Source organism: Gopherus evgoodei, chromosome 9 (assembly GCF_007399415.2).
Source record: "Gopherus evgoodei ecotype Sinaloan lineage chromosome 9, rGopEvg1_v1.p, whole genome shotgun sequence".
Taxonomy (NCBI): Eukaryota; Metazoa; Chordata; order Testudines; family Testudinidae; genus Gopherus; species Gopherus evgoodei.
The window spans coordinates 82558992-82699891 of NC_044330.1; the positions used below are offsets into that span (position 1 = coordinate 82558992).

The 140900-nt window shown below is 47.1% G+C and overlaps 6 protein-coding genes across 14 annotated transcripts; 2 read left to right on the top strand and 4 right to left on the bottom strand.

Annotated features, from left to right (window-relative positions):
- The first annotated feature begins 1884 nt into the window (after positions 1-1884).
- On the top strand, positions 1885-7882 carry TAF9B (TATA-box binding protein associated factor 9b). The gene is made up of 7 exons (XM_030575976.1): positions 1885-1967; positions 2219-2300; positions 3294-3430; positions 3512-3646; positions 5422-5503; positions 6452-6565; positions 7338-7882. Exons 1-7 carry the CDS (start codon positions 1917-1919, stop codon positions 7499-7501), a joined length of 765 nt encoding a protein of 254 aa, XP_030431836.1. The 5' UTR covers positions 1885-1916; the 3' UTR covers positions 7502-7882.
- A 2608-nt stretch (positions 7883-10490) lies between these two features.
- On the bottom strand, positions 10491-55874 carry KIF4A (kinesin family member 4A). 3 transcript variants are annotated; one of them, XM_030574362.1, is made up of 32 exons: positions 55798-55874; positions 52758-52875; positions 51299-51441; positions 50999-51113; positions 50086-50276; positions 48609-48698; positions 47367-47533; positions 46962-47056; positions 43080-43199; positions 41526-41701; positions 40447-40508; positions 34613-34745; positions 33924-33982; positions 33615-33720; positions 32779-32856; positions 32250-32435; positions 31432-31535; positions 29821-29965; positions 29246-29356; positions 28462-28545; positions 27275-27388; positions 26140-26295; positions 24851-24945; positions 24226-24355; positions 22577-22747; positions 16357-16464; positions 15370-15447; positions 15166-15267; positions 14325-14486; positions 12700-12819; positions 11773-11895; positions 10491-11276 (listed from the first exon to the last, which is right to left on the bottom strand). In XM_030574362.1, the coding sequence occupies exons 3-32, from the start codon at positions 51419-51421 to the stop codon at positions 11091-11093; spliced, it is 3690 nt and encodes a 1229-aa protein (XP_030430222.1). In that variant the 5' UTR covers positions 51422-51441; positions 52758-52875; positions 55798-55874; the 3' UTR covers positions 10491-11090. The 3 variants fall into 3 exon arrangements, with proteins under 3 accessions (XP_030430222.1, XP_030430221.1, XP_030430223.1); XM_030574361.1 differs by lacking the exon at positions 55798-55874 and adding an exon at positions 55663-55758; XM_030574363.1 differs by lacking the exon at positions 55798-55874 and adding an exon at positions 55576-55633.
- A 33-nt stretch (positions 55875-55907) lies between these two features.
- PDZD11 (PDZ domain containing 11) lies at positions 55908-65428 on the top strand. Its single transcript, XM_030574366.1, has 6 exons — positions 55908-56191; positions 59058-59141; positions 60605-60661; positions 61096-61194; positions 61776-61836; positions 63662-65428. The coding sequence occupies exons 1-6, from the start codon at positions 56105-56107 to the stop codon at positions 63700-63702; spliced, it is 429 nt and encodes a 142-aa protein (XP_030430226.1). The 5' UTR covers positions 55908-56104; the 3' UTR covers positions 63703-65428.
- A 3251-nt stretch (positions 65429-68679) lies between these two features.
- Positions 68680-74228, bottom strand: LOC115657092 (START domain-containing protein 10-like). Its single transcript, XM_030574365.1, has 6 exons — positions 73968-74228; positions 71618-71765; positions 71050-71153; positions 70172-70289; positions 69814-69866; positions 68680-68989 (listed from the first exon to the last, which is right to left on the bottom strand). The coding sequence occupies exons 1-6, from the start codon at positions 74211-74213 to the stop codon at positions 68768-68770; spliced, it is 891 nt and encodes a 296-aa protein (XP_030430225.1). The 5' UTR covers positions 74214-74228; the 3' UTR covers positions 68680-68767.
- An 11866-nt stretch (positions 74229-86094) lies between these two features.
- Positions 86095-111569, bottom strand: RAB41 (RAB41, member RAS oncogene family). 7 transcript variants are annotated; one of them, XM_030574533.1, is made up of 8 exons: positions 111334-111557; positions 104764-104822; positions 103394-103447; positions 96007-96115; positions 95614-95725; positions 92492-92585; positions 89936-90002; positions 86095-88652 (listed from the first exon to the last, which is right to left on the bottom strand). In XM_030574533.1, the coding sequence occupies exons 1-8, from the start codon at positions 111410-111412 to the stop codon at positions 88588-88590; spliced, it is 639 nt and encodes a 212-aa protein (XP_030430393.1). In that variant the 5' UTR covers positions 111413-111557; the 3' UTR covers positions 86095-88587. The 7 variants fall into 7 exon arrangements, 6 of the variants coding, with proteins under 6 accessions (XP_030430393.1, XP_030430396.1, XP_030430397.1 ...); XM_030574536.1 differs by lacking the exon at positions 96007-96115 and adding an exon at positions 100321-100426 and having other exon boundaries at positions 111334-111556; XM_030574537.1 differs by having other exon boundaries at positions 96007-96112; positions 111334-111553.
- A 2673-nt stretch (positions 111570-114242) lies between these two features.
- ARR3 (arrestin 3) lies at positions 114243-128990 on the bottom strand. Its single transcript, XM_030575160.1, has 16 exons — positions 128904-128990; positions 126913-126943; positions 126380-126440; positions 125686-125730; positions 125053-125252; positions 124258-124317; positions 123821-123888; positions 123294-123429; positions 122604-122688; positions 121307-121379; positions 120604-120741; positions 119792-119875; positions 118414-118437; positions 117663-117715; positions 116515-116524; positions 114243-114503 (listed from the first exon to the last, which is right to left on the bottom strand). Exons 1-16 carry the CDS (start codon positions 128918-128920, stop codon positions 114404-114406), a joined length of 1185 nt encoding a protein of 394 aa, XP_030431020.1. The 5' UTR covers positions 128921-128990; the 3' UTR covers positions 114243-114403.
- Between the last annotated feature and the right edge of the window lie 11910 nt (positions 128991-140900).

Sequence of the window (140900 nt, forward strand, 5' to 3'; positions counted from 1 at the left end):
CTGCCTTCTATCACAAACACACAGATGCAATCAATTCAATCTCGTCCTGTACTTACATTCAGCCCCTAATGAAACTCCTCTGCCCACACAGTTAGTTCAGAGTCCTGAATGGCCTTAAAATTAAATGCAACCTGTGCTTTAGGCACTGGCAACTATTGTTTCAACTATCTCTAAACTAAAGGGCATTTAATTGTTCCCCCATTTAGCCTGAAAGGAAGGAAGCTGCCCACTATCTTCTACAAGCGTCTCCCTCCTTCCACAGAATAACAATGTGTTTTTAAAAATATAAGTAATTCCGACCTTGTTTGCACAATGTTCTTCCAGCTCGCAGTCCTTCCATAGTAATGCTGATGTCAGAGTTCTGGGACGTAGATAGAGGGGTTAATGGAGTTTGACCCACAGGCATTGGTAACTCTCTCAAGATGGTGGTGAAACTTGGTCCATAGTTCCCTGACTCAGGCACAAAAGCAAAAATGCGTAAGTGCCCTAAATATTCTCAATCCTGTAAACATGTTTCACTTTGCATGTGTGAGAAGTTCCACTCAAATCAACAAGACTACTCTTGTGCATAAACTTATGCATATGTGTACATATTTGGTGGATCAGTACCTAAGGTAAGTGAATTCACACAAGCCTACACACATCAAGTTGCAAGATCTGGACCTAAAAAGAGAAAGCCAAAAGGCAATGGATAGAGATACACCACACACACAGAGTGATCAGGGTGGTGCCAGACATCTCATATTAGTTCAAGATTGCTTTTTATTTGTCTTAATTTTCTAAACCATTGCCCTTGCTGATAAGAATACATTTTTTTAAAAATCACTTTTTGCCTAATTTCTAATTTTTCAAGTCAATGCTTATTAATTGCCCTTACCTGGTCCATATTTAATATTTGCCCAATTTCTCTTCTAGAATTTCATTCATCACTGTTGTCTGTTCCATTTTATGATACTTTTGCCTACTTTCTAGCAAATTTGCCAGAAGCTGGGAATGGGCGACAGAGGATGGATCACTTATGATTATCTGTTCTGTTCATTTGGCATCTGGCATTGGCCACTGTCGGACTAGATGGACCTTTGGTCTGACCCAGTATGGTTATTCTTATGTCAATATATATGCCTTTTGCATGTGTGGGAGAGAATAATGACGGAAAGCAGGCATTTATTTGTGGTTTTATTTATTTTGCAGACCTCTGCTCAGTTTTATTTTCTCCCATAACAGTGTGTACACGCATCTCAGTGCTTGGTAGGAATCCTGCCCCTCCTCTATCTCCCCCAAACTCATGTCATCCAGCACGGCCAACTCTTGTGCTTTTATCACAAATCATATGATTGTTGATATATTTCTGAAAGCCCCAGCTCCTGGAGTCAGGTGGTTAGGTGAGGATCTCAGCTTTTCTTAGAGGGAAATCTTGAATATGTGACACATGAGCAGGCCAAAGGCTCAGACACCATTAGGCAAGTCAAATGAACCTTTCGATTACTAATTCTAAGTACGATTTGGAGAGCCCCACTCCTTATTTTTATACACGTGGGGTCACCCACACCAGCGACCAACCGCAGCAATAAAAAGTCACGAGTCAGGCGTCCCGAAACCACGAGACCGGCTCTACAACCAGCCCCCAGGCTCCTTCCAAAGCCGAGCACTCGGGGCCCCCCGCCTGCGCCCTCAGCCCGCCCTGCGCGCCACCAGCGCTGGACCCTCGCAGTCCGGGCAGCAGCGCGGCATCCCGCGCTCGCGCTGCCCCTGGCTAGCGCGCCACCAGGCCCCGCCCTCATGGCTTTCGGCTCCAAGCCCCAGCGCACTGCCACTGTCCCACGATGCTCCACGGCGCATGCCCAACCAGAACGTGCCGGGGGGGCGGTTCCTCACACAGCAGCCCCGGAAATAAGCCGGTCAGCTGACCGGAAGCAATGGAGCAAAGCAAGATGGCGTCCCCCAAGAGCGCGCCTAAGGATGCTCAGGTAGCGGGGGGCTCCCAGGGGGGGCTCACGGGCCGGGCTGGGTGGAGGGGCTCGGCGGGGCGGCTCCGGGAAGTCCTCGCTGCGGCCGGGCGGGTCCTGTGCTCGGCTGCTGCTCAGGCGAAGGAGCGCGGAGAAGCTGGGGGCGCTAGCTAGCCCCAAAGCAGTGTGTGCCCAGCCCCTTGCGCCCTTGGCAGGGGGGTGTTAGCGCCGGATCTGATGGACTCACGCTGTCTCTCTCTTCCTAAACGCAGGTTATGGCCCAGATCCTGAAGGACATGGGGATCACGGAGTATGAACCCCGGGTTATCAATCAGATGTTGGAATTCGCGTACAGTAAGTTGTCAACGTGCTACATACAGAACACACTGCGCTGCCTTCCAGGTGTCACCTCCCCTAGCCTGTTCTGGGCACCTCTCTCACACAGGCTATTGCAGAAGTGGAGGAGCTCTGGAGAAAGTCAGTTAGGATGATCAAAGGCCTGGGAAAACTGGAGACCAGTAAGAGGGACTGTTAGTATAGTAAACCTTGTTTCAGGGTTTAAACCAATTTATGATTAGCAGAGCTCAGGATGATCTTATGTCATTGTCTGACGCATCTGGTTCTGGACACTTGTAGACAAAATACTGGGCTAGGTGGACTGCTAGTCTGATCCAGTGTGGCAGTTTCCGTGTTCCTAATTCTTCAACGTATGGCACAGAAAAAAATAATTAGATGTTTAGAAGGTTTGTGGTGCAGTGCGTTGCTGCTGTAGAGTTTCACCTGTGGAATTTTTGGCTCCAATTTTAGCGTGAGAACAAAAGTAAAAATGAGTCCATTGCCATTTAAATTATATATATATATATATATATATATATATATATATATAAAAATAAAAACCCCACCACATTATTTGGCACAATTTGCAGATGTTGCTGGTGAGATGCCCTGGACTGTGGCACAAGTGGGAGCGATATTGTATGCTAGGCTTCATGTACATAAACAAATGCCTGATAGAAAAACTTGTCCTGCCTTGCACAAGCCATTGCTGTTAGCTTTTCAGTAAGCACAACTGTTTAAAAAAATGTTTTGAAGGTAAAGAGGAACTGTTGGAAATAAAACTAGATGAGTATTTAAGGATTTATTTTGGTCACACTTAATAAATGTATTGTTGATTGTGACGAGACAAATGGATCTTCTGTTTCATGGAATGTGTATCAGGAAATAATATTCTTGCATAGTTCCTGGAAAACGTTTAGAGTTACATGAACTTTTACTAGAGTTTTGTGAAAAGAGGTTGCTATTTTTTAAACATGTTCAGGGGGAGATATTCTGTTTTGTTCTTCAAAGGGTATGTGACTACTATATTGGAAGATGCAAAAATTTACTCAAGTCATGCTAAGAAGTCCAGTGTTGATGCAGATGATGTGAGACTAGCAATCCAGTGTCGAACAGACCAGTCATTTACCTCTCCTCCCCCAAGAGATGTAAGTAAAGCTTATTCAGAGAATCATAATATAGCAAAAGAATGTGTGTATTGATAACTGTTTCCCCTTTCCTCCCCCTAGTTTTTGCTAGATATTGCAAGACAAAAGAATCAGACCCCACTGCCACTGATAAAGCCGTATTCTGGACCCAGACTACCACCTGATAGATACTGTTTAACAGCTCCAAATTACAGACTTAAGTCCTTGCAAAAAAAGGTAAGAGTTTTATGAGCCAAATGGGATTTTTGTTTGATAATGACATTTTATTAAACATGATGCTCAAATTATTCAGTTTTTCTCAAGGTACAAACGTAGGTGCACATACTAGTAGAGATTTCTGGGTGCTAAAGTATATTGAAATTAATTCTGGCAATTGTCTAAAATTAACTACTGTGTACAGATATTCTGTCCACCAATTACCTTTTAATAGTATGTGTAAAAGAGGCTATGTTGTTTAATGGTTAGCACAAAGGATTTCACGTTAGGTGTATCCTGGTGGACCATTCAGTCAGTTGAGCTGGAATATTTGGTAAACGGCAGAAAGTCATCTTTGTTCAGACACAGAATCTGAACAAAGCTTTTCTGGATAAACAAATTGCTAAAGTGAAGACTTATCCTCTGGTTAGATTCTTCTTGCATAGGCCAAAGCAATGGCTTACTATACTGAAAAAGCAAATCAAAATAAATTGTATTGCTTCTTATTAATGTAATAATGGTATTTGTTGGTCACATATGTGACGGGTTGGATCACAGAAACCCCCCTGAGAGTTTCCAACTTATGTGCCAAGACTACCCCTGCCCCTGTTTTCCCTGTCAGCTCAGGTCTCCAGCACCCTGTCTTGCTGAGCCAGACACTCCCATCTGCTCTAACAAAGACCCAGGGTCTGAATTACTTGCCCAAAAACTACAGGTTTACCTGAAAGCATCTCACAGAAGTGTGCTTGTCTTTAACACTCAGAAACCCAACTCCCAATGGTGTCTAAACCCAAATAAATCCCCTCTGTAGAATCCAGTCACAAAATGGAGATTCGGAATCACATGGGCAAGTCACATGCCCATGCATGACTCAGGACTTTCAGGTAGCAGCCATTACCCACACGCTACCTTGAATGTCCTCAGGTAGACTTCTTATGTGGAGTCTTCCAAGCTCTTTTGTCTGTTAAGTGCTTCCAGATTGAGCACTTAACTTGCACATTCCTGTCCCAAGAAGTGACCAAATGTCCTACGAAGGCTCCTTAGAAATCAAGTATATAGCCAATGTTCACAACATTTATAACTTTGAATACAAAAACGATACATGCATGCAAATAGAATTAATACATTCAGTAGATCATAACCTTTGAGATCTCTTACGTGGCATATGCAGCATAAAACACATTCTAAGCATAATTCCATAAAGCCTTATAGGAGGTACTGTCACAACGTATACAGTGAATAGTACAATAATTTTCAGTTTTACTCAAAATTAGCAATGCAGTTTCAGTATAAATGATTGGTTAGTAGCTGTAACTACAATATTAAAATTGGTTAGTGCTACCACAATATTAAAACACTGCTATAACTGTAGCAACACTTCTCTTGTAAACACTACCTGAGTAACAAATTTCATCCTGAGACAAAACAAAGTTTTAGATGGCCTTAGTCTGTAAGTGGTGTGTTTAAAATTAAATATTTAATGTAATTTCTTTTACACTTGTGTAACTCAAACAGCTTAAGTTTTTAAAAGATAGTTTTTGAAAAGGCCAGGATTCTGCACTTTTGTGCATTTCTACTGGGATGTAGCTCACAGTGTGAGGAGTTTGAGAACCTCTGTCCCAATGGGTAAATTCTGTGACATGTGTTGCATTGCAATAGGCTGTGCATGATCACATGTTCATATTTTGTTATTCTTCCATGTTGCAGAGCGTTCATATGCTATCATCGACATAATCAATGATTCTTAACACTGAAATGGTGAGTCTAGTCTGAATGCATATGTTCTCTCTCTGCAGGTCTCTTCCTCTGCAGGAAGAATAACAGTACCTCGACTAAGTGTTGGTGCTGTAAGTAGTAGACCTAGTACGCCTACGTTAGGTAAGGGAGAGCTCAGCTATGGTTTGCCACATTGACCTTGCTTAGAAAAAACTTGAAACCTATGGAACAGTTCTGAATTTTGAAGAATATTCTTACATGTTAAAAACCTTCTTGGAGTATGTTTTTAAGGAACAGTAGATAACATCCAACTCACCATTTCAATGAATTTTGATATCCTAACAACCTAATGGGTTTTTAGAAAAGTGTAATGGAAGTTAAATGAAAATAAGTTTCTCTGTAAATTACCAAAGCTAGACCATTTGTATTTAGTATCTAGGATGATACCATTCTTGTATTTCTGACCTGTTCTTTAAAATGGAAACTGTAGCACTTTTTCAGGAGAGAAAAATGAACTAGTTCAATGATGTTTATAAAAATACAAACTTCATTCTGAGGAGGGCTTACACCCTGAACTATATAGATTGAAACAGATTTTTACTAACTGAGCTATTTTGAACCAGATATATACATGTAACTGTGCATGTCTTACCTCTGTGAGTGCATATGCTTGTGGCCATCTGGGAGTTTCACTGTTAGTGTTCATACTCAAATGTATGCATGCTGCTGCACACAGCTTACTCTGCATGTCTGACCATCATTAAGATCTAGATCAAATCTAGCTATGAAATATCAATGTATATTGATATACCTCTACCTTGATATAACGCGGTCCTTGGGAACCAAAAAATCTTACCACGTTATAGGTGAAACCATGTTATATTGAACTTGCTTTGATGCACTGGAGTGTGCAGCCCTGCCCCCCAGAGCACTGCTTTACCACATTATATCCAAATTTGTGTTAGATCGGGTGGCATTATATCGAGATAGCGGTGTATCTCTTTTCGATAGGAAAATAGCAAGTTCAGTTTTTGAAGACATTTTATGTAATATAAAGAGTTGTATATTTACCTGCACTGAATCCTCAAATGAAATCATTGTGTATTTCAGGAACTCCTTCAGCACAAACAGTAGCTGTTTCAACAAAAGTTGGCACTCCAGTATCGCTGACAGGTCAAAGGTTTACTGTACAAATCCCATCCTCTCAGGCAACAGTCAAATCAGGTATAACATAAGATGTCTTGAGACCTACACCACTTCTTATTCTTATAAGACCACATGTATTGGTTGTTTTGGTTTACTTTTATTGAGGAGCAGGAGATCTGCATGGTGGATCTAGAGGTTCTAACCCTATTAATGACCCTGTGGTTAATGTGATGCCACAAGATGGAATTTTTTTCTTCCATTTGCTCTTTTAAAAACCTGAGAGGGGAAGACATCCACCCACCCAAAAGGCATTAAGCTTGCCTTTTCAACTTTATTTTGGTCCTCAATTCTTTAGTCTTAATATAACCAATACAAATGTATCAAAGCCATTGTTAGTTTTACTTGGCCATTGAAATAATTCACTTTCTGCTACTAAACAATTACAAATTCTCTTAATTATCTCTTTATCAGTGAAATCATCATAGATCCTACTTCAACAAACATAAACAGCAAAAATGCCCTTTAAGGACTAAGCCTGTTTAAAAACAAGCAACCAGAGTACTAATACTAACAAAACCTGAAGGAAACAATATAGCAAATTTTTCATTTAAACTTTGCAACAAATCCACAATTATGTGATGGAAACTCCATTGAACATTATTCAAAATAAACAGGATTATTAGCATGCAGCACAACTTTCTACTTTGGGATATTACATGTTTTATAATTGGAAACTAAATTTTTATTAGCTTGAAACACTAAACGCTCTTTCTGTACAGGACCTGAAGTTGTATACTTGTGTGGTGATGCTGGCAGCTAATAAACTCTTTTATTTTCCTTTTAAATGCAGCAACGCCTACTACACCTACAGTTCAGAATGTTCTGATTAATCCTTCATTAATTGGATCAAAAAACATTCTGATTACTACAAATATGATCTCACAGAATGCAGCCACTGAGGCAAATCCATTGAAAAGGAAGCATGAAGATGATGATGATTATGATAATTTATAAAGGGGTACCGTCTGGTCTCCATACTTTTTCAGAGCTGTGATTCATATTGAGTCTGATGCTGAGTTGGAACTTGCCAAAATGTTGTTCACAAATTGTGACAGAAAATGTGTAAATATTCAGAGTTAATGGAATCAGGAGAAGAATGATATTGCTAGAACGATGCTGCAATAAAAGCTCTTTTTTAACCTTGTCTGTGATTCAAAATCTCTTTTGGTGCTTGCTCACCATGATGTTCATTATTATTCAGGGTTTCTGTCTTGTACCGTAGTTATGTACGTTGTTCCCTTTCCTCTTGACATCTCAAATAGAAATGCTTGAAGCTTTGACAAGTGCAATTTCTGCCAGATGCTTTTCTTACTATACTGTTTTTTAAGAGAATTTTAGAAAAGGATTCAGAGGTAGGTGTAGAATTTGAAAGGACAATTTTTTTTTAAACTAGGTTTGAAGTTGGTGTCAATTTTTAAATATCCAGGAAAAAGTCTTGGTTTAGTTCTTAAGAACATTCTTTTTCTGCTCCTGAACTGCTACTCCTAAAGTGTTTTCATGCCACCCCAAATCTGAAACACCATAATTTATCTTGTTGCATATTGTTTTTAATATCTTCTCATTCAACTGCAGCTGCCTATTAAGTTAGGGATCACTGCAGACAAGCTTGAGTTGCTACAAAGAGTTTAGAACATCATGGGTAGGGGAGGAGGTAGAACATCATGGGTAGGGGAGGAGGGAAGTACATAATGGCAGTGGCTTTGATTTTTAACTACCTACTTTGTGCTGTTCACAGGATCCTAATGTACATAGGGATACGAGACAGACTAACAAATTCAGCCTCTGTGTTAAAATAGATGAGCAAATAGTTTTATTAAGTGTCAATCAATCAGTATTAACTTTCTTTGAAAAATATTGACTGTAGCCATTGAAAAACTGTTGGATTGTGCTATTTTATGCAAAGAGGTAGTATTTCAATAAATGAACCCCTTTTTCCTGGAATATGGTCCAACCTTTGTTACTATGCAACTGCTTACTCAAGCTATGTGCAGGGATGTAGCTGTAGTGGGTCTCAGGATAACTGAGCTCTTTTCTCTCATCAGCAGAAGTTGGTCATGTACCTTGTTACTCTTAAGCTAAAGTTAGTAGAGTAGATTTGTTTAAAGACAGTGAATGTGCAACTTGTACTGTTTGAGTACAACTCAAAGTGGTGAGAATTAATATAGCAATACTGTGGTAGGACATATGACAGTCATTGGACTGAGCCCTCTAGCTAAAGGTGACTAAGCTCTGTTTTCAAACTGGCTAAGCATTTGGGCTTTTACAAGAGATTTCTGGTAGCTTCATTATTAAAATGATCATTGCTTGCAGAGTAGCATTTTCTTTCAAGCCATCTCAACTATTTCAACTCTCACATTGTCAACTGTCTGAAGTGGACTGTCTTGATTATCACAAAAGCTTTTCCCCCCCCCTCCTGCTGACAATAGTTCATTAGCCTCTTAGAGTTGGTGACAACTTCCACCTTTTCATGTACTCTCTCTCTCTCTATATATATATATACATACATATATATCTTCAATTATATGATCTGTTCTATGCATCTGATGAAGTGGGCTGCTACCCACGAAAGCTTGTGCTCAAATAAATTTGTTAGTCTCTAAGGTGCCACAAGTACTCTTGTTGTTTTTATGGATACAGACTAACACAGCTGCTACCCTGAAACCTCTATAAAGAAACTTATCCTGCATCTGCAGTTGTGTATTTTTTGGCTGATACTCAATGAGAGGGATGTTTTTCCTAGTACACTGTCTAGTTTGGAGCAAGGCATACCATATGAAGTGGAGAGTCTCAGCATCAGAGCAATTAGATGCACAGGATAGCTATTACAGTGCTCATGCAAGAAGCCACTTTGACCACTTTCAGTAGTAGTAGCATAGCTGCAGCATGCAGTACTGGCAAATGCTGGAAGATCATTCAAATTGCTTTAGTTAGATCCTGACCCTGTTGCAGCAGTAACTAGCATTCCACAAGTTGGTGCTGTAAGCTAGTTGCCCCTAAAAAGTAGCTTCTAGATTGAAGTTTTAGTAACTGTATTGTCAGCTGAAAAAGTCACATACCAACCTAAGGAGTGTTCCAAAGTGGAAGAGTAGGGCTGAAGGTTTTCCCCCCTGAAGGAAGACCCTGAGCATTTCAAAATGTACAAAGATGTGACTTGCAATTTGTGCAGATACCGGGGGAAAGAATTCTGTTAGTAACTCAGAGCCCACCCCAGCTAGCAGACTTGAAACCAGTTAGTATTTTGTGGGGGTGGGGGTGGATGGGTTCACTGCTGCCCTCAGAAAGCTGTTTCAGAACTTCACTTTTGTTCGTTCAGAGAAGTGAAATTACCACAGCAGAACTGCAAAGTACCTGCAGAAGAGGGGTTTTAGTTCATGAAGTTAACAGCCATCCACTCTTTTACAACCTTATCCTTTAGGGAGAATATACCTCAAAGCCATAACTGCTTAGTGGGTCACTAGTCATCCTCTGGCAAAGGAGCCATCTGTGCATTAGATTAGCTAGAGCATGTTGCACTGCTTCAGCCTCAGCAGGCTCTGTAGTTTAGTTCCTGGCATGGACAATGTAAGAACCCAGGGTGCTGTAGTAAAACAGGAACAAGTACAGCTGGCAGTACTTTTTCCTTGTAGGCCAAGAGGAATAGTTAGACAATGCCATTTGTGCTCCCTGTTCTTTCAAAATTTAAAGTGTAGCTATTGAACACAATACTATTAGCTATTGAGCCCTGTACTTGGTTGGAGCAGTTGCTGGAAGTTTTATAACTATGCCCATTGGAGTACAATTGGGTATGTCGTCAGAAGAATTTTGATAGTTGCAGTTATCCCACTGACATGATCAAACTGTATTGTCTAGTCAGATCAGCCTGGGTTAGGAAGCTACTGAGGCTCTGTGGAACAGGTGCTGTTAGAATCACTCAGGACATCATGCACTGAGAGCTTATGCGTTTTCATACTTCTTTATTAAAGCTACAAAAATTAAAATAGGTTAAAATTACTAATATTCACAAAACACAAGGGCTAGTGAGTCATTTTATTAGAGAGGCACCAGTGGCCTAGAGGGAGCACACCCACACACAAGTTGTTTGTGCTAGCTAGGTTTTAAGACTACAAACAGTGCCTCACTGAGATAAAAGCACCATGAGGGCTCACATGGAAACTTGGGCAGAAATTCCTTTTTCTGCATTTGAAGAAAGGGGCCAGTGACCAGTGCAATTAAAAATGATCTTTTAAGAACAATGCAGGTAAAACTATTCACAGTTCAGGATACAACCGGAATGCATGGGCTAGATGAGTCTACTCTGCTTATTTAATATTCCAAAAGAGAAAGTAACACTTCCCTCCATTGTTCTGGTACAGCAAACAGCTGCTCAGGCAGATCTAGGCACAGCAGCTCTCCCTGGGTTGTTTGGCCAGCACTTGAGACTTGTTTCTTCTGAAGTTTTATTTTGTAGCAATAGATCCTGTTAATCATGTAAGGGTTAGTGTCTGAGGTGGGAACGGAAGTGTAACATGGTAACATTAAAAGTCACAGGTAGTTTCTTTTGCCCTCAGTTGTCCTCCTCTTTGATGGGGGTACAGCCAGAGAAGAAGCTGGTGTTACTACTCAACATTCGTTTTTTCTTCTTCACTAGTGGCAGTTGGTTCTCCTCGGACTCTACATCTCCATTGATTAAGAGTGCAGCTGTGTTCGCCTTCTTGACAAACACATCTTGCTCAGTGATCTCTTTCAGGACCTGGTAAGAAAATGAGGCTATTAGTTTGAGCTGCCAGAGCACTCAAAGAAACCAGGCAATCCTCCCCGAGACTGGAAGGCATCCACAATTGCCAGCTGCCTTTCCCCGGTCATTAATGGTAATCCACAAAAGATACTCTATTTTCTTTACTTTACATATCAAAACCCTAAAGAGATTTATAAAATGGAGCAGAAAGAGAAAAGTTGGGTGGGAGGCAGCAGAATCCAGTGTACCTAATTGGCATAAGGACACTGGGAATCAATTAGGGTGAGGTTGAGCCAGGAAAAGGGCCAACATGTCAATGGCTTATTTGAGAGCAAAAAGGTCTAATTCCTCCAGGTTGCTCAGAAGGTTAGGGATAAGCAAGAGGCAGAGGCAGTGAAATTGTCTGCGTGAATTTTCTCCTGATTTAGTGCCGACTGCTAGCCAGGAACAAGATACAGCAGCCAGTGGCTGGAAATCAATTCCACCCAGGCTCCCCCTTTCTGATTTGTACCTTCTTGGTTGGAGTGATACATATTGGTTCAAAGAAGGTCTCCCCAGCAGTCACTTCAGTGGGATCTTCCAGTTTGAAGGATCCTTCAGAATCTCTGGTTTGGTCCTCACTCTTAGGACCATCCTGAAGGACAGACATGCACATTAGCCTAGTCCAATGCTGCCCCATCAATAAATATTATTTAGGAAATAGACTTATGGATCCTAGTATTTTACTTCCCCTTGCTGTGAACAGCAACTCTAGAGAAAGTGGCATGGGCACTAGAAGGCACATGTTATAAGGCAACTGGTTCTTCAAGGTGATAAGGGATCAAAAATCAGCTAATTTTGCTTTCTAGGTTACCGGGGAGGTGGGGGGGGGGGGAAGAGGTTTGGAGCAGAAGCCTCTGAGAACCAGACTTCTAGTCAAATGCAAAAGGCAGATAGGGCTACTGTTCGGAATCAAATGTCCAGGATGGTTTGTTAGGAAGCTAAAAACCAGCTAAGTTCCTCGTTGGATGTTTTTAAAAAGCCATAAATAAATGGAGTGGAGTAAGTTTTTTGTACAGTTTGGACCAGAGGCACAAGTTCATGTCTGCTACCAGGTAGAAGGGACTACCATTACATATCCTCTGAGAAGCATCTTCCAGGTTGCAGCAAGTTAACCCAAAAGACTGGAGACCAGTAGGAAGACTCCCACATTCATATACTTCAATCCTACAGGCTGGCAAAGCAGGTGGAGCTACTAACAGGCTACACCAGGTGGATTATCCTCAGTGACATTTACAATTGTTTCCAACATAGGGATAAAACTTATACTGCCAAGTTGTGTGCGTAGGCACCACCAGCTTGTGGAAGCCCTTTCTGAATTAAATTATATGGAAGTTATCGGGTAGATGTTGGGTGCATCCAGCACCAAGGTCCAAGCGCCAAATGCAGTAGTACTCACCAGCATGCCAGAAGCACGGTTTCTACATTTTGTTGCATCACAGTTACAGCCTGTGGTACAGCCTAGCTTCTGCTTCCTGCAGCCACACTGCCTGTTTCCACATCGGCCCCGGCAGGAACACTTAAGAGAAGAGAGCTCAAGGTAATAACGGTTCCACTGCTGCAAGGCTGTCTCTAGATAGCCACAGCAGTCAGAGAGTCTTTACCAGTGCTAGTACTGGACACCAAATTGCATAAGTTACCATGACCCTCACCTCACTGCCACTCTATCCCCAGAAAAGAGATGCAAGTGATCATGTGACCCACTGAGCCATCTCCTGGGGTAGACGTTCATTCTGAATATGAGTGTTTCAGCACCATCACAGTAACTTTCAATACCTCACCAGGCCAAATTCAAGCTTGAGACCTCTCCATGTCCCCATTAAACATGCCAGCCTCACTCACAGGTCTAAGTGCATGAAACTAGAGTTTCTCCCAGATAAAGCTAATGCACATCCCAGTTCAGAAGTAAAAGGGCTACATTGGTTTTATGGCACAGTTTTATATTCCAAGTGTGAAGTATCATCAGCCACTCACACCTCTGGAGGTTCTGAAACTGCCAAGTTTTTAAATGAGGTTTGAGCATAGCAGTTCAGAATTACAAACTCCCCTTGATGCCAAGCAACAGTTTCAATGCAGATGGCCCCCAGCCTTCAGATCAGTTGAGAAGCCTGACATCTGCAAATTACATGCAGAATATAGATTTTACACGAGTGTATCTGTCAAAAAAAAGAAGGATTTGAAGGAGAAGGCAGTCAACCTTCATAGGGGATCGGAGCTCTGGCTTTGGGGAAATTCAAGTTTAGAATGGCCCATTAGTTCTTACGATGTAAGTGTTCAGCACATGCAAGCTCGGTCCACACTGCTTCTCCCTCAAAAATCTTAGTTGAGAGCAAGAGCCTGAACAAGAAATCACTATGGGAACCAGGAAGGAAGGGGAAGTTCCCACAAAGTTTAACACATCTCTCTACCTCCCAAATGCCATTCTTTAATTGTATGCATGGGCTTCATTTGATACTCATCACTGCTTGTGGAGAAAGCTGCATGGTACCAGTGTCATCAATATTTTTGCCTCTATCATCTCCCACTCTACCTCACTCATCTTCTCTTCTGCCCCCCTTTCCCAATCTACATGTAGTGCTTAGTGTTCCATACCCATTTTCTCCCCACAGCTTCTTTGGCATCACACCATAGTTAGGACTGTCTGCAGAGGGACTTTGTAATCCTAGCCAGTTTCTCTATGGAACAGCCACATGCACAAGCATAGCAGTTTAGAGAGTTACAAACTCCTTTGATGCGCAGGATGTACAGCTGCCCTGGAGCACTTGCTATTTTTGCTGCTATCTAAAGTGTTCAAGTGGGTGGCAGACAAACCATCCATCCAAAGTACTACTGGCCACAACTAAATGCCCTCTGGTGCTGCTGGAGTAAGTGGCTTTTGCTTCAGAATGCCAGTGCAAACCCCACAGTTCAGCTGCATTTCATTCTGCATGTGCCAGGCAGCATCATGACACATGTAAGTGGTCCCCTCAGTCAGTCAGAGCTAGTAACCCAAGCCGGAGGCAGAGAAAGGTAACTGGATCATACCCCTGACAGGCTTTTCTTGGATCCTTTGGCTGCTTTTATCGGCATCCACTCTGCATCTTCCATCTCCCCTCCAGACTCCTCAGATTCAGAGAACAGCTCTTGCACATCCATTTCTGGTGTGTGCGCACGGGGTTTTGCAGTTGTCTGACGGCGAATCTTTGGCTACAGATGAAAATTAGATGGTTTGAGACCTCAAATGTGTCAGAATTTGGGCTACACCAGAGTCCCAGCAACATATCACACCCAGCTTACTTGAACAGCTAAGAGAACTGCAGGACCAGGGAGGTGCCAAGTCATCAGGTTGGCAGGGATTCTTAATAGTTCAAAGCAGCAGCTGGTTTAGCTTGTTATTTTTAATGGTGCACTGCCCCATGTACACAGCTATAACCAGTGATCCTAAATCACCACATGATTCCTTCCAATAGCTAGTGGTTAGCATATTGGCAGGCTATAGGCTATACTTGATTTCTAGTTTCTTGCTCCCTGGCTCAGCAAACGCTGGCAATGCTGCAGAGGAAACAGCCTGCTTATGAGAGTGGGGACAAGGTAAACTGTATCAACATACAAGATGTGCCAGCTTCCTTTAGACAGGAGAGGAGCAACAGTGCCAACCGGTTACAAAAGGATTCTAGTTCTTTTCTAAAGAGGAGGATGGGGAGAATCCTTGGGGCCTGCCTAGGGCAGATGATGCATCTACCCCAGTCTTCAGAACAAAGAAGTTTAATAAAGCAACTTAGGTGCAAGAAGAAAGTTTGAAAGATTTGTTAGCCAGTATCTTTATCCATACAGAGCCTGATCATCCACAGAGAAGCGTGGCAATTAGTACATGGCAGTTGTTTACCTTGGGTGGAATATAATCAAAGGGAGAATCTGGGGACTGAGTCGGCATTTGCTGAATGTGTCGGAGCTTCTGTCCGCTGGCAATTTGGTGGAGTATTAACTTCTGTTAGAAAAGAAGATAATTCCGTTGCATCATAAGGAGCCAAACCTAACAAATCATGCCACCAATAAGCTTCCAGGTGGCTATGCACACACCCATCCCTACCTGTTTGAGGGACTCATTCTCCTGGAGAAGCTCTTGATTCTTATCACAAAGTTCCCTCATTTTCTCAAGTTCTTCATCCTGTTCACAAGAAAGGATGAAATCTGTAGGGTTATTTAGGGTCTGAGAGGTAGAAACTGCTTCCAAACTTCTAGCAGATTGTTCAAGTCAGGAGGAGGTCTTGCTCAATGCCTAGGAGTGCTCTGCCTCTCCACATCCATAGAGGTGGCCTCTTCACCATTCTCCAACAGGAGACTGGGCCTTCAGTTTTGAGGTCAGGAAGAATACAAGCCTCACTGTCAATTAACTTCCTCTGTCCTACCAAACAGGCCAACAGTTCCCTCTTCTCATGTTACAGTCTCCAAACTTTTAACACCTTCCCTACCTTTCAGGGACGCTCTCTGAGCTAGGCTAGGAAAGCTCTGCTTCTGTCGCTCAGCCAGCTCTCTTCTTCCCTAGCAATTTGCTATACTAAACTCTAGTAGCTTTGAGGGAGAGGATAGTGTATTCCACTGCTGTTTGCTACTGTAGGGCCCACCCTGGAGCTGGTGCTTTCAACATTCCCACTGTGGGATCCCCTCGAAAGGCCCTTCCATCACTGAAGGCTACATTCAGTATGAAGCTAACACTACTCCTTTGGTTGGCCTGAGCATGCAGAAAAGCAGCTGATGTTGGGCTTGTAGAAACTGAACTGGTCTTTGAGGCAAGTCTGTTATCACTTTGTCTTTGGAACGAGCATTTATGAACAAAGACTAAAGGCCCAATATTCCAGACATCTACAGCAACTACTCCAAGAAGCCTAATCTACAGATGGAGAGCAGTATGAACAATTTCCATTGTTACTCAGCCACTCTGAAGCCAATGGCAAGAAGCTGGCATTGCTACAGCAGGGCAATGGGGTGACACCCACATATAAAATGCTCTTGCACCAGGGGACCACTCCATGAAGAGGAAACCTGCCACAGCTGAGTCCACTTCTAGCCAATCTACCTGGAACTTGAGCCGCTCAAGTAGCTGTTGCTCGTGCTCAGTTAGAGAGTCCTCCAGCTTCTTCTCTGCTGCTTCTTTCTGCTGCAGTTGGCTAAGCAGGTATAGAACCTACAGGCAAATTAACACAGCATAAATGAAAGGGATGCAGACAGTAACAAAAAAGACGGTTACTCACCTTTGTAACTGTTGTTCTTCGAGATGTGTTGCTCATATCCATTCCAGTTAGGTGTGTGCGCCGCGCGTGCACATTAGTCGGAAAACTTTTACCCTAGCAACTCAGTGGGCTGGCAGGTCGCCCCCTAGAGTGGCGCCGTCATGGTGCTCGATATATACCCCTGCCGGCCCACCCGCTCCTCAGTTCCTTCTTGCCGACTACTCTGACAGTGGGGAAGGAGGGCGGGTGTGGAATGGATATGAGCAACACATCTCGAAGAACAACAGTTACAAAGGTGAGTAACCGTCTTTTCTTCTTCGAGTGATTGCTCATATCCATTCCAGTTAGGTGAATCCCAAGCCTTACGTAGGCGGGGGGGTCGGAGTGAAATGTGACAGAATGAAAACTGCTGAGCCAGAGGCTACAGCATCTCTTGACTGTTGAACCAGGGCATACTGCGAAGCAAAGGTATGGACCGAGGACCAATGGAGCTGCACGACAGATCTCGTGGGTAAGAACACGAGCCAGCAAGGCGGCAGATGAAGCCTGAGCCCTGGTAGAATGCACGGATGTGGCTTGGGGAAATTTGAGCCAAATCATAACAAGTGCGGATGTACGCCATCACCCAAGATGAGATCCTCAGAGGAAAACAAGCAAGCCTTCCCTTTGGTCTGCTACCGTGACAGAGCTGGGGCACCTTACGAAATGGTTCTGTCAGCGCAATATAAATGCGAGCACTCTACAGATGTCCAGGGAGTGCAATTGTTGCGCCCATTGCGTTGAGCTGTGGGTAATATGAAAGGCCGAAACCACCTTAGGGAGGAAAGCCGGGTGTGGTCATAACTGCACCTTGTCTTTGTGAAACCTAGTGTACGGCGGAACCACCGTAAGAGCTCTGAGCTCGGAGACTCGTCTGGCCGATGCAACAGCTACGAGGAAAGTTGTCGTCCAAGACAGGTATAGCAGAGGGCCGGACGCGAACGGCTTGAATGGGGGGAGACATAAGTCTGGTTAAAACTAGGTTGAGGTCCCAGGTTGGGGCTGGGCGGCGCACCCGAGGGTGCAAGCGCTCCAAGCCCTTGAGGGACCTCGAGCCCATAGAGTGTGAGAACACGGAACGTCCACCTTAGCCTGGCTGGAAGGTAGAGATGGCTGCCAAGTGTACCCGCAGCGATGATACCGCCAGGTCCTGCCGCTGAAGGCCAGAGGCAGGCCAAATAGAGGGGATTGAGACCTCAGTAGGAGCAAGATCGAGCTTATTGCACCTGTAGAAGAAACGCGTCCACTCGGCCAGGTACGTTGACCAGGTGGAAGGCTTCTTGCCACCCCGGCTCAGTTACGCAGCAGCCACACCGTGAGGCGAAGAGGCTGCAGGTCCAGGTGACGAAGCCTGTCGTGGTCCTGAGTGATGAGGTCTGGGTGGGGTGTCAGGGTAATTGGATTGGTTATTGAAAGGCCGAGCAACGTGGTATATCAGTGCTGCCTGGACCACGCTGGAGTGATCATGATGCGCGCTCTGCCCCTGCGGAGTTTGAGTAGGACCTAATGAACCAGTGGGAACAGTGGGAAGGCATAAAGGAGTTGGCCTTTCCACGGCATCAGGAATGCGTCCAAGATCGATCCCGAGGAGAGACCTTGGAAGGAGCAGAACATTTGGCATTTTCTGCTCTCGCGGTGAGCGAACAGGTCTATGTGAGGAAAAATTTCCACTTCCGGAAAGCAGAACGCCTCACATGGGGCAGAGTGACCACTCATAAGACAGGAAAAAGACCTGCGTCAAAGCGCCAAGACGTTCCGAACGCCTGGGAGAAAGGACGTCACCAGCTCCATCGAGTGGGCCATGCAAAAGTCCCAGAAATGGATGGCCTCCTGACAAAAGGGGGGGAGGACCATGTCCCTCCCTGGTTATTTATGAAGCACATGGCCGTTGCGTTGGCTGTAAACACCGAGATACCTCGGCCTTGCAGCTGCCGCTGGAACCACTGGCACGCCAGGAGAACTACTCTCATTTTTGGGGCATTGATGTGGAACGCCAGCTCCCGAGAAGACCAAAGGCCTTAAGCTTGGAGGTGACCATGAGCACTCGAGCAGAGAGATGACGCGTCCGTCGTCAGGGGCAGTGAGGGCTGGGGCGGATGGAACCGCATCCCTGCCCCCACCAGGGAGGGAGTTAGCCACCACTCTAGGGAGCCTAAGGTGCTCGAGGGAACGGTGACTACCATGACCATTGGTTCCCTGTCCAGGCGGTACGCTGAGGTGAGCCGGACTTGGAGAGGACGGAGGCGGAGCTTGGCGTGTTTGGTTACAAACTTGCGGGCAGCCATGGACCCAGGAGACTGAGACAAATGCGAGTCGAGGTCGTTGGGAAAGTGTGCAGACCTCGGATGATTGTTGCCATCGCCTAAAACCGCGGCTGTGGTAAGCAGGCTCCGGCTAGATCGGAGACCAGGATAGCCCCTAGGAAGTCCAACCTCTGCGAGGGAACCAGAGTGGATTGCTCTATAGTAATCATCAGGCCTAGACCTGTGAATAAGACCGTGACGATGACCACGTGCTGAGTGGTTTGTGTCTCGGAGTCTCCTTGGATAAGCAAATCGTCCAGATATGGAAAATGCATATCTGACATCAGCGAAGGTAGGCGGCAACTATGGCCATACACTTGGTCAATACCTGTGGGGCTGTAGAAAGGCCAAACAGCAGGACCGTAAACCAGAAGTACTGACGGTTGGCTAGAAAGCGGAGGTATCTCCTGTGCGGAGGGAAGATGGCGATGTGAAAGTACGCGTCCTTCATATCGAGGGCGGCATAGCAGTCCCCAGGAGGCAAGGATGGGATAATGGTTCCCAGGGATACCATGCGGAACTCCAACCTTATCCTAAACTGGTTGAGACCGTGCAGGACTAGGAAGGTCTGAGACCTCCGTTCGAGTGGGGGACTAGGGCATAACGGGAGTAAAACCCTTTGCCCCTTTCGTCCGTCGGCGTCTGCACCTCTTGTACGAGGAAATGCTCGTGAGAGGGGTCCCTGAAGGGGGACAGGGTTGGAACAAATTAGAGGTGGTATCCATGCTCCACCGTGCACAGGACCCAGCGATCTGAAATTAACTGGGGCCACGCCAGGAGAAAGCGGAATTGGGATCCCGGCCTGTGACTGGTACACCGCCCTCAGGCGCACCTTGGAAGGTTTGTCTTTGGTCCCAGTGGTAATTGCGAGGGACCTTGACCTTGGCTCTTTAGGGGTCCTGACGTTTGTCTGCGACCACCTTGGCCTCGCCTTTTGCCAAAATCCTGTCTCTGGCTAGGCACAGAGTATGGCGGCTGGGGATAGAAAGGCCTGCGTTTGGTCGCTGGCATATGCATGCAGAGAGAGCGCATTAGGACCCTGTTGTCCATCAGGCTTCGCGGCCTGGGGCTGTCTTTGCCGCGAAGAGGCCTTTACCAACAAAGGGAAAGTCCTGAATGGTATACTGCAGCTCCAGCCGGAGGTTTGAAACCTGAAGCCATGAGATGCACCTCATGGCGACACCAAAGGCCAGAGTCCTGGCTGCTGAGTCTGCTGCGTCCAACGAGGCCTGGAGGGACGCTCTGGGTACCTTTTTCCCCCGTCCTCCAAGACGGCAGCGAACTCTTGGCGGGAGTTTTGAGGGAGAAACTCCATAAACTAAACTACCTTCACCCAGGTGCTATAATTATAGCAGCTAAGCAAGGCTTGTTGCTTTGCTACCCAGAGCTGCAGGGCCTCCGCAGAGCACACCTGGCGGCCAAGTAGGTTCATTCGCCAAGCCTCCTTCGGTTTCGGGGCTGGCACCCGCTGGCCATGCCAATACCTCTCCTTAACAGACTGAAAGACTAGTGAGCAGAGAGGAGAGCGGACAGACGAGTAGTCGTACCCCTTAGAGGGCACCATACCGGGTTCTCTACCTCTGGGACCTCCTCCACCTCAGATTGTCGGGGGGGCGTATCAGAATCGTGGTCCTGAGCATAAGATCTGCGCGTGTGGGATGACACGGATGCGTGTCTGGATGGCCATGGAGCTACTAAAAAAAGGCATGGGCAGAGTCTCTGACTCTATCTGACCTTGCCCAACTCGGCACCGGGGACCGGCACCGGTACCTGGAACGAGATCCAGACCTGCAACCAGAACGGTGCCGGGAGGTCGACCGAGATCTCGAGGCTCGGGGAGAGGCTATGGGAGTCACGGTACCTGTCTCGGTGCCGGGAGTCGGAACGGTGCCGATAGTAGCGGGTCGGCGAACGGGATACCGACCGGTGTGGCGAGTGCGACCAGTACCGATGAGGAAAACAGCACCGGGACTGCAAGTGGTGTCGGGCGTGCCAACGGGACCTGGAGCGTCTGCGGGACTGTGATCATGAACGGTGCCACTCTGCTGTGCTGACAGAGGACGGTCATATGAAGAGACTGTATTACTCACACCGGCGGTGCCGGGGTCAGGCAGCATCGACTCTGTCATGGCAATGAGATCCCTCACCGTTGGTAATGTCTCCGGCGTGGAGGGAACAGCAGGCTCAACCACCATACTGGGGAGCTGTCAGGCACCGGATTCGACGGCGCCGACGTTGTCGGTGCCTCTGCAGGTGTCTGTGCCGGGCGATCCGACTTAGACAAGCTCTCTGGCTGCGGTGCCGTTGGCATGGAAGCAGCAGGAGCAGGGGGCTCAACCACGGTGCATGCCGGGGAGCCGTCAGGCACCAGCGGGAATTGTAGGCTCTCTCGACCTTGGAGGAAGGGAGCGGTGCCGAGTCGACTTCGGTGCCGGTGATGGCCGGTGCCGAAAGGCCTTGGTAGTACCAGCGGGGTCCAGTGCCGAGGAGGCGCGTCTGCCAGCCGCTTGTTCATCGCTCGGTGCCAAAGGTGGAGGGGTAAGTGAAAGTCCCGCTCCTTCTTGTTCTCGGCTTAAAAGCCTTGCAAATGGGGCACTTAGCTGTCAAGTGTGATTCCCTGAGGCACTTCAAACAGGAGCCGTGTGGATCTCCCGTCAGCATCGGCTTCTGGCATGCCGAGCCCATTTTAAAACCCGGTGAGCCGTGCATGGGCTCCGGCACCGGGTGCAGGGAAGGGGCTACTTCCTGAACCCCGCTAACTATTACTAAACTAACTATGTTAGCAAAGAAAAAACGTATAACTATACAAATATATATATAAAAGGATTATAACGTAACTATATACGAGAACTACGAGTAGCTAGGGAAGTGGAGGTCAGCTAAGCCGCGCTCCACTGTTCCAACGACCGACACGGGCGGTAAGAAAGAACTGAGGAGCGGGTGGGCCAGCAGGGGTATATATCGAGCACCATGACGGCACCACTCTAGGGGGCAACCTTCCGGCCCACTGAGTTGCTAGGGTAAAAGTTTTCCAACGGATGTGCACGCGCGGCGCACACACCTAACTGGAATGGATATGAGCAATCACTCGAAGAAGAACATGCTTTTAAGGGATAAACCCCTAAAGGAATGCCTGGCAGCCTTAACATTCTCAGTAGATCTGGAGGTTTTGGGGCAGGTGAAGAGATGATGTGGTGGGCAACGTCTAGTAGGCAGACAGGTTAGAGAGACAGTAAGCTAGTTCTTTGCCATCCACAGCATGAGAGTAGTCTGGACCCACTTGAAAACACCACCTTGTGTTCAGATGCAACAAGTTTGTGCCTTTGAATGGAACTGAATAAAATGGTTCTGTTTTTACTTCAGCAAGATCATTTAGCAGCACTAAAAAACTTTAGAAATGGAAATCAGAAGACAGATGAGGGAGACTTCCTAGGGGGTAATCATATCAGGTCTCCTGCCAGAGGCCAATAAAGCCTCATGAAAATAGGATTGGGTTTGTTTTGGGATTTTGAGGTTTTGTTTTTTTAAAAGACAAGTTGCAAATTGATTTTAATTTAACTCTTTTTCTCTTAAGAAAAGAGGCACTTGGATCTAGGATCATGCCCTTAACTCTCCATGGGCAGACCTTTAGGAACCTTTTTGCAGAGCAGCTCCAAGGCTTATGTTTAAGCCCAGGGAAGCCATGCAGTGTTAATCACGGTACTCCTTCACCCCTGGGTTTTACCTTTTCCTGATGTTGCTGCTCCTGCATCACCAACTGACTTTGGAGCTCAGCCTCTATATCTGCCACCTGGTTTCGCTCTTCAAGCAACATTTTCTGCAAGTCTGCACAGTTAGCTTTGCTCTGTTCCAGGCTGCTGTGAAGTTTGCTTTCCTCCACTTTGGAGGAAACCAGCTGAAAGACATCAGTAAGGAGACTATTAAGGAAAATGGGTGCCACTCTCCACAGCCTATGAATGGGACTGGACATTAGCAACAAGGGTCTGGAGTCAAACTTAAAGTTAAACATACTTGAAATCCATTATCAGGTACCCCTCCAGACACACACACTTTACTATGGAAACAGACAGAATAGGCAGCACTGACAACAGTTACTAGAATGACTCCATCATTGTCTAATACCTTTGTTTCTGCATTTTGGCATGCCAGGGTCTCCCTGGTCTTCAGATCTCTCTTGATCCCACTTACCTCATTTGTTTCCAGTCTTCTTGGACTTGACATCTACTTCTCCTGCCTTGAGTTTTTAACTCTCCTCTTGATCCTCTACAAGTCTGGTTTCCTCCTCCTCCACTCCATTTATGCTTCCTTTATGAGTGGCCTCTTCTGTTAGCCCTCAAAGTTACCCACCATATAGAAAGACAATGACTCCTTGCCTGACCTTTATGGACTGTGCTTTTGATTGCTGACTACTCCTTCAGGGACTCATTTTCTGCTGTTTTCCCCTCCTCCCTCGCACTCAGAGTACCCCCAGAGATTTATCCTCTGCTCTCACTGCTCCTAGGCAAACTCATCTGCTCACAAAGTTCTGATTAGTGTCTCCGGGCCAGTGCCTCCAAGATGTGTGTGTGTGCGCGTGTTCTTTAAACCTACCTTTCCTCCTGCGTGTCTCAATGCCAATTTAAAGCCATCTTGTCAGAGACTGAACAAGTTATCTTCCCCACCTCCCAACCATACACATTGCTAATAAATTCCTGTTTCTCCACAACCCATCCTTCCAGTTTCTGGAAGTCCCAATCAGCCTTTGATCGTATCATACCTTTACTAATCCAACTTGCTCCTTTCTGGCTTTCTTTACACACTTCATCCCTCACTCTTAACCTTCCAAAACTCTGCAGCAGAAAGTTACATGGCTCACTTGTAGCTATGACCATGGTCAGCTTTTCCCTGAACACCATCATGGGCTCCCCCATACCTCCTGTGTCAGATTCAAGTTCTTACTTTTCAAGGATGGCATCTCCCTGCCAAGCTATTTGTCAAGGATGCATCCTGTGTATCTTCCCCACCCCCTCCTCCACTTGCCTCCATGCTACTCCCCAGGCCAGGAATCTTATTCTGACCCGATCCAGCATGCCTCGTCCCTCTCTTTCAGCTGCCCATACAACCCATTTCAAGGAGACCCACTATTGTTAAAACAACCATCTATGTAACCTTCAAAATGAATGCACTATTCACCTAATCAGCTATATGATCTTTTTATGACCCTTGCTACAACCCCTTCCCCTGTCATGTATCGCCACATTTGTTACTTCCTTCTATTCTGGTCTAACCTGAGATTATGAGCTCTTTGAGGCAAATATGTTTACGGTTATAGCTAATAAATACAGTGCAGCAATCTTAAGAAGATGGATGTGCCACAATACAGAAAGAATGTACCTCTCCAATCAGGTATTTAAGGGCACACTTTGCCTCTAGAATAGTTGCAATAGTTTCCCAGCGTTGCTTCACCCGGTCTCCATTGTCGGCATCCAATAGCTTCTGCTGCAGATCTGCTATCTGGGCACTCCTTTGGAAAAAAACACGCATTTGAGCTCAGGGAAAAGAATTTGGAGTAGTTCTTGGATAACAGTAATGTCATATTCCCAAAACATTACACTATGGAAAGCAGCGTCAGTTAGTTGATTGTTTGCACAATGGTGGGGTCTGCTGCAAAGCTGCATTGGTGGCTCAGCTGGAAATTCATTCTCCTGAATCTATACCAAGCCACTGCTTCAGCATCACACAAGTAGGTGCTGTGCTACCATCTTTCAGATAAGCAAAATGGACACACATCTCTCTTGCATAAATAGTGTTCATAGCCCCAGTATCTTGGAAATTCTCACTTGATAGCTATACTCTGTCTGAAACTACACAGAACAGGTCAGCTGTATTTGCTATTCTTCACTTCTCCCAGGTCTCACAGAATGGCTGCAATGGTGAAAGCGTAGGGTATCTTGGGATGATGGTGCTATAGAAATGAGAGCTAGTTCTGCCTGTTAGAAGTTTCATGACATTCTCTTACCTGAGCTCCATCTCTGTTTCCAGGCTTTCTATCTGCTTTGTGATAGAATGGTCTATTTCTGAAGCCTGCACGTCTGCGATCGAGTATGTACGTCTCTGAAGAGAATTGCAAGACACATATGAAATAATTCAAGGTTCGGGAGGCAGGAGGCGAGAGAGAACAACCTAGTGTTTGAGCAGGAGTGGGCATACTATGGCCCACAGGCCACGTCCAGACCATCAGAACTTGTAATTCGGCCCTCAAGCTCCTGCCGGGGAGCAGGGGTCGGGGGCTTTCTGCATGGCTTCCAGAAATAGTGGCATGTCCCACCTCTGGCTCCTACGTGTAGGAACAGCCAGGGGGCTCCAAGCGCCACCCCCCTGCAACTTCCATTGGCTGGGAACTGCAGCCAATGGGAGCTGCAGGGGCAGTGCCTGTGTAGGAGTGGGGGGGCATGCCACTGCTTCCAGGAGCTGTGGGAGACGGCACCTGCATATGTGCCTCCAGGTAGGAGCCGGGGGGGGGGGGGGGAAAGAAATGTGCTGCTGCTTGAGGTAAGCACTGTGCAGAGCTTGCAATCCGAGCCTCTTCCCCACACCCCAACCCTCTGCCCCAGCCTTGATCCCCCTCCAGTCCTCTAAATCCCTTGGTCTCAGCACAGAGCACCCTCCTGCACCCCAAGCCTCTTTCCCCAACCCCACCCGAGGTGGCACCCCCAGCTAGAACCCTCCCCCTCTCCCTGGCTAGCCCAAAGCCCCTTCCCATACCCTGAACTCCTCATTTCTGGCCCCATCCCAAAGCCCACTCTTCACAGATGGAGCCTTACCCCCTCCCACACCTCAACTCCCAATTTCATGAGCATTCATGGCCCACCATACAATTTCTATACCAAATGTGGTCCTCAGGCCAAAAAGTTTCCCCACTCCTGAGCTTTAGTTTAGACAATCTAAACACTTAAGAGAGGGGTTGCATTACCAGGAAAGATGTTTACAAGTATTTCTCAGCTGAAACCCCACCTTCCTTCCCAATTGAACAAGGGGTTGTACACAAAACCTTTGATGGGGCTGTGGCCCACTCTCATGACACTGATGCCAGACTAATTGCTTTAGGGAATAGAACCATGAAGAACCAGATCCCCGCTACCTCTTGTGCTACAACCACCTCTTCATTGCTATTCCTTTCATCAGCCAGGGGACTGTGGAAACAATCTACTCTTCATAGGACTTCAGACTCAAAATGGAGAACAAGTGTAGCTGTAAGGGGACAGAGTGAGTTTAGCTCTCAGCTGTGTCTCCCTTTGTGTCACTCACCCGAAGTTTTGGAGGTGGAGTCTCCCCAGCTTCCCTCTTTTCTCTAAGCTGAAGGAGTTCCTGGGCCAAGATTTTTCTATCCTCCAGAAGGTCAGAGAGGTGGCGCCGGGCCTCTTCGGTACTAACCAGAACCTCCACTTCATTTGCAAGCCAGTTCTGGAGAAAGACAGAACAGAGATAATAAACCAGGAGTGGGCAAACTACGGCCCGCATCTGACCCACCCGCTGTTTTAATCTGGCCCTTGAGCTCCCACTGGGGAGCAGTGTCAGGGGCCACTCTGTGCAGCTCCCAGAAGCAGCAGCATGTGCCCCCTCTGTGTCTTATGCACTGGGCAGCCAGGGGGCTCCACTCCATACCCCAAGCGCTGCCACCGCAGCTCCCATTGGCTGGGAACCATGGCCACTGGGAGTGGCAGGGGTAACACTGGCGGACAGGGCAGTGCGCAGCAGAGCTGCTTGGCCACACCTCCATGTAGGAGCTGCAGCAGAGACATGCTGCTGCTTCCAAAAGCTGCTTGAGGTAAGTGCCACCTCCCCACACCCCAACCTTCTGCCCCAGCCCTGATCCCCCTCCCTCCGAACCCCTCGGTCCCAGCCCGGAGTACCCTCCTACACCCCAAACCCCTCATCACTAGCCCCCCCAGAGCCTGCACCCCCAAGGTGGAGCCCTCACCCCACCCTGCACTCCCTCCGCCCCAGCCCAGAGCCCCCTCCCACACCCGTAATTCCTTATTTCTTGCCCCTCCTTGGAGCCCATACCCCCAGTCAGAGCCCTCACCCCCCTCCGACACCCCAACCCCAATTTCGTAGCATTCATGGCCCACCATATACTTTCTATACCCAGATATGGTCCTCAGGCCAAAAAGTTTGCCCACTCCTGTAATAAACTCTACTGGACATCACAACAGTGGGTCTTCAGTCATCCACTTCCTCCTCTGAACTCTCCTCCATATCTAGGGGCAAATAAACTATGTTGCCTCTATTTACTCCTATACAGGACAGGAAATTCCATGACCTCTCTCTGTTTTCCACTCATCTAACCCAGCCTCCATCAGTGAGCTAGTCAGGCAACCTTTGTGCTAGCTCATTATTCAAAGGGGTGCATCAGGCAGTGCACCACCATGCTGATACCCACTTTTACTCGAGCAGCAGCACCTTCCATTCCTCGGTTTTGGCTATCTTTCCGTTTATCCACTACTTCACGCTGTTTCTGTAGAGCATCTTTCAGGCGCTTGTTAGCAGCTGCTGCCTGCAAAAAAACCCCACCACACATACAATTATTTCCCCTCCCTGCATCCCTAGCACAGTGGAAACTGTTGGGCTGCTTATCTTAATGTGATTCACAGCTCTGGGTACAGGACTCCATGCTGCTGAAAGCCAGTCAGGAAGCATCTGCACAATGGACTTGCTAACCGAAAACACTGCTGCTTTTAGCTTTAGCTGTGGAGTAGTATATCTACATGTATAAGAATTCATTCTTCCTTCACTGAACACTCGTAGAGCAGATACAGATGGCATGTCCCTGTACACAGGGCAGTATTAAGCATGAAGGAAACAGCTGCCTGATCTGCTTTCGGAATTATTGATGTCAATAGCCTCTGGAGGAGCATACCCCTTAACTAGGGTCTTAGCCATATTACAAGCCTCTTGGTTCACCTTTAGAAAGCACTTTTACTATTGAGTCTATATGCTGGGTACATTATTTCCTGTAATTCTGCAGCCACGTTGTCTCCAGAATACACCCACTGCACTTGTGTACCAGAACCAAAGCTCTCATTTTAAAAGCATTCTTGTGTCAAAGCATTTCTGCTTCTAGACCTTATGGTTGAAGAAAACCTTCAAGAAGTGGACCCAGAGTAAACTGATGCAGTGCTGTCTTCTCATGTCTGCAAACAGCCTGACACAAGCTCTTCACAGCGTTAACTGCATCCACTCATGCCAATGAGAAGTCTGAAGCCTAATGTCAATACTTTAAACACTAGCAATCTCACTGGCGATCATTTTAGCAGATCCAGCTACTGTGCTTATCCATCATTGTTGGAACTGATGGTAGAATCTAGGGCAGGCAGTACAATCAAGAGTTACTGGGTTTGGGAAGGAGACAGTGAGAATTAAGAGGCAGAGTCCAAAAATTTTTCAAGGGGGAGATAATAAAAAGTCACAATGCACCTCCTCTGAACTGACATCCTCAATTCATCTCCAAACCCCCAAACTGTTCCCCTGAATAACAAGAGTTCCATCTGTCCCCTGCCAAAACTCCAATCATGTCTTCCAGACCTTGGGGGAGTGATCAGGAGTCCCGAGCAGATGTTCGCTTCTTACCTCTTCTGTTTTGCGCCTGAGAATATTGGCCTGATTTTTGAAGTCTCGTTCTAGCTTAAGCAGCTCATATTGCCTCTTGCGATCCTGAAGAGAAACAAAGTAGGCAGGTCAAAAAGTTGCAAGTCATATAAAGACATATTTTACAGTGCACTTGTTTAAGTCCAGGGGGAGCTGAAACAAACATCCTATGTGCTCTATGACAAACACTGATCACTGGAATTTTAAGTCAGCTAAAGCTTAAAGTGGCCCCTGTTGCTCTAGAATATGGTCTCCTACATCCGCCGGGGCTAGAACTGTTGTGCTCACAATGCTTTGAGACAAGGACACACGAAGACTCAAGGAGGCACAGAAGCTCCATTAGATCTGAATGCCACATTCTGATTTGATTACATTAACTACTGTAATAGTAACAGCTTTAACACCCTTGAAAGGGCAGATGCCTCCTACTTCTATTTTGTGGTAAAGATACCCCTAGGTACTAACGTGGTGTTATTTTTTTACTTCTGATTTAGATTTGAGTGGTGATCACTCTGCTGGCAGATCAAGGAACCTCAGACATAAGCAAATCGTCAATCTGCCCTTGACACATATAACTGGTGAAAGGTGGCAGCCTGCCACTCAAGTACATATGGAACAAGAAACTTTTTGACCTATTGGTTTGTTATTTTCAAGGCACTGTAGAAATGTTATGTTTTCAGATGTTTATTTGTAAGTGGAGCCAGCCCCTTAGATAAGTTAACTTATGACCAGCAGTGACTGTCCAGGTGATTAATGGCTCACTTACCCGTTCTTTCAGCTGGATCACTTCCTTGTCCTTCTGCTGCTTCCACTGTCTAAATTTCTCAGCATCCTCTTTCATTTGGCGCATCAGCTGTACCCGCTGATTTTTCATTTCCTGCAGGAGAAAGTTACTCCAATACTTACACTTCAGATAGTTTTTTCAAGTACTCTTGAGAAGAGGACATAATACAAAAACTTTGCCCACCCGCAGCACCAGCCTTGTGAGGATGTCAGTGCTTGAGACTAATGATTTCATTCTGGTAACCCCCACTTAAAGGCATAAGGAACCATCTCAGTTTTACAGACATGGAAACTAAGTTACAACAAAAGTCAAGTGACTTGCCCAAGGCTTGGACTGAATGAGTAGTATGGCCAGATGAGACTCCCAGGCCTATGCTTATACCATAAGAGCCTCCTATCCACGCCATCAATAGCAGCACTAGTCACAGAACTACAGTTACATGAGTCTTGTAATATAAGATGATGCCAACCCAATAAAATGGAAGCTTTCACTGTTTTCTGGCTGGAAGTTGCTCCATTAGATGGAGCTCAGAGGCTGCATATAGCAGTGTTAATTACCCGAATCTCCTGGTTCAGTTTGGAGACTGTGCGCTCTGTAGATTCTTTCAGTTTCAAGAGTTTTGACTGTTCATTCAATTTCTTCTTTAGCTCATTCATTTGCCCTTCCAACTCTTGGAGTCTTTTCCTGCGTCGTTCACTCAGCCTGCAAAGAATCACCCTATAAATATGTATCTAGTAGTGCTGTTCTCCAGGAATAGACTCCCCTTCTCCTTACTGTGAAAACAGACCCAGAATTGCTGTCTCTCACCCCAGGGTCTGACCATTTTATAAAGCAGTTCCCTTCAGGTGAAGGGGAGCCCACATAACTTCTCAATTAACCTCTTAACACCAAGTAGTATTCAGCAATGAGTATAAGTCATGCTATACCAGTGCAACAATAAATCCACTCACAATCTGGTTCTATGGCTGCAGCATTGTACCCAGTTCAAGAGTGAAGCTTGTAACTAGTTATATCCATAGCAGCATCTCTAGTCAGCCCTCTTCTCCCATCATGGAGCCCTGCAGCCCAGGACACGACCCCTCCCAGTGACATTAATACAGGAATTTCACTGGCACTGGAATCATCACTGAGGGACTGTGTCCGGCCATAGCCCAGGGCAGGCAACTTGTGCAGGAGAGGGGCTGACACACAGAGCTCACTGGCTCATAGCCCAGAATGAAAGCAGCTCCCCAGAGGGACTTCAGCCCGCAATTCCCACTGTATCCAGACCTTTGCCTCCAAGCCTGAAGCTAGAGTCCGGATCAAAATAGTACTTCTGTTTATCTGAATGCCTGGTTATCCAAAAGTTTCAGCTGTTCCCCAAGCCATTTGCAAAAAACAGGAGTATACTCTTATTCTTATCACTAGCCTCTTTAATCAGCAGACAGCAAAGCGCTTTAAAGATAGATAAGTCTGACAAGTCCTTCCCAACAAATCAAATCAAGTATGCATTATTCTTATTTTATTGATAGGAAACAGACACTGAAAAGGGAGAGAACTACCCAAGATCAGAGTCTGTAGCAGGGCTAAGAAGGATTCTTTGGCTCCTGTTCTGGGCGTTCAGTCTCAAGGGCGTCCCCTTTCCTCATCTCAACTCCTAGCAGGATGCACTAAGTCAGAATAGAGTCTCTACAAGAGAAACTGAAAATTTACTCATTCAGAATTCAGGGTATTTCCCCCCTCACACTTTATGCCAGGCTGTAGGGTAAAAACCTGATACAGCTGGCCCCTTCCTAGTGCCAAACATGAACCCTCCCACAGCCTCAAAACATACTCATTGTCTCAATTAAGTAGTTAAGATTGGACAAAAGATTCCCCAAAGCCCTCATTATCTGGCAAGGATGTGAATGCAATTCCCTAGGTTGGTTCACTGTATAGTGTGGAGATAAAAACTACACCCAGCACCTGAAGTGTGGTGAGGTAGCAGATTCATCACCTGGGACATTCGTCATGGAGCAGACAAGCCCATTCATTGCAACAGTTTGGAATTTAGGATTTGATGTTTTATTCCTGTAGTCAGTATGTGCAGCAATGGCCAGCAGGGCTTTACTTGCCAGGCCAAGTGCCACTGATTAGAGAAATGAGCATCTACTGGAACCAATCTACTTGGCCTTTCTAGCCAGCCTTACTTTGCTTGGTTAACATCCTTCTTTGCAGTGTGAAGTGCAAGGATCAGCTCTTCTTTTTCTTTTTGCAGGCTGCTCACCTCCAATTCCAGGCCCTTGATATTAGTCTAGAAAGGAGACAGGAGTAGAGAGCTTCAGGCTACAAGTCTTGAAATCCTAACGGCTAGGGACAAGGCTAAGTAAGGCCTTGGGGAGACATGTTTCCTTTCGATAGGTTGGACAACTGCACTGTTGTCAGAGGGCTCAGAAGACCTCCCTATGCAGCAACTGTAGGAGCCAGATCACTATATACCTGCAGTTAGCCTTTTAGTCTGGCAGTCATGTTTTGATCAATAAGTCAGGTGGGTTCAAAAATGATGGAATCCAGCACTTATAGGAGAGAGGAAGCCAGTTCAATGGCGGCAGCAGCTGAGTTCCATGGAGGCTAAGCAGTGCCACATCAGAAGTGCAATTCTGAGGAGTGAGTTGGAAGGCTGGGATTACATGGAACAGTCAGTGGCCAGTGTCCTGATCAGAAGAAGCAAGGACTGTCTGCTCAGTAGAACCACGTGCAGACATTTAGGCACCATAGTTCTGCCACCTGTGGGCACCTACAGCTGGACGACTACCATTCCAGAAATAGCCTCTGTCACAGGACTCGGCCCTCTCATATCACACCTCAAGGCAATATGAAGTTCTTACTATGAGAGCCACCAAGGGAATGCTCATGTCCTGATGAATCCCTTCCCACACTAGCGTTACAAAACCCATACATATGGGGTGAAGAGGAGGACAACACTGGACAGATATTTCCACGGGCCTTCCTGGAAAGGAGCGTTTACCTGGTATTGGGACTGAATGGGCTCCAGCTGGCTGTCATTCTGGGTCATTTTCTTGGCCAAGGCCTCTTTTAGAGCCAGGGCTTTATTTAATTCTATCAGTGCTTTGGACATCTCTGCCTGGCGGAGGGCATGCTGAGTGGTGAAAGCATCTGGGGATCTCTTGCTGTCCTGGCTGGTTTCTGCTTGCTGGAATATAGTCACAATTATTAGCCAAAAGAAGCCAATTCCAAGGAGCTCTTCAGTGCTTGCATTGGCAGTTTGAACATAGTTAGCAGAACATTTGAATACTACTGAAGTAAGCAACAGTATTTATATAAAGTGTTTAGATTTTTTTTTACATAACTTTATAATTTTAAGGAGAAAATAAAAAAAATAGGAAAGGGTACAGTAAAGGAGGAAGGACGGATGGTAAGTAGTAACTAAGCGCCAAATACATGGGATTAGGGACCGGGAAAGATCTCATTCACTCAGTAATTGTGAATATTTACATCGTCAAAATCTGCAGTGTATCAGACCCCCCACTACTTACAGTATCAGATTCTTGCTCAGAGTTTGCCATCTCAGCAACAGCTTCCATGGATGCTGCTACACAGGCAGCACTTTCATCCTGTGTAGGGAAAACAGAGCACTTCAATGTACAGCAGTGAAAAGAAGTGCAGTTAACAAGGGCTCCTTGCTGTCCATTCAGAGCAGCAAAGGCTTCTCTAGACTCTGTCCTCTGATCTGAAAAAACTCCTCTCTCTGGGAAGAGAAGGCCACAGGCATCCCATTTTAATCACAGCAGTGAATGCTTCTTCTGAACTGAGTCTCAATTGACTAGGAAAAGTTACTCCCTATCAGACATTTCCTGAACTACACGGAATTGGCAGCCAGTTCCTTATGGGGTGGTTGGAGCTTTGAGAGACATCTAGGAAGGGGAATATGGAAGAGTCATATTAGACAAGGACATGGAAATTTTCAAACAATTCCAGCTCCCTCCAATATGACCATCTAATAGAAATATAGAAGCTAAATCCCTGAACTTACAAGAGTTGTTTTTGCACCCTGCATTACCCAGTCTTTGGACTGTAAATTTGTGCGATAGTCTCACTTCATGGCATTCTTCTGAGGATCCTCATTTACTCTGGCATGAGCAGCTATCTGAGCATAAAATGGTTATTTTATGGCTTTGAAGTTTCAACAGTAAGTCTATATTAAAGTAACCTGCCAAAAGCCATTTCACAGCCACACACCTGTGCAGAGGGCTTATTTAGCAGGGCTCTAAAGAAACAGCTACCTAGCAGACTAGCACCATACCACTGGGTTCCTCTCAGTAGGAAGCTCATTTGGCACAGGGATCTTCCCATTTTCTAGGTCAGTTCTTACCTGCAACTGGACTATCACTTGCTGCAGATTACGAATCACTTCTATGTTCTCTTTGAGCTCCTGATCCTCCAGAGTCTCTACCAGCCTCTGCAGATCAAGTTTGCACCTGAAAAATTCAGACATGCAACTGAGTCCATGGGTTTTGCTTGGCAATTGCATGTGTGACCCTCAATAGATAGGGTATTGCCAACATACTGTTCACTCTCCCTGCATACAGATGGACTTTGGAATAACAAATGCAGAGCCAATTAACAAAATGAGCAGTGTTGCAGGGCACTTCTGCAGCACATGAAACTGGATGGGACTTACGCAGCATGCTGCCGGAGTTCCTCGAGTTTGGCATTCATCTTATCATTTTCTTGTTCTGTCTAAAAAAATAAAAGTTAGATACTGAATTATAGGAGAAGCAAGAAACAGCTATCTTCTTTGTAGCAATAGCTTCTTCATCTTTCTGCCGTTAAGGTGACTAGCATGGTGATTCGATACGGGTTTCTGCACAATCAGGGGAAGGTTAGTTCCCTTTAAATGAAAGGGAGTTTGGACTTTTCTCCAAAGCCCACAGAAGAGCAGGTCTTAGGAGGTTTTGGCATCCAAGACACATTTTGACTTATTTAACCTTGGAATCACAAAGTTTGGCAGTACAACCGCTGCGGGCAAATAGCCTCCAAATGGTCAAGACATACAGAGCTACAGTGACTGACGGGAGAACGAACAGGAATATAACACTGAATACCAACTTTGAGTGATACACTTTCAGAGCAAAGTATTCCAATTCTAGTACGTTTGAGTTAAAACCTGCAGGCTTCACAACCAGATGCATTCTGTAGTCTAACTTCATATTGCTACTGGACATTTTAATATGTTCCCTTCAAATTTGGCTTTAGTCCTCCAGAGTTAGATGCTCCTGAATAGCATTAGAACACTTGGTGGTCAGCTTTCAACAGTAGGAAACAGTAAATGTGTAGCTAAAAGCTCTTCACATAGAAGTTTAGCCTTACTAGAATGATTCTCTCCAACATCTGGGCTGTCTGACCAGCTGCCTCACTCAGACCTCGGCTCAACTTTTCATTTTCCTCCATCAGGGACTGGTTCTTCTCCATGAGGGACTGCAGATTCTCTGATGGCTTCATACTAATTAAGACAAGTATTTATTATTTTAATGCCAATGAGGTGTTTACTGTTACAGACTGACAATATCTTGAATGAACTTTATTGAACTAAATTAAACCTTATTGAATTGGGGTTAATACTTGTGGGATACATAAACACTTTCATTTCCTATACAATGTATTATGTGAGATTTTATGGAACTTCTTTAGCAGGACGACAAAGATTACTGCAATCTTTGGAAGGTATGAGGACGTTCAAAGGTCTTTGTGGAACAATGTTTGAAATGGATTTTCTTAGGAAGTACTTGAGGTGAAGGGAATGCAAGTTCTACCCCTCTAGATCCAACTTTTGAAGACATGCTTCGGGGGCGGGGGGGGGGGGGGGGGAAGGACAGAGAGAGAGACCCCCATTGTATTCTAATTACCTGCTTCTGAAAACTCCAGCTCAGAAACTCCTGGATTATAAAGGGTGGCCTAAACATGTCATGAGGGTACTTGTTCTCAGTTAAAGCAGTTATGAACTGGCAACTATAAAAACACCCTCCTGAGCGCTGCAAGATACAGCGCTGTAAAGCCTCAGTGTAATCAATGCCACAGCGCTGGGAGCGTAGCTCCCAGCGCTGCAATCTACACCCGTAGAGGATGTGGTTTACGTGCAGTGCTGGGAGAGCTCTCTCCCAGCGCTGGTGCTCCGACCACACACACACTTCAAAGCGCTGCCGCGGCAGCGTTTTGAAATTTCAAGTGTAGCCATACCCTTAAAATTGGTCTCCCACCACTGTAAGAACCCCAATAGGCTAACATAGTAACACCAGTTCCCTGACCAGCATAGAGCAACAATCAATCAACACAGTGCAAGTGTAGATGCTGCATTATTTATGTCAACACTAAATGTCCTCTAGCAGCTATCCCACAATGCTCCACACTGACTTCTTAGTCATCATTGTGAACTCCACTGCCAAGGAGTTAGAGATCTGGAAGTCCCCAACCCCCTTTAAAGCCCTGATCACACCTAGCAGCTCTCCATTGTTGAGAGCAACTCTCCAGTTGACCATGTCAGCTACGTGTTGCAGATGCACTAGTGCCTGGAGTAGACAGGAGATATTGGATATCCTAGACCTCAGGGAAGAAGAGGCAGTGCAGGCACAGTTATGGACCAGTTGTAAAAATTTGGACATCTATGAGCAGATTGCTCAGGGGATGCAGGAGAAGAAGTATGACAGGAACCAGCAGCAGCTATGTGTGAGAAGCCGAGGAGCAGTGGCAGGCATACCAGAAGGCTAGGGAGGCCAATGATCACTCTGGTGCCAATGATCACTCTGGTGCCAAGCCACAGACCTGCTGCTTTTCTGAAAAGCTGCATGCCATATTGATGGAGACCACCACCACTCCCCACAGCACCGAGGATACCTCTGAGGGGCCTCCCGTCACAGGTCCCTGCCATGAACAATGAGGAGGTGGTGAATGAAGAGGAGTATCGGAGACAGACGACCAGGGAACCCAGCTGCGCAACAAGCCAGGACCTGAGTTTTTTGTTTTGATTCCACCACAGTCCAACATAGGCTAGCCTGATACAGGGGAAGGAACCATTATTTTCTAATTACAAAGCTGGCACCCTCAAAGTAGCAGGACACAGTCTTTTCATTAATTTATTCATAGTAGAATAGGTAGTGGTACAACCAAAAAAATGGAGGTAGAGTTGCTATCTGCTTTTCATTGCCCTCCAGGATTATGCAGGTGCAATATGTATGTACATAGGGATGGCCCTTGAATCCTCCTGAATGATCATGATGAAACTTTCATGGGAGTACTCTGCCAAAGATTTCTAGGGAGAGCTGCCTTATTTCTTCCTCCACAATAAGACACTTTCCCAGGCCACTCAGCGATAACTTCAGCAGACACTATTGCACAGTATGTCGGTCTTGGCGGCTTCAGGACAGGAGCAGCAGCTGTGTTATCTGCCTTTGTTACCCTCAGCAGTGAGATGCTAGCTAAAGTCACCATCTGTGGAAAACAGTGCCAGTATTCAGTGCCATTGCCCTATGCTACTAGAATCATTCAACAGAGCAATTCCCTCCTCATTCCCACATCCTCCAGCAGGCCATACTGACCCTGGCTGGTGATAGGACTGGAACCATTCACAAGCAATCCCAAGCAGAAGTGAGAATGTAGTGCTTATAACTTTAGGGGAGCAAGGAGAGCGAGAGCAACATTTTAAGTTTTACTTTCTGTAGCAAACATGCTGATAATGGTACCTCTGTTTGCATCTTCAGCTACTGCCATTGTGGCCTTCAAAGTTTCCCGCTCCACACCTGTGGAATTCCTGAGTCAGATAAGGAGGAAAAAGAACAAGACTCGGGCTGACATGTTCAATAAGATCCTGCAAACTCGTGCTGCATCAGACTGTGAGCATAAAGCCTGGAGGATGAATGTTGTGGACATCCTGGAGAAGGAAAGAGTGGAGAGGAGAAAGGCCCAGGAGTCCCAGCAGGAAGAGAGAGGGAGATGCATCAGGACATACTAGGGTTTCTCAGGCAGAGCACAGGTGCTGCACACTGGTGAACATGCATGTTCAACAATCCTGTGCTTGCCTCCCTCTGCAGCTCATTGAGAACTCAATATGCACCCTTTCGATACTCCACTTGGCATCAGTGGTTGCTGCACTACTTCTTCCATTCCACCCCAGAGAACATTAATGACAATCAGAGCTTCACATTCGCCAACTGTGACTTTCATGGGTTGGTGTACATATGTAGCCGAAATGGACACGAATGGCCTTTCCCCTTCAGAAGTTCTGTTCTCTGAATGTATTAAGTTTTTAATGTACTTGTTTGTTACACAACTCTCAGGATCATTCACAAACAAAAATTAATAGGTGCATTGACAAGGTTATATTCCTAGATGTACAGCAACCACCACATGATTTTTACCAGGGCACAAAAGAACAGGGACAGCCCATAAAACCATACCCTACTCTGGCTCTCTGTTAAAAACAGTCTTCAAAACTTCTGAGTCATATAGCGTCACACTGAGCTCTTCTAATAGCCCATATATCTGGTTGCTCAAATTCAGCAGACAGCTGCTCCACCTCTTCACTCCGCCATAGCAGAAACTTTTCCGACTTTGCTTCACATATTACGCAGGACATAGCAGGACACTATTGGGATATTGCTCACTGAGGTCCAATCTTATGAGTAAACAATGCCAGTGACTCTTCAAATGACCAAAAGCCCATTCAATTGTTATTCTGCACCTTCTTAGCTGGTAGATTATTCATTCCTTAGTGCTGTCGAGATGGCCAGCGTATGACTTCATGAGCAAGGGCAGAACATTGAATTCGTTCTCACTATGTTCCACAGCAATCTGTCCTCCAAGGAAATGTCATGTTCCCTCACATTCAGTTTTTCTTGTGGCTCTGCAAATACTTCAAGATCACGTACAATGTTCTCGCAACACTCATGACAATAGTGCTGAGCTGTGCAGGCTCCATGTTTTTGTCAGAGATGGCAGACAGCGAGGAGGGTCACAGGTTTTTGACAAAAGTCACAAAAAGTATGGGATGCAGATAGTTGCAAACTGGTATATTGACCCCATGCTCCCAGTAACTCCTGTGTGACTTGTTTTGGACTCATCATGCATCTTCCCAAAAGACAGTGCGCTGAACAGTGGCAAGTTCTGCAACAGGATACCTACCCATGGAGCACTGCACTCTGCATCAGTACACTTACCAGGTGTGCTTATGCACACCATTGACACAAGCAGCCAAGTAAATCATGAACACAAGCAATGTAGTAACTGCAGCAGCTGTGTGCCAACATGACTTGAGTAAACATAAGTTTATAATGTAGGTATGACCTTAAGCTTACCAAAACCTCTATAAACATATGTAGTAGGTTCCTTTGTTTTTAAAATAGGTTCTCTCCCTAATGCTTTTTATCTTAAGAATAAATTAGGCTTGCTTAAAAAGAATCGTGTAGTCACATATCTGTGACAATCATTCTGGTATCAGTCTCTCAAGAGAAAGCAAGTAGGTCTGTTTAAGCAGACTGTCTTTGCTGGGAAATGAAGGCAGGAACTGTACAACCTGGAAATACCCTGGTCAGAAGGGTGAGAGAGAGACATCACCTGAGAGAGGCAACAGGTGGAAGCCTGAGGGTAAGCACCCCTGCTGAGATGCAGGTGCAGTCACCCTGAACTGTGACAGAAAATTGGAGAGAGATAAAACTCCTGTACTGAGAAGCTTAGTGTCTAGGAAAATGGCAAAAGTAATCTTTGCGTACTTGTAATTTACAGTTTGGGTGATAGATTGAGAAATTATACAGCAGACATGCACTCTAGGAAGGAGGAAGTACAAGGGATTTTTTATCCTATGTCTGAGAAATACATGGTCAGTAAAATGGTACCCTTCAATTTAAAAAGCAGGGTCAGATGTCTGCTCAGGGCAGTTTTATGGGTAACCCCAGCAGCTGCCTGTCAAACAAGACCAGCTACAGCTCAACTGCAACTTTGGTAAAGTTTTGGAGTGAGATTTAAGTTCTCTGTACATTGCAGGGCCAACCAGGGGGGAAGGGGAGGAGAGAGAGGGGGGCAATTTGCCGCAGGGGTCCCTCCGAGAATTTTTCAGGGCCCCTGGAGCCGGGTCCTTCATTAGCTCCAGGGACCCCAGAAAACTCTTGTGAGGTCCAGGCCCCCGGAGCTTCTTCCGCTGCGGGTCTTCAGGGCACTTTGGCGGCGGGTCTCGGAGCGGAAGGATCCCTCGCCACCGAATTACCGAAGACCCCAGGCCCCCTGAATCTTCTGGGTGGCCCTGGCACATTTCCCAACAGAACTATGACAAACGGGCTGGATCAAGTGCTATAAAAAGTTAAATAGTTACTGTATCACAGACAAGTGGATACTATTTAGGCAGCATCACTGTGGCAGATGTTAAATTGAAAAACGGCACTTACTTAGGAGTCGATGCACTCTCTAAAACAGACTCATACATGCATCATTTCCTCCCTTGATTTGCTAGTGTTTGCTTTTTAAGCTAGAGAGGAAATAAAGTCCGTTGCTCATAATGTTTGTTAGCAGCCTCTTGGAAGGCAGATATTTACACTACTAAAATGTTACCATTATTGATCAAGTTCTTCCCCCTGCCTCCTCTACTACAGCTAGACCAGGGGTCGGCAACCTTTCAGAAGTGCTGTGCCGAGTCTTCATTTATTCACTCTAATTTAAGGTTTTGCGTGCCAGTGATACATTTTAATGTTTTTAGAAGGTCTCTTCCTAGAAGTCTATAATATATAACCAAACTATTGTTGTATGCAAAGTAAATAAGGTTTTCAAAATGTTTAAGAAGCTTCATTTAAAAGTAAATTAAAATGCAGAGCCCCCTGGACCGGTGGCCAGGACTCGGGCAGCATGAGTACCACTGAAAATCAGCTCGCGTGCCGCCTTTGACATGCGTGCCATAGGTTGCCTACCTCTGAGCTAGGCTGTTGCATTCTTACAGAGGGTATTGCTGCACATGGAAGTGAAACATTGGTGCAATGAGATTTAGTGAGCGTGACAAAGGAGAGAGAAAAGGGACTTGACAGATACTTGAGTGGTTAATTAGTTCCTATCTTAGCACCAAGTGCAGTCTAGAGCCTCAGTACAAGAGATCTAGTCTCATCGGGGGAGGTGGAGGTGTGGGGAATCAAGGCCTCTAGTTATATTAAGCATTAGTCTATAGTTCTTACTTGATAGACACTGGGAGTGTTCCTCCATGGGCCTGCAACAACAAGACCTGCAGCTGTTGTACCTAGAGGGAAACAGGAAAAAAAAAAGAGGTTACCCAACTTTGAATCTACTTCCTCTATAGTAATCACCCCAGAGCACACTGATCTCTAAGAAAGAGTTGGAGCTGCAGGAATTAACATTAATGACTACCCCTCTTCATCAGTGGTGAACCAATGCTCCAAATGTTATTTGATGGCTGTGTTGCCTTTCACATGATAAAAAACAGTTTATGAGCACATCTTCACTGAGAAGCTCCTGGTACTCTCGTAGGGACAATAGGGGGAAACGTTATCCTTTATGTTTTAGGCAAACTAGAAATTGATTAACTAGATTTGCCTGCAATTGATCACATATGAACCCTTCTACATTTCCTATACTAAACTTGGGCAGTATAGCTGTGTAGTGTTTGGCGAGATGCCATACTTCACTCCAGAGATGGCTGCACTTTGATGGGAGTGACATTTCTTATGGTGTGTCCAGTGCACAATTGATGTGAAATGTAAATTGTAGTTGACACCAACACTTGGCCATGACCGAAGCATGACCTTGAAGGCCCAGCCTAACAGTGGAGAAATTGCAGCACACTTATAGTGGAGAATCTCAAGCGGCATGTGGCATTAGAGAACAGGCCACTCCATACAGACAAAAACATTTAAGGATTTTCTTTAAGGTGACCCATAGCTAAGTGAGTTCAGTGTATTTCAGCGATTCTCAAACTGGGGGTCAGGACCTCTCAGGGGGTCATGAGGGTATTACGGGGGGCAGGGGGAGGGGTCCTGAGCTGTCAGCTTCCATCCCAAACCCTGCTTTGCCTCGACCATTTATAGTGGTATTAAATATATTTAAAAAAAAGTTTTTAATTCGGGGAGGGGAGTCACACTCAGAGGCTTGCTATGTGAAAGAGGTCACCAGTCAAAAAAAGTTGAGAGCCACTGGTGTATTTCTCTTTCGCGAATTTGGTGCAATGAGGATTTTCTCACTTTTGCTATGCACAATACATGTTTCCCAGCCTCCAGCTGAAGGAGGGAAGTGTCAGTACCTGTTGCTTTAGATGATTTAGCTCAGCTGCCTGAGGATCAATGTTGATTATCGGTTTGTTTTTTATTTTTCTCGCCCTGTCAGCATAGCGCAAAGTATTTAAGGTTTCTTCTAGGTTGGAATCTGCTGGGCTCACACACGCAATCATGAGAGTGTGGCTGTTACCACCCAAGGAATCTGAATAGAAACAGAATGGAACAGAGCATTATTGAGACAGTGAAAATGGCAAAGTGGATTTGTGATGGAAAACCCAGAGCTGTAAGAGTGCACCATGTCCATAAAACATAACAGCCAACAAAGACAAGAGGTTTTGATCAACGTGCTATTCATGTAATACCCAATAGCTGATTTCTCCCCATTACAAGAAACACTGGTAAGAAAAGCAACTTTCCAGGTTACAACTAGTAAGAACCCCACAGAAATATATGTCACGTCCACCTCCTTCTTACTCCCCCCTCCTCCCCCAAGAAGTTAAAGAACATTTTCCACATATGCTATTTTGCCTCCTGTTTCTACTCCAAATGCTGGTGGTTTGACATCACATGCCCCTGACGGGATTCTCATGTGAAGCAGCTACATAATTCCCCATATCAATGGTTCAAGTAGTCTTACTTCTGCTGGCATTAGCTCCCCTGGAAGGTGAAATTTCATGGATACTCTGAACAGCCAAAACATCAGATCAGACTTCATTCTCCTTCAATTTAAGGAAACATTTGATGATCTGAACAAATATACTCCCCCTGGCAATGAGCTGCCCAGCATGGCTTATTACTTTTGCACCCAGAGTATACATTATCCAGCTTTGTGCCATAAGTCAAACCCAGCTGAGTTTCTTACTAAGAAGATTATGGTACCTTACAGTCCATGTTTTTAAAGATACAAAATACCATGAAAAATGGTTTTATGTAGCAAGTTCTCTACTGTGAAAAGGCAGACTGAAAAACTCATTTAGTAAATTGAGCTATTTCCTTTCTATTCCCAGACTAAAGTGTCATTAAGATGAAGACAAGACTTAAGATCCTAGATCAGGAATTTAGGGTAAATGACAACATTCTTGTAATGTGTTTATCACAGAAACAAGCATTATAAACTCAGAAAATTCAGAGTTAAGTTTAACTTTAAGAAAGCCAAAAAAACACATCAAGGTGTAAATGTACTGTTAAGGGACACAGCATCTTAGCTCTGCCCTGTAGTGACATGGTGCAGTAACCATTCAGTTATGATTTGTTGATATTAGTGATTGTGCCTCCAGATTAATGCATTTTAAAAAGGCAGTTTAGAGTTTCCCCATGTTTTTTTCCTTATGGTGTCACTGCAGGATAGAGTGAGAGCTGTTTGTGCCCCTACCCCAAAGTAATTGCACTCGAAGATAAGACAACAAAAACAGAGGGCTTAAGGATCATAGGTATGTGGAATAAAGCACAAATAATACATTCATATCTGGGTCAGTAGGAACGTAACACTTGGTCTGAAGGTTACACAGCTCTTGATGTATTATTTTGTTACATATTTATTTTTAACTATAGAACAGAACTATACTAGGTATGGCTCTTACCTTGCAACAGCCGTGTTAACTTGGAGTCTCTGTAAGGGACAAAACCACCCTTCTTATTTTCATCACCAAGAGCACTGATTACATTCCCCAGGCATAGGAGGCCTCTGTTAATGTTGATTCCTGCACACAAATAAACAAAATCCAAAGTGAGTAGGAGCTAAACCAAATAGAGAGGTTTGCTTTATTACTGTTTATGTCCTACATCTGCCAACAAAGGCCACAAAATGTAGAAAATCGAGAGGTTTAGTCCTCATAGAAAAGTTCCAGTTCCCAGAAGGAAATCCCTCCCTATGCCTTCTTCCCACAGGTTTGCAGAAGAGGTTTAATGAAGAAGGATATGATCATGACTACAGAACAGATGTGCTATGTGAAGCCATATGAAGCATAGCAGATTAATAACCTTTGGTGTTGCCCTAGTCAGAATGGCTGGGGAACTCTTCTTTAAAGACCTGCTCTTTGCTCCAACTGAATATGCCCAAATAGGGAAAGAACAGAGTTAAAGTACATTAAGATAAGTTAGATGTATTCAAGTCAGCAAGGCCTAATGAAATTCATCCTAGGGTACTAGTTGACACTCTCTAAACCATTAGCAATTATCTGTGGGAATTCGTGGAGGATGACTGAGGTCCCAGAGGACTGAAGAAGGGCAAACATAGTATGTATCTTTAAAGTGGGGAACAAAGATGACCTAGGGAATTATAGAGCAGTCAGCCTAATTTGGATACTTGGGAAGATACTGGAACATATTATTAAACAATAAATTTGGAAGTATCTACATGGTAACAGGCTTAAAAGGAATAGCCAGCATGGATTTGTCAAGAATAAAATCAGGCCAAATCAACCTCATTTCCTTCTTTGACAGAGTAAATGGCCTAGGGGATTGTGGGGAATGGAAGCAAATGTTTATTTTAATGAGGCTTTTTGACAGTCCCACAAGACACTCATATAAGCAAACTGGGGAAATGTGGTCTAGATGAAATTACTATAAGATGGGTGCACAGGTGGTTGGAAGACCGTACTCAAAGAGTAGTTATCGATGATTTGCTATCACAGTGGGAGGGAATATTTAGTGAGGTCCTGCAGGGGTCAGTCCTGGATCTGGTACTGTTCAGTATTCTCATTAACGACTTGGGTACTAGAGGGGAGATCATGCTTATTAAATTTACAGATGACAGGTGGTAGGGATGCAAGCACTTTGGAAGACAGGATTAAAATTTAAAATGGCCATGACAAATTGGAGAATTGGTCTGAAATCAACAAGATGAAATTCAATAAAGACAAGTGCAAAGTACCGCACTTAGGAATGGGGTTAAAAATCTACAGCTACAAAAGGAGGAATAACTGGCTAGGCAATAGCACTGCAGACAAGCATCTTAAAGTTATAGGGGATCACAAATTGAATATGAATTAGCAATGTGATGCAGTTGCAAAAAAGATCAATATAATTCTGAAGTGTATTAATAGCTGTGTCATATTAAGACACGGGCAGTTGTTGTCCCGCTCTCCTCGGCCCTGGTGAAGCTTCAGCTGGATTACTGTGTTTGATTTTGGGTGCAAAACTTTATGAAAAATGTGGACAAACTGGAAAGAGAGAGTCTGGGATGTGTGTGTGAGGGGAGGGGGAAAATGATACAAGGTTTGGGAAATCTGACTGAGAATGGTTAAACTGGTTATGTTAATCTTGAAAAAGAAAACTTAAGAGGGACCTGATGGTAGTTTTCAGATACATTAAAGACTGTTATAAAGGGGATGGTGATCAATTGTGCTCCATGTCCACGAAGGTAGGACAAAAAATAATGGGCTTAAACTGCAGCAAGAGATTTAAGTCAGGTATTAGGAAACTAACAATGAGGCTAATTAAATTCCAGAATAGGTTTAAAAAGGAAGTTGTGGAATTCCCCTCACTGAAGGTTAAGAACAGTTTGGACAAATACCTGTCTCGGTTTAGCTGGTCCTGCCTCAGTACAGGGGGCTGGACTTGATGACTCACTGAAGTCTTTCAGCCCTATATTTCTGACTCAATAAACATCAGTCTCATCCTACTAGATTCAGATTTTTTTGAAAAACCAGAGCCAAGGATGAACAATATCTGCCCTTCCTATCTCCTACTCCATTAGCAGAGTGCAGCAGATGGCTTATTTTGGTACAGTCAAAGGTTCATAAAGAGCATAGCAGGAGGTGATGTTTTAGCATGTTGGACCTCTACCCTTATATCTTAGATTCATTCCGCCCAGAAAAGTCAATGCTGACATCAGTTACAGTGTGATGGTGAGTGGAAGACAAGGCACGTTTTCCTTCCCCATACTTTGCTAGTTGAACACAGGAATGTAGTAACTGACAATACACCTCATCTAGTCCAGTACCCATCTCTGACCGTGATCAACACCAGCAGCCTAAGAAGAAACCCTGCAGTGGGTAGTTATGGAATAACTTGCTTCAGAGAAAGTTTGATCGTAATTCCCAGTAGAGGTTGTCGTATGCTTGAGGATTTATGTTGAGGATTTATATTTCTTCCATAGCTCTTGTTGATTTTTAGCTTTTACTATGCACCCACGAAAGCTTATGCTTCAATATGTCTGTTAGTCTCTAAGGTACCACAAGGACTCCTCATTGGTTTTGCTGATACCAACTAACACGGCTACCCCTCTGAAACCTGACAAGATATTCTGTTATCCAAGTAAAATGTCTAATGCTTTTTGGAATCCTGCTAAGCTAATGACCTCAGCAATATCTTGCGGCTGTAATATCTTCTGCCTTGTGTGAAAAGCTATGTATCAGTTTTGAATTGGCTAGCTTTGGATCTCATTGAATGTATTTATGATCAAAGGCAAATAGAATTTTCAAATCTACTTAGAGCCCTACTCCTCTTCAATGGCTAGCATGAGCTACTCCAAGTTTCCCCTTCTGCATCAACCCTAGGAATCTTATTCTGATTTTAAAAGGTGACTACAGAGAAAGAACTGGATGAGTCCTCTAATGCAGCAGCTCTTAGACTATGGGGCAGCTCTCCCCAGTGAGGCTCAGCAATGTGTGGATTTTTTTTTTTTTTAAAAGAGCTCTGGTTGTCAGCCCCAGGTGACCAGGACTCAGGCAGAAGGGCCTGCATGCCTGGGAGGCGGGGATAAAGGAGACAGCCAGAGCCTTGGCACTTGGGCTCTCCTCCCCTGCATCACACCCAGTCGCTCACTGGGAGGCAGCATGGCTCTGGCTATCAGTCATAAAGGGGCAGAAGCAAGGGTGGTCATGGGGTGCTGTGTCTGCTGTGAAAAGTTATATTGACAAATTTCACTTTTTACATTGCCACCCTTATTTCTGTGCTGCTGCATGCTTGCCACTCTGCCTTCAGAGCTGAGTGGTGGTATAAGTTTGAGAACCATTGCTCTAGTGGATAAAAAGATTTTTTTATTTAGTTTTTATGTTTGTTTTTGCTGGATTCCTTGAAGATCTGCAATGGAAGATCAGCCCTCAACTGAAGGTATATGAACCTTTCAGGAAGCTTTTCTTCAAAAGCATCTCACACACTTGACCTAAATAACTGAACACGGTGTTTGATAATCAGACCAAAAAGCTTCACCCTCAATGGCATGTTTCAGTCACTTAGGAAGCCATGCTCCAGCTAGTCCTTCAGCTCTCAAAGTCCAGAAGACAAAGCTGGATATATTCCTGACATAAAAGCCAAACAGAATGTTTAACTAGAGACCTTTCAAGCTCTCCTTATACTTCAAAACCCAGCAAAAAACAAGAATTTTTCCCCTTTGTGTGTCACCTTTAAGGTCAGGATTTCAGAGTGGTGCACTATATTTTGTCCTTTCCAGGAATGTCAGATGTGAAGAGCACACGTGTGCATTACTGAAGCTGTTTGAAGTTATTGTGCTTCCTTACCTTCCTTTAGTCGGTCTCCCTCAGCCTTGGTTTTCTTTTGCCTTTCGGAGCCAGCAAGATCTACAAGGTGTAGCTTGCAGCGAAAGCTGTTGTTCCTACAGAAGACGAAAAGTTACACTCCTGAGCTAACGTAGTTAGAAAGTGCGCAACAAGCAGGATGGAGGGGATTTCACATCAGAGCTGATCGAATGGTTTAAGAATGCATTTCACATCAAAGTGCTGCCACTAGCTTTTGAAATTAGGAGAGTCCAGTGACTGTATATCTTCAATGCAGCTTTTTCTAGAGAGAGAGTCAGCCATTACTGGTTAAAAAGGTTACCTTTTGATAGGCAAGTACGAAATCTCAGACTGACAAGAGACAGGGTTGAATCATAACTGTTACCTAAGGAGTTATTGCTTTCTTACTTGTCACTTTTCTTTCTCTGTTCGATTGAAATGGTGAAGATTGCATGGGACCGCGAGGACTGAGAATTCATAGCTGTAGAGGCCACGGTTCTGGAATTGTTTCCCTGCTCCAGACAGAGAATGGTATCTCGGGCACATGCCACACCCCGTTCCGTTAATCCTACAATCTGTGCCAAGAATGAAGAATCTGGTTTCATTTTCTTCCCCTGCCTCCCAATATTCAGCCTTCATTTACTACATCACAGATGTGTACTTTATGTCTCTGACCAAGTCCCTGCTTCTATGCCACTGTGACCAAAACTAGCAAAGCACAGGAGTAAGGAGAAAAACACATTTGCACTCTAATGTAGTCTAACAGACTTTATCAGAAAGATTAATGCTCACCAAGAGGTCCAAACTTGTGCCAACTAAGAGCTGCATTAACAGCTTATGAGTAAGCACATCTAATTTCCAGCTATGAGTCCAGTATGCTGCCAGTAACATAAAAGTCATGCCTCATCTAAAATACAGAAGCAAATCCTCTGAGGGTGTCAGCATGCAAAGCTGCATATGACATCCATTGTTCCATTCCAGGCATCCATCTAGAATACAGATACTACATATGGTCAAGGTTTTTGGATGTATGAAACTCAGCAACCCACTCACCATTTGGAAATGGAGTTTCATGTTAATGAAGTATGATTGACAAGCCCTGGAGACAAAAGCTAAATTTATCCATAGACCAGATGCAGGATGAAACAGCACCACAAGCTTTCCCTACACTGTAACCCAAAACCATCTATGGGCTTCAGGCCTACTCTGGGGGACTTAGAGACATAGGTTAGTTTCATATCTATGGCCAGTACCTGACATGGCCATTTTGCTGTAGCATTCATCTTTTTGAGTTTGGGAGAAGGCATGCAGCAAGGAAGTTTGGCTACGGTAACTGCAGTAATGTGTTAGTTACTTAACATTAACTCAAAGCCTGATTTTATTTAATCAGTTCACTAAGAGCTTTAACTAGCTGTGGTCTGAAATCTAGATCTTAATGAAGTTACCAGAGTAGGTTTGAGAATTACCAGACATTTAATTTAGACAAGAGAGTTGGAAGTCAGCATGCTTTTGTATCAGTGACTAGAGTGAAGCACAAGAGAGTCTGTGACAGCAAAATTATGAACTGCAAAACGTGTCTGGGTTAGATTGAAACACTGGACTCTGATCTCCGCCCCTCCCCCAACATGCCCATCTGTGGAAACAACGCACCTTTATGCCTTCTTTGGGGTCCTCCCGTATGCTGATTTGAGATCGTTCTCTAGATGGGGACAGCAGGTCTAGAATATCCTCATTGTAGATCTGAAGGTATTTGAACAGAAACTCAGAATAAGTGGTCCAGGCAGAAGTGGACATAGAGCACGAGGGACAATACAGGGTTAGGCTGAATCAGGCTAACTTTGCAAGACATTGCACACATCTTACTCACTAAGACATGCAGACTTAACTTGGCCCCAGTCCTGGGAGCTGGAGTTGTGTTATCACTAAATTCTATTTCTACATATGTGCCCCTCTCTCCATCCCCATAGTCTCCTCAGTGAGGGAAGTTCCACAAGCCTGAGCACCCCGATTCCCAAAAGAGAAGAGTGTGAAGCTGGAGATGCTCCTTGCTCATCTGAGGCAAATCTCTCTAGGACAGCAGTTCTCAAACCAGGGGGTGGGACTCCCAAGAGAGGCATGGGAATGTGTCAAGGGAGGAGAGAGCTGTGTACTTTTTTGGGGGTGGGGAAGAGCTCTGGCTGTCAGCCCTGGGTGTCTGGGGCTCATACAAAAGGGCTGTGCACACCTGGGAGGCAGGGATACAGGGGACAGCCAGAGCTGCACCACCCAGGCTCACCTTCCCTAGTCTCCCCCTCAATCCCTCACTAGGGAGGTGGGCAGGCTCTGGCTGTCAGCTCTGCAGCGGCAGAAGCAAGGGTGGCAATGGCGCGCTAAGTCTACTGTGAAAAGTGATATTGACAAATCTCACTTTTCACATTGCCACCCTTATTTCTGTGGTGCTGCTGGCATGCACTACCTTCAGAGCTGGATGCCCAGCCAGCAGCCACTGCTGCTCTCCACTCTGTCTTCAAAACTGTGTGGTGGTATATGTACTCCTTGCGTAAACGACTACAGACACAAAGGGGGAGGGGCAGGAGAAGGGCAATTGATCAAATAATTTTGAGAACCACTGCTCTAGGAAGAAGTGCAGCAGTTCTATCCCCATTATAGATCGTGACAAAACATTCTAGGTGCCGTGTCCCAGGTAGCACGCATATAAAGTTAGACTTAGCAGCCAGATATGCACACTGATGAGGAAAGGATGCAGTCCCATCCGCTACATAGGCTCTCTTTCATGGAAAGTTATAGGTCCCTTTCTAAAGTAATTTAAATTCCCCTTTACACCAGCTCTCCTGGTTCAGCTGCCACAACCCTATTCACTGGAGTGTTACAAGAGAAAAAACCCACACCAGACTATTTAAACAGCCACAAGAGAGAGGCTTTATGATTGGAGGGAGGGAGGGGGGGAAAAAGGACTAGACTACTGGAATCTGGTTCCAGTCCCAACCAAGCCTCCAACATAATGTGTGACCTGAGGCTTGGATTTTAATAAGCCTGGTTGCCTGAAGAATTTGCCCTATTTAAGCCTCACCTTATTACAAAGTTTGCTTTTAATTCCAGATATTTTGAAACTGTAAATAGCTTTTACCTCCAAATAAGAGACTTTCAGGGTGAATTCCCATTCCAGCCTCTGTTCTTTTTCCTGAAAGAGCAGTTTGATAACACGAGGAATGACCCCAACAGTAGGTTCATGCTCTTGATCAGCAGTGTAAGTCCCTCCCATAGAATATGTTTTTCCAGAGCCTGTCTGTCCATACGCCAAGACAGTGGCATTATACCCTGAAGAAGTAGAGAATGCCTGGAATCAGGAGAAGGATGGGATCATCTAAGAAGAGACCTTAACAGATTGGAGTATCCTAGTATGCTTCAGTGTGAAGTGTCCTCAGAAGCTAGAATCTCCAATTCAGAGAAGCATTGCCACTCATCCTCTCAGTTTACACAAAGCATAAATGCACAAATCAAGAACAAAAATCTGAACAGAACCAGATGTCTTATCTGGACTATGAAATATGAGAGGAGATTTATTAATTAAACCTAATTTTATGGCTGACTAAATATGCCAGAAACCTTCCCCTTCCCACCAACATGTTAGGTAACCAATCTCAAAGTTGAAGTATATAACATTCAAGTGTCACATTGTAGATCAAACAATCAAATGGATCTTAACATAGAACATTACGTTCTATGGACTTTTAAGTTAGTCAGTCCATTTTTGCTTTCCTTGAAGCTCAGTGAGACTGCACAAGTCATCTTGGTGGCCAAGTGGAATATCACACTAGCAGTAAATAGGCAGAATTTAGCACTCACCACTGCAGCCTGGGACTGATTTCTAATCAGAGAAGCATTTTGATTACCTGGAAAGGTATGGTGGGCAGGGGGAACAGAGCGGATTACCAAGTGATCTTTCCTGGCTGCTTTTGCTGTTTCACTTGACTTTGTGATGCCACCCTAAACCCAAGAGATTTCACTTAGTTACTATGAACAATGCAACAGGCTCTCACCTTTGAAGATGCCCCGTATCAGAGGGGCAACAGATGTATTGAAGACTTCCTCCTGCTCAGCAGATGGGTCAAACACAAAATCATATGTGAAGGATTTATCATTGCCTACAATCACCTGTGGGAAAGATGAGAAAGCAGATAATGACACATACATTGCAGTTTATGAGTTCATTTACTTGATATTAAATTCAAGTAATTTACAATGGCGCAAGTCTACAGAAACACCACTGACTCAATAGAGTGATTCTAGTGTAAGTGAAAAAATGTTGATCCTTCATAGTCAAGACATCATTTACTTACCTGTTGCTCTTCAGGCACGAAGGATAGACACATCTGGCATCCCTCACTGATCTCTTTGGGGACCAGGGGGCGGCAGCGGAGTACCACACGCACAGGAATGACTTTCTCATCCTCTTTCACCATTTCAGATCACAATAGCTTCCCTAAAAAAAACAAAGACATAAAATTAAGTGCAAGTATCGTCAGCTGGGTTTCCTTTATCAGGCTTTACAGCTGGGCATTAAGACACATTCAGCTTCTACGCAGTTTGCACTGGCACAAGTTGGAAAGAGTCTAGGATTCCATTATATCACATTCACTGCACAAAGAAAGTTTACCCATATAAGTGAGAAACCCAAAGCTAGCAGTTTCTGCATAATTTAACATTTCACTTAAAAAATAAATAAAAGTTAGATTTTAGGACACTTGGGGCTCACTTACACTAGAAGCACTACAGTTGCGTAGTACATCTAGTCAAGATACTCTATGCCAGGGGTTGGCAACCTTTCAGAAGTGGTGTGCCGAGTCTTCATTTATTCACTCTAATTTAAGGTTTCACGTGCCAGTAATACATTAACGTTTTTAGTCGGTCTCTTTCAATAACTCTATAACATATAACTGAACTATTGTTGTATCTAAAGTAAATAAGGTTTATAAAATGTTTAAGAAGCTTCATTTAAAAACTAAATTAAAATGCAGAGCCTCCTGGACTGGTGGCCAGGACCCAGGCAGTGTGAGTGTCACTGAAAATCAGCTCGTGTGCCGCCTATGGCGCACGTGCCATAGGTTGCCTACCCCTGCTCTATGCTGACAGGAGAGAGTTCTCCCATCAGCATAATAAAACCACCTTCATGAGAGGTGGTAGCTATGTTGGGGTGAGAAGCTCTCCCACTGACATTGTGCTGTCCACACTGATGCTTAGATCAGCATAATGCTGACATAATCTGTAGTGTAGGAAAGCCCTCAGAATTGTAAAGAAAACCTGCTGTAGGTGATCTGAAGCAGCATCACCTGCCCAAGCACATAAACATACCTCCAAGGCCTCTGCTGCTCAAAGCTTTTCCAAGGACCAGAGTAACTAATGACAACCTGACTGGTTTTAGGACTGCTACTTAGAATTTCGGTGCTAGCCTTGAAACTAACCAGAATCAGGTAATTTCACTCTGACAATGTATGGGAAAAGGATGAACAGCAACAGAAAGTGCTATACATTAGAAAGAAAGACCAAAAAACACTACGACTAGGGAACATGTGGAGTAGTAAAGACTCCATTCTCTCTCCTCAGCAGCAGGTGGTGGCTACACTTCTGGTCAAGGATTGCTGTAGGTTTTGCTGCAATCTCTCATCGATATTCTGCTATTAGGTGTCTGCAACAGATTGCTATTTAGTTCAAAAGGAGGTTTTTGTTTCTCAGAAAAAAATAGTACATATGGTAAAAAAAATATCAGTTTTAACAGGAGGAAAGAAGCATTTGTGTCACCTGAGGCTCTGGAGAGAGATGACCAGCTTTTCACCTCCCTATTCCCAAAATGATGTACAACCTTCACTTCGTTGAGCCTCAGTTTCTGTGTCCAGTCACCATAGTAACCGAGCCCCTTCTGTAAGAGAGCATCATCAATCCATACCATTAACAGACATGGCTCTGCCTGCCCCAGAGCTTCCCACGGAAGGAATCGTGACAAACCGACCACGAAGAAAGCTCAATAACGTTCATGAAACGCTCCTTGGAGAGAAGCCAACAGAGTCCAGGCTTGGGCTGACTCAGGGTATGTCTACATCTACGGGCTTGTCTACATCAGAAAGTTGCAGCGCTGGTGAGGGAGTTACAGCGCTGCAACTTTGAGAGTGTCCACATCTGCAGGGCATCACCAGCGCTGCAACTCCCTGTTTGCAGCGCTGGCCGTACTCCCGTTTTGTCTCGGGTGTAGAGGATCCAGCGCTGGTAATCCAATGTAGACAGTTACCAGCGCTTTTCTTGACCTCCGTGGAAGGAGGAAGCCTCTGGTAATCAAGCTGGTTTCCTTTCCCGGTTTGCTCTCTCGGTCCCGGAGCCACCCAGCAAACCGCAGGGAAGGAGACCTGCTTGCTCGGGGTTCCGGGACCGAGAGAGCAAACCGGGAACGCCGCGGTTTGCTCTCTCGGTCCCGGAGCCAGCGAGCAAACCGCAGGGAAGGAGACCTGCTTGCTCGGGGTTCCGGGACCGAGAGAGCAAACCGGGAAAGGAAACCAGCTTCGCCGCGGTTTGCTCTCTCGGTCCCGGAACCCCGAGCAAGCAGGTCTCCTTCCCTGCGGTTTGCTGGCTGGCTCCGGGACCGAGAGAGCAAACCGCGGCGTTCCCGGTTTGCTCTCTCGGTCCCGGAACCCCGAGCAAGCAGGTCTCCTTCCCTGGGGGTTGCTGGCTGGCTCCGGGACCGAGAGAGCAAACCGCGGCGTTCCCGGTTTGCTCTCTCGGTCCCGGAACCCCAGCAGGCAGGTCTCCTTCCCTGGGGTTTGCTGGCTGGCTCCGGGACCGAGAGAGCAAACCGCGGCGTTCCCGGTTTGCTCTCTCGGTCCCGGAACCCCGAGCAGGCAGGTCTCCTTCCCTGGGGTTTGCTGGCTGGCTCCGGGACCGAGAGAGCAAACCGCGGCGTTCCCGGTTTGCTCTCTCGGTCCCGGAACCCCGAGCAGGCAGGTCTCCTTCCCTGGGGTTTGCTGGCTGGCTCCGGGACCGAGAGAGCAAACCGCGGCGTTCCCGGTTTGCTCTCTCGGTCCCGGAACCCCGAGCAAGCAGGTCTCCTTCCCTGGGGTTTGCTGGCTGGCTCCGGGACCGAGAGAGCAAACCGCGGCGTTCCCGGTTTGCTCTCTCGGTCCCGGAACCCCGAGCAGGCAGGTCTCCTTCCCTGGGGTTTGCTGGCTGGCTCCGGGACCGAGAGAGCAAACCGCGGCGTTCCCGGTTTGCTCTCTCGGTCCCGGAACCCCGAGCAAGCAGGTCTCCTTCCCTGCGGTTTGCTGGCTGGCTCCGGGACCGAGAGAGCAAACCGCGGCAAAGCTGGTCTCCTTTCCCGGTTTGCTCTCTCGTCCCGGAACCCCCCTTGAAGCCGCCCAACAGCGCTGCAGTGTGGCCACATCTAACACCACTTGCAGCGCTGGTTGCTGTAAGTGTGGCCACTCTGCAGCGCTGGCCCTATACAGCTGTACTAATACAGCTGTAACAACCAGCGCTGCAAAATTTTAGATGTAGACATGGCCTACAATTTTGCAGCGCTGGTTGTTACAGCTGTATTAGTACAGCTGTATAGGGCCAGCGCTGCAGAGTGGCCACACTTACAGCAACCAGCGCTGCAAGTGGTGTTAGATGTGGCCACACTGCAGCGCTGTTGGGTGGCTTCAAGGGGGGTTCGGGGAACGCGAGAGCAAACCGGGGAAGGAGACCTGCTTCCCCGCGGTTTGCTCTCCCGTTCCCGAACCCCCCTGCAAACCGCAGGGAAGGAGACCTGCTTGCACGGGGGTTCGGGGAACGGGAGAGCAAATCGGGGAAGGAGACCTGCTTCCCCGCGGTTTGCTCTCGCGTTCCCCGAACCCCCCTGCAAACCGCAGGGAAGGAGACCTGCTTGTTCGGGAACGCGAGAGCAAACCGGGGAAGGAGACCTGCTTGATTACCAGAGAGGCTTCCTCAGGTATGCTGCGATACCTGCTTATTTCACGGAGGTCAAGAAAAGCGCTGGTAAGTGTCTACACTTGATTACCAGCGCTGGATCCTCTACACCCGAGACAAAACGGGAGTACGGCCAGCGCTGCAAACAGGGAGTTGCAGCGCTGGTGGTGCCCTGCAGATGTGTACACCTCCTAAGTTGCAGCGCTGTAACCCCCTCACCAGCGCTGCAACTTTGTGATGTAGACAAGCCCTCAGGCAGCACCAGCGCCTGCGGGGAGGCGGGCACAGGGCTCCACTACCCCAGCCGTGTCGCGGGGAACAAAGGCGGGAGGAGATGGCGAGCGGACCGCGGTGTTGGCAGGGGCCTCGCGGCCCAGAGCCGGTTCCGCTCCTACCACGGGGGAGGCGGACGCTGCTCCTAGCTATACCCCCGTTTCTCTAACCCCGGGGGGGGGGCTGAGGCGGGGCCCCGTGGGGAAGCCGGCGGGGGACACGGCCCAGCTCCGCCCGCCCCGCGCTCAGAGGGCCACGGGGACGCCATAGGGTCCGCCCAGGCCCCCGAGCCAACCACCGGGGGAGCTCGGATCCCGCCCGCCGCGGGCCTGCGCGGCTCCAGAGAACGGGCCGGGCCGCAGAGCCCCCGGGCCCCTCGGGGAAGCGATACCTGCCCTGCCGGAGGCCCCGTGACCGCCAGCAGCCTGCGGCGGCGGAGAAGAACCGTCACCTGCCTAAACCTTCGGCCGCCACTTACTTCCCCTTCTCCTGGTCCCGGAGCTTTAACCGCCAACATTCAAACCTGCCCCGCCTGCCAATGGCAGGGCCACGACGTCATACGTCACCACGTTCGGGCAGAGACGTGCTCCCTCCATGTAACCAGGGGCAGTACCTAGGGATGGCGTCATCGACTCGCGCTTTGTCACATGATCTAGGTCGGTCTCGGTCACATGATCGTGCTGTGGGCGCCGGACGGCGAGGGGGTAGCGGGGCGGGCTCTTCTGGCGGAGCTACGGGCCTGGGCGCTGTAGGACGCGGCTTTTCCGCCAGCGGGGCGGCGGGACGGGCCCCCTCAGCTGAGACTGCGGGGCAGCCAGTAGCCTGCTCTCACCCCGCCGTGCGGTGCGGGTGGCTCCGGGGTTCAGTGGTCCAGGCGCTCACGGAACGACGCACTTTCTCCCTGCAGAGCCGCTCCCGCGATGGACAGCAGGATCCCCTATGACGATTACCCTGTCGTCTTCCTGCCGGCCTACGAGAACCCGCCGGCCTGGATCCCCCCCCACGAGGTCAGTGCTTGGCTTCCGGCGCTCTGAAAACTGGGGTGCTGGGCCCTGGGGAAACTTGTGACGGCGATTTTTGCTAGGCTCGCTCGAGCTGGAATGAAGGCTCTTCTGAGAGCTCGGCTCTGAGTGAGCTGCCTTGGCTTAACCCGGGGGTAGTCTTCAGAAATCTCTTATAAACCTTTGCAGCTGTAGGTGGTGCCAGTGATTCTCTTAAAAAGAACTAAGCATTTACAATCTCTTTGTCAGGTTCGGTAGATTGAGATGCAAATCGGATGGAGAATAGCTATTATAATTGTCTGTAACCTTTTTTAACGTAAACATCAACTATTTTTGTTAAATATTAATTCATTTTACACCAACAGCTTGCTCTGCCTTACAGATGGTTAAGACCACCAGTGCTCTGCCCCAGGAGCATGTAATTCAAGGTCCTCATCCTACATCTGCAGATAGACTTCTGCATGGAACTCAATTAAAAACAATGGGTGCTCATAGTAATACAGAGATCCACCCATATTCATTGCAGGACAGGGGCCTAAATAAGAGAGAAACCTGCTATAAATCAGAAAGCTGAACTAGAACTTACAAGCCACAACTTGATGTTGGAGCATGAGCTTTCGTGGGTGAATACCCACTTCCTCAGATGCAAGATTCACCCACGAAAGCTCATGCTCCAAAACGTCTGTTAGTCTATAAGATGCCACAGGATTCTTTGCTGCTTTTACAGATCCAGACTAATACGGCTACCCTCTGAAACTTGATGTTGCTAGAAACTTCCATGAAATAAAATATTTAGTGAAAGCCATGTTTTAAATCTTGTTTTGCAGTGTTCACAGTACTGAGCCTAGTACAGGAGAACTCAAAGGTGAAATTCACTAATACCTCAAACTGCTTAATCTGATCTTTCCATCAAATATCAAGAAGCACAAAAAGTAAACAAGGTTATAAAATTTATTTTTGCTAGTTATCTCAGGCTTAATTAGTGACAGACGAAATCTGTTTTTAAAAGAATACATTTTACCTCTCCAAATAATCTTTTGAAACTTGCCCCTCTGGGTGTTCCTGATGTCCTCTTCCCTTCTGTTTTAATACAGGGGTTGCAGTCCACCTTTATTACCATGGAGTTCCTATTTGCAGCAGCTGCTGGGGCTTTTTGGCATTGATTTGCTCAGATTTCCGACCAGCTCCAGCTATCACAGGAGCATCCCTTGAGTAAAAATGGCAGTCCTCTGCCTTGCTTGAAGCCACCACACCCAGTGTCCTTGACTAATGCATGGAACCTGTTCCACCTATAGCCATTTATTTCAAACTTGACCAAAGCATTTCCTGACTACTGGGCCAATTAAGAACCAAACATTTCAGAGTGCAGGAACTGATACTGTGCCAAGGTGTTCTAGAGGAAAAAGAAACAACATGACCTACTGTCCTTCCAGGTCCCCCATCTAGACTGCATTGATCAACAGCAATTGTGCCATATCCTGGGAAGTTTTTTGTATGCATTAAAGGAGGTACTGAGGTTACAACTTTATTTGGCTCTGGTCCTCTGAGCTAGACAGCAGGGTCTTTGGGTTTCTTGGGTGGACCAGAAAGCCTAATTTTTGGGGTAGGGATGATGCCTTTTATAAGAAACTGGATGAGAATGTGGTCTGCTTAGGGTGCAGTCAAAGCCCTGAAGAATCAGGTTCTAACCTAGGGGGTGGGCAAACTTTTTGGCCTGAGGGCCACATTGGGGAATAGAAATTGTATGGTGGGCCATGAATGCTCACAAAATTGGGGTTGGGGTGTGTGTGGGGGGGAAGTGAGGGCTCTGGGGCGGGGATGAGGAGTTTAGGGTGCAGAAGGGTACTCTGAGCTGGGATCAAGGGGTTTGGAGAGCAGGAGGGGGATCAGGGCTAGGGTGGTGGCTTGGGGACAGGCTCTGAGTGGCACTTACCCCAAGCGGCTCCTGGAAGCAGTGGCATGTTCCTTGTCCGGCTCCTGCGCAGAGGGAGGGCCAGGCAGCTCTGCAAGCAGTGCCCTTGCAGCTCCCATTGGAGCATATAGGAGCCAGAGCAGGACCAAGCCACGGCTTCCAGGAGCTGTGTGGTGCAGCCCCAACCCTGCGCCCCATCTGGAGCGCTGGAGTGGGGCTGAGCCATGTGATGCAGCCCTAACCCTGTGTCCCAGCCAGAGTAGGGTCAAGCCGCATGGTCTGGCCCCGAACCCAGCATCCCAGCCAGAGTGGGGGCCAGCTTAAAATGGCCCACAGTTTGCCCACCCCTGGTCTAACCACCTGATTCAACACATCCTTTAATATTGAGTGATAGTTGTTTAACATATGATGCTGAGTTCTGGCTAGTACTGCTCTCCCCTCACAGCTGGCAGCCAACAGCAGAGATCCTTGCTTGTCCCCAATGGAATAAGGCTGTCACACTAGTTGTAGTGTGGTAGTACACACAAGCTCTATCAGGCTCAGGTCTCCATTGTGTTGGGTGCTGTACAAAAACATAGGACAAGACAGACCATTCCTGGAAAAGTGTACATAACAACACAAGTAAGGGTAACAAGCAAATGGCGGTGTGTGTTTTTGGGGAGGAAGAGAAGGGTGATGGTAATAGGGATGAGATCATGCTGTAATGTAGCCTTGCTGAGTGTCAGCTGGTTTTGTGATGGATCTCCTATAGCTGTACATAAGCACTTGATATCAATGACATGAGGAATCCCTGCTGGCCACCAGCCTCACCACTTTTACTTGGCAGCATACCATAGGTATCAAAAGTGCATCTTGAGCAGTGATAGCATGGAATTCCTGTCTGGGGTGCAGAAAACTCCTTGGGGGGATTATGTTCCCTGCTGATTTCAGGTTTCTTACAGCAGTTGTTACATTTTGCAGAGAATTTGCCATCCTGACTACAATAATGAGTTGACCCAGTACCTGCCTCGCACTATTGTGCTGAAGAAGCCTGTTGGGGCTCAGGTGAGAACTCCGAGGGCATGGCACTAGCCATTTCTACAGGCCCAGGTAGGGTTGACTGCTAGTTGAGGCTTGACATCAGTGTGTGCAGTCTGGTGCTTCAGTATGTTCTTGTTCTGCTGTGGCAGGTTTGCTTCATTCCAAGGCACAATATGCCCCATGGTGTGACTGTCCCATGGCCTCAGGGGATGGAAGATATGGGTCATACACAAATACTGTCTTCATCTACTGCTTTCTAGGGAAGCTGTTAACAGTGAAGGATCAGTTTAAGCTCACCTCTCCAGCCCCCTGTCATGCAACAGTCTCATTCCACTGAGAGGTGAAAAATCCTGCATGGAGACCAGTCCATGGAGAGAGATGTTGGTGGGAGGAGGTAACTCCACACCTCACTCTGAGAAGGATATCATCCTTCTGCACATGCTAAGAGACATTTTGGAAGCAGTGGTGGTGAGTTGTATGGGCCTGTGCTCCAGGAATATTCAGAGCACAGGGACTCCGCTCCACCAACGTTCAGGGGCTGGTCTCTCCCCTGGTCTTGCCTGCCATCCCTACACGCCTCCCCCAGAGCATCTCCTAGCTCCACTGGCTGCCCTGAGCAATTTTAAAAGGGCCTCAGGGGCTGCTGCAACCACTAGCAGCACAGCAAGGCTAAAGCAGCTTCCTGCCTGCCCTCACTCTGTGCAGCACACCACTGCTGGAAGCGGCTGGCACATCCCTGCAGCCCCAGGGAGTGCAGGGGTGTGTCTGCACGCTGCCTCTGCCCCAACTCTGCCATTGGAACTGTGACCAATGGGAGCTGGGGGGGGGGGGTGCCTTCAGGCAGCAGCATGGGGAGACCCCTGCCCAGGAGTCACATGGCACCCCTCATCCCCCTCCCAACCCACTGCCCCAGCCCAGAGTCTGAATCCAAACTCCCTCCCAGAACTGTAGGCAGTTGCAGAGGGAGACTTGGACCCGTTTTGGACATCATCAAAAATTATACAAACCTCCCACCCCTGGGAATGGAGCTCCTGTTACCAGGGTGACTCCCTCTCCTACTTTTTTCACTTGTTAAAATGTTTTCTAGATAAAACTGAAACTGCCCCTAGAAACTGGAGGCCAGGGCATGAGAGTTCTGCTGGCCTGTTCTTGGGTGATGGCTGACACTTATCCCCCCAGGCAGTGGATGTCTTGTGGTTGAAGCACAGGGTTGGGACTGAGGAGAGCTTGAGGTTAAATTCCCAACTGGGCCACTAACCTCTACTGCTACTGCCCAGCTGTAAAATGAGGATGATGCTTCACAGGGGGTGGAAGGATTGCCATAGAGGTGCCAGTAGAGACCGTGAATGCTTCAGGGTGTTGTCTGAACCCATGGGTAACAGCTATAGGTTCTGAAGGCCTTCCCCTGCTGCCACTGGAGCAGAAGTCCCCATAGCTGGCAGTTGTTCACATTCCATTTAACTATGAATCCTATTTTCTTCTCACAGCTGGGCTTCAACATTCGAGGAGGAAAGGCCTCCCAGCTGGGGATCTTCATCTCCAAGGTACATCAGTCTCTTTGCCATTCTCTCTGCCACTTTGTCTAGTTGTCTAGTGCTTTTTGGACAAGCTAAACCAGCAGAATTTACCTATTTGGGGCTGATTTAGACACTGCTTGGAACTCTAGAACCCATTGCTGTGAAATACCAACTGCCAAAGGATCAGCAATTAGGGACAACCTAGACTATACCACATCTGATTCCAATCTCTTATCCCTGTAGCTCTAATAAATCTCAGTTCTGACCCAAACCCCACACCCTGCTGTTCTGAGTGGAGCAGAGGTGGACACCACAAAGGGGAAATACAGAGGCTGAGTGGTACTACAGAGCTCTGGGGGTCTAACTTGACCTGTTTGGGGAGGGAACTCTGGACTGGTGGCTCTGCATAGTCTGATATGTTGGTTTGACTGACTTAGCCATCTCTTCTCTTCCATTTCCAGGTGATCCCTGACTCAGATGCACACAGAGCAGGGCTGCAGGAGGGAGACCAGGTCCTGGCAGTTAATGATGTCGATTTCCAGGACATTGAGCACAGCAAGGTGAGAGCTCCCCCTGCTGCTCCTGCTCAGGGATCATATACTGCTTGTATCCATTTGAAATACACAGAGAGAAGGGGGTTTAAGGGAAGTGAGGAGAACCGATCCTGCCCCCTCACAGCATCACTCCAGCCTGCACTAACCTGCAGTTTAGGCATGCTCCTAGACCTCTATTCTTGACTCACTGTGCCTGTGGGCAGCTTTCATCTCCCCACCTATAAAATAGGAGAATGATCCTTGTCTACCATGAGATTCTTCGTTAAGAGCTCGCTCTTGATTTAAAGACGTGAGTAACCCTAAAACGAGAGAAGCACAGAACTGGTCATCACAAGCCTGCTATAGGATGAGTGGGGGAGAAGCCCACTATCCCTTCCTTAATGTGTTATGGTTCAGGCCTGACTCCCAGAAGTTGATTGGATGCTAAAGCATTGCACTTAGAGCAGCAGCAGCAATCAGTGCAAGTTGTGTACTGGGGGTTGGAACCTCCAGCTGGGTTGTAGGGGTGGCATTAGGGCAGGCCCCTGAGAACTAATTTCTGCCAGACCCCTCTGTTCATGTAGTGACTCCCTTGCTGCTGCTTCCAGGCTGTCGAGATCCTCAAGACTGCCCGTGAGATCATCATGCGAGTGCGTTACTTCCCCTACAGTAAGTTCCTGTTAATTCCCTCTCCTATGACTCAGCTGCTTCTGAAATCCTGATTGTGAAGCCTGATGCCTTGCATCCTGGCAAGGGACTGTGCTAACTCCAGCTGAACAAATACTAAAAATTTAGAGTCAAACATAGGATTAGAGTAGCAGGCTGCTGATCAGAAACAATTGCTGCTTTGATCACTCAAGATTTTGTACTAGTCAAATACAACAGTAAATGAGTGACATCAAGTACCTGCATATAAACTGGTCACGTCCTAGCAAGACAAGGTTTAAACAAACAACTGACCAGCTTAAACAGGTTCTTGGAACAGCAAGTTGTAGAGCACACAAGCAGTAATTTTAGTCTAAACTCAGGAATTGCTTCAGTAGATATAATTTGAATAACAGTGGATGCAATTGTTAAACTTTCTCAGGGGAGGAAAGATGCCAAATAGTGGTGGCTCTTTAGAATGGAGAGTCTTTTTAAAAAGGAAACTCAGCAACATGAGCAAGTTTTAAAGCCTTAGTAGTCCACATGCTAAGCAACCAAGGTACAAAGATGCAAGAAGACCCAGGTGGTAAAATGACATGTTTGACTCAAAGAACCTTGAACAAGTATCCTTCAGAAAGTGGAAACCCAAGCCTAATGAGGCAAGTAGAGAGAAGCAAACTATGGCAGTCGAACTGGATGGAAATTAGACAGAGCAAATAGCCAGGGCCACAACCGGAAAGATCTCCTTTAAATCGGAGATGTAGGATATGAGTGTGTTAAACCTCACAAGTCTATCAGGAAATCAAAAGGGGTAGGTAAAGAGGATGAGGATACTGCAGTGCAGCTAAGTGATTTCTTTACATCAGTCTTCATGATGGAAGGTGGTGTGAGATAGTGCCTCACCTTAGTTAAGATCAGGTGTCTGAACTGGAGTGTCAAAGGAAGTGCTAGAACAAGCTGACAAATCAAAGGGCACCAAATCCCTAGATTTAGCTCTACTTTCAAGAGTGCTGCAGGAATTTAGGAATGAAGTGGCTAAGCTGCCAGAAAACATGCCATTAAAATCAGTTGCTAGAGAGCAGTCCAGTGAGTGTTGTATTCAGGCTGATCCTGGACCTTAAAGCTGTCACCCTCACTGTAGTAGCATCAATTTCCTTACTACTAACCAGACAAAGTTCCATACAGAGCAGGCCTGCATAACATGCGGCCCACGGAGGCTCACTGTGCGGCCTGCGACAGGGATTCATAGGGCTCTGGGCTGCCCGCAGAGATTCCTGGCCGCGGCTGAGATTTAGAGGTCTCCGGGCTCCCCGGCGGCTGCAGGCAGCCCAGAGCCCTTTGAATCCCAGCCGCAGCTCCAGCAGATGGGCTGGGATTTAAAGGGCTCAGGCTCCCCACAGCTGCAGGAGCTCTGGGCCCTTTAAATCCCTGCAAAGCTCCAGTTTCCCCCAGCTGCTGGAGCCTTGGGCCCTTTAATTTGGCCCTGACAGCTCCCAGCCACCTCTTCAGCTGGGAGCCCTTGATTGGTTTAAAATCAAGTATCACGTCCCTAGCCCCAACCTTCCTTTTTGGCCCACAGCTGTTTTGGTGGGGCAGCTGCTGGGAAAGGAGGGTTTGTTTCTGCAGGGCTGGGCAGTGCTTGGGCAGGGTGTTTCTGTGGGCCAGGAGGTCCTGGGGGCGGGAGGGGGCATGAGGGTTTTTCCACAGGGCTGGGGGGTTTTGGCCTTCACCACTTCACGAGTTGTGCAGGCCTGATATAGAGCAATGCCTGCACTCAAATAGCAGCACCTGAGCCCATTCTGTTTGTCCTACTCTATCAGCCTCACTAATGCCTGCTTTTCCATTCCAGATTACCAGAGGCAGAAAGAGAGAACTGTTCACTGTCCCTGATAAGGTCCCCCTAATAATGGCTGCTCTGCCCTGCAGTTCATTGGGTCACAGCAAGAAGACTCTGCTCTCCTCAGCACTGGGGAGATTTGACACTAAACTAGATTTTCCTTCAAGTTTCAGCTTCAGGCAGAGGTGTGACTATCCTGCTGGCTCTTTGGGTCTCAGCTCCGACAAGATCCCAGCTCTGCTCTCTGTACTGATGGACCCAATCTCTTCCTGCTGTTTACATGATAGAGCCAAGGATGTGGCAGGACAGGGAGCTGGGCTCTAAGCTCCAGTTTTTGGCTCAGGCACTGCACTGCAGAGGTTGATGGAGAAGTGGGGTATGGAGGATGCTGGGGAATGAAGGGTGGCTTCTGTAGCCAGACTTGTATCCATGGAGTGAGTGTCTGTTCCAGTATGTGATTGCTTCTTTGAAAGGAGATTCTTATGGGGTGCTGCTCTTGTCCATCTCAATGAGGTGTGAGGCCAAAGAGGGTGGGTCTGTATACATGCACCATGTCTGACTTAGAGCACAAGATAATGGGGCTGTAGTGCTGATTCTAAGCCAAGTACAGAACAGGCTTTTTCTTTCCAACATGGTCTTAATGTCTTTTGCCCTATCCATCATGCACTGCAAAATTGTATGACACTAATGAAGCAGCTGCTGCTTGCTGTGTTGGAGGGAGAAAGTAGCTGGCAGAACCTGGCAAGGGCACAGCCAAGCTGCTATCTGCCATTGCCAAGATAGGTGCCTCTGCACAATTCACCATCCACTGGAGTTTCCTTCAGAAGTAGGCCCTGTACTTAGTTCACAGCACAGTAGCACTTGGGCTCTGGGGAGGTAAAAGGAATAAGTGCTCTGTGGTAAGAGAACCAGGGGGGGTAGAAATTACTGCATAGGAGATGGACTCTGCCTTGTTCTCACTGTCCAGTGGCCACTTGCTGCAGCCTGACACTGCCATCTTCCCGAATTCTAGAAGATGAGTAAAGTGTTCAGTCCCTTTTATGGGCATGGCTAGATATCTTCCTCCACCTCCCACTGCTACTTTCTAGGGCAATGGATTGGTTGGGATCCAGGGAAGAGAGAGGAGGTAACTTCAGTGAACTTTGTCTGTCCAGCCATTTTCCTGGATTGTAAGATTAGGGCATATGCTTGTATCCCATCATGACTTCGGTGGGGGTGGGGGCAGTGGCGAGTAATTCTTAGGACTTGTTTCCAAATCATGCTTGCTGTGGTCTAGCACCAAAACACACAGTTGTTCTGCTAGGTTCCTTGTGTGGCACTACTGCTTTCATTGTTAAGCATTTCCTGCTGATGATGTGGTGGATATTATCTACTGAGGACATCCATCATTCTGCACTATCACACCATTTGTCCCTTTACTATTCTCTCCTGTTAAGATTCCCAGCCAGCTGTAAAGGGGGAGGTACCTGCACTCATCCATCCCTCACACATTCCATCTATGTAAGCAAGTCACACTACCTACTACTGAATTAACTGGATGGTGGCTGTTTATGAAGCAAAAGAGAACCCACCATACCCTATGTGCTTATTGCAGTTCCTCTTAGCAGCTGACTTCTTGGTAGGAAGCACAGCAGTGAGGTGGTGTCATTATCCTGAAAGCTTTTTTGCTCTTGCCAAACAGGATCTGGAGCTAGGTCTGCCTTCCTGGGCTGGGATTTGTTCTATCGCTTTGTAGGCACCTAAAAGTCTTAATGAAAATAAAGTTAGTTTTGAAGTCTGGCTCCTGTACTATGTTTTAATTCCCTCCCAGGAAATGAATGTGGTCTGATGAATTGTACCCGCCCTTCCCACACATGGAGGAAGTACAGTGAGCACAGCTCAGTTGACATCAGCACTGGAGGCTAAAGTTATGTGCAAGACTCTGTCCTTAACTTCTACAACTGCAGGCACTGAAAGGGACCCTTGGCACATAAGGACACTTTCTGTTGCCCACCATTGTGATTACTGGTTCAGTTCCAGAGGTGGGAACCGCAGTGCAAGTCAAGCCAAACTGAGTCAATTTGACTTTGACAAGGAGTCTGGGATGTGCCACTTAATTTCCACACCCCACCCCACCCCACCCCACCCCCGTGGTAGTTGGTGTACTCACTTCTGCTGGAAGTTCTAGTAAACACTGCTGTTAGCAACACTGGGACTGTCTCTTCAAAAAGAGTCAGACTGCAGGAAAAGACAGCTCTAGGCCCAGCTTTTGCACCTACAGGCCAGGGTTAGACAGTCTTCTCCCCACCCCCAGTGCTTTGGATTCAACCCAGGGAATAAGGAGGTGAAACTGAGGACAGAACTAACACAATGACTTGATCTCAGTAACAATCAAAACCTAACATGAGCTGGCAGCCTCACTGCTACAGGCCAACTGCTGCCAATAGGAATAATGCCTTGGGGACAAGGAACCCAAGGCACCTCCACAGCAGAGAGGGGTGAAAGTAGTGCAGAGGGCCCAGGCCCTTCCCTCATACTGACCTGCCTTTATAGCACACTCATGGACAGAGTTCCACTGGCTGGAGAAGGAACACAAGTCTTATCATTACAAGCCAATCTCACATCCCACAAATCCAACAACTGCCTTCAAGATTAGTTTCTCTAGCTTCATCAGTGTCACCTGCTTGAGCAAGCAAACATCCTGGGGGAAAGTTCAATGAGCAGTTCCACACCCAGCCTCCCAGAGCCAACACCTACCATGTGTTGCAGAATGGAGAGTGCAGTGAGCAAATAGGCCTGGCAGGATTGAGCAGTGCTCAGCACAAACAAGTGTATTTGCATCAGGTCTTTTAACAGGAGACTCCAATCAGGCCCACTGAGGGGCCTATGGCCAGAGGCCCATGGACTGTCCCTAACTTACCTGCACACAGATGACTACAAACCCACAGAGACAAACCCTAAAAATTCTCACTGAACATTCAAGCTGCTCATCCTATTTGTTAAGAGCAGGATCCTCAAGTGCAGCACTAGCTCATTTTACACCTCAGCTCCAGGACTCAGTCAACCTTACCATGCTCTAGATGTCCCTAAACCTCTGACTGCTAGAAGGTGGGACTAGACAACAGGGGATGGACCACTCAATAAATTGCCTTGTTCTGTTCACTCCCTCTGAAGCTTCGGGAACCTGCCACTATCAAAAGATAGGATACTGGGCTAGATGGATTCTGGTCTGACCAGTATGGCCATTCTTATGTTCTTACTAGAACTGTAAATTAGTCTCAGTTAATGCATACAATTAACTCAAACATTAACACTTTTAGTAAGCATTAATCTCTCTGCAGATGGGACTCAGTGGTGCCCAGGTAGGGAGGTGCCAGCTGGGCAAGGGGGGGCCACTGCTCAAGGCACCTTGCTCAGGGGTGCTGCTGCATGCCTCTGCCACCATTCTCCACTGTGGCTCCCACCTCTCTGCCCCTGGCCAAGCTGCTCCTGACTGGGAGCCAGCCTCCTGTGCAGAGTGGGGTATGGAGGCTGATGCTGGGGTATTTCCCTCCCCTTGCCCATGTAGCCAGTCACCACTGAGCTGAGTCCAGGGAACGGGGGGAACTTTGCTGCTGCTGGTGGCTCAGAAGTGAGTGCTGCTGACAACAGCTGCTGCTGGCTGCAAAGTGCTATGCTGAAAGAGACTGTTCTTCCAATACACACCAAACAAACTATTGGCAAAAAAATATGTAAATAAATGGTATTCTGTTTAACAGGGTGATTAAAACTGCAATTAATCATGACTTTTAATCTCATGATTGTGATTTTTTTTTTTAAAATCATTTGGCAGCCCAGTTCTTACCACTCCAAGGTAATTTCCTGTCACCTTGATGATAAAGCCAATCTGCTCCCTTGAGACTTATTTGCATCTGTCCCTTTCCAGCTACCTATCACATCACCCCATTCAATACAAGCCTGCTTTGCTGGGGTCAAGTTCAGCCCTGGGGAAATAGGGTGACATCCCGAGTTACGGCAATAATAAACTTGGGTCAGTCTTTAAGGCCTTCTGGGGCACGCTACTCCCTCCTGCACTGGAGTTGAATTTCTCAGCTCTGTCAGGGAGCATCACATGAACTCCGAACAGGCAAACAGGGTTCTCCTCTCTCCCTAGAAGTGCCTCAGGTGGTAGGGATGTCTATCCTTCCCAAACTTACCCCTGTTGCCCATTTCTATAAGAGGGTATGTAGTCTAATGCTATCCAGTTCTTAATGGCTCTCAGAATACACAGGCAAAAACTCTCAGACTGGGGCAGCATTAGCACTTCAGGGAGCAACTCCCACCAAGAGGCAGCGCAGCACAGTTGGCCAGATACATTATGGATATTTTTACCTTCATATGAAGCAACAGGTCTTGGTCACAGTACAGAAACTGTCTCTAAGGTGCCCCAAGTATTTCTAACATTTATTTGAGCATAAGCTTTCGTGGGCTACAGCCCGCTTCTTTGGATGCATAGAAGCGAACAGAGTAAGGAGATATATATGCATACAGAACATGAAAAGGCAGAAGTAGCCATACCAACTCTAAGAGGCTAATTAAGATGACATTAATTAGCCTCTTAGAGTTGGTATGGCTACTTCCGCCTTTTCGTGTTCTGTATGCATATATATCTCCTTACTCTGTTCCATTCTATGCATCCGAAGAAGTGGGCTGTAGCCCACGAAAACTTATGCTCAAATAAATTTGTTAGTCTGTATCTGCAAAAAGAACAGGAGTACTTGTGGCACCGTGGAGACTAACACAGCTGCTACTCTGAAACCTGTCATAGTACAGAAAGGATCATCGAGCAGAAGAAATTCATACCATCCTATCAGACGTCACTGATAAATTTCCCCAAGATTTACCCTGCTCACTGCGATAGCTGTCTCAGCACAACGGGCCCCAGGTGCTCCAAGCTCCCCACACAGCCACTGTCCTCTGTTCCCATCCTGATGGGAACGGACACCCCTCTATGCTTGAGACCTAAACATGGTCTATTGGCTCATGACGGGAAGAACTACAAACCCTGGGCATAAAAATACATTTCCCCCTTTAATGTAAAACTGTCAGGAAGAGTCCAAACACAGTCCAGTGTTGCTCGTGGAAAAGAACCAAGCAGCATCAGTTCTCAGAGCCACTGTGGTCTCCCCTCTCGTCCTTCACCTCTGACAGGCTGCTCTCATCAATGTTCTCCAGAGAGGCAGCATGCTGGAGTGCCAGGTCTGACAGCATCATGGTGGGGAGCTTGTTCTGCTCAGGATACAGCCAGGGCTTCACACTGACATTGTGCTGCTGTTTCCAGGAGGGGTATTTCAAGCAGGCCTTTTGCATCTTCTTCAGCATCTGAAGAAAGCAGAAAAGGGGACCAAGAAAATGGAAGCAGCCTAGAATCTGACCACTACCAGACCCCCTGCATTTTCTTATGTACTTAATGCTTGGGAAAGGGTGGGTGCTGTGCAGTTACCTGAGCCAGGTAGAGGGGGCAGACCTGAGCGCATGGAGAGACATACTGTATAATTCCATACAGGAGCATTTTCCATTTGTTGGATAAGCAATCAGTATCTTCAATAGATCAAAGGATCTCATTGTGCTTCAGCTGCTTCTCCTCTAGGAGGCAGACAACTATTAGCCCCATTTTACAGATAGAGAAATGGGTGGCTGAGCCAAAAAGTCACTGTGACACCTTGGTCAAGTCCAAGGACAGAGCTGGGGACAGAACCCAGAATGCTGACCCATGCTGCCATCTTGCGTCTCAACTACACCTCATGCCAAATAGATTCCCCCACAGTTATGCCCTGCAATCCTGACCTGTGCCTTCCCCACTACTCCAAGAGCTCAGAGGATGCCGAACCTCAGAATGCAGAATCCAGTGGTCACAAGCTGGGGGCCCCAAGACAAAGCATTATGCACAGGTTTTTCACCTCTCTGATGTATCAGAGGTCGGTCATTGTCAGATGTTGGACTAACTGGTCCAGCACATTCTAGTATCAAATCCAAAGATACCTAGGATGCCCCCATTCTCATTACTGCTCAGGTCTGTACCAGGAAGTTGGAGGGGCTGGAAAGTCTAAGGACACGTTAGATCTCCACTAACTGCCAGCCCTTTCCTCTAACCATGAACAATGGTTGATCCTTATTACCCACTGCTCAGGAGCTCCTTCACTCACCCTTGGTGCCAGGTACTGGGAAGCTTTATTCACAACCCACTTTGGCAGTTTCCCTAATGCATAAGAAAGAAAGGTGAAGAAATAGAATAATTAGCGAGCCATGGCAGAAAAATGCATTTGTGCCAGGGTGCAACTGCACGCAATGCTCCAGCCCCTCACCAGGGTACAATTGTGAAGCTGCAAGATCATCTCCATGGCAAGTTGCAAAGTGATCCTAGATGGATGCCTAGGAGGGAAATGTGTGGAAAGAAAGCAATACAATTTATGCCCTGTATAAGGGAGTAGAATGTCTGTTCACCTAAACCCGAAGTTGCCTTATCCTCTTGCACACCCACAAGGGATACAGAGCCAGACTCACCTTTGGGGTCCACCTGAGCCAGGTAAGTCAAGGTGCAGCTGTTTGGTCCAGTCGACTGCACCAAGTACCCCGCCAAGATAGAAACAGCCCTTACCAGGTCCTTTCGGGGAGGATATTGCTGTGTGGTGAAATCAGACAAACTCTGTCACCTTCCCTGGACTCTCTCTCAGACTTAGTGTTATACACACAGGGCAATGGGACTAATCTAGAGGCTCAGACACGGTACCTAGTCTGTAAAGAGTTAGCTGTGCAATACATATCCCACAATAATAGAAGGTCCCTGCACACCCAAAGGGACACAAGGACTGGCTACATACACTCTAAGGGTATGTCCACAATACCCGCCGGATTGGCGGGTAGCAATCGGTCTACCGGGGATTTATTTATCATGTCTACACTACATGTGATGTAAATGTGATAAATCAATCCCCAATCACTCTCCTGTCAACTGCTGAACTCCAGCAGTGCAAGAGACAGAAGCAAAGTTGACGGGGGAGCTGCAGCCATTGATCCAGCGCTGCGAGGATGCGAAGTACGTAATTTTAATTCGATCTAAGATGCGTCGACTTCAGCTACAAAAATAGGGTAGCTGAAGTCAACGCATCTTAGATCGATTTCCCCGCCCCCCCGGCAGTGTAGACCAGGCCTAAGGCATCAGTAAGGGGTGGTAGATAAAAAAATGTAGCTCAGGTTAATAAGAGCCAAAATCACATTCTGCTCAGAGCATCCTTAACTTGTAATCCGGACAAACTCCACCCAGCTCATGACTGCAGCTGTGGGGTGGAGTCATTCATCAAGGAGGCATTGAGAAGGCACTACTGAGATTTCCATGGGAGCATGGGGCCATGTAATTAAACTCTTCCCTCCCCCTGACTCACCGGGTGTTTGACAGAGAAGTTGATGATCATGTAAGATTTATCCACAACCTGCCAGGATCGCAGTGTCACCACATCTCTGTTCTTTAAGGGCTTTGGACACTTCCCTAGCCAAGAAGGAAGCAAAGTCTCTTCAACTCACCAGTGATAAGAGTTGCAGGAAGTGCAGTCACACTAGGGGGTGTGTTCTACCTTGCCTGCACTCACCCTCAGATGAGGTTTGTGATCTCTCTGTATCCTGCCACCAATGCCTCCCCATATCTCTTAAGAGCCCAGCTGATCTTTCCATTAGCAGCCTCAACAGATGTGCCAAGGATGAAATGAACCCAGGGGGCTGAACTCCCCTCTCCTGTTAGAAAGTCCAGTGGGCTGAGGCATGGGAAGCTTGTCCTACTGCTGACTAGATGGTATCTATTCAGGGCATACAGAATGGGTTCACTCTTTGCTCCTTCCTACTCAAGGAAACTGGATGATCCCTGCACTTGTTTAACTCAGGATTTCAATTCTCTGGGGTTGATCGCACATCCTGCCGCACTCAGCCAAGCAGAGCAGCCCCCAAGCCATCACTCACAGGAGTAGTAGCCGACATCAGCATTGGTGGCAAGCCGGGCAATGTCATGTGTGTCAATGACGTTCATGTCCCATTTCCTGCGATACTCAATGTCATGCAGCACATCATATACCGTCTCCGCTGGCACATCTTGGATGTCAATGCAGCACTGCAGGCAGGAGTAGGACCACAACCACAGTCAGATCACTAGCTGGTTGGCTGGCCCCACCCTCATACTACTGATTGGAGTAGCTGACTTGATCCATGTATAGGGAAGAGCTCCTCATCCTCAGCTGGCCTCCTACTTGTGGGGAAGTGTGTCAGCCAGGCTAACATTACCCCTTTACAAATCACAGGAACCCTCTACTCAAAACACTTTGCAAATTTCCCCTCACAGCAGGCTGATATGATGATCAGAGAGGGAAGCAACTCACCTAAGATCAAAAACAGAGATAAGGACAAAGAATCCATTCCAAAGTAACAATACTTATTGCCCTTGAAACATTCAGCAGAGAAATGCTAACAGATCACTGTTAAAAGCCCTATCCTGTAACTAGGCAAATCCCAGTCCACACAACAACCAGAATCATGAACAAGAAGCACATGGCAGAGGCTTCCATAACTAAGGTACCACCACACATGCTGGTGCAGAAGAATGGAGAAGGGAAGTATGCAAGCAGAGCAAGTCAGAGCTGGACACTATGTTCCAATCTCCAGATAGAAGCAACCAGGCAGACAGTGGAAGTATCAAATCTTACACAGAGGACTCCAGTGTGGAGATGCACAGTAGGCCCGCTCAATGGCTTGTGGCTGACCAGAATTCAGGGGCAAACAACAGGTCTGTGAGATCCCAGAAAGAAAAGCTTTCCTGTTACTGGTTCAGAGAAGCTGCAACTCTAGTTCCTATCTCATCACCCTGTACCAGACTTCAGCCACTTACAGTGGTGTTTGTCAATATAAGGGTTTGGCTACACTTGCAGCTGTACAGGGAAAGCGCTGCAGCGTGGCCTCACTGACAGCTACCAGCGCTGCAGTGTGGCCACTGGGCAGCTATCCCAGCGTTCAAGTGGCTGCAATGTGCTTTTCAAAAGAGGGGAGGTGGGGTGGAGTGTGACAGGGAGCGTGAGAGAGACAGAGAGAGTGGATTTTTGGAGCTGACACCATGTCAGCTCCCTGCCTTGCAAATTCTGATTACTTCCCCCCACCCCTCTCTCATTCACTCTTAAATGCAAATAGCCTTCAGACCAGATAAGCAGCTGGTCCCACAGACTCCCTCCCCCTGGTGCTGTTTCTCTCCTCAAGCAAACACTAGCTGTGGACATTCCCTGCCTGCCTCTGCTCGAGCAAACAGTAGCTGTGTTTGTTCTTTAGATAAGCAGGTCCAGGAGCCCCGAGTTCACAACAAAACAAAGAGGCATCATAACAAAACAAAGAGAGTTCTTTAGTTAAAAGCATTATGGGAAAATTCCAAAGGTGAGTTACAGCATGGTAAGATTAATCACTGCAGCACCAGCGCTGTTCTCTTTATTCCTCTCACCTACGTGGAGTACAACCAGCGCTGTAGCCAGGGAGATACAGCACTGCATATGCCTTGCCAGTGTGGATGGCGAGTAAGTTGCAGCGTTGTAAAGCCACTACCAGTGCTGCAACTCTCCAGTAGAGCCAAAGCCTATAAGTCAATGATTTACAGAGAAAGCATAACTCAGGCTGCACTCTCAAGGCTGGTGCAACTCCACAACCACGCACTATGTTGTTCTATACCACATGGGCAAAGAAGACTCCTGTGGGGAACGCTATCACCAGGGCAGATGACTTGATATGAAGAATAATTAATGCATCTCACTTGCTACTTTCTTGGGAAGTTCACATCAGATTCCTGGGACCCAGATACTGGAGTGACAAGTGCCTCTGGGTCACAGATGTGTCACATGGCAAAGACAAGGGCCGTGTGAATAGAATATCAGGAAACAGAGACACCAAAGCCATACAAGATGGTGACAATTAGCACAAATGGGTTCCACTACTTATTTTAGAGTTAATCAGTTACTCTAATTCTGGCACATGCACTGGCTAAGCACTTTCTGGGGCGGGAGCCCAGCAACTTCTCTTATGCCTAGTTTCTATCTCCACGTGACACGATCCCCAACTTCCCCCCCACATTACACCTCTGTTTGCGATATTGAACCGGGACTACAAATAGTCAAACTCAGGGTGAGTGGAGCCTGCGGTGCTAGATCTGGGCGTGATGCCATCCAACAGCTCCCACAGCGAGCCCCGCTCCCAGGGGAGATCCGGCAGCGCAAAGCAGCCGCCAGGCTCCTGCAAGTGCCCCACACTCCGTGCCCTGCCCTCCTGCCACCCCCCGGCTCACCTTGACGGTGTGCACGGCGGGGCCGGCGGGCGGGGGCGGCTGCACCCACACCCCGACGCCCTCCCGGCTGTATCTGCTCTGCCAGCCGCGCTCTGCCTCGCACTGAGCCTGGAAGGCCCGGAAGGCGTCGGCGTCGGGCACCTGCACAGGCTCCATTGGCGCTGGGGAGCCGGCAAGGTCAGCAGCGGAAGGCGCCGGACGGGTGAACACAGGTGCCGGCAAAGCCCCACCCGCTCGCGGCCCCATACGCAGTTGGCGTGATAGCTCTCGCCCCGCCCCGCCCCTATCAGGTTCGCCCAGCTCGTCCCCGCTCCTCATTGGCTTCGCCTCGTTGAACCAGCCGCCAATCAGCCAACGATTCCGGCCAGGTGCGCCCCGCCCTACCCGCTGATTGGCCGCGATGTCCGCGGCTTCTTTTCCTGGTTGGGCTGCTTCCCCCCCCCCCCCCCCCCCGCGGAACACATCTGCCGCCGCGTGACTGGTGAAATTTTAAAAATCAATGGCGGGTTCGGAATTAGATACAGTATGAAACAGGCCGCGCCCCACGTGGCCAGGAGCTGGGGGAGGGCTCGGGCTCGGATTGGCTGTTAGGATGGAGTGTCTGGTGGGGATTGGCTCCAGGCGGAACAGCTGGGGAGCGGGGGGGCCCCTGCGAGGAGCAGGCCTGTGCCGCCGCGTGGCCTATCCGGCCGCCCCCTGCCCCGCCCCTTCTCCGAGGCCCCTCCCTCCCTCCCTCACTCTTCACCTCCGTCCCTGGCTGGTTCTCTCCGGGCTGGGGCTGGGGCAGGGGACCTGGGGGGGCTCCAGCTGGGGTGCAGGCTCGGGGCAGGGCTGGGGATGAGGGGGTTCAGCGTGCAGGAGGGGGCTCAGCTGGCGGCTTGAGATGCGGGTTCCAGGAAGCGCTGACTTCAGACAGCTCCAGGGAAGTGGCAACATGTGGCTCCAGCTCCTAGGCAGAGAGTCAGCCAGGAGGCTCCTCAAGCTGCCCTGCGTTTCCCAGCCAATGGAAGCTGTGGAGCCAGCACTCAGGTTGGGGGCAGCATGTAGAGCCCAAGGGACATGTTGCCGCTTTTCAAGAGCCAGACAGGGAGCCTGCCTGCCTGCACTGCCACACTGCCAACCAGTTTTTTAATGGTCAGAGTGTTGCTGACCAGAACCACCAGGGTCCCTTTTCAACCAGGTGTTCCAGTTGAAAACCAGACACCTGGCAACCTTAACCACAACCAGGGTGCGGAGCTGGCCCACAAGGCTGCAATCTCTGAAGTCCATTAGCTGCAGACATTCTAGTGATGAGGGAGTAGCTGGCCTGATTGGAGCAAGATGATAAAATAGCCTTAGCTGTCTGTGTTGTAACTCTTCATGTAGGGAGTGGGTACTCAGCGCTAGGGAAGGGTGCCCTTGGCAGAGCTGAAAAGAATAATAGCATTAGAAAGGCATCACTACATGCAGGATTGAAATGTAGCCGCACCACCTTTGGCGCTAAGACCAGCGTCTAGGCATTGGTACACAACCAGTCTGGCCCCTACTGTCCCATGCCAGTGAGACTCATTCGATTCAGTGCCCTGGAGTTACCCACCACTGGGGAAGAGAGGAGGTGCCCAGTTTAAGTTTAAAACCCTTTTTGACACAAGAAGCTGTACTGATGTCACCAAAGTTAAGACACAGACAACAGGCTAAATCTTGCCCTGAGTTACACTCCCATCTAACCTCACTGGAATCAAAGGGATTGCAGAGCAAGTCAGAACAAGATGTTCTTTGTTCATCTCAGGTTACATCTGCACTAGAAGCTTGTCTGCTGATCAACACTGGCGCTTAGGCTGGTCAGAGGTGTGTGGATTATTCACATCCCTGATGAGCCATGTAAATTATACTGAAGTAAATTCTAGTGTAGACAAGGTCTAGTACAGGGCTCTATGCGGGTACTTGCTATTTTACCCCATGAGCCCATGTGGGTTTATTGTCCATTTCTGACTCAGTCACAGGCCATGGCTACACTTACAGCTGTACAGCACTGGGAGTTACAGCTGTCTTCGTACAGCTGTGTAGGGAAAGCGCTGGAGTGTGGCCACACTGACAGCTACCAGCGCTGCAGTGTGGCCACATTTGCAGCATTTGCAGTGCTGTTGGGAGTGGTGCATTGTGGGCAGCTATCCCACAGAGCACCTCGTCCCATTTTGGCGCCGTGAGTTCTGGGAAGGGGATGGAAGGGTGCGGGTCATTCCGCTTCCTGTCGCAATGCCCTGTGGTGCATCGCTTCACATCCCAGCAGTCACAGTTTTTCCATCCACGTTTGGTGCCATTGTGAGTCTCCCAACGGTTTCTGTGCAGCACGATTTCTGTGGGAAATTGAGCCTGAGCTGCTGAGGACTTTGCTGACGAGTGTCGCCAGCACATCAAGTTTGGCAGTTGAGCTATTCCTTCAGCTCCAAAGTGATAGTGAGAAGTCCGACGATGATATCGAGTCACCTGACGCATGTGACACTAAATTGCTTGTGGCATTCGCGGAAATGCTCAGCACCGTGGAACGCCTTTTTGGGGCTCGGGAAACAAGCACTGAGTGGTGGGATCACATCGTCATGGAAGTCTGGGATGATGAGCAGTGGCTGCATAACTTTTGGATGAGAAAAGCCACTTTCATGGGATTGTGTGAGGACCTCGCCCCCACCCTGCAGCGCAAGGACACGAGATTGAGAGCTGCCCTGCCGGTGGAGAAGCGGGTGGCTATTACAATCTGGAAGCTGGCAACTCCAGACAGCTGCCGATCGGTCGTGAACCAGTTTGGAGTGGAAAAGTCGACCGTTGGAGTCGTGTTGATGCAAGTTTGCAGGGCCATTAATCGCATCCTGCTAAGAAGAACCGTGACTCTGGATGGCTTTGCACAAATGGGTTTCCCTAACTGTGGAGGCGCGATAGATGAGACGCATATTCCTATTCTGGCACCACCCCACCTGGTATACGAGTACATTAATTGGAAGGAATATTTCTCTATGGTTCTCCAGACGCTTGTGGATCACCGTGGGTGTTTCATTGACATTAACACAGGCTGACCTGGAAAGGTGCATGATGCACACATCTTTCGGAACACTGGCCTGTTCAGGAAGATGCAGGCCGGGACTTTTTTCCCAGACCGGAAGATCACAGTAGGGGATGTAGAAATGCCCATTGTGATCCTTGGAGACCCCGCTTACCCATTAATGCCTTGGCTCATGAAACCGTATACAGAGACGCTTGACAGGAGCAAGGACCGGTTCAACTACAGGCTGAGCCGGTGCAGAATGACTGTGGAGTGTGTTTTTGGCCATTTAAAAGGGCGCTGGAGATCTCTGTATGGGAAGCTAGACTTGGGGGAAAGCAGCATCCCTGCGGTTATATCCGCGTGCTGTACCCTCTGTAATATTTGTGAAGGGAAGGGTGAAACATTCAGTCAGGAAAGGACCTCCGAGGTTCAACGCCTGGAGGCTGAATTTGCACAGCCAGAGAGCAGGGCTACTAGAGAGGCCCAGCACAGGGCTTCAAGGATTAGGGATGCCTTGAGGGAGGAATTCGAGGCTGAAAACCAACAGTAATGTTTGGTGCCTTGCACGGGAATGAAGTGCAGTGGTTACAATAGTAGGAATCTGTTTTTCCTAAAATGATTTGCAGTGCATGTTTCTTTCACTTTCTGCAATAATAAAGACTGCTCTCAAAGACAAGAATTCATTTATTGAAAAGAAAATAACTTTCTTGACAGACACACAACATTTTGGGAACCTAAAAGGGCAGGGGGGTGGAGTGGTGAACTGTACAGTCACAGGTTTGAATATGTCCTGTCTGGAGTGCTGTGCAATGACTGCTGCACTTCAGGATGAAAATACTGCATTGTGATGGGGGTTGAGTGCAGAGGGTAAGAGTCGTAGTTCTCAGGGCTGGTTGGTGAACGTACAGATGTTGGGGGCAGCTGGTGGTGGTAAGAATCTGGATGCTGGGGAAGGGGGTTTCGAGCTGACATTGGGGCACAAGGGAAAGAGCTTTGGGACGGCGAGGGGTGGGGCGGCACGGTAGTGCTCTGCCAGTATGGCTAAGAGTGACTGGATACAGTCCGTTTGGCGCGCCAGGATGCTTATCAGCTGCTTTGTGCTTTTCTTCTTAGCCGCTGCGTTTCTCTGGCGGAGCCTGCTTTCCCTTTGTCTCCAGTCCTGCAGTTTTTTACTCTCTCTGGCAGAGTGATCCATAACTGCTTTAAGCATGTCGTCTTTGCTTTTTCGCGGCTTCTTCCTGAGGTTTTGTAGCCTCTACCCAGTGGATGATACGGGCAGTCCAGTAGTCAAGGACAGTTTGAAAGACAAAAATGGCAACAGTTAAAACAGGACACAGGCTGCATTGTTTATAATCTCACCCAGACAGTTATTCCCACACAGTGAAGGAGTTTACAGTCTTCACTTTAGCATACTTTCCCCATACCAAACAGAGCGCACCTAACCCACAGGAGGCAGGAAATGGTGAGTAAGGGGGACTGATTGCTTCAGGGATGTGCAGAGTTTTGTGTGTGTTGGGGAAAGCAAACTGCTGCAGGGAGCACCTACACTGAACACTCTCCCAACATTTTCCACAGGAGTTAATCCTGGAAGATATCTCGCTGCTGCGGGTCACCTGGGAAGAGCGGGAGGGTCTTCTACAGCAATGTGGATTCCGCCCAGCCCTTATGCTGCTTGCCTGTGTGCAGCAATGGTCCCCCCACCCCTCACGGCACAGTGGCATGGACGCGTTAGCCTGACTGGGACAAGGACCACAGTGGCTCTCCCTATAAACTTGCACAAGCGCATTACCCACGCTCTGGCTGAAACTTTTGAAGAGATTACCGAGGCCAATTACCGTGACGTGATAGACCACGTCAATGGGCTATTCCACATCTAGGCATACATGCAGGCAGCCATAACCCTCCCCCAAAACATTTCCATCCTGAAACTAAAAGCTGCTTACTGGGAACCCACTCCTCTGCTTATCCTTCACCAACTAGTTCCAGCTGCTGCGACTGGCTACCTTCTTCCTGGCTTGGGAAGAGCTCCTGGCTGCATGCCTCCTGGGACTCCGGGGTGTCTCCCCTGACCCCAGTACTCTCAATCTCGGTTTCCTCCCCCCCTCCTCCCCTTCCCCTCCCGCTCTGAAGTGTCCATCGTGGTTGTTGGATTGGCAGTGGGGTCACCCCCAAGTATCGCGTCCAGCTCCTTGTAAAAACGGCAGGTCGTGGGGGCAACACCTGAGTGGCGGTTTCCCTCGTGGGCTTTGCAATAGGCACTCCGCAGCTTCTTTACTTTAACCCTGCACTGCACCGCGTCCCGGTCATGGCCCCTTTCCAGCATGGCCCTTGAGATCTGCCCATAGGTATTGTAATTCCTACGGCTGGAGCGCAGCTGTGACTACACAGCTTCCTCACCCCAAACACTGATGAGGTCCAGCAACTCGCCATTGCTCCATGCTGCGGCTCGTTTGGCGCGTGGAGGCATGGTCACCTGGAAAGATTCACTGATTGCACTCCACACCTGGCTGAGCAAACAGGAAGGGGATTTTTAAAATTCCCAGGGCATTTAAAGGGTGGGTCACCTGAGGCCAGGGCAGTAGAGTGCGAACTGATGAGCAGAGTGGCTGAACAGGCAGTATGGGATACCTCCAAATACCTCGGAGGCCAATTACAGCGCTTTTGGTGGCCACACTTGCGGAGCAGCGCTGCATCACCAGCGCTGCAATCCTTATACCCCAAGCAGAGCAGGAGTACAGCCAGTGCTGCAATCAGGGAGATGCAGCGCTGTATGTGCCTTGCAAGTGTGGACGGTAAGTTGCAGCACTGGTGGTGGGTTTACAGTGCTGCAACTCTCCAGTGTAGCCAAGGCCGCAGGCTGCTTTCTCACTCACACTTTTCACATCTCAGGTTAAGCACACTTTTTCTTCTTCCCCTTTAAAGAGGAGAATTACTTATGCTTTGAGAAAATTCCTTACTCATACTTGTTCCTGGTGTGGAGACTGACACAAAGAAAGTATGTTTCAGTTCTTGTTCTCTCCTCTGTGCGTGAGCAAGGAGGAGGCCAGTTCATAAGAACTAATGGTTTGCAATTACAAAAACAAAACAAAACACACACCCAAAACACTAAAAGAACATTCTTAAGATTGTAAAGTCAAGTACTCTGTAGTCAGAAAAGACCACAATTAAGATTGCTTGTGCACCCCACCAGCTCTCCCTTTGTACCACCTTAATTCAGTCCCCTTGTACGTATGCATTACATTACATGATCAAATACTATATTTTCAACAGGAACCTGCCTCATTCTATGCTATTGCACAGAGCTCATTTATCGATTCAGCATTTTGTTTTCTCCACATTGTTCAATACGTGACTCCAGGCCTTATTTACTGCAAACTATTCAAAATCTGCTCACAAGACTGATTTTAAAAATTTCTTCTGAGGCTTTTTTTATGCACTTCCCTCTATAGTATCTAAGTGCTTCACAACTATTAATACATTCATTTTCACAAACCTCACAAGTGCATATTATCCCACTTTTTCACACGGGGAAGTGAGGCACAAAGAGATTAAAATCAAAGGTGCTCACTTATTTTGGGTGCCCAGTTTGAGATTCCTAGGAGCTGATTTTTCAAAGTACTGTACTTAGCATTATATAGCATTTTATATGTTCAAAGAACAGCTCCCATTGACTTCAGTTGGAGTTGTGAGTGCTCAGCCCTTTTGCAAATGAGGTATCAAGTCGGGCACTAGAAAATTAAGAACACACAATTAGTGACAACTTGTGAAAAGTTTGGTTTAAGTGGCTTGCCAGCATCTGCATCACATAAGAACTCTGCAGCAGTGGCAGGGATAGAATCCATTTCCCAGGGGCAGCATTCAACTGATTTAACCATGACACTGTTCTTCCTTTGCCTCATTCCCTGCACACCGGTGACTATGTGGGTGCAGTTGCTGTAGCAAAGACCCTAATTTTGCAAGCACGTGTGGGTACACATGCCCCCTTCGACTTTCCCTCACTTCCCTTCTCCTCAGTTTGCGTTGGGCTGGTGGGCCTCCTCCTCCTGCCTGCCCACCAGTCCTCCCTCTCATGGTTTGCAACCCCTCACTCCCACATCTCACAAGGCCCCAATCTCACTTACAGTTTATTGCTCCCCCACCTCCATTTCACCTGTTCCCTTCCCCCATGCAGTTCACTGCAGCCTCCCATCTTGTATGGTCCTCCTCTCATTGCAGTTCATTTCCTTTCCATTTGTTATGGGCTTCCCCTTTGTTTGTTACTTGCCTCCCCTGCCTTGCCCAGGACCCCCATCTGTTTGCCTGCCTGCCTTCCCTAGGTTGCCCAAGCCCCAACCTTTGCTGTTTGTTCCATGCCCAGGCCCTTTCCTTCACTGTTTGTTTCTTGCCTCCCACGGCCTCTTGGCCCTGCTTGCCTCCATCACCCACTGTCCGGCCAGCTCTATACCAGTGCTATTGAACCATTCCTCCACCTGCCCTGCAAGAGGATGACTGGGTTGGTGTTTCAGGAGCTGGATTTGCATATGCCTGTTGGCATATGCCAAAAATGTATTTCTTGTGGTTAAGGACCCAGGAGACCTAGCACGGGTGGAGGCATGCCAAACATTTATTTGGCAGCCTCCTTTGCCCAGGTCAACAGAGTAGAGCTCTGGTCTAAATAGTCAGGGACAGGTAGCAGGTAGGCTCGCTCCCACCCATACTGTGCCAGCTGTAGGGTCTACTGCTCTGTGTTGGTATCACCGTACTGCCACTGGTCCCTCCCTGCTGGAGAATTGGATTGACCTAGAGACCAGAATGTGACACGGGTTGTGGAGATGGACAGAGCTGCTCCAGTGCCTTTCCCTTCAGGTGCGGGAGCTGATGTTGGTGATCAAGCAGCTAGTCCAGTCCATGCTCTGGCACCAGCTCAACACCCTGAGCCAACCTCCAGGGACCCTGGCCAGCCTCCAGCAAAAGATTCTGGAGTTTTTCTGGCCAGGGTTGCATTGGCTCTCTGCAGGTGTCCTAAGCCTCCATCTGGGGGAGGGCAGACAGGGCCTGGTATGCAACTGTAGCCAGGTCCACGCCTTCCACCTGCAGAGATTATGGTAATGCAGGTAGGCTGGCATACAGTGTGCTGATGCATGCCTTCCTCCTTCACCTCCAATACAACCAGCAGCTCTTTTGTCTCCAGTGAGACTTCTCTGAGCTGCCAGTCTTTTATCAGGACCCAGAAGCTAGTTTCAGCAACCAGGTCCATAGTGGCCATTGAGTGGAAAGATCTCCTCATAGAACCCCTGCTACGCAACCCCCATTTCTTTGTGCAGGTGGTAGAGTCCCCCTTGGTGCATCAGAGGTTTGGTCCTGGCTGGTGCCACCAGAATTGGAGCCCTCCTGGCCAACAAATGGAGGGACTAGGTGCCCCTATGGTGCTCAGCCAGCAGATGGGCCGCCCACCTGCATTTCCCCCCTGGGTATGCCAGGAGGTGAAACCATCCTTGCCTCCTGTTTCCTCTCACTTTTCTCAAGCAAGTCCTCTCTGCTCCCCCCTGGCCCTCCAGAACTCAGTGGACCCCTGTCCCACAAACCTCTGTACACCTCAATCCCCTATGTTGGCTGAATAAGGGCCAGGTGGTCCATCTCCACATTGTGCCCAGAAACGTCTGTATGTGCTCATATTTCACACCATCCACTTCCTTGCCCTCATGTCCCACCCCAACCCTAACTGATGGGTCCTACTGGCACCTGAGGAGGACGAGGTACCCTGGTTGGCCAGCCTGTACCTCACTCTGGGTTCATGGACTGCTGGGGATAGCAGTTGACAGCTCCTCCAAGGATCCATCAGTATGGGTATGTGCCTAACACAGCTCACAGTCTCATAACACCTGTCCTTTCTGTAGTGAGGACACCCTGGACATATATCTACCTAATGTGTCAGATTGCAACCCCTCTTCTGGCTCCTCCAGAACCTCTGTAAGAGGTTTTGGTTGCACTTCTCCATGCACCTCCTTATCGCTGCACACGTCGTCCATGGCAACAAAGCTGCAAGATGTCCTCGTCAATTTTCTCCTGGTGCTGGCGAAGATGGCCATCTATCACTCCAGGAGGAAGCTGGATGGAGCAGGGTGCTCGGTGAAGTCCTATCTCCAAGCAGAGTTCCACTGACTTTCTAGGCACCTTTGAGGAGCAGTGGATGCTGTCAGGGGTTCTCTGCTTCGTGTCCCCTAGTTGGTTCTGATTTTTGGCCTTTGAACTTCACTTCCATCCCTGTTTTTTCAGTTGTCGTGCCCAGTATTTAATTATGGCCTGGGTTCCATGGCCACTCTCACTCAGGTGACGGCTGGGTTAAGCCTGCTATCTCTCTCCAACCACAGTAAGTAATACTTTCCAACTTCTGCAACAAATAAGAGTCCTTCAGACAAGTCTCCTTCACTACACAATCCTAATTTGCCCCAGAACAGGAACAGCCTGTGCACTGAATGAGGCAGGGGTCCTGTGGAAAGCATAATATGTGATCATGTAATTAGATTGTATCATGATGCACAGATAAAAGGGGGCTGAATTAAGGTTACACAAGCATTTCCTAACTTTTGAGTGCTGGACTTTGCAAGCTTACTAATGTTCTTTTAATACTTTTGTGGGTAACTTCTTAGACTTTAAAAAAAGCAAACTGAAAAAGAAAAAATCATCATGTGGCATCATATTAACACCTATATGGGTCATCAACAGATTTGGAACCTTTAGATCCACCACACAGACATTTGAGTTGACAAAAGAACTGATGGCAGTAGTAGGCTGTCATCCTCTATGTGGACTAGGGCTAGAAGGGAATGGGATGTTGTGTCAGTGGGTTTAACAGATATTTGCTGATAAGAGGGATGGTAAGACCTGGGAATGTTGGGTTCTATTTCAGGCTTTGGAAAGGGAGTGTTCTAGTGGGCACAGACTCTTCTGCCCAGTCCTGTCTCATTTCCATCCCTGGCTCATCTCTGTCTCTGCTCCTCAGACATCTTATTCCAGCCTGTCTTCTTGCCTAGCAAGTGGTCCCAACTCCTTATCCCACTCTTCTTGCTCAACTAGTCCTAGTCACCCCCAGCTCTCACACTTGTTCCCTCTATATTTGAGTCAGTTCATTTCCTCCTCTCTGCCACCTGAGATCAGCAGAGGGGGTTAATATGAGAGGGAGAGAGGCTCCCTGCTCTCAGTAGGTGTGCCTGGATCTAGCCAGGTCTGCATCAATCGAGAACTCCAATTATAGGGAAAATCTCACTGAACCTCAGGTTTGAGAATGCCTAGTGCAGTTGGAGTCTTACCTGCTAAAAATCTAAGTCTGTACTCTGTACCAAGCATGTGCAAACTGCAGTTTTTCAAAGTCTTATAATTTGATCAAATTTGAATGGAATTTCATAGTGACACCAAAAGGCATATTAGTGACACACAGGCCATGCTTTGACAAATTTTCTGTCCCTACTACACAGCATGGGAGCACTAGAGCTTTGTAAAGCAGGAATCACCAAAATGTTTTTAACAGGTCAAAACATTTTTCCTTAATCTAATTCTTGGAAACAGCTTAACTATTTTGGCTGAAATTTCCAAAATAAATTGAAAAATAATTCTGCCTGACAGGCACTCAACATGGAAAATTTCATCCCCAATGGTTATAGTTTGGCAAAGTTATAAGCAACTGAAAACAGGGTCTTACAATGGGAAGCATCAGGCAACCTTATTAACAGGTGGTGCAACCTGCCCTATCTATAATGCTAAGCCCATCTACTCATCTCACACAGGCCTCTGAAGTGCCATCAACATCCTTATCCAGAAAGTGGTTTTACAAACCTAGCGCTGTATCCTGGTTGTACATAATGCAGACTATTCCATGCCCAACAGAAAAGCCCCGTTTCTCATGTTCATGATGATAATATAATGACAGGCAACTCTAGAGCTGGCAATTCACTGGTAGGACCCAACCTACGGCTGAAAAGGATGTCTGCCATGCAAAGTCTGGCTTTTGCTGTTCAGAGGGATGCTTTCCTCCCTGGTGGGGTGATACTGAAATTCATTCTCCAGGGCTCCCCATCACTCACTCAGCTTCAAGTCTTGGAAAAACAGAGTAAAGCATCTCCGAATGTTAAATTTGTTCAACTGTAACTTCCCAGAGGGAGCAACATCCCTCAGCCAGGAATTGAAAAATCAATGAAAGAATCATGTATTAAACAGTATGCAGCCTTGCAGCAATTCCAACTTCCTACTGCACAAATCCCTTCTTTATGTGAGTTTCACTCATTGCAAGCACACAGTAGACCCCATAGGGAGCTAGCGGTTTACATGGGCCCTCATAAGCACTTTTAAAAGTTCCTCTTATTTGTGTTTTCACTCTTCATTGACTTATCTAACTTCATAGCATGATGGAAGACAGGTGATAGGCCTTAGCTAGACTAAATGAGCAGGCTTCTTAGATGCTGCTGCTGGCACTGTTACTTATTGCTTGTTGGCAGCACCCCCCTACTTTGATTATCAGGGGTCACTTGGAAATGAGCAAACAACATTTCTGCCCCTTCTTCCTTCGGCAACTGGCAAATATGAATTCTCTTCCCAAAACAGTGGTACATACTGGTTACAGCAGGAGACAATGGGTACTGGGGCTAGGAGTCACGACTCCGGGATCCTACTCCCAAGCCTATAACCAACTCACCATCATCTGAGGGCACTGTAGTTTTCTCTCAGAGTCTTGGCTTCCCCCATCTGGAGAGTACAATACTTTCTGTTCACAATTGGTTTGTAAAGTGCTTTAAAACTGTGTAACTGCTAGGCATTCTTTCATAGTTCTCATCAAAGTGGATGAAACTGGGTCATTTACTTTTTGTATGCATGTGTCTCAGAATGAGCAGAGTTATAAGACTTAAGTACATTACTGATTGTACAACTTCCAGGTAGAAACAGTGACTAAAAAACTCCAAAGGCCAGACAACCCTTAAGCTTCACAGAGAATCTACAGCTGAAGAATGCATTAGATTGGACAGCCTGTTACCTGTTTCTTCCACAGATAAATTGGTGATGGCCTTTGATGGGCAGGGGCTCTAAGTAAAGTAAATGGTGGCAGCAGCAGTCCTCTCCCCAAAACAAACATAGAAAAGGTGTTGGTGAAATAACTTTATTTAGTGTGATACACGGCTGTGGTCAGACAGTCGCTATTCATAATAGTCACACTTACTTGGCTAACAGCTAGGAGACAGCAGGGCCAGAGACACACACTCACTATTATGCACATTCATAGGGAAGGCAGTGGAAAGTGAACTATTTTATTTCACAAGGTTTTCCCTCCCGATTACTTATTCTCCCCCCCTACCCATTTCCCCCCCAAAAAAAGTAAGTCCAGTGACTCGAGAGAACAATACAACACGGTGGCAGGGTATGTCTGCCTGTAAGAAGGGGAGAGCAGAACCTGTTCTACTGCAGACACAGACACACTGACAGAACATCAGCAATTCCCACACAACAGGGAGTATATACATAGTATGGGACAGGGCTTCACCCTGGGGGTGGGTTCTAAAGGACAGACTAGGCCATTGAGGGCTTCAGGTAGGAAAAAGGAACACTCCAGAATAGGAAGGAGAAACAAAGAACAAAACATCCCAGCTTCTCCCTGCAGGTCAACTCACATGGAGAGGAAGGGACAATGTTGACCACAAACCAAATGTATCTATCTTAACAACAAGTAGCAGGGTGCTCCGTGGCCATTAAGTAAACATAACCAGAAGAGCCAGCCCTGGCATCATGAGTTGGGTGCTCCCAAAAGGGAAATCCCAGCTATCAGGGTTCAAGTTAGTTCATTCAGGTAAGAGTCAGTTCATTCCTCTCCCTGGATAGGGCCACAGGGTTCACACAAAGAGCACAAGAAGTGGTGACCAACAAGGCATTATACCAGAGGAAATGCAATTTTTTGCTGCTGCACCCCACCCAAGCCCCTGTTCTACTGCAATGTCTCTACCCTCCCTTTAGGATGTACCCTGATACCACTACACAGACCAGGTGGTCAAATGGATGATCTAACAGGACTTCTACATCTCTTCCTTGTACATTCCTCTCAGCCAATGGACAAGCCTGATCACAGCAGGGCTGTAGGTGGGCACAGAGGCAAAAATCACTTTTAAAAAAAAATCACCTTTAAAATGATCATAAGAGTCACTAGGAGATGTTCCCTCAACCCAAGCTATTGGAACAGAAGCAGCCACAAAAAGCAACTTTTCCCTTGATTTAATCCCATCTTCCCCTCCTTTGAAGGTGGGAACAAACCCATCCTACTGCTTGTCCCAATGCTGGGAACATTATGACCTAGCATCTTCCCCACATACAGGGTTGGGGAGGTTCTCCAGCAAAGGCACCTGCAAGGTTGAGAGTAACCATGTTGTTTCATAGGCAACACACTAGACTAGAACTGCTAGTGGAATACAAGATGCTCAGCTGCCCTTCCACCCCACTGGTTGGAGCTGCTGGCACTGGATTGAGCCACTTCTGCAGTGCAAGCCCCATTTCTGCATAACTAGTAACTGAGTAGCTTGTATCCTATCTCTGGCTAGCAGACAGTAGGCTGTGCATGTTCCACAAGAAAAAGGAGTATGTCTGCAGGTGAAGATAACCAGAATGGGACCTGGGATACCCAGTCCTAATACTGCCATCTTAGGGATAAACTCTAGATTCCATCTGCAGCCTGCAGATAGAGCCCAGGTCATCCACAGATGCAGTCAGGCAGACTCTCCCACAGAGACTGAATGCTGCAGCAAGTCTGTCTAACCTCCTCCCCTGCAGCTGACAGCATTCCCCAGGGTAAAGAATCCAACTGAAACCAGTGATCCTGGGGAATTCTACCCACCACACGACAAAGGGAGCAAACAAGATCAGTGGCTTGTGCTAGAGCAGATTGGGAGCAGACTGTCCAGTGCTCAGCTCTCACTAACACTGATGTGGAAAGTGAGGAGGGCAGGGAAGCTCCTTCTTCCAAAACTCAAAAAGACCCAGGAACTGGCTAAAACCAACCACAGGAGGGAGGGACTGGGAAGCCTGTACTGTGTACTCTCTGCAGGAAGCAGGACATGGAGAACAGATCATCCCCAACTTTCAAAACAGGCAAGGCCAAATCAAATTGTGACTAGTTTTAAAGGAGAAGCCTCTGAAGGGGAAAAAATAAAAAAATTGAAGTGGTGCATGGGAGAGAAAAAATTACTGGAGTGGAAGGAAAACTGGTTAAGATGCAAGGCAATTAGGGAGGTGGAAAACCAACCCCCAGCTTTATTTTTGTTTTCCCTAACGTGGCAGCTTTTTTGTTGCATTCACAGAAAAATACACTTGTGCAGATAGGCCCAACGTGTGGGATGGAGTAAAGGGCTCCGTGCTGCCAAAGTGCACTACTAAAAGACGACATGACATTCATTCTGCACTCAAGGCTCATACCATGCAATAGGAGGGGCAGCCAAGGCTGTTTCCCCACCAGCTAACAGGGAGCTCGCTGATTTAGTAGATTGATTAGTTGTTTCTTCAGTTCACAGAAAGTAGGTTTGCCTAGCCAATGAGAAGTGATGCTCTTCAGTGAGACTGGCCAATCAGGGAAAGTGTTGCTATACAACGGGCACTTTAGCAGGAACAGCCGCTCTCCGTTACTGGCTGCTCAGGAGGTTTCTCTAGCTTGATGTCAATCACTGTAGAAGACAAGTTAAGGAAGCCACCTGGCCAAGGTCATGGGCATGGCATCACAATACAACTCAAGCCCAGTAGAGCACATAGGACAAAGCATAGACCTTACCTAACCCAAGAGTAAAGTTGGGGGTTTCCACAGTTAAGAACTGGATAAGACATGCAGCCACCTAGGTGGCTTGGTTCATAGTTCCTGGCATTGATGCCTATGAGGTTTGCTTTTTGAAGCAGACATCTCCAGAACCAACAGCTGTCTGAAGGCCTTGGTAGAGAGCTTCTGTTTTTGTGAAGGTTGAAGCTATGAACAAGTACTGAAGTGACAGCTATAGATTTGACATCTGACAACCAAGGCTGCTGTGATAACAGTTGAATCAGCATGCACTGCCCAGTACAGCACCCACTCTCCTTGATAGAAGCCAGCACTCTGACTACAGCATGTTAGCAACTACCTGTAGCTTTAAACTAGTGTGACCTGGGATTTGGGGCATTTTTTACTATAAATCTGAACTGGTCTTTCTCCATAAATAGCCCATGGCAACCCCCTAGTCCCATGAAGCATCCTTCTCAAGAACAACTGACCGTCTCCACCCCATGCTATAATACCAGATGTGTGCACATATGGAGTTACCCATTGCTGTTAGAGCATTAGCTGGATACATGGGCAAGTAATGAATTTCTATGGACTGTTGCTTGGCAGAGGCTATGTTTCTGCCTTTCAATCTGAGACAGTCATTTAGGAGCTGAGTTTGATGGTTCTAGCTAAGCCCCACTTGGCAGTTCTCTCTTCTGTAATTCTGAATAGCCTCTCAGTCACCCTTCCGGAGAAGGGAAGATGCGTTAGCAGAACATGTACTATACACTGAAAAGCAGACATTATGCACAACAACAGTGGGGGGACTGGCTTCACCCAGCACTCTGAAGGGAAAAGGCCAGTCAGAAGGATCTCTGTATTGCCCAAGGTCATCTTGCATGCAGAATACAGAATCAGCAAAGATGAGATCATACTGAATCATTACAAATCAAAACACATTTCACACCAAGCCTAAACAGCAAAAGCTCAATACTGGCCCCAGTGGTACAAGTGGCCAAGACATTTGGCCGCAGAGCCTCAGTTTACACATGCAAGTGAGCATTACAATATAAAGGTTACTTATGCTTTGCAGCGATGTAACTGAATCAAGGTCCATGACTGCCCTCAATCTGTCAGGGACAGCAAGCCAGACCTAGCAACAAGGAAAACTGGCTAACTCTTGAAACAAAAAAGTTACTGCATAGCAGATAAGGATACTGTCTTCTTTGCTCTTCTCAGGTGTGCTGTCCATCCCAGGTAAGGCAGCAGCCACACGGCGGAAAAGCTGAAAGGCAGCAACCAAAGCAACAGGTGAATGCAGAACATGTCAAAGAAAGTAAATTTTCTCTCTATAGTCTGCTTTTCAGTGTACAGTACATGTTTTGCTAACACATCTTCCCTTCTCCGGAAGGGTGACTGAGAGGCTATTCAGAATTACAAAAGAGAGAACTGCCAAGTGGGGCTTAGCTAGAACCATCATGTATCTTTAGTTCATCTAAAACCAAGATTTTGCCAAGAGTTACACACACATTTTAGCCAGCACTGCAGTAATTAACACAGTCCTCACAAGAATGTCTCTAAGGCCTCGTCCAGACTAGGGGAGGAAAATCGATCTTAGATACGCAACTTCAGCTACGTGAATAACGTAGCTGAAGTTGAATATCTAAGATCGAATTACTCACCCGTCCAGACGGCGCGGGATCGATGTCCGCAGCTCTCCGTGTCGATTCCGGAACTCCGTTCGGGTTGATGGAGTTCCGGAATCGATGTAAGCGCGCTCGGGGATAGATATATCGTGTCTAGACTAGACGCGATATATCGATCCCCGAGCAATCGATTTTAACCCGCCGATACGGCGGGTTAGTCTGGACATGGGCTAAGGATGTTATTCAACCCCAATCTAAATATTTTATCAAGTTTAGTAAGTTACTGAATACCTACAAAGCACACCTTTGGTGCAGGATTTTGCTTCAGCTTTTTTATTTCTTTAAATGTACCAGACCATTGCTACACACGTCACAAAATGCCAGTATGTTAAGAGCAGGCTGGCTAATAATTCCATCCTGCACTCAACAGGGAAGCAAGTGAGAGGCAGCAATTTACGATTCCAACCCCACTGCTTCTGTGCATAGCTGTTATTTTGTTACTGGATAGTGCTATCCATCACTAAACTGATCTAGTTTGCTCCAGAATGAGTTCAGGATTCTAGGGACATGGTGTTTAAAAGTCTACCTTTTAAGTTAAAAGAAATCCAAGCTCTGAGGCAGTGAGTCAGGAGTGCAGGGGCTGACTTGAAAGTGCTGCACATAGAAAAGAGCCTGTCCTTAAAGGCTATCTATCCATGTTCTTCCTTCCCCACCTCAGACAATCCTGAATAGTGCCTCAGGTGCAGGATGGTAATTGTGGCCACCACACACAAAGCTGGACTTACCTTGCAGTGCTAGAGGAATTCATGCATTACAAATTTCTGCTAGGCAATAAAGCAATGCTATCAAGTAGATTAGTCCCCAAATTTTACACTAGTATGGAGTGATCTAGGTAAAGAGTAAAATTAAGTTACTGTTTGAGAAGTCCCCACTCTCAAGCGTGAGGTTCTCTGCCAAACCTGCTGCCCTGCAGCATGCTGTGACTAGTGCAAATCAGAGATGAAGAATTTCCTGACAGCAATGATGTTAGGTGTACTTAAAAGTAAATATGGAACAAGGTTTAATTCTGTCACAGCAGAAACCACCACCTGGGGAAGGAAATTCCACAGGACACTAATTTAGCTGTGATTTGAAGGGAACACAGGTGCTTTGTTTCCAAAGCTCTGACATGCTTTAGCATATCAGTATATGCAACAAGTATTGTTGGTGTCACAGGCCTGGGAACAGAATACGTCAGCTGCTGACAGGATCCCTTAGCATACTGAATGAGCTACGCTTGGCTTTGCAGGAGAGGGCGCCTCCTCTATTTAAAGGACTGACTGCTTAAAAGGAAGAATTTCAGAGGCTGGGAATATAGAGGCAGAGGGTAAAGTGGGAAGTGAAGATTTGATGCAGCACAAAACCCATAAAGCAGCTCATCTCCCTGATCACAGTGAAGTGGAAAGTGCAGAATCTGCATCCTGAGGGCACAGTGCTGCTCTACCTGTTTCACATTGTATCCAGTCTTCGCACTTGTCTCAATAAACATCACATTCAGCTCTTTGGCTCTCTGCTCACCTTCCTCCGTAGTGATTTGCCTGGACAGACAGATGCAAACAGGAAAGAAAGAGCAAGAGAAGGAAGAATAGACAGGAGAGAGAAGGCATGAGTTAGAGACTTCTGTGACTGAAACACTCTTCAGTGAAGGATTTTAATAGCAGAGCATTGTCCAGGAAGAGAGACCGTAGGGCTTCTGAGCCTTTACGCCCCTCCCTCCCTTTACCTCTTCCTTATGCTCCAGCTAAGACGGGACCAACCCATATGAGCAGCTGAGGAAATATGTAGATTATAATTACCAATAAGGATGAGTCTGCACTGGGTGAGTTTCATGTAACAACACACTTAAGTCTCATTCATAGCCTCCTTGTGGGGGAAGGAAGGGCCCACTTCAGCTGTACCTAGTGCAACAGAATCAGTGTGCAGCCATGCAAAAAGCAAGTTCCCCAAGTCAACAGAAGGAAACTCCATAAGGTGATAGGAAGGTCTCAGAAAGGCTCCAGCAGGAGGTGAAATTCAACAGCAAGTACTGAGCTGCTGCTTGGAAGCTAAGCACCTGCAAGAGCATCCCTGACCAACGCCCTGTACATACCTGTTTCATGTTATATCCTGCTTTAGCACTGGTTTCAATATACATCACATTCAGTTCTTGGGCCTTTCTCTTGCCCTCCTCTATAGAAACTTGTCTACAGCAATGAAAACAAATCACAGAAAAGAAACCAAAACAAAGGAAAACTAGACAGAAATGATACTAGAAATTAAAATAAACCACAAAGCAACTGGCCAGCAACTGAAACAACATTAGCTTGGAAAGAAAACATACAGGCTACACAAAATAAAATGACAAATTAAATAAATGGCTCAACTCTTCAAACATGTTTGACATTTCAGCTTAGAGAGCAGTACCTGGTTCTTCTCAAGCGCTAAGTTTCCTGAAGATTTTATCAAGAGGACAGAAGTCATGGCCAGGCTCAGATTAACACAAGGGCTTTGTTTAGTTTAGGATTAGAGGTGCAGTGTGTTAACTAACCAACATTATCTGAACACCTAAAACTCTTGGCAGACAAGGCAGGTTCTTGGTTTGACCAGAGTTTTAGGTATTAGATCACATTAGCGTGCTCAATTTAATGTCATCACCTTTAATTCCTAGTCTAGGCAAAGCATCTGGTACCACCTAGATTACCCCACTGGGTGGGAATTTCTAATACCACATGCACGCCAACTACAGGTATACTGCAAGCATGGCAAAGTCTCTGGCTTTTTTGTTAGGGCTAGTACAAATGATAAGCTGGCATACACAGAATGCCCTACACTTCTGTCCCATCAGTCATCCTGTGACTGATGAGGTTCCTATTGTATTTTCCAGTGCTGGAAAAAGAAGAGTGGCAGATTCCACAAGCTTGCTAAAAATTAGAAAGCCCAAAATCTGAGAGCCAGACGACTAATAGTATTCTGGGCACCCAGGAAAGACAAAGTACTAATTGCTCAGGCTATACTGTTATTGTGGATAGAGCATGATTCTCATGTTTTATCTAGTCCAGGGGTGGGCAACCTGTGGCACGCGAGCTGATTTCCAGTGGCACTCACACTGCCCAGGTCCGGGCCACCTGTAGAGGGGGCTCTGCATTTTAATTTAATTTTAAATGAAGCTTCTTAAACATTTTAAAAACCTTATTTACTTTACATACAACAATAGTTCAGTTATATATTTTAGAGTTATAGAAAGAGACCTTCTAAAAACATTAAAATGTATTTCTGGCAAACAAAACCTTAAATCAGAGTGAATAAATGAAGACTCCGCACACCGCTTCTGAAAGGTTGCCGACCCCTGATCTAATCACTTTCCCTGGCTGATCTAAAGTGAGACAGCTTGGAATCCTTGTCAGCCAGATTTCTCAGTCCAGACCATTTGATGTGTGTTAATTACAATTAGTTTAAGTTGTTCCTGGTTGGGAAGAGTTTTCAATATTCCTGGAACGTATGGTAAGGAATCATTTATGGTGGTGTCCACTGAAGCTGGGACTCTGTAAAGTAACATTAGTAAAAAGGAGCTTTGAAAACAGAAGTGAACTACAGTAGAGCTGCAGGGGAATGAAGAAAACATGAAAATGGTTTAGTTCAGTTGACATAGAGTATCTGTCGGTAGCCCAACTACTAAGGTGGCATAGTGAGTAGGAGCCTAGCTTCTGTTAGTAACTTGCTGCTAGATGGTTTAACAGAACTGCATATGTTTTTCCCAGTGGGGCTGGAAAGCTGAACACAGCAGTAACGCATATTCTCCCTAGTGAAGGGGAAGTGGTATGGGTAGACAAGGGTCAAAGAGAAAATGAGACTCATGGCAGCAATATACACTTGCAAGGCTGAGTATCATGTCACATGAGCACTGTATAACTCCAACACAACGGGGGGCGGGGGGGGACGACAGAGAAGAAGAGAAGGCATGCAGTAAACTCTAAAATGATTTCTATACTTCATGGAAATGGTAAAATAAAAGCAGATTTAAAAATACCCCTTTAACAGAGTTGTACAGTCAGACCTCTTGTTGAGCCTCACGTCAAAGCAGAGGAAATTAAATAGCCAACTGAGGGTGTTTGGCTGAATGTTTACAATTTTTCTAGCACGGCTACCGCACCAGTGAAAGAATTATGTTTGACAAAGCATTTCTGTTTAAATTCCTCTAACGCGTAAAACTCACCCAGCAGACAGATGTATCTTGTGGGCAGCCTGGGGTGAATTATTTTAGTTTGGTAAGACTGCATTTGGCTGTGAAAGTTCCACGTGTTTTCTCCAGTTCAGCAACTTAGATTTTTACTGTACACTAATAACTCAAATAGGTTAACTTGAAGCAAATTTTCCATGGAACTCAGAACTCAGTAAAGTTAGTGCTTTTGACATAGTTGAAGGTAACAGGTTTGAAATTAATAGTTAAAAAAAATACTGCACAGTCTAATTTTTCCCTCACTAACAATGTGCTGAGGTGCCTAGCACGAGATACACGAGCAAACATGCTTAAGAGGTTATATACCATGAAATAAAGGCACAGCAACTATTTGTATCTACGGTATTTCTATTGTGTCCATCATAATGGTACTTATGTGACATTTGAATCTTAGTGTCCTTTTACAGTTGAGAGTGGCCAGATTCATTTTGGTTAATTGTGAGTTTGTTTCATTTGCCGGTTCCAAACACTGCAGTGCTGTGCTACTGCAGGGAATTCTGTTTTGTAGGAAACCTCTCTGTTGATCTCAGATTTTGTAAAATCTGTTTTCCACACAGCTATATCTGATGCCAAATTAGACCTGACAGGGCCTCTTACATGTGCCATGCACAAAGACCCGTTTAATGTTGCTGTGGGAACCAGAATTTCCTGACTTTTGTGAAGTTACTTTTTCAGTCTTATCTCCCTATTAGCAGCATGTTTTGTACCAAACGGTGTGGAGCAGGTGCTTGTTTTTGGTAGCCTGAGAAGCTTTTTCAGTTGACTTTGTTCTAACCAGGATTTGTACAGTTTATAACAAGACAAAGCACCTTGGGCATTCTATTACAGATGTTATGGAACAAACAGGAAGGACAGTGGGAATCTCACTCATCACAGGCTACTTAAGCCCCAAAGGGCCATTGTAGTCTGGGCTTAAGAACAGTTAGTGGTCCTCTTAAAAAGTATACCAGTCACTTGCTGTCAAACTGGCAAGGTCACCAGCTCCCCTCCATTACCTCTTGTCTGCCAGGTCAGTTTTATTCCCCACCAACATGATGATGACATCACTTCCTCTCTCTGTTCGCACGTCATCAATCCACTTGGAGGTTTGCTGGAACGAGTTCAGATCTGTGTGATGAGAGGAGGATTGAACACATTAACTAGAAGCTCTTTCAAACAAGGGGATAATGAAACACTTCTAAAACCACTTGTCTCTTTACCCCTATGCTTTGCCAATTCCCCCAGCACTGCACAGATGACATCTTTAGATTGCTTCTTGTCCACCCAGAAGGTAAGAGACAGTTATGTTTCTCATGCTATCTTTCTGTAATAACTCATGACTGTATACTCACTAGCCCCTCGCTAAGCGTAGCATTTCAAACACAATGAGACATCAAAGCACCACTCACTTGTAATGTCATAGACTACCACAGCAATGGTGGAGTCGCGGATGTAGCTGGGAATGAGGCTGCGGAACCGCTCCTGGCCTGCTGTGTCCCAAAGCTGTAGCCGAACCTGCTGGTACCAGGCCAGGGAGAGCAGAAAGAGCAAAGAAAGAAAGAAGAAAGGAGGAAACTGTCCTTTAGAGAAAAGGCTATTTGCCAGAACTAACTGTTTACAGGTCTCAGTCTGGGAACTGGACATTTGCCTTGCTGACCAGCTCCCTGAACATGCAAAGAGCAGTGAATCCAGCAGTTCTGTTTATTTCAGGATGTAAGAATTACCCCTTCTGTGTGCCTAGGAGTCCCATGAAGTTCACACCCTTCCGCTCCCCACACCAATGAGCTCTACCTTGAGGCTATTGCCATTCCAACCAAAAAGGACACCCACTGATACCTATCAACACTATTTAACATTGTGAAAGGTGGCCAATAAGTAACCTACCATGTTGGCCATTCTCTCCAAGGGAGGAGTATGCTGCCTCCCTAACACACCTAGGGTATGTCTTCACTACCCACCGGATAGCGACTGATCCAGCGGTGATCGATTTATCGCGTCTAGTCTAGATGCGATAAATCTACCCGAGCACTCTCCCGTCGACTCCTGTACTCCAGCCCTGCAAGAGGCGCAAGCAGAGTCGACGGGGGAGTGGCAGCAGTCAACTCACCGTGGTGAAGACACCACGGTAAATCGATCTAAGTAAGTCGACTTCAGCTACATTATTCACATAGCTGAAGCTATGTAACTTAAATCGATCCTCCCCCTAGTGTAAACCAGGGCCTAGTCTTGGGAGCCAGAATCTCAAATCTGAACCCCTTGTGTAATTCTCAGATTTATACTCAATGCAAAGACAAGGGATAACTTCTTCAGGAGATAAAGTAGTGAAATAGCATCTACATTCTCCTCAGCATCAAGCATCCAAAAAAAGGTAAAGGGGATTTTTGTATAAGCTTAGGTCAAGAGGTTTCAGGAAGTAAAAAAGCACATGCAGCAAGTCCCAGCCCACAAATGGTATTCAATGCTCCCTTGCAGGAAAACATGAAAAGCAGAAACATGCACCAGTTACTTGGTAAGAAGAGGGCAGTTTGGTCTCTAGCACAGCAGCCGTATTAGCTCAGTCAGAATATCCAAAGCACAAAAGGGGCTACAGGAGACACCACAATTTAAAAATGTTATTTCTCCCTCCCCTACTCCACCTTCACATCCACAGGTTCTTGGGAGGTCAGAAAGAAGCAACGGTGATTATGCCTGATAGAAGGTGTTTCCTACCTACATGCAGCATCAGGGCTCAAAAAAGGTCCCTAGATACCACAATGGTGAGTGAATAAATGCTTACTAAAATATATCAAGCAGTTTCACCTCAGATTTCCCCTCCCCAAGATGCTGCCAACTGTAATCCCATTGTCAGACTGTTATGCAGAGCAGTGCTGCTGGGGCAAGAAAAGCCTGCTACTGACATTCCCAGTGATCAAACATGTTTGGTGTGAGCTAGAGTAAGCCCCAGAAAGAACCCAGTAGGAGTATCTGAGCAGGCTAGATGTGCTCACAAATACTAATTGCTCAGCAGTTTGGAACAGTGGCCCTTTTATGCCTGAAAGAGGATGTTAGTTGAGTGAGCTTGCAGGTGCCAAACACTAGCTATAAGATAAAGGTGGCAGTTTTTACTAAGGAAAGAGAAGGGCAGACTGCCAAATTCTGTTCAGGAAGAGACTTGTTCTTGGAGATGCTTTGGCAGACCACCTCTCCAAACCCCCATGGTACCAGCACTAGAATCCACTCCATTGCCCTGTGACTTCAGGAGCGTTGGGGGTCTAACAGTTTGTGTTTGAACAAGCATAAAAATTCATCAACACCAAGCCATAGTCTGACACATACAAAGGTTTTTGAGACTGTTTCAGAAGCAACACAACCCTGAAGTGGTAGGGAGAAGCGACCCCAAACAATTTAGCTGCAATACCCTATGAGCACCCAGAAGTCAAAACTGATGCTCAGCCAGTCTCTGGGGAGTAGTACCACCACAAAACCCTGAACAGTGCTGTACAAGGGCTGTGCTGCAGAGAGAGAAACCCCCTTCCTACTCTGGGAGGAGGAGAGGTCCTCATCCAGACATTTCTCTCACCAAGTTTAGCCTCTGGTATGCACAAGTTGCCTGGTCTCCTTACAGTACAAGGTAACAGACTTCAGAAGGAGCACCACACTGTTACGGAGGAAATGGACAGGCTTGATTGCACAAAAGCCCCAAACCTAGTAATGCCTCACTTACACGGCTGCCACTCATGTTCCTTTGTATCTAGAAGGTGTTACTGAGAGGTTCAAGCACTCATTCTGGATTTATTCCTCACCACTCCCCGAAGGCCAGCTGAGCTCCTGCTCTGCCAGCTTCTCAGCAGGCAACCAAGTATGTTGTACAGAGTGCCACAGCTTTGCTGATCTGCTAGACTGTTTTGACCAGTGGCTCTCAAACTATTGTGCTGGTGACCCCTTTCACATCGCAAGCCTCTGAGTGCGACTCCCCCCTTATAATGTTAAATATATAAAAAAAGTGTTTTTAACATTATAAATGCTGGAACAAAGTGGGGTTTGGGGTGGAGGTTGCCAGCTCGCGACTCCCCCTGTAATAACCTTGCGACCTCCTGCGGGGTCCCGATCCCCAGTCGGAGAACCCCTGGTTTTGACTTATTGGAGCCTGTTTAAGTTTGGAGAAGCTGAAGTTGCTGTGGGGACAGACAGCATAAATGCACGGGTTTTTTTGTTGTGTGTGGGGAGAATAAGGGAAACAATTGCAACAACCTTCTTATCCCCAATTCTCACCATTTCAATTGTGGCCCAGCCTGCGTAAGCACAATCTTTCACTCCAAGTCCAAACAGAACTGCAAGCTCCCCATAGCCTGCTGCAGAACAGGCTGAATAGCATGTTATACCCCTCACAATATCCATCCCGGGACAGATTCCTCACAGACTGGAAGAGTGCGCATCCTGTCTCCCAAAATGCAACCTCAGCTAGAGCTGTTCCCAGGTGTATAGCCGAGCATGTCCCTGTCTATGTCCAGAAGGCAGACTAGTCCTCGTTTTCCCCTCAAATTCCCGCATGGTGCCCTCTGGCACATTACATTTGTATGTTCTGCCACCCAGAGGCCTTTCCCTGAAGGAAGTCTCAGAATCATTCCCAAAGTGGAGTAAGCTTGGAAATTACAGAGACCTCAATTGCTGGTACCCACTACAAATCACTGGGAGAAATTCAAACAGAAAAGTGATCTTACTTGTTAAACATTTATGTACTCAGCACAGTGCAAGACAAAAGTAAATCCTTAGAAGTTAGAATATTGTATCCTAAACTCTAGATTAAAGGGAATCTAGAAAGGAAAAACTGCTGAGGCAGTGTTTTTTATTTTACTTAGATCTAGTCTATACCATATGGTTATACTGGTATAACCCTCCATGTGGACACTTTGGATATAAATCACTTTTTGATTTCCCAAGTGATAAACTAAACCAAGAAAAGGAACTCTTAATAACGGAATAAGCGTCTACCCCATGGGTTATACCAGTACAACTATCAATTTAAATTCACCCCTTAGCTTACACCTCCCATATAGACAAGACCATTTTAATTTAGAGAAAGTTTGAATGATGGGTGTTTTCCCTTCAAAGTTGTTTATTCTTTAGAAATGCCAGGAATATTAAGTTTTGCCTTTCCCTTTTTGTTAGAGAGCTCTTTGGACAAGCCAGACGTGCAATGTGCAGTTTTTTAAGTTGGTGTTATGCAGTTTCAGACAGTTTGAAAATAAAAGAAAAAGTTACTCCTCCCAACTCAGGTTTCCCTTCTTTGGTATCTTTGTCAAATTCCTTCTAGTACTCTATTTGTCCAGAGAAAACCTACAGTTCTAGTGTTAAAACAAGTAGATAAAAGCTTCAGAAAAACCCTTTAAGGCCTTTTTTAATAACAGAGGGATATAAAAAGGCATTAATCTAATTCACACACATACTCACCCTTTGTAGGTCATCTTTAAGGTTTGAGATTTGAGTAAATAGAAATAAATGCTTTCCCAATTCCCAAAGCAGCCTTGATGGAATGACTTTTGGAAGTGGGAAAGAAGAGACTTTGGCTACCTCCCCCAGTGGCAGCAGATCCATCCACAAAACACCTGCAGGCCTCTCACTGCGAGCCTAGCCCCAACCCCATATGGAAATAAGGCCCTTCCAAAAACAGAGCTGTCTCCTCCACTTAGCTCCTCCACTTGTTAACAGCAAGGCCCCTGCAGGAGCTCAGGCTCAATACCTACTTGTAATGTCAAAGACAACGACAGCTGCAGCAGAGTCACGGATGTAGCTGGGAATGAGGCTGCGGAACCTCTCCTGGCCGGCTGTGTCCCACAGCTGCAGCCTGATCTGGGAAACAGAAAAATGTGGGGGGGAGAGGAAGAGGAAGAGCAGGAAAAATGGAAACAAAATAAAACCAAAACCCAAGTGAAATAAAAAGAAAACTATTTTGCCAGGCAAAAAAATAATGCAAACAAACATTCAAAGGAAAGTTAAAATGGAACGAAAATGCAGTGCAGAAGAATGAAGAGTGATGAAGGTACCTCTCCATCCCTTCCATGCAATGGCCGCAACTAACATGGCAGAACCATCACTCAGCCTCCAACTCCACACTAACCTGCTGACCTGTGAGACACACTATTTCAGTGGAATACCAAAACATCCCTCATAAAATCATTTCTAACAGCATCCACCAGAGATGAATCATGAATGTGTACCTATATCATTGCATCCTGCCAGTCAGACAGGACAGGGCAATCCACAATGCTTGCTGCCTACACATAGCTATATGAAGTCACACCTAATACATGAAGACTAAATCCTCCTGGAGCCTGTCATAGATTAGCTCATTATGGAGCCAAGAGGGACTTTGTTTAATCTCATTCAAAGGTCTAAAGCAGTGATTCTCAAAGTCCGGCAGCCGCTTGTTCAGGGAAAGCCCATGGCGGTCTGGGCCAGTTTGTTTATCTGCTGCTTCAGCAGGTTCGGCCGATCAAGGTCTGCAGGAAGCATCATGGGTCGAGGGATGTGCTGGCTGGCCGCCCTTCCCACAGCCCCCATTGGCTTGGAGCAGCAAATCGCGGCCAGTGGGAGCCACAATCAGCCGAACATGCGGATGCGGCAGGTAAACAAACCGGCCTGGACCCCCAGGGGCTTTCCCTGAACAAGCAGCGGACCGGCTTTGAGAAGCACTGGTCTAAAGCACAAAGGTAGAATAATGACACCTTCAACTGGGGTGTCTGATAACACTATAGCAGGAGAGCAAACACCTTCTAAACTGGCCTACTGTCACTCATGCTCAGAACAGATGATCCCACAGTGGAAAAAGGGAATATGTACAACAGATTACACTGGAAGCCATTACATGAGAGCCTAAAAAGCAGGACCACCTGCAAGCCCTTTGTGCTCACTCAGTAAATTATCTTGGGATGGTGTGAAATCTAACAGTTGACTTTGCTGACATAGAACTGGGCTCATCCTTACTTATTGATGAAAGTTGTGCCATGTGGGACCAGTTTTCACAAGCCCTAAAAAGAAAAAATCTAGAAAAACCTCTCAATCACGCTGACTTGGGAGCTGCACCCAGACACTGATGGCTGAGGGCAAGTGGAGCTTCAGTTCCAGGCCAAATCTCTCCACACCTCAGCAGCCTATTCCTCTCTTCCATTCCAGGATCACACAAGTTAAAGATTCATAGTATGAAGAAGAATGAAGCTGCAAAGCTTTGAACTTGTACTTGAGAATTCAGGCTGTTAGTAAGCAATACTGGGAGGTGAAGGACAAAGTTCCATCCATCCTCCCAGGCTGAGGTTGTAGCTGTGACATGGAGCTCTGTCTGACAGTTATGGGTACTCATTAAGGTAGATGAGGTTCCTCAACACTCCATTTAATTTGGTGTGTCTCATCCACCCTACAAGCAAAGAGTTGTAAGCAGCATGTTTGTGCTCCATCTCCCAGTCAAAGCCCATGAGTGTTTCTCTTGGCAATTTACTTAGGGCTGATTTTGAGAATGAAAAGTACATGCACTAGGGGCTACAGACAATTGTTTCTTCTGTTCGCTGGTACAGACAACACAGGATGGATTTACAGTTGGGAGTATCTGGAACAAGAATAGCTCTGCGGGGAGGATACATCCAACACACCAAACCAAGTGTACACCAAAGTGTTAATCAGGCCAGTGTGCAAGCAAGGCCCTGTCATGCTTCCATCCAAGCATGGCAGCCAGAGCCTTGTCTCAGACTGGCTGGTGCTAGATTTCACAAGGCCTTGTGAGAAGAGACATGCAGACAACCTGAGAAGAGGTATTTTTGCTCCTGTTTAATCTCCCATTTTGCCATCTTTGCCCGCTTTTAATAGGCTTTATGGCCTCTGGTGGTCCCCTTACATGACCCAGAAAGCTAACAGTGGAAATAATGCGAGAGGAAGGCAGTTAGGAAATTCATTCTCTGCCACAGTGGACCAGAGAGAGGGATGTTGCTCTGGTTTGAAGATCAGGTGCAGAGGCAGCATGCCCAGTGTCACCTAAGCAGAAGGGTTAGCATCACATCACTCAGGACCAGTGACTGTCTCCAAAGGAAGGCCAGTTTCACCTGCTCGACCAGTGATGACTATTTCATTGAAATTCAACAGGTAAATATACCAGAAGGAATGGGGGAGGAATCTAAGAGGCCTCTCTATGCACAGGGCACCTCATGTAGCCTACACACTTGACTGTATTGTTTCAATGAACATTTTCCTTCCACCACTGACTTTATTCAGAGATATGTTTGCTATCTGAATGTTGTAGGTTAGAATTATGTTACTGACTTATCTAGCCACCTGCCCTGTGAGAAGTGACCTTCTTATCCTCAGAAATCTTCAGTGACTTCACAGAGCAGAATCACCCCAGGTCTACTTCGATCCTTGATACGGACAGTCCCAAAGGCAGCGCTGCAGCCACTTATGAGAATGAGTGTTATGCCTGTGACACAGCAGCGACAAGCACAACACAAAGACAGCCCTCTTCTCCGTTGTGAACTTGACCCAATTTTGCATAGTGCTTTTTTGACCTTCCTCTGAAGCACCAAGTAGCATCGCAAGTACCAGAAACAGGACCAATGGTTTGAGCCAGTACAACAGGAAACAGGATTCCATGCAGACAGATTACTAGCCTGACCAGGTCTGGCAACTCCTGTTAAACACTGTCCCTGGGAAGGCTGCTGTGGGATTTGGAGGAATGGCCATTGCACGAAGAACCAGGCAGAAACATTGTGTATGAGGGCAACTGCCGCTCTTGTGGCTGCATTTGCCAGGGTTAATTACAGAGTCCTCACTCACCGTGCGGTCTTCTAGATACATTGTCTTTGACAGGAAATCAATTCCAATGGTTGCCTGAAAAGAAGAAAAAAGTCTTAACCTGCAATTTGTCCTCTTATACTGGTTTGTAAAGCATTATATTTATTAGTCTCAAAAAATCTTCCAATTAAGGTTGTTCATGTGCATTTATTGCCTCAATCTGTCCATGAGAGAGTGTCTTACGAAGTGTGACAGATACAGCAATCTTCTGCAATATCTTTGCAAGATCTTATTGAATTAAGTTTAAGTAGCTTTGGAATCCATTGTATTATACATGCAAACTTTATCTCTTATTGTGGGACTGCATAACTTCTTAGGGAGGAGATGTGACCAAATGTAAACCCTATGAAGCGTTCTGAGCATCAAAGGACTATTTTAAACAAAGTACCAGACAAGAAGGAACTTTTGAGACAAAATTAAGTGGGTTTCCTAGGAAATGCTTGGGAGGAGGTGAATGCAAATTCTCTCCTCCTGATCCAACCTATTGAAGCTATACCCTGAGGAGAAACCCATTCTCTGCAGATTACCTATTCCTGGAATCTGAAGATCAAAGCCTAAACTACAAATTCATGAGAGTGCTTGTTCTGAGCTAACAGGTGTTACAAACCACAGAAAAAACCCTTGGTGGGATTTGAAGAACTGATCACCTGCCAGAGCCCTTGTGGGAGCTGAATTATCTCTGGTAAAGCTTATTGGTGTGTGTAGGTTCTTTTACTGTTTAATATATTTTCTCTGTAATGCTTTCACCTTAAGAATAAGTGTGCTTGCTTAAAAAGGGCTGTGTGAGAACTCATAACTGTGGGCAATTATGCTGTTTATAGCCTCTGACAAGAAAGCAAAATGCTCATGCTGACTTGTCTAGGCAGTTTGACTTGCTGGGAAACTCAGTGTAGGCAGGGAACTGTGTAGCCTCTATAAGGAGGGAGAGTTACACAGGTTCCACATCTTATCTATCTCCATATGGCACTGAGATATCAGCACTCACCTATGTGAAACGTCATGTGTCTAGCTTCACATAACACAAGAACCAGGGGTCACCAAATGAAATTAAATAGACAGCAGGTTTAAAAACAAACTTAAGGAAGTACTTTGTCATACAATGCATAGTCAACCTAAGGATCTCATTGCCAAAGGATGTTGTGAAGACCAAAAGTATAACCAGGTTCAAAGTAGTATTAGTAAGTTAATGGAGGATAGATCCATCAATGTCTATGAGCCAAGATAGTCAGGGATGCAATCCTAGGCTTATGGAGCTTTTATCACAGTTCTTGGAAGGTCAGTTCTTCCAAAAAAATAAAGAAGGAATTTGATATATTTTGATAAAAGAAAGCATTTGCTGGGCTCCCACTCACCTGATAAGTATTGTCAAAACTGTCATACATAAACCTGGTGATCAGAGATGTCTTCCCAACTGCAGGAGGAGAGAAAAAATTACTTTCAGTGGCAGAAAACGAGTAAGGCTGCTTCCTGCAAAGCACTATTAATTCAAATGATAAAACTTCCAAACTCAATGTTCATTGCTCTTCTCGCTACAACCTTCTTTGGCCTGTAAGGAACTGTCTATACTACAAAATATCTAGACAAAGAACCCAGTCACTACACAGTTAAAATATACTGTAGAATAGACCTAACCAAGTCACATATTTTCAAGGTTGTACTAGTTGATTACTAAGTATACTGTAACCTGGTCTTCAACTTAGTTCTAGCTAAAGTGTAGATGGGATCTAAAAATTATTCATTTTGCTCTCCCAAAACAGTGCCAAATCTGTGTAAATTATTTGTATTGTAACACCTAAAAGCCCCAGACACAGATCAGGAGGACATCATTGTATTAGGCTCTGCCCAAACAGAACAATGAGATAGATTGTAAACTGGGGAGGGGACTAACTAAGAGACATATGGATACAGATAGAGGTGGAGGTGGAGTACCATGAAACAGTGTGACAGTATTGGACAGCATGATAGGCAGTGACCCCAGCACACTAGCAGACTAACCATTTTTTGTAGGCATCACACAAAAGAATTTTTTAAAGGAGGGATTTGAAAGTAGATAACGAGGTAGCTTTGTCGATATTTATGGGAGCTCCTCACAAGTATGAGGGGTAGCACATGACAAAGCACGAAGCTGCTTGTTTGAAAATTTAACAAGTGGGTAACGGAGGTTGGTATCATGGGCCGATTAGAGACAGGAGTTGACATCTCAATAGTGAATGAGAGATGATAGGGAGGGTAGGGACAGTGTGAGGGGCCTTGAAAATGAAGACAAATAGCTCACGTGTGATACAACAGAAAAGTGGGAGCCAATAAAGAGATCCAAAGAGACGGATGATATGGTCAAAACAATGGGCTAGTAGAGTGAACTTTGCAGTAATATTTTGAATGCCTATGAGTGGGGCAAGTTTGTGTGGTGAAGATCTAACAGGGAACTGCAGAAAGTCACGGAAGAATCAGAAATAATAAATGCTCTGAAATCTAAATGGCTTCAGTGGGCAGAATGGTAGGATAATAGAAGACAAACAAGCTAAGCTCCACCAGGAAGGTCATCTTTACGGTATCCAGTGGCACAGTTGATCTAAGAAGATGGAGGAATAATACTGAGCAACCTAAGAGCTCTTACTGGGATTTACCATCAATGGGAAACTTATACTCTTGATAGAAAGAGGTGGGGTAAATTCTGAGCTCAGCTAAGGACTTCTGTGGTCTGTTGAACCAAGGAGGGAAGTAAATGCTTGCACTTGTCAAGGCCAGCAAAAAAGATATTGCAGTAATCAAGACAAGAACCTTGATGAGAGTTTTAGCTGTGTGGATGGATAGGAGAGGCTGTATCTCAGAGATGCTAAGCAGAAACAATCAGCAGACGCTACAGGTCCGAGTCAAAGATGATGAACAGTAATGGGCCTGTGAGATACACAGAACAGTGTTGTTGTCCATAGTGATTGAAAAATCAGGTATTGGGGAGGGAAGATCAAGAGTTCTGTTTTAGCTATGTTAAGCTTGAGCTTATGACTACTAGACAGCTACAATGAGAAGTCAGAGAGAGAGGCTGAGATTTTAGTTTGGAGACAGGTCTGGAGAAGACGACAATCTCCAAGTTGTAAGCATAGAGATGGCAGCTGAATTTGTGTCTACAGATGAGACAATCTAGAGATGGAATAAGAGGACCAAGAACAGAGTCCAGTGGAACCTCCACAACTAGCTGAAAGGGGGATAAGCCTTTGAATCCTTTGAAGAACATGCTGAGGGAGCAATGAGAGGTAGGAGGAGAACCAGGAGAAGACAGTCACTGAAGTTAAGGGAGGACAACATTTCAAGAACAACGTGGTCTGTGATGTCAAAGGTGGCTGACAGGTCAAGGAGGATGAGGCTGGAGTAGTGGTTCAGAACTCTGGCTAGGAATAAATCATTAGAGACTTTCACAAGAGTGGTTTCAGCAGAGTGCAAGGGGAAGAAAGCCAGCCTGGAAAGCAACTCTAGACAGCAAATGACTGCTCTGTTTACAAAGAGCTTAGAGACTTCAGAAGGAAGAAGGGGTGGTAGATTCAAAGGCAATTGGGGTCAAGATTTTTTTTTAAGATGGGAGGAACTAGATAAAGTAAAGTATTCATCTGTTGTGAGGGGAAGAGCCAGAAGTCTGAGAGAGGTTAAGTGGAACTACACGGGAGGGGATGAGAGTGGCTATATACGTTATACTACTATACTACTTATGCTATTTTTTGGCTATTTAATACCAATATGCAACTTACATCCCATTTACATCATTATGGAGTTTGACCTACAGATGTCTATGGCAACTGCATCTGCTTATACTAGGTATGAAACCAGGCTCTAGGTTTCTTCATTTGTATCTACCTTTCTCAGTTGCACCAATGCTTCTGAGCACCCTCTCTTTCCCTTCATGGGAAGAGGGCATAATTTTTTGACAGGAGTTATCAAGTGGTTTCATAACAAGGTCCACATTTTAATATGGATCCCTTCCTATCCATTCACAATTGCTTAACTTATCAGTGGAAACTACAGCCACTGCCAACATACATAGTAACATTAGGAAAACAATGTATTTTTAGCTTTCCTTAAGCACTGTTTAGAAGCTGAATGGAGAAGGAGCCGGCACTAATCAACTCTCCATGGACAACCAAGCACTCCGCAGATCACCACTGGAGAATTTGCTTTATGGGATCATTTGATTTTCTCATGTTCTCCTTTACCACCCCAACCTCCCATACTGCGTGATCCTCCCTCTACTGCCTTCCCAAGCTGGACCATGCTCCCTCATACAGCTTCTAAACACTGCACTTTCAGCCCTAGTTTACGCTTAAAAAAACAGCTGCTTAAATACATTTGGGGATAATTATATTTTGCAATTGTGTTCTACAATGCTGGACAGAAGTCACCATAAGTGCTTTAACCATATTTTGGTGTAGATAGCTACCAAACCATGGTTAGTTGCAGTTTATTAATACTTATGAAATGGTAATTTCTATCCACACAGATCTGAAATGACAATATTATAGCATTTGGATCATAATTATGATTGACAGAATTCAATTTTTTAAAATGACTGACAATATCCATGTTTATTTTAAAAAAATTCTATTTTTATCAATATCTGTTTTCACCATTGTGGGAAATTAGGGCGGGAGGACCATAATCTTTAAATATTTATCCTTGAGTTGCAACCCTTCTGTAAAGTAGGGAAGTACTATTATTCTTATTTCACATGAGGACGAGGCAGAGACACTAAATGTCTTCCCAAAGGTCATGCAGGAAGCCTGTGAATCATGGTCTCCTGAGTATCAGGCTAGCGCCCTAACCACTAGACCATCCTTCTTCAAAAATGTGAGCTTTCAGCAGAGCAACAAAAAAAGCCCTTTCTGACTATTTGCACCTGGGCATGGTGCTCCCCCAACCTGTCTAGAGGAAATGCATCAAGATAATGCAATTCTCCCCACAAGTGTGGATTCCTGAAATCTCTTTACTGTACTCAAAAACACGCTCCATATGCAGCTCCCAGAAATTTGGAATTACTCTAAACCCAGTAGCTTTCAGCCTACGGAGAGACTGATTTCCCACTAAGAACCTCAATGGTAATCTCAGCACTCTATACGTGCACATGTGACTGCAATTGTGCACATGTTATGAACATTAGCCAGCCAAGACATAAAAGTCTGCTTGCTTACCCTGTGATAAAAAAGTGAGCTTTTTTTAAACTCAGCTGCTCAAAAGGGAGTGAGCAGAATTTTGCAAAGCTGGATAATGCCAACAACAAACACAGTGGGCTATGTCTTCACTGAACAACTGAACTGGTGGGATTGAACCACCATTAATATAAAAAGTTCAGTGTGCCTACACTGTACACACTGAATCATATTTTGAACCAATTCAGTTTTGTCCACACTAGGCCATTTCTAAAGCCATTTCAGTTGCACTACTCTCTGGGTGTCCACTCCCAGTTCTTAACACAGCTAACAGAAACTGTGGATTTGGGGATATCACAACCAGTGCACTGCAGAAGAGTAAGAGAAGAACTATTTGCAACATTCATTCTATAACTCCAAATACTTTCATCCACATTGGCACCAAAATGGCAGAGGCTGAACTGTTTTTGGACCCAGTGATTTGGGGAGGCGTGATCTGGCTGGGGCACTTGTGCCTGGTCACCAAGCGTGTTACAAGTGTGCTGACAGGAGCATGTCATTGTCAGAATAGAAGATTTCAGTGATGCAGATAAGGTCTTATTCCTAAGGCTAAGGATTGGAGAGCTGACAGCCTGGCTAGACACCCCACACAGCAGCCCAGGGCTGCAGTGGTGGGGACACAGTGAGCCGGTCTCATATCTGTCTCTGGCTTTATGCGAAAAGCACCAGGACGATGACAGCACCGCCCTTCCCGCCCTCTCGGAGACTAGAAATCATAGAAGGGATGATTACAGCTCCTGTGGAAACCCACGAGGCCACACCCTGGGCCACTGATGCAGCCATTGAGTCTGTTTCTTCCACTTGGCCGCAGCACACCCCCACTCCCGGCTCTGCCCCACCCCAGGCCTGGACCCCCACCCCCAGCTCCGAGTATCCCCCCCCTAGTAACAGAGACATCAGCCCCCATGCCCCAGGCTCAGAGCCCACCCTGCCCTCAAGCCTCCTCCACTCCCGGGTTTACCCTGGCCCACGCTCGGACCCCACCCTGCCCCAAGTCCCTCCCACCCCCGGGTTTACCCTGGCCCACGCTCGGACCCCACCCTGCCCCAAGTCCCTCCCACCCCCGGGTTTACCCTGGCCCACGCTCGGACCCCACCCTGCCCCAAGTCCCTCCCACCCCCGGGTTTACCCTGGCCCACGCTCGGACCCCACCCTGCCCCAAGTCCCTCCCGCCCCCGGGTTTACCCCGGCCCAGGCTCGGACCCCACCCTGCCCTCAAGCCTCCTCCGCCCCCGGGTTTACCCCGGCCCAGGCTCGGACCCCACCCTGCCCCAAGTCCCTCCCGCCTCCGGGTTTACCCCGGCCCAGGCTCGGACCCCACCCTGCCCCAAGTCCCTCCCGCCCCCGGGGTTACCCCGGCCCAGGCTCGGACCCCACCCTGCCCCAAGTCCCTCCCGCCCCCGGGGTTACCCCGGCCCAGGCTCGGACTCCACCCTGCCCCAAGTCCCTCCCGCCCCCGGGTTTACCCCGGCCCAGGCTCGGACGCTCACTCCACCCTGCCCTCAAGCCTCCTCCGCCCCCGGGGTTACCCCGGCCCAGGCTCGGACCCCACCCTGCCCCAAGTCCCTCCCGCCCCCGGGGTTACCCCGGCCCAGGCTCGGACCCCACCCTGCCCCAAGTCCCTCCCGCCCCCGGGTTTACCCCGGCCCAGGCTCGGACACTCACTCCACCCTGCCCTCAAGCCTCCTCCGCCCCCGGGTTTACCCCGGCCCAGGCTCGGACCCCACCCTGCCCCAAGTCCCTCCCGCCCCCGGGTTTACCCCGGCCCAGGCTCGGACACTCACTCCACCCTGCCCTCAAGCCTCCTCCGCCCCCGGGTTTACCCCGGCCCAGGCTCGGACCCCACCCTGCCCCAAGTCCCTCCCGCCCCCGGGTTTACCCCGGCCCAGGCTCGGACCCCACCCTGCCCTCAAGCCTCCTCCGCCCCCGGGGTTACCCCGGCCCAGGCTCGGACCCCACCCTGCCCCCAAGCCCTCCCCGCCCCCGGGGTTACCCCGGCCCAGGCTCGGACCCCACCCTGCCCCAAGTCCCTCTCGCCCCCGGGGTTACCCCGGCCCAGGCTCGGACCCCACCCTGCCCCAAGTCCCTCCCGCCCCCGGGGTTACCCCGGCCCAGGCTCGGACCCCACCCTGCCCTCAAGCCTCCTCCGCCCCCGGGGTTACCCCGGCCCAGGCTCGGACCCCACCCTGCCCCCAAGCCCTCCCCGCCCCCGGGGTTACCCCGGCCCAGGCTCGGACCCCACCCTGCCCCAAGTCCCTCTCGCCCCCGGGGTTACCCCGGCCCAGGCTCGGACCCCACCCTGCCCCAAGTCCCTCCCGCCCCCGGGGTTACCCCGGCCCAGGCTCGGACCCCACCCTGCCCTCAAGCCTCCTCCGCCCCCGGGTTTACCCCGGCCCAGGCTCGGACCCCACCCTGCCCCAAGTCCCTCCCGCCCCCGGGTTTACCCCGGCCCAGGCTCGGACCCCACCCTGCCCTCAAGCCTCCTCCGCCCCCGGGTTTACCCCGGCCCAGGCTCGGACCCCACCCTGCCCTCAAGCCTCCTCCGCCCCCGGGGTTACCCCGGCCCAGGCTCGGACCCCACCCTGCCCTCAAGCCTCCTCCGCCCCCGGGGTTACCCCGGCCCAGGCTCGGACGCTCGCTCCACCCTGCCCCCGGCGCCCCCGCCCCAGTCACAGAGAGACCCCCCCGCACCCCAGCCATGGCCCGGCCCGGCCCCGCCCCGCTCACCGCTCTGCTCGCCCAGGAACACCAGCTTGAACTTGCGCAGCGGGTTCCCGAACTCGCCGCCGCTGCCGGGCGCGGACATGGCGGAGCGGGAGCGGGAGCCGGGACTGGGGAAAGAAAACGCTACGAACTCCCACCGCTCCGGGATCCACCCACCGCCACCGCTTCGGACGTCACTTCCCCAGACGCAAGAGGGAAAACGTCATCCCCCTGCGCCGTGGGCTCATCCAGGCAAGCGCGTGAGCGACGTATTCACGTACCAGCTTGCCAGTTCCTGTATTCTGACGTCACCGTGTGCCGATGTGACGTCACTTGGCACGCTGGTGCTAATGTCAAGGGTGGGAGTTTCACACCCCAACGCAGTAAATGCCTGAGATGTGTTAAGCAAACACCCTTCCCCCAGTGTTTGCCACTCCCACCCAGCCCTGGATGGATAAGCGGGATCCCCATGCACCTATAACAGGACCCCCCCCACTAGATGTATAACGGGGTCTCCCATGCACCTATAATAGGGACCTCCCACCAGACAGATAACACAATGTACTTGTAAAAGGAACCCCTTCACCAGATGAGTAATGGGGCTCCTCCATTGCACCTGTAACAGGACCACTCCCCCCACACACACACCCCCGATTTTTACCTAAAATCCTCCCATGCACCTATACCAGGGGATCTGCACCAGCTGGATACCAGGGTTCCCCCTAATCCACCTATAATGGGCCCACCCATCAGATGGATTCCGGGGTCTACCCTTCCCTGCCCAAATGTACTATGGACTATAAGCCTCCATTTGCAAGACCAACGCCATGTTTTTAGCCTTCATGGGCCTTGAATACTTAGGTCACATAGTAAGAATGCTGATGCCCTGCACACACTAGTACAGTACCTTTAACATTGCTACCCCGGTTGTAAATTATGGATCTGAATTTTCCTAGTGCAAACATAACCATGGTTGTAGGGGAAAATCCTAAATATAGGAAATGACGTCCTGTCTAAACATGGCTTTTATTGCACTTATGTAGCAGCACCAATGTAACTAAACCAATGCAACATCCCTGTGTACACGTGCAACACTGAATGAGCTTCTCCAGTGTAAACCTACCTACATAAAAGCAAGCCCACTTTTGCATCAATGCAATACATAAGGAATTTACTCTAGTGTAACTACATTGATATGGTTACACTGGTGCAAATTTCCCTAATCTAGACAAATCATGAGGCAATGATCACTGAGGCAACGATATCTGCCTTGAGTTTCCAGACAGACTCTGAGGTCTGAGGTGTGAAATGCCCCATTCATCTTAATGTGGTATTAACTCTGAAGTCTAAATATAACAGTTTACATCACTGTTGTTCATGTTGGCAGAAATATCCAGCTCCCAAATTGCAATGCCTTTCTAGCTGCTGGAATTTATTTTCATCATAGCTTCTATGATTAAGTTATGCATTGTCAGTCCAAACAGAGCATGTGGGGCCAGGGTAAAAATACACCAAGTTTAATAACACAATAAAAAAGAGTGGATACTATTGACTGTATTATTCTTTTACATATTTAATTTTAAATATCTTTTTTAATATTTAAATTTAGCTGCCACAGAGTTTCCAGTCTCTGCGCCCTTCAGAAAATCCAAGGAACCTTATTGCAGAATTTAGATCTTGCTTGCACAGAGCACTAGATACTGACTGTAATGCTGTTATGGTCAACTGTTGTCACAATCACAGTTAAACATGGATGACAAATATGATCCTGCTGGTCCCATCCTCTTCTACAATTGGTGCCAAATGGTCTGGCTGGAGTGCAGTCAGCACATCATTACCTCAAATCTCACTCTTCTCATGTTTTAGGTCCTATGAGATCCAGTTTTGCATGTCTTCAGCCATCAGCAACTTCAGCTTCTTGAGCAGGTGCAGTAAATACAATCTCCTTATGTTGGTCTGCATAAGCAAAATGATGTAGGCTGGGCATTTGGGATGAGAAGAGATCCCAACCCCATTGACATCACCTGATTCCAGAGCAGGCAAACTAATGTCAGTGGACTGTGGCAGATCTGAAAGGGTTTTGTGTGTAAATCATAGACTCATAGACCTTAAGGCCAGAAGGGACACTCATGATCATCTAGTCTGACCTCTTCCACATCGCAGGTCACAGAACCTCACCCACTTATTCTTGCAATAGACCCACAACCTCTGGCTGAGTTACTGAGAAGCCACTGTTTACTCTAGTTCAGACTAGCAAGTGACCCATTCCCCATGCTATAGAGGAAGGCAAAAAATCCTCCCTAGGATCTCTGCCAATCTGACCTGGGGAAAAAATCCCTTCCTGACCTGAAACATGGTGATCATTCAGACTCTGAGCATGTGAGTGAGACCCACCATCCAGACACCTGGGAAAGAATTCTCTGTAGTAACTCTACATTTAGGGTCCCATCTCTCACCATTGGAGATATTTGCTAATAGCAGTCGCGGATGGGTGGCATATGCCATTTTAGGCAACCTCATCACACCATCTCCTCCATAAACTTATCAAGCTCAGTCTTGAAACAAATTTGTTTTTTTGCCCCACTGCTCCCCTTGGAAGGCTATTCCAGATCTGAACTGGTTACAAGAATAGAATATACAGCATATGCTGAACATTCTCATTTAATAACATATTTATAAAAAACAATTTCTTTGGACTTGACCCTTCCCTTTGGGGGGGTGTCCACCTAGCTGGTGCTGTTGTGAAAGAGACACAGGAACTTGTGCACCAATTTTGCCTCTAGCTTGTAAGCTCTTCCATGACTTGTGAGGAAGTGATCAGAGTAAAACCAAAGCCAAAATAACTGGATTCCAGCACATTTCAGTTTATACAGTTTTATTTATAAAGAAATTGCAGAATGTTGCAGCATTCCAGTGAGTGGCATAAACAGAATGTAACACATTTCCTTGACAGCATTCACATAGTTACAGTTGCTAACAAATGATGATTGTATCACACCACACATATAAGATTGGTACATCAGGGACTGCTCTAAAAAATCTATGTGCACTAGAGTGGTCACAACCGCATGTTTTGGCTGGGCAGGGCAGCAGATTAGCTTTCATCTTTGTCAGCTTCCTCCTTCTCATCTTCGTCATCTTTCTCTCCCTGGAGTTTTTGGCGAGCAAATTCCTCAATCACAATGTCCTCCTCACTGGAGAGAAGAAGACAGCATGCTAAGGCCTCAAAATTGGGACTTTGGTGACTACACACATCATCTGCCTTGTGGGGGAGGGAGGAGGAGAGGAGGGAGGGTCACAGTGTGAAAGTCCCAAAAGGGTGATGTCCCTGCTCAAATCATCAGGACCATGGAGACAATGTCAACTTTCTGTTGACACCCAGCCTCCCAGGACTCCTCAATGCACATGTTCTGCTGAGGAACAGTGCTTTGCCTTCTGTGCATATTTCAGCTCTGGTCCCAGGAGGCTTGGAGTGCTAACTAGTAAGGACAGTGCGGTGGGGGACATTTACTGAAGGAAATCCACAGGATGTGCTGATAAATAGTAAATAGCTACTCAAGTGGCTGAGACTTTTACCAGCGGCAACAAAGCAATTCTGCCCAGGACACTCAGCTAGGTGTGTGTATGGAGGGGGGAAACCTGCATCTAAAGAGATATCTGAAGACAAAGTTTTACACAGTGACAAAACAAACAAACAGAATGGAGACAGAGAGACATAAAGAGGATTAATTACCTCCTTGCAAGAGGGAAATGCAAAATGACACCATGAATCAGAGAAAGAGGCACAAAACAGAACAGAAGGAAAAAGGAGAAAATTGAGCAAAACAGGTCCCAAAATGTCAAGAATACAAAGTGATTTGACAAACTGCATGAAGTGCAAGTGGGTGAGAAAGGGACCGATCAGGGGGTTCCGTAGTCCTGAGAGAAATTTGAAATATCCTGACTTGGCCCACAGAGGGGCTAAAAAGGGCACATTCTTTGCTCTGAGAACATGAGTAGCTTATCTAGGCTCCTGGACTCTGCCTGTTCCCAAAGTACTGTTCTGATTTTCATGCATTTCTCCAGTGTTTCACAGCAGCAGCTTGCAGATATAACTAGACACAAAAATGGGTCTTTCATGGTCTTGCAACTACAGATCAAATTCATAGCTGGTGGACTTTGGAGTGGGGGATAGATTTGGCATTGTGAGATTTCCTAGAGGGCAAACTTGTAAGCATGGCAACTCCATCCTTGTGTTTAGGTCAGTATAAATTGCTGCCAGCTGGGGAAGTGGGTTTTCACTATTAGAGTCCTTTGGACAGAGTGTTCTGGAGCTAAACAGAATTACCAGGGCAACACAGGACTTTATTTTATGAGGCTGGCTCTCAATATATAATTTATTGGCACATAGCAGGATTTGGTTCTAACAATCCTGATGGATTTGTGTCCTGTTGGGACAGTTCTTGGATACTTTAGTCATTTCCTACACCAACTAAGGTAGCCACAGGATTTATTCCTGTTAAGATTTCAGCTAGTGCCTTCTCTCTACGGATATTCTGGATTTTGTTTTGGTTACAGTTTCCTGTAGTCCAGGGCCTGGAGTGCAGCCTCCAGCCACCACTAAGCTTAAATCAGCTGGAGCCAGCTGAGATTACCAAGGAAGCAACAGTACTGGGAAAGCTGTAGTCAGTGTTCTGAGCTGTGCTGATAGGAGCAAGGGACAGAAATCTCCATCAGTGGGCCATCTATCATAGCAACAGAGCAGTGCACGTATCTATGGAGCCAAGTCGGTGACAGCAACTCCCTCCAGAAAATAATGAAGTAACATTGAAATAGGCAATACAGTTTGGATCTGAAACAACAGGGGCCAGTGTGATTTTAGCAAGGAGAAGAAAAGCCAGGAAATCATAAAATAAACGAAATTAAGCTGCAAGCATGCCTCTCTCGCAGCTCTGGTTTCTCCTCCTGCTATGACAATGCTCATTTTAGCGGTGACATCACATTGTAATGTCATAGTGCCTGTTGCGATGTAGAGAGCACAAGTTTGTGGGGCCTGAGCCTGAGCTCTGTGATGGATCTTTTGGTCCAAGACACTCACAGGAGACTCCATAACTGCATATTGAAATGGGAGCAGGTTATTTAGTATTGCATCTATCTCCAATGAGTTTATGTAACAGATTTCTTACAGAAAGTACTGGTGTAGAGGCCGAGAAACCTTTTCCTTACCTTGGCTTGTCTATAGTCCATTTATAAACACATCGTGGGGAGGCAGAGAAAGATTGAGAGACACACACAGAGGTTAGTCTGAAACAGGCATTTCAAAAGGACATGTTCTTACTACTGAGATATTTCTATTGGAAAGACACATTCTGGGGCAAATAACTGAAAGGGGTTGTGTGTTTTATCTGCAGACTTACTGTGGAAGGTCAGTAATAGACATGAGGCTGAGACACTATGCAACCTTGCGAATATTTCTCAGTCTAGATGTCAAAACAAAGTCAAATCTTCCACTACACTACACACATTGTGGAGTTTTGTGTTTGTTATAAAAGTGACTCCAAGCAATTCTGCTAAATAAGCATGAAGCACAGTTCACAGCTCTCCCGTTACATGTGTTGTGTTTAGTGCCTTAGACACGCAATTGCAAAATAGGACCTTTGCTCCAGCAGACCATTAGCCTCAAGTCTTGGGTGGGCATTGGATCACCATCCTTAAAAATTTGTCCTCCACTACAAACCCATGGTATCATGAAGCTGTGATGTCTGTGCCATCACAGTGCAGCATATTGGTGTAGTTGCGTGTTCTGCAAGACAAGTTTGCAAGAAACGAGATGGTCCTGTCAAGCTCTGGAGAAGTGGCAAACTTACACGAGACCTTCCCTGGCATGCCATAGACAGATCATGGCTAAAATGTAAATGGGAACAGCTCTGACTGACTCCAAATCCAATGGAAACAATGGACTCTGGAAAGCACAGCCTGTGCCTTTTTCATATTGTTGATAGTATCATTGGCACACTGTGCAGGACATCATGGGAACTGACCCAGTGATGGGTCAGTTTCAGAAAGTGTGGAAGCTTGGTTTGGAAAAGGAATAATACAAGCCTCTCTCTTTCAGGGTGTGTTAGAGTTTCCAGGCCTGACCACGTTGAAAGGACCAGAGCCACAGAGAAAAGGGCAAATTAACTGATCCCACCCTGGAAAGGCTCTGAGGTTTGTTTCCATCTAGGTTGGGTCTTCTCTGAGCTGAACTGCTTCATCTGGCCTTAGGGATAATCGATATCACTAGTGTTTCTGACACCTTCATGAATATGAATGTGTTTCATTCCTCCCTGCTGCTTCTCTAGTGAAAATTGTATTTCAGAGTGATCACTTACCATCAGTGGGCTTTGGGTGCATCAGAATAAGAGGCAGCTCAACACCAACATCGCTGGAAGGAAAAGCACACATCTCTTAAAGGGGAAAATTACTCAGAGACAGTTGTGAGGGAAGAGCACAGAATATGTTAAATCCTCCTGAACTGATGGCCTTTTCAATGGGCATGAGTACAGGTCTGGCTGTCTCTGCTCAGGCTTGCTTATAGCACCCTAGCAGTCACTGAAACATCCCACAATACTTTGCAACAATCAGATAATCAAAATCATAATTAAAATTAATTGTAGTATGTGTTAAAATGTAACCTTAACTTTTGTGGGACAAGGACAGGGTGTGATTGGAGAGAGGTCAGGCTGCAAATCATGTGCCGGGTCAGAAAAGGCCTTGGATTTTCTACGTGATCCACTCTGTCCTCAACTTTGAGTGAAGTTCTCTTAGCACAAGTCATCTGCTGGGTAATTGCACTAATAGCTGAGAAGGGAATATGAGAGCCCAGAGAAGAGAAGCCACCCACTAGCAGGACACAGGAAGGTGTCACACAGGTGGTGTGGCATTTGACAATCTTCATGCAAGGTGTCTGAAAGTGTGTGTGCGTGTTTGGAGGTGTGAAGCTGTGGGGGCGGCTTGATATTAATTCCTGTACAGTGAAAGGAGGATTCATTGTCTCTGGGCCCCGTGCACCATCTGACTGCAAAGCTCCATAAGCAGGGACACCATTCCTGATAGACAACTGTCAATTGACTCATTCTTTACCTTGAAGTGAGATCTCCCAGGATGCTGTGGGGATGAAAGAAAGAACACAGAATTCAGCTAAAGAACAGTACAACAAATACAAACGTAATGAATGAGTGGAAAATGTCCCCTTCTGGACAATGAGGCTTTTCAATTCGTGTCACGGTTACCTTGGGCAGGTAAATGACATCCTTCACAGGTTCCTGCTGTCATGGCACCCAGGTATCCTGTGGTGATGTGTCAAGAGAACCATACTCTCCACTCCATTACCCAAATCATAAATAAAAAATAGTGAATAGTATTGGACCTAGGACTAACTACCGTGGCACCCCATTACATATGTTCTCCCAGTTTGACAATGAATCATTGATAACTTCTTTCTTTGAATATGGTCTTTAACCAGTTATGCACTCACCTTATAGGAATTTTATCTCCACCACATTTCCCTAGTTTGCTTATGAGAATGTGAGGCATTAGAGAATGTTGGTAATAAAGTGAGGTGCAGGGGTATAAATGGGGATGTGACCTGGGAGCAAAGGAGTGGGAATCTTTAAGAATCCAAGGCTCACCTCTGGAATGGATGCCATGTGGATGATCCAACGCCTGGATGACTTAAGTCAGTGGTTCTCAAACGATGGGTCAGTTTGCCAGGGCTCGCATTAGACTTGCTGGGGCCCAGGCTGAAGCCTGAGCCAGAAGCCCGAGCATGACAGCTTCAGCCCTGTGTGGCAGGGCTCAGGTTACAGGCTCTTCACCCGGGCATAGGCGCTGACTCCGTGGGTGCTCCAAAAATTAGTGGGTGCTCAGCACCCATCAGCAGCCAGCTCCTCTCTTTCCCTCCCCAGCGCCTCCTGTCCACTGGCGGCCCTTCTGATCAACTCCTCCTCCTCTCTCCCAGCGCCTCCTGCCTGTCACGATCAACTGTTTCGCGGCGGGCAGAAGGTGCTGGGGAGAAAGGGAGCAGCTGGCTGCCGATGTGGCTCGGGCGGGCTCAGTCTTCGGCCCCCTCCACCCAGGGTGGTGGGGCTCAGGCAGGCTCAGGCTTTGGCCCCCTCCACCTGGGGCGGTGGGGCTCGGGCAGGCTCAGGCTTCAGCCCCCGCTCCTTGGGTTGTATAGTAATTTTTGTTGTCAGAAGGGGGTCACGGTGCAATGTAGTTTAAGTACCCCTGGCTTAAGTGTTTGTAGCGTAAAGAGAGGGCACCAAAGGCAAACTAAGAAATCCAGTTATTAGCTATTTCCCTGGTCAGTACATGTCAGTATTATGATGATTAGCTGTAGTAGTATTGTGGTAGTGCCTAGGAGCCCCAGTATGGACTAGGACTCTGTTATGTTAGGTGTTGTTCAAACATACAACTCTTACACCAAGAGTTACACTCTATGTACCAGAGAGATGCTCACCCTCCTCTGGATACCAACAGATTGACCTTCACTTTGTAGGATACCAGGATCCCCAATACCTCCTTGTCCATCCCAGGTCTCAGCCTACAAGAAAAAGCATAGAACAGCGGTCAGAAGATGACCTGGAATGAGATATGCCATGTGATCAGAGGGGGCTGAATTTGTTGCCTGATGATCAGGATGACAGCTACTGAGACAGGTTTAAGCCACCACAACAATGCCATGCAAATCTTATAATCTGTGACTGCCATAGGGCTCCATCTTGTGCAGAGGGAAATACCGTAGCTGTTTAATTGCACAGCCACATGGCACAAAGGAAGGGAAGACTAATGTAGCTGAAAACGTGGAAGAATTTCTGGGGGTAGATGGTAATTACCTCAGCCGGAATTTTATCAGGATTTTAGGGCTGAAGCACCTGCTCTTGGAAAAAGTGTGATGGGATCTTTTAAAGATCATGGTCAGGCCCATGGGTTTACCTCTCACCTGCACGATGGATCTGTCGGTGTGGCATCCTCATGACAAACTCAACAAATTTTTCAGCATGATTAACAGTCTCTGCTCAAGAAGGTCTTAGAAACAGAACTGCAGGGACTGAGGCAGGACAAGATCAAGCAGTGTGTAGGGGCCCAGGACTGGACTAGCAGGTGTGGAGGCTGCAGCTCAAGGTTTGGGTACCTAGGTATTGGCAAGCAGCACTGGATGGTACAAAGTGCGAGTGGTGTGTGGGAAGTGATTGTCTGGTAGAGACTGATAAGAGAAGCAAAGAGATCAGCCGGAGAACATGGTTGGCAGGGTGAAGGCCTTTCTCTTACATGGTGGTGGAGGCCAGGTTGGTGTCCTCATGTTTGAGTTTGCCATCAAGTGCCAAGCCACGCTTCTCACGGTTGGACGATAGGCTGGGAGTCACTGTGTAGCTTTTGGAGAATGTGGAATTGGCAGCCACAGTCTCACTGAAAGGGATGCAGAGAGAAAAGCTCAGAACAGCCACCACACACACACACACATACACATGCCTGCTGTCTGTATCCCCCAGCTTCTCTGTCTACTTTTCTCTCTTCTGCTCTCCTTTCTATTCCTCTTCCCCTTTTCTTTATCCCTCTTCTTTTTCACAGGAACTGCCAGATTGGATCTGGCCTGTGACCCATCTAGTCCACGCAGTATCCTGTCTCTGACAGTGGCCAGCACTAGATGCTCCAGAGAAAGTTGCAAGGACTCTGCTGTGTGGGCAGTTGTATGACAATCTGTCCCCAGGGAAGTTTCCTCCTAGTTCCTAGTAGTTAGACAGTGGTTTATGCCCTGATGCATGGGGGTTTATATCCCTTCCAAAGCTCTGTTGCTTTTTTCCTATTTACCATTAGAACTCTGGATATTCTTGCTTGGCACTGAAATGTCATCTTTCCTGCCTTCTCTCTTTCCCATCTTTCTCTTCCCACTACTTGACTATCTCTCTCTCTCCATCACTCTATTGGCCAGCCAAGCCCAGTGGTATATGAACTGCTACCTTCTCTAACTTACATTATCTCTTCTGTGCATACATTCTTCATATATTTGTCCAGCGAATAGAGAACCACATCCGTGATCTGCTCAACTGATCAGAGAGAAAGGGAACACAATTCTATCATGGCAATGACATGCATATCACATAGGATTTGCACACACTGTCCTTGGCTCTGTACAGAGGCATGCGCAGGAATTTAAATCTGACCACATTCGGAGGGGCACATTAAACACACAAATGAAAGGTTTGTGTGACATCCTCTGCTCCAGATTTATCAGGACATCCTAGCGGGGACTCCCAGCAGCAAGATGGCAGTAGCTCCCCAGGCAGCTGCACTCTCTGTGTCCCTGCTGCCCCTGGGGAGGGAGGAAGCAGCAGGGCAGATGGCTGCCAGCTGAACTCCTCCTCCCCCTCCCCTTGCACTGCTGCTTCTTCCTCGCTGCTGAAGTCCCAGCACTGCTGCCTGCTTTGCAGTCACCCACTGAGGTGAGTCAGGGCTGGAGGCAGAGACAACACCTGAGACTTCAGCAGCAGGGAAGGAGAAGCAGCAGGCTGCACCTGCAGGGATCAGCGAAGGAGGTGCTCAGCTGGCAGCCAGCCACCCTGCTGCTTCTTCCCTCCCTGGGCTATAGGGACACGCTGAGATTGGAAGGAGGGTATGCTCCTGCTTGCCCCCCCCTTGTGCATGCCCCTGTGACACTGCAGCTCTATAGCATTTCAGGAGGTAGTCCCTTAAACCAGTGGAATATCAGGGGGCTTCCCAAGGATTTTCCTAGTCATTCCACCATTGAATTTATAGGTTTGATAAAGTTGGAGTATGACACATGTAGTGCAGGCTTCTGGCCTCTCAGTTGTTTTACTTCTCATCCCTCCCCTAACAGTCTGAGATCTATGATGCTATGAAACTATTGTGTCTCTAAACTGCAGCCCTAAACCATACAGATAACCTGGTTCTTCCCTCCCATGCATTGGTTTAAAGGAGGTATAACCCCACTGAAGTCAGTGGACCTATACGAGTGTAGAACTGGTGCCAGTGAGAGGAGAAGCAGGCACAGGGATTTACTCTCTGGGCTGGGAGAGTGGGGAAAAGAAGAGGTGAGGCATTCTGCCTTGTGCCCAACAAGCACAGTTCACCTACTGCGCCCATGTGCACATTTATTTATAAAACTTGACTCTCACAGAGGTGTTTTAAAGGTCTGACCCAGGGTGTGGGGCATGAGCAAAGTGTAGGTCAGAGGGCAAAAGGAAGAATGTGGGGCACAGGAGGTAAGAATGAAGCTGAGGCCTGGAGATGTGCACCATGCTCTCTCTCACCTGATATTTTAATTTTCTTCACAATCTTGTTGGTGGTGTTGTTGATATTAATATTGACAGTGATTGGGTCTCCGTGGTAATAGATCTGCAATCAGAACGGATCTGGTTACACTGCACGCTAACAGGAGTTAAGGAAGTAACCAGATACTATGGTGAAGGGCACCAAAGGACCGAAATAGATAAGTAGAAGTTGAGGCACCATGGAAAGAGAGACCTGTAATAGCTAGGATGCAGGGACCCAAGGGAATGCATATGCAATGTGCACCAGGACCTCTCCTCTCCGAGAAGTGGACAGCTCAGATCTGAGGAGTCCTTTGTCTTCTTGGGTCTGTGGAGAGGGTCTGTTTCCAAGTACTAGAAATACAGACATAGAAGAGAAAGTTCCAGCCCAACTAAACTCTTGAGGATTCACCCCAGGGTAAAGCATGTCTTAAAAAGCACAGGCTGGGATGAAGCCCTCAGATTTGTTCACAGATGAATGCTGGATACTGGAAGGCTGAGAGGCACAATAGGTCAGTAGGCTGGAGTGGGTGCGAGATCCTCTTCTGGAGCCTCAGTTTCACAGCTGAGCTTTTCTGCTGTAATCAGTCTCCAGCAGCAAAGAGAAAGACCAGCATGTACCAGTCTGCGTGGGACAGGCCCTACTTGCAAGAAGAGTACAGGGGAGAGACTCCATGCAGGGATACAGACCTCCTTATCCAAGAAGGCCTCGAGGTGTAGGGGCTTGTCAGACATCATGAATTGCCTGGTGGTCTCTGACTTTGGTGCTGGGCCCGTATTTACTGGGGCAAACTGGACTTTTCGGATCACCAGTCGCACTGAATTCCTGCAGGGATGAGAAATGGCCAGGCCTGTAAGCACAGAGACATTGTGTCTGTCCCAGGGGGTTCCACCCATAACTTACCCTTCTCCCCCTAGCTAGGTCTAAAAGAATGGAGGAAAATGTCTGTTTGCTTTAACAGGTGGACACTTTTATTCCCCCTCCCCAAGGTGCATGGGCAAACCAAAGTCTGCTCTTAAGAACCATCAGAAAAGGAAACAGAGAATGGCACCCTTAAATCAAAAAGCATGAGGCAGGGATAATGGAGGCTAAAGCCTGTGGCCTCCACTGGAAGTCTAAACCCAGGGCTTCCCTCCTGCAGGGATTTGGCCTGAGGGGAGAAACTTGGTTCTTTTGCTTTAGGGTGCTGGGGGAAGAAGGGATGCACTGGAATTACCTCTTGTGAATTTTCTCCTCCAGATTTTCAGCACAAAATCCTTTGACCTCAAAGTCCACACCACAAGCCTGAGGGAAACACAGATGGTTACAAGGTTATTGTGCTAGGCCGCGGGGTGGAACAGAGCCCCTTAACTTCCATCAGGGATAATAAGTGCTGATAGTCACATTTATTCACCTCCCTTCCTCATCGCATCAGTGTGTATCCTCGACCTCTCTGAAGACCCTGTCTCTGCATGAAGCGGCTGGGCTACCTCCCTCTCAGAGCTGCCTCCCAGCTGGCTGTACCATTCTGCTTGACACCACAATGGAAGCAGCTGTGATTTTTGGAACCCTAGTGTTAGGGGAGGTTGTTGGAGACAGATTCTTAATTCATCCGTCCACCCGTGTCTTTCTTTCAAGCCAATGATAGGTATGAAACGCAGAACCCAAGCTCACCTTTCCAACATCATCTGGTCCTGGCTGGAGAGTGACTGAACAGGGCAAGTTGGTCGCCATCTGGGGGAGAGAGAAAATTTTTACCAAGAACACCAAACCCAACCCAGCGGAACAGCACAATCAGAGCTCAGGTTCCTCCTCACTCACTGTAATGTCTGACTCCAGGCCAGTGATCCCTGGCACCGAGGGGTGTCAAGATAGGAAAAGCCCTAGCTGGAGTCCCCTGGGGCTTGGGGTTTATGGTGGGACAGATGTGTCCCTAGCAGATATTTTGGTAGTAGCTCAGAGTTCTGCAGGTGAGTTTCCTCTTCTATCATAGCTATAGGCTCAAATAAGGAGTGTGCCTGAGGATTAGCACCCTAAGGCATAAATGGAGCAAGGAACTTCATGCACACACACATACATGCATGTTTACACCCCCACCCCCAAGGTAGCACCTCATTCAGGACCACATAGTCTCTTCATAATTTCTTAAGCCACTGTCTATGACATGGGCTTTATGTCTGTCCATAAGAAGCTTCTGTTCAAGTTGATGCTCATGCTTGTTCTGCCCCAACCTCTTACTCAAGGGACAAAATCCCAAGACTGCTCCCCCAGCAATATGGGAGCCCCTTTGAGCTGATGTAGCTGAGAAGGATTCTACTATGAGTGAGCTCCTTGACTTAGTTGCCACTGATCCTGGATCATTTGTTGGGGAGCATGAGAAGTGGCCACTCCTCCACAGCGAGGCTGTGCACAGCAAGAGATACCGGAGTGCGTGACTGGAAAAAGCCATGTGTGTTGAGAAGTTCCTACCTCAAAAGTGAAGGGGTAAGCATGCTCGCCCAGCTTCTTCAGCAGCTTTTCCTGCAAAGGAGTGAGGGAAGTTGGTGTCTGTTCTGGCACAGGAGGATAAATCTGAGTGGTCAGGACATAGAGGTCCTTCCTGAAGGTCAAGCCAATGACATCCAGGTCGTCTCGGCCATAGCGGAATGCACAAGTCAGGGTCACATACACTGGGGCCAGTGCAGGACAGATGGAAATTGAAAGAGAGAAAAGAAGATGAGCAAAAGGAAGGAATGGAAATGAGGAAAGGGCAGGTGGAGGAGCAGGACTGAGACAAGAGAAGAGACCATGTTAATGACTCTTCAAAATTAAAAGCAGTTTTTTGTGCAGGCAAAAATTTGACCCAATTGTCTAGGGCTGGGTCGCTAAAGCCCAGTGCAAAGATAGGAAGATCCATGAAATCCTTCTTCAAGCCTCTGGTAGCTTCAGAATCAGTCCCCAAGACAGAAGAGAAGAGCGAAAACAGAGACAGTCTTTCATCTCTGGCTCAGGAATGGTTGCTTTGAATAGGGAGACTAGTGATCACTAGGCACTTTAACCTAACTACCGTCACAAGGCATATCATAGCCTCAACATTAGCATCTTATTGCTGCAGAGAGTTACCTTTTCTATCCTTCAGATACTCTGGATCAATCACAACAACACCATCTGCAAATAAGCACAAGAGGTGCAGGTGAGCTCAGCCTTCGCAAAAGGTGGGGCTGCAAATGGTGGGAATGTCCTTTTAAAAATGCACTTTATCCATAAAATTCAGTCAACAAAAGTAGCTCCTTTCTCCATCTGCAGAGACATTAGCTCATCCCATAGGGAAATTGCATGTTGAAGAGCTGCTACCGCTTCCTAAAATACTTCCCAAACCATTTCCATGTAGTGATCAGTTTTCTCCATATACAGTCCTGCCTGACCCGCTAGGTACATACTCAGACAAGCTGCTCATGCTGTCATGGGCACATTCTATTTTCAGTGTGCTTGCTTGAGCAGAGCTAGTGTGTGTCTGTCTGCCTGCTCCTACAGTCTAGATTTTCTGCTTCTCCTACCTTTGTCTTATGTTACAGATATTTACAGGAAACCAGAATTTTTGCTTCTCACAAGTCTCCCTTGCCCCTGTTGCTTATTCCTACTGAAAATCACTGACCACTGGAACATATGGAGTTAAGCCATTTTACACCAGCTGGGGATCTGGTCTCACCAAACTTCTGTTTGTAATGTGACAACCAGCTATACAGCAATCAGCTGCAGTGTCACATGCAGAGGATACTGGCTTGCAGAATGGGATGGGGAAGATAACGTCACTCACCTACAGGTTCCACAGAATCTATATGGTCCACGAAATCCCTCTTTCCCAAGTAGATGGATAACTGGAGGCAGCATGATGGGGGAGAAAAGAAAAAAGAACAACAAAGAAACAAGTGGTTGTTCTTCATTTGATCAGTGTAAGTTTCAAGTTTGTAGCTGTGGCTGGGATCAGGGAATGGAGATCTCTCGACATTGATTATTCAAGTTATCAGAACAGCCATAATTACTTAGGGACTTCATTATTTAAAAAATAAATTCTTCCTGAAAAGCACCATGATAGAACCATGCCAGGTGTATCAGAAAGAGCAGGAGAGAGATTGAAGGAGGAGGGATTCCCCACAATGCACCCCTGGTGGGTTGGGAATCCCCCTGGTATGGAGTCTCTGACACACATGTTCCTGCAGGTCTCTCTTAGTAGTGCCTGGATAAATCAGATATAATTTAGTTCAACAGGTAAAGTGTTCTGGGATACAAATGTGCACATGTCTGTGTTCTGCAGCCCCCCTGGCATGCCCAAGCTCAGCGTGTATTTACCTTCCCATTGGGGCTGGTCTTCTTAAAAACCCTGCAGAGGAAACAAACACAAAGGGGTTGGGAAGGTCTGGGAAAAGAGTGCAAGTCCCTGCAGGCTGGCCTCTTCCAACGTGCTGTGTTTAGAGAAAGGGAGTCAGTTCACCTGGTAGTTAGGAGGAAGTCAGGGAGTGAGGCTGAGTCTATAGCCAGAACTCTTGGCTACGGAGAAGTGGGCATGTGAGAGTGTTAGTTAGTGAACAGCTCCTGGGGTTAGGGAGGCTGTGTGTATATATCTCTTTACTGTAGAATATGGTCAGCCAGACAGGCACTGATCCTGCTCCTGTCTCAGGTTCCTCAGGTAGGGCGGCTGCATTCCCCCAATTCTCTCTAGCTGCTGGCACTGGGGAGTGAATTTCTCCACAGGATGGGGAGCTACTGTGGCCAAACACTCAGGCCTGGTTTGCACTTAAAACATAGGTCAACAGGTGCTCAGGGATGGGGAAAATCCACCCAGGTGAGCTATGCTGATCTAACCCATGGTGTAAATGCAGCTGTTGAGGTGGAGTTTCTACAATGGCAGAAAAACCCCTACTGTTGCTGTAGGATGCATCTACACTACAGATTATGCCAGTCTATCTATCCCAATCCATCCTGCTCCTTGTCCCCTGACCGCCCCCCCCCCAGAGACCCCTCCAACCAGCTCCCCGGGACCCCACCCCTCACCAACCCCCCCGCTCCCTAACCCCTGACTGTCCCAACCCCTATCCATCCCCCCGCCAAGTCCTGCCAGACTCCCGGAAAGCCTATGATCCAACCCTCCGTTCCCCATCCCCTGACCGCCCCACCCCGAACTTCTGCCCCCCCCATCCCCTGACTGTCCCCAGGGCTCCCTGCCCCTTAGCCAACCCCTCTCCTGACCTGGCCATGGCTCCGGCCCCCTTACCATGCTGCTTACCCCAGCCTCCCCCCTCTCCTGGAGCCTCAGCGAGCCGGGTCCAGGAGTGGCCCTGGACAGCATTGCAGCGGCATGGCTCCAGCAGGACCTGAGCTCCCACCACTCAGCTGCAGCTTACACCCCTGCCCACTTCCCACACAGCTCCAAGCGGCAGGAGCTCAGGTCCCGTTGGAGCCAGGCCGCTTTAGCTCTGTCCAGGGCCATTCCTGGACGCGGCGCACTGAGGCACTGGTGGATGGGGAAAAGCAAAGGCGGAGGCAGGGTAGGGGAGCTTCAGAGATTCTCATGGTGGCCCCTGCAGGGCCTGGGGCAAATTACCCCACTTGCCCCCCATCTGGGCAGCCCTGCAGCCTTGGGCCAGGACACTGGACTTAATGGATCACTGGACTGGTTTGATTTTGGCAGGAGCTGGAACACTTGACTGGGTTAGAAGTTCCTCTGGTCCAATGTCCATCTGGCTCCTGGCCCAGACTCTGGAGGATTAAAGTCGCCTTGGACATCCTTGCCAGCTGGAGGCTGATGCTAAGGAGCTGATAGTGACTTCAATGCCAATTCCCATTACCATAATCCCACGTTCCCTTTGCATCAAGTCTAACATTAAGCACCCAGCTTCCCTCAGACGCAAGCCGTGCTCTGGGCTGGATACAGAGTGGGAGAGCTTGCATAATTCCAGCAGATGGCATTGCATATGCATGACAGAGAGATGGATGGGCCACCAAAGCCAGGCAAAGTCCCTGTCACCCACTGCTAAACACACATGCATGAGACTCCTGCCCATCCCTGGAGGATGGCACGTCCAAGTCCCACATGAAGAGAGAGCAAAGGGAGACATGGGCTGGTTGCAGGACTGTCCCAGGAGGGGGCCGAGGCCTTCAAAACAATGGGCATTTACCCCATTCCATCTGATCTCTGCAGAGCATGAGCTGCCTCCATTTGGGCTGGGGCGAGCTAACCCAGTGTGTTTGGGGTCCCCTCCTTCCTGTGAAGGGTGCTGCATGTTGGCACTCTGCAGTGCCCCAATCCAATACATAGTGGGAGAAGGAAGAGGAAGACATACTTGGACCCGTCTGACATTTTCAATCAGTCGCTGTACAGCAGGGGTTCTGCAAAAGGAAGCAAAAGAAAACAGCAGGAGGGGCTTCAGAGTCCTTTAAAGTTGCAGGGGGGGCATAGATTTGCACTCCTCCCACCTCACCCGACCCTCCTCTTCCCCTCTCAGGCACCCCCCTCCCACCAGCAGCCTGACTCCCCTGGCTCATGAGCCCCTACATCACTGTCTCTCAAACTTTTATACGGGTGACCCCTTTCACACAGCAAGCCTCTGAGTGCAGCCCTCCCTCCCATAAATTAAAAACACTTGTTTATATATTTAACACCATTATAAATGCTGGAGGCAAAGCGGGGTTTGGGATGGAGGCTGACAGCTTGTGACCCCCGATGTAATAACCTTGTGACCCCTTGAGGGGTCCCGACCCCTCAGTTAGAGAACCCCTGTCCTACACCCACTACCTCCAAATCTGAGAGAGTGCCAGTGCACATTGCGACCTGGCACGTGGGGTCATGGTGCCACTCAGGTTTGGCCCAGCCAAAAAGTGGCCAGGCCATAGCCTGGGAGGGCCCCTGGTTCCGCAGCCTAGGGTCAGCAGGGTGAGATATCTATCTAGGAGCCCTAGTTCTCACAATGACAGGTCCAATGTTTGATGGGACACTATGATATTAGGATAGGCCAGGGCCTTCCATCAACCTGGGGTCTCAGGCTATGGTTTCACTGGTTCTTTCATACATCTTAGGATAGCAGAGGAGCAGGGGAGCGGGGAGGGAGGTTAGAGCATTCTGTTTCCCAGCCCAGGTTTGCTCCTGATTCCCTAAGGACTTGGTGGACATGACTAGGTGCATGCACCACTGATGCAAGTTTAACTGAGGTTCGAGGATACCCCCATAACCCAAATGGGAACAGACCTAGCATCCAACTCTTCCTCTGTTACACTGGAAGGGAGCAAAAAAAATGAGAGTCAGAAAAGGTGAGAGTGATGAGTAGGGCAGGACAGATGTTAGAAGGTGACAGAAGAACCACTTCGGACCATCCTGATGGCAAGTGACTGTTGAATGAGCATCTGCGGGGCTGAGAAACAGGGATGAATGAATGAAGTTACTAGAGGAGCTATCATTTTACGCAAGTCATTATCTACAAGTAATTTGCTGTAATGACTTATTAGGAGGAAAATTCTGGTTGCTACACTGCCAGCCCTCTATAAAGTGATCTAGGAAATCAAGCTTAGTGTAGTCAAGACCAATGCATATTCAAGCCACTAATTACACACAACCTCCCACGAAGGGGTCTTTGAACAAGGACAAAGAGCTTTGGCTTTCCCCATAAGAGAAGTCCCTTCCTGAGATCCTGTCCTCTTCTGATAAGGTACAAGTAACTCCCATTGGAGTCAATGGGAGCTGTGGGGGCTCAGCACCTCTGAAAATTAGATCCTGCGTGTCTTAAACTGGGTGCCCAAAAGCTGAAGCAGCCAGAAATAGAGCCACTTCTGAAATTGTTGTCCTTACATTCTGCACTGCAGTTTCCTCAGCAGCTTGTCCCTTGTAAAATGAGGATAATAAGCTGATTGCACTTTGTAAAGTGCTTTGAGATCAGTGGATGGAAAGTGCTAGTTAAGAGCTGAGTATTGTTAATTATTATTACTCTGAGAAGGCACAAAAATATGGCAGGTAAGATCCATCTCATGCTGCTGCTATGGGAAATTATTTCTCCCATCTCTACCCCCACATGAGTTTAATGGGAAAGGACAATTGCCACTATCATTGCTTATTCATTCTTAGCACTATACACATACCCAGGAAGACACAGTCCCTGCCCCCAAACCCTCACAGTCTGCTCAGTGGGCTTTTCTGTAATTCAGCCTGTGGGAAATGAAAATACCATTCTGCTTTGAACATTACATTTCCATATTTAACCACTTCTGCCTCCACATCTGTCTCTCACCATTCATGCGTCCATCATCTCTCTCTTCACACTTTACATAGCTGCTATGGGGACTGCTTTTGCTCTTACTGAAATCCATGAAAACTTCCATGGTTTTAATGGTGCAGGGCCATGGTCCCAAAGTCCGTTCCAGGGGAGTATGAAACCCAGGTCAATTCCCGGGACCATAAACATCCAGTTCTGGTTCCTTCCCTCAGCCCCAGTGAATGGTTTGAGAGCATAGACTGACTTAGTGATCATTAATCATCAGAGACAATTTCAAGTAATCCATGCACTGCAGTGTTGTGCCAACATGGAGTGGATTCTGGCTTTGCCCTTCACTCAGGGGCATGCACAAGATCTTCTCATCATCTGGATGAGTTTTACTTGATCAGTCTTTGCAGCCAGAATTATATTTGTAAACGTCTCAGTTGTAATCAGCTGATTTGTGGGGAGCTTAGCAGGGATGAGCTCAGCATTAAACTTGGATAGCCCTGCTTAAGCCAGGTGGGATAGGAACCCAGGCAGAACTGCTAAATTGGGCGGAATGTGGGCAGAGCTTTTTTTAGTGTAATTGAAATTAAACCCAGTAGAAAAAAGAAATCAGAACTCCTGGGGAAAGAGGGATGAGCCCCCTTCTGCCCCACTGGGAGACAGGTAATTAATCTTAACAACAGACTGTGGCTTTAATGCCCTGTGGGAAAGCTCTGGGATTCTGAAACCCTGGGCATCTGCCCTAGCTAGACTTCAGGAGCAGACGCAGGCATATTGCCCTGAGTCCAAAGAAAGAGGGAGCCGAGGAGGATATTATGGGCCTCATCCATTTCCAGATGGAGACAAGGCTGGGCTGTGGCAGGATGTTGGTGGTGGGATGTGGTGGGAATTAAAGAAGAAAGTGGACGGAGGAAGCCAGAGAAGAAAGGAGCGGAGTCCCCTCCTATTTCTCCTGAGGAAGGGTGCACTAGGGATTTGGAGACATATTATGGCTTGGTTAGGATGGGGCATCTCCTGCTCTGATATATTAACACTTCTGTTCTCTAGTTTCCAGCTCAACCACATGCGGGCTCCTGGGTTCCCTGCATGGGGTCGGCAAAGTTCTTTAGCATCTCAGCAGGCAGGCAGCCCTCTTTTAGCCCCCTGTGGACCAGAAGGCACTACCCACCTACCTAGCCACTATTGATTATTAACATTACTGGTCCTTAGCACTTTACAAGACCCAGAAGGATCTCTGCCCCAGTGAGCTCACAATGTAACCACACAGGGTAACCGATCTTCCCCCAGAGTACTAGATGGGAGGGACAGAATCAGCCCCTTCCTCTCCCAGCTTGAGAAAAAGGGAGGTAGATAGGTCTTACCTGTGAGATAAGTGAACAGAGCCTAGCTCCTTTTCCAGCCCCTTCTTCTGTAGACAAGTTACTAGGAGGCTTCTGCTCTCTGCTCGTAGGCTTCTTATAGCTCCTTGTTAGTCCCTCCCCTGGAGACTGCTCTTGCCAGAGGGGCTTTGACTGGAGATGTGATTTGTGTGTGTGTGCGTATTGTAGGGGGAGTATTTTGAGGCTAGAATCCTATTACTTTATTAGTTGGGGGACTTTTAGTAAGTAAGAATGGGCTATAAATAATGCTTCTGCTGCAGCCCTGAGAAAGCAGATTAGAGAGATTGGTAGAGCAGGCTTAAATCCTGATGATGGTAATGTAATTAAGATGGATGCTTTGCTCTTGCACATTTGAAGTTTGCACAGTGCTGGGAGCCTGTTTCCACAATCACTGCACTGCTGCAAAATCACATCAGGTCATTAGGAGACTTGGTTTGAGAAGCTAGCAGAGAGAGGTGTGGTGAGGAGCCTTGGGAAGTCCAGGTTGAGAGCTGACATTAGAATGGGGAAGCTTTGTGGTCCTTGTTTCTTCCTGGCACTCTTCAATCATAGAATCAAAGAAATGTAGGACCTTGAGAAGTCATGAAGTCCAGCCCCCCTGTGCTGTGCTAGGACCAAGGAAAACTAGACCATCACTGATTGGTGTTTGTCCAACTTGTTTTGAAAAACCTCTAATGATGGAGATTCCACAACCTCCCTTGGAAGCCTATTTCAAAACTTAATGGTCCTTATTGTTAGAAAGATTTTCCTAATATATAATCTAAATCTCCCTTGCTGCAGATTAAGCCCATTACTTCTTGTCCTACCTTCAATAGTCATGAATAACAAATGACCACGGTCCTCTTTATGCCAGCCCTTAACATATCAGAAGACTTTATCAGGTCCCTTCTCAGTCTTCTTTTCTGAAGATTAAGCATGCCCAGTTTTTTAACCTTTCCTCAGAGGTCAGATTTTAAGCCTTTTATCATTTTTGTTGCTCTCCTGTGAACTTGTTCCAGTTTGGCCACATTTTTCCTAAATTGTGGTGGTCAGAACTGGACACAGTTCTTCAACAGAGGCCTCACCAATGCCAAGAATAGTGGGATAATTACCTCCTATGTCTTACATACGACCGTCCTGGTTATATGTAACCCATGTGCCTAATAAGGAAATATCGCTTTAAGAGACCAATTGTGGGAAGGTAGAAATGAGTTGTGTCTGGGTCATTGTTCCTACTGGGATCCAGGAAGTGGGCGGGCAGAAACCTGCCCACTGCTAAAGGACTTTCCCCCAGCCTAGGAGGAGGACCCACAGGTCCGGGATTCCAGGTAAGTGCAGGGGACAATCAGGGCTGGGGCTACCATTAAGGAGAACTAGGAGGTTGCCTAGGGCACCAAGATTTGGGGGCACCAAAAAGCAGTGCCCCCAATTTTTTTTTACAGCATTTCTCCCCGAGCGTGTGGTTGCTGCTCCACTTCTCCTGCCTCCCAGGCTTGCAGTGCCAATCAGCTGTTTGGTGCCGCAAGCCTGGGAGGAGAATTAGAGTGGGGGCGGCGTGCTCAGGGAGGAGATGGAGCAGAGGTGAGCTGGGATGGGGTGGTGCTGCAGGGCTCCTGGTCGGGGTGCCTCAGAATGGGGTGGGCGGGGAGCTGCCGCAGGGCTGGGATGGGGGGCTGCAAGGTGGAAGTTTCACCTAGGGCGCAAAACTTCCTTGCACCAGCCGTAGGGACAACTAAAGATATAATAGGGACAGGAGTGAGGTCACAGAGATAAATGAAGGGAACCTGGCGGGGACACCGAGCAAAGAACCCCGGACAGGGCCCACTGCTCCTTGCAAGTGTTAAGAAAGCCAGCAGCTGCCACCCAGAGGAACTCTGCCCTGATGCATGAACCGACTGAAGATCGGAAGTAGGCCCCACAGTTGCAGGAAACCCCGTCGGCCAACCTCCTTTCCCTGGTTTTGTAGATGGCCATTTTGGCCAGGGCTAGGAGGAGGTTGACAAGGAGGTCCTGCCTCTTTGTGGGGCCACGGATAGGAAGTGCATTGATGAGAAGGTAAGGGGAAATGTGCAACCAAAAATGTAATAATATATCTACAAGGAGCTGGAATAGCGACTGCAACCAGGCGCACTCCAGATATACGCATGCCAGGGTCTCCCTCATGCTGCAAAAGGGGCAGGTGTCTGGGAGGGGAGTGAACCATGCCAAGTACACGCCTGTACTCACAGCTCCATGAAGGCAGGGGCGGCTCTAGGTCCCAGCATGCCAAGCGCGTGCTTGGGGCGGCAAGCTGCGGGGGGCGCTCTGCCAGCGCCACGAGAGTGGCAGGCAGGCTGCCTTCGGCGGCTTGCCTGTGGAGGATCCGCTGGTCCCATGGCTCTGGGAGGTAGTTTTGAGTGCAGGAGGGGGCTCCAGGTTGGGGCAGAGTGTTGGGGTGCAGGATGGGGTACAGGATGCTGGCTCTGGGATGGGAGTCAGGGCTGGGTTTGGGATGCAGGAGGGAGCATGGGGTGCTGACTTTGGAAGGGGGCTCAGGGCTGCAGTTCGGGGTGCAGGAGGGGGTATGGGGTTCTGGCTCTGGAATGGGACTAAGATATGGGATTGGAGTGTGCCCTCCCACCAAGAATCACTTACCTCTAGTAGCTCCTGCTTGGCAGGGGGCGCAGTGAGGATAAGGCAGGCTTCCTGCCTACCCTGGCCCCACACAGCTCCCGGAAAGGGACAACACGCCCCTGCGGCCCCTGGGGGGGTAGGTAGCGGGCAGATGGTTCTGCGTACTACCTATCTCTGCAAGCACACCCCCCCCCCGCAGCTCTCCCAGCCAAAGGGAGCTGTGGGGGTGGTGCTTGCAGGCAGGAGCAGAACACGGAGGGAGACCCCTGCCACTCCTTCTCATTGTATTTCTGTGGGGACTGAACTGTTTAGATTTTAATTTGTTTTCTTTGTTTATGTTTATGTATAACTGTGAAGGTAATAAGAACGAGGAGTACTTGTGGTACCTTAGAGACTAATGAATTTGTTTGAGCATAAGCCTTTTAGTCCACGAAAGCTTATGCTCAAACAAATTTGTTAGTCTCTTAGGTGCCACAAGTACTCCACATTCTTTTTGCTGATATAGACTAACACAGCTACCACTCTGAAACCTGTGAAGGTAATGTATGTGGATTATAAATAACCATGTCATGCTGTAAAAATTAGATTATATGTTTCTTTATCATAAGATTTTATAAAGTTATTTAACTAAATTCATTTCTTTAGTTCCTTTTGGGACTTGAATGTGGGGAGGTTGACCCTGTGCAATCCTTGCTGAAAATCCTTAGAGATGGAACTCTGAGTCTCCATCTACTTTCTATGGGAGTTGGGTTTTTTTAAGGCACTGGAGATGGGAAATGAAGTGAACTCTAGCCCACACAAAGGTTACAAATTTGTGCTTGAACAGACAGGGACTTGAGGATTGCTCAGAGCTCACCTCTGAATTCTTTTGAGGACTATTGCAGTTAGTTATAAAATAATGTGGTGTTATTGAACATTATTGAATTTGTGCACTGTATTAATATTATTAAGATAATAGAAACTCATACACAGTTAGGGTTAGATCCCTATAGGACCATTTTGGTCACTGATGTGTCCCCTGTTGATAGTACAGCAGATATCACTGGTCTACAATTTTTGAGAAGTCGTCTGCTTCAGAGATAAAATGTGATATTTATTATGTATTTTGATGTGCTGAATTCAAGTATGACAATTAAAACAACTGATTGGCTACTGTTTCTAAGATATTTAAGTTTTTACATTTTATGTCTATGTATATTGTGTAGATAGTAGAGTTTTAATCATAAATTGTAAACCTAGGTCTTTTCATGTGTTTATGGTTGCTTTACATGATAATAGTTCACCTGTCCTGTTTATGTAACACTTTAAAAATCAGCAAAAGGGTTATATAAATAAAATTTATTATGAAACAAAAGGCAAAAAACTATTATGTACATAGTTTAGTCCTATTCAGTGTCTACTCGGCACTTCTTGGCTTGTCTCTTGTATTCATTAAATGGAGCATCTCTTGTCACTGTCCAGCAATAGTCTGCAAGCATTGATGGGCTCCATTTGCCCTGATAGCCTGCCAGGAGATTCCACTGCTGTAGTCTGGAGCCCAACAGCTCTGCCTTACTCTTGGGGAGTTCCAAATACCTGACAAGGTCATTCAGTTCATCTTGTGTTATGAGGTGTGGTTCAGAGGAGGAGGATGGGAGAAAATGGGGGTCCTGTGACATTGATGGTTCAGGACCAGAAGTTTCATCCTCTTCCTTTTCCTCATTTGACTCAAGTGAGAATGATTCTGGTGCATCAGGAAGCGGCAGTCCTTCTCCGTCGGGTACTGGGCGTATAGCTGATGGAATGTTTGGATAACGCACAGTCCACTTTTTCTTCTTTAACACACCTTTCCCAACTGGAGGCACCATGCAGAAGTAACTATTGCTGGTATGATCTGTTGGCTCTCTCCAAATCACGGGCACTGCAAAAGGCATAGATTTCCTTTTCCTGTTCAACCACTGGCGAAGATTTGTTGCACAAGTGTTGCAGCATATGTGTGGGGCCCACCTCTTGTCCTGATCTTCAATTTTGCAGCCAAAATAAAGATTATAGGCTTTCTTAACCATAGTGGTTATACTGCACTTTTGTGATGCAAAAGTCACTTCACCACAAACATAGCAGAAGTTATCTGCACTGTTCACACAAGTACGAGGCATCTCTGCTCACTTTGGCTAAACAGAAATGTGTCCCTTTGCAAAATCAAACACTGACAAATAAGAGAGCACGACACTGTATGATTTCTAGAGCTGATATAGGGCAATTTGTTCAGCAGAGTGATGTAAGCTTCGTTATGATTACATCATCCATGACTTCTAGGAATAACATGATGCAATTCATATCATGTATGACGCAATGCCAGCTTCAAATTGCATCATTCATTGTTTTGCCTCAAAAGCAAGTACTGTCCAAACCCAGTCATAGATTTATTCATAGATCCAGTCAAAGATGTATTTTAGTCATTTCTGGTTTAAATTGAGATCCCTTCCCTTTATAACTCACTTATCCTCTGCCATTCCCAAGTCAAGGGTCGTATATACTGACCCAATAGCATATCTTGAAAACTAGAGCCAATCAACAATTTTAAGCATCATTTTCGTTCTCAGTGACTCAGAATTAGTAAAGTTGGACTACATTTATTTCAGAAGCATTTTGGCTGTAGAGCAGTGTATTAAGAGAGCTATTAGAATCTTTGGTCATGTGACTAATATGAGGCAGGTGAAGGGAGAACAAAAAGATATGATTCTCTATTAATTTGAAGACTCTGTTTCTGTGATACACATAGGAAGAAAATGTGTGTTGTAGAAGCTAGGGCAGAAATAGGATGTGACTCCTATTCATTTTGAGGTTTTGCCATTTATGTCCACTGGTTCTGTGCCCAAAGTACCTCAGTGCATTAATCAGGGATATTCTGTGTATTCTGACAGAGGGTTCAAGACTGAGACACAGGCTGTGGTTACATCTGTGGGTGATAGACAGACTTGGTGGTTAACAGATGCTGCACCAGATATCAACCAGGATCTGTGGCATTACACATACACTCCAAAATGATAATACACTTTTTTGCAGCTGCGTCCCATTATTGACTCATATTCAATCTATGATCCACTGTAATCCCCAGGTCCTTTTCAGCAGTACTACTGCCTAGTGAATTATTCCCCATGTTGTAGTTGTGCCTTTGATTTTATTCCTTCCTAAGTGCAGTACTTTGCACTTGTCTTTACTGAATTTCATCTTGTTGATTTCAGACCATTCTCCAATTTATCAAGATGTTTTCATCTTCTTCTAAAGCAGCAGGTACTGTCTGCTGCTGGAGGTGTGATATCAGGCTAGCTGGGCCAATCATCTCTTCTGGTATGGCAGGAGGTGGGACACAGGACTAGCTCAGCCAATGATCTCTCCCATATGGCAGTGCCAGCATACTCCTATAAGACTGTGGCTCATATGTCCCTACTGGTTTCATAACAACACGTGCTGGCCTCAGCTGATCCTATTACAATGTCTTTAATCAAGGGTTTCCTGCTGTGAATGGAAAACTCTTGCAAGAGTAAAGGTGGCTTTGTTTTATGAGACAAAATAGCCTCCACTCTCCATTTCCTTCTGCCTTTACAGACTGGGCCAATTAGCAGGAATTTTCCCAGCCTCTCTCAGCAGGGCTGGCCTTGTGTCGTCCTATGGCTCCCAAAAGAGAGAAGGAGAGGCAGACCAACAGAGAGTGCCCAGTTCAAATTGAAGATGTGATGAAAGGATGTTTCCAAACTGATGTTTAGAGCTGGGGAAGCCCCTTTGGTACCCTCATCTGCCTGATTGTTACAAGGCTGCCCCCTCTCATTACTGCAGCTCCAGGGCCTCCCTCGGGTTCTCTTGTCTCCATTACTGCCCGGATAAGGGGGCACTTTCCTGATAAGAAACTTCTCAGGCTAGGTGACTCCTCCAGGGCTGCTTAGTGCTTGGTTGTCCTGCTCTCTTCGCAATGTGATGGACTCATGCATGGGAGACCCAAAGGAGGAGAGAGCCAGCCAGCCCCAGAAGGAAAGTGGGAGGTAGGCTGCTCCCTCAGGAGAATGTGGATGATCAGGTGTGAGATCAGGGCCAAGTTCAGTGCTAATCATATGCATCACCCTGAGCCCCCTGCTCAGACTGCCCTATTAATCTGCTGGAAGCTACTTTACATTTAGTGCGAGATACTCATCAAACTCTATAGCCTCCCCTTGAGGCTGCCTCTCCGATGTGTACGTCTGAACGTGATTATAGATTCATAGATTCCCAGGCCAGAAGGGACCGTTGTGATAGTCTAGTCTGAACTGCTGCATAACAGAGGCCAGAGAATGTCCCCAAAATAATCCCTAAAGCAGAGCTTTAAGGAAAACATCCAACTTTGGTTTAAAAATTGTCAGTGATAGAGAATCCAGCACGACCCTTCATAACTGGTTCCAATGGCTAATTACCTCCACTGTTATGCCTTATTTCCAGCCTAAATTTGTCTAGCTTCAGATTCTAGCCATTGGATCATGCTATCTTAATAACAGCACATAATCTGATTTGCCAGTCAATGTGAAGGGAGTGCCAGGCCCCAGGGAGCAGCAAGGTCAGGAGCCACTAGAGCTCATTCATGGGAAATATTCTACAGCACTATCTGTCTGGCTATCAGCTGGCGCAGTCCCAGGGTGTCAGAGTTGTCAAATGAGGTGACATATGTTGCCTAACACAGCCAAAGGGAGAGGGTAGGAGAGAGGCAGGTATTGCTAAAGTACTAGATGAAGCCCATTCTCTTTGGCCTCTGACTGAGTCTGAGTTCAGAGTCACAAAAGCCTCTGATCACAACTAAAACTGCAAGAAACGAAATTCAACAACAAAGTCTCCTTCCCTCCTTCAGCAAGAAAATTCTCCTGGAATGAGTTTTCTTTGGGGGTGAAACTTTGGTGATTTCTGTCAATTTGCAATGCTCTGCAACATGTGCTGATCACTCTGAATACAGAGTGTGCCAGAGTCTCCTCTCCCACCAGGAGAGATTTGTTGAGTTCCTGTGATTGCACCTGGCAGCAGGATAGTGACTGCACTCACAGCAACACAAGACTGTGCTTTTACACTGAGGGGTTCTGGTCTGAGAATGAAGCTCAGATCCTAAGGACTATTATCAGAACCCAGCCAGAAGTGCCCATTATGAGGCAGCCATTATGGAGCAGTTTAGCATTTATAAAATCCAAGAACAAAAAAATCCCACAGAGTGAATATAAACCCTGCAAATTCCACCTGCTAAGGAGAAGATATGGGTTTAGCTTTTCTGTTTATCTGATCAAATAGCAAATCTGGGGATGTGTGAAGACTTTGAATGCAGTAAAGAACATTTGTGCCTGGCTATGTTTGTGCTGTTACTGGGAGATGAGAAAAGAGACCTCCCAGCCATCAACATCTGTGACAAAAGCAGCTCTTTCCTGGTGGGATTGCACAGCATCAGATATGCAGCAGTTCAAGCCTGATACCTGAATTCTCTGGGGGTCATGTATGTTATTTGCTAAGCATTACACTGAGCACAACTAAGCTATAGGATCAATAACTACTATATTGTCTGGCAGACTGGAAAAATGACAACAGTGCCAAAACTATAGGCCAAGGGCTTTATTGCCACTTTGTCAATTCAAGGTGCAATCCTTGTCCTGTGTTTGAGAATTTGGGCTGTATTTGTGCTCTTGCAGCACTGAAAGATGGGCAGGGACAAACACCTCTGCAAACACAAATCCATCACAGACTGAGCATTAGTGGGGTCTGTACACAGACATGCTACCATTTGTGTGTGCAAGGTATAGTGCATGAGTGAGCTCACCAGGGTCTGTGCTCAGACACAATCCCAGGCCTAGGTTCCTTTATTAGGCCTTTATATCCCTTTGCCTTAAGTATGCTTTTGTTTCTGTTTCAGCTCCAAGGCCCCTGCTACCCTGTCCAACAGCCCTGCAGGGCTCCAGCACTACTGTAGATAGTTGAGGCTAAGGTTCCTATGAGTGTTCATATTTATTTTTATTGTTTTTCCATTTGTGCTTCACGGTTGGTGCATTCACAAGGTAGCTGACTCCCAAAAGCAGCAGGGGAGCAGGGAAGGTGGAATACTGGACAGTAAAGGTCTCTGATTCTGGGTCTCACTGCT

Bases quoted from the DNA above. Each gene is read 5' to 3' on its own strand.
- TAF9B (XM_030575976.1), top strand. From the start codon at position 1,917: ATGGAGCAAAGCAAGATGGCGTCCCCCAAGAGCGCGCCTAAGGATGCT. The intron at 1,968-2,218 runs GTAGCGGGGGGC...TCCTAAACGCAG, and splicing joins GCGCGCCTAAGGATGCTCAG to GTTATGGCCCAGATCCTGAA. The intron at 3,431-3,511 runs GTAAGTAAAGCT...TCCTCCCCCTAG, and splicing joins CCTCTCCTCCCCCAAGAGAT to TTTTTGCTAGATATTGCAAG.
- KIF4A (XM_030574362.1), bottom strand. From the start codon at position 51,421: ATGGTGAAAGAGGATGAGAAAGTCATTCCTGTGCGTGTGGTACTCCGC. The intron at 48,699-50,085 runs GTAAAAGCTATT...AAATACCTTCAG, and splicing joins TGAAAGTCTCTTATTTGGAG to ATCTACAATGAGGATATTCT. The intron at 34,746-40,446 runs GTAAGAACTATA...TGTCTTAATTAG, and splicing joins ACACTCCCAGTGTCTATCAA to TATGAAGCCATCAGAGAATC.
- PDZD11 (XM_030574366.1), top strand. From the start codon at position 56,105: ATGGACAGCAGGATCCCCTATGACGATTACCCTGTCGTCTTCCTGCCG. The intron at 59,142-60,604 runs GTGAGAACTCCG...TTCTTCTCACAG, and splicing joins AGAAGCCTGTTGGGGCTCAG to CTGGGCTTCAACATTCGAGG. The intron at 61,837-63,661 runs GTAAGTTCCTGT...TTTCCATTCCAG, and splicing joins AGTGCGTTACTTCCCCTACA to ATTACCAGAGGCAGAAAGAG.
- LOC115657092 (XM_030574365.1), bottom strand. From the start codon at position 74,213: ATGGGGCCGCGAGCGGGTGGGGCTTTGCCGGCACCTGTGTTCACCCGT. The intron at 71,766-73,967 runs GTGAGCCGGGGG...TCCTGCCTGCAG, and splicing joins CCGCCGTGCACACCGTCAAG to TGCTGCATTGACATCCAAGA. The intron at 70,290-71,049 runs GTGAGTCAGGGG...TTCACCACACAG, and splicing joins ACTTCTCTGTCAAACACCCG to CAATATCCTCCCCGAAAGGA.
- RAB41 (XM_030574533.1), bottom strand. From the start codon at position 111,412: ATGTCCGCGCCCGGCAGCGGCGGCGAGTTCGGGAACCCGCTGCGCAAG. The intron at 96,116-103,393 runs GTGAGTGAGGAC...GCCTGGTACCAG, and splicing joins TGTATCTAGAAGACCGCACG to CAGGTTCGGCTACAGCTTTG. The intron at 90,003-92,491 runs GTATGTACAGGG...GCTGCCTTTCAG, and splicing joins CAGGATATAACATGAAACAG to CTTTTCCGCCGTGTGGCTGC.
- ARR3 (XM_030575160.1), bottom strand. The intron at 125,731-126,379 runs GTGAGTGACGTT...GCTTATTTGCAG, and splicing joins AGATTCTGTGGAACCTGTAG to ATGGTGTTGTTGTGATTGAT. The intron at 121,380-122,603 runs GTGAGAGAGAGC...CTCTCTGATCAG, and splicing joins GAAGAAAATTAAAATATCAG to TTGAGCAGATCACGGATGTG.